Here is a 144,179-nt window from a genome sequence, read left to right as displayed (position 1 = left end):
AAGTAAAATAAGAAGCAAGTTCTGATTATTTTATCCTGTTATCCAATGTGTTTTTTAAAGGATATGCTTAGTGATAGAGCTCTTTGAAAAGGCCTTTCTTTCAAGAGTTTCTTTGAAGATCATCTGAATTACCTTAAAACTGAAAGCATGCATTAAACTCTGCCTTGAGTAGCAGTGATGAAAGAAGCTGAACGATGCAAGAAATTATGCAAAATTTAATATTAAAGAAAGTTTAAGTCAGACTATAATCAATTTAAAGAATGATAGTAACTTTTATTTTAAATCTTTATGCTGATGTTTACGTGCACTGAAATTGCATAAGATAATTGTTTCCAAACAGCTTGAATTTGTTCATGTACATAACCAATGCCTTAATGATCTGAGCACATCCCAGGGAGTAGACATTGCGTTCAATCAGCATCCTGGTCCACTTTAATCACCATAACATAGCCAAACTGAAACTAATTACATTTTATTATTATTACATTTTTAATTGCCTTCATGTGTAAACAACAGATGATCTTTGGGGTTTTGCACAAGATGTCTGAAGGCAACTATTTTCGCACTGCTACCCCAATATTGCATACAAATCATATTCTGAGGAATATTATAAATGAGGATGAGCTTAAATTCCTGAAAGATAAATGATGCTAATTAGAAACAGCACAACCTACATCTTAGAAATAAACAGTGCCGTGTGAAAGTGGATCGGCACTGAGCCAATACGCTAGCCTTGGATGATATCTTCTGTCCAATTAATATGTTCAAAAATGAGCGTAATCTCTTTTGAACATTATTTTACTTCACATGGTACAGAACAATGTTTCATTGAAATCGTTCCTTACATTATGCATCTGTTTGACTTGGAAGACAATAACAGAAATGGGAAAACTGCAGAGAAAAAGAAACAAATTATTGTTTTCCCTAGTGTGGCTCTTGCTAATAGAACATAGAACAGTACAGCACAGAACAGGCCCTTCAGCCCGCAATGTTGTACCGACCATTAATCCTCATGTAAGGTAAACCTAATGTACAAATCCTCAAATTTCTGTGACCGTATGCATGTCCAGCCGTCTCTTAAATATCCCCAATGACCTCACTTCCACAACTGAGCATTCCATGCTCTCACAACTCTCTGCGTAAAGAACCCGCCTCTGACATCCCCTCTATTCTTTCCCCCAAACACCTTAAAACTATGACCTCTCATGTTAACAATTTCTGCCCTGGGAAAAAGCCTCTGGCTATCAACTGTATCTATGCCTCTCATTATCTTGTACACCTCAATTAAGTCCCCTCTCTTCCTTCTTTTTTCCAATGAAAAAAGTCCGAGCTCAGTTAACCTCTCTTCATAAGATAAGCCCTCCATTCCAGGCAGCATCCTGGTAAACTACCTCTGAACTGTCTCCAAAGCATCTCTACATCTTTCCTTTAATAGGGCGACCAGAACTGGACACAGTATTCCAAGTGCGGTCTAACCAAAGTTTTATAGAGCTGCAATAAGCTCACGGCTCTTAAACTCAATCCCCCTGTTAATGAAAGCCAAAACACCATATGCTTTCTTCACAACCCTGTCCACTTGGGTGGCAATTGTAAGGGATCTATGTACCTGCACACCAAGATCCCACTGTTCCTCCACACTGCCAAGAATCCTGTCTTTAATCCTATACTCAACTTTCAAGTTCAACCTTCCAAAATGCATCACTTCGCATTTATCCAGGTTGAACTCTATCTGTCACCTCTCAGCCCATCTCTGCATCCTGTCAATGTCATGCTGCAGCCTACAACAGTCCTCTATACTGTCAACGATACCTCCAACATTTGTATCATCTGCAAACTCGCTAACCCATCCTTCAATCTCCTCATCCAAGTCATTAATAAAAATTACAAAGAGCAGAGGCCCAAGAACAGAACCCTGTGGAACACCACTCACCACTGATCTCCAGGCAGAATACTTTCTTTCCACTACCACTCACTATCTTCTGTCGACCAACCAATTCTGTAACCAGACAGCTAAATTGCCCTGTATTCCATTCCTCCTGACCTTCTGAATGAGCCTACCATGGGGAACCTTATTAAATGCCTTGCTGAAGTTCATTTACACCACATCCACCACTTGACCCTCATCAACTTGTCTAGTAACATCCTCAAAGAACGCAATAAAATTTGTGAGGCATGACCTGCGTCTCACAAAGCAGTGCTGACTGCATTTAATCAAGTCATGCTCTTCCAGATGGTCATAAATCCTATCCCTCAGAATCCTTTCTAACACCTTGCAGATGACAGACGTGAGACTGACTGGTCTGTAATTGCCAGGGATTTCCCTATTTCCTTTCTTGAAGTGAGAAATTACATTTGCCTCCCTCCAGTCCTCAGTTACAACTCTGATGGAGAGCGAGGTTGCTAAGATCTTCGCAAGTGGCAAAGCGATCACATTTCTCGCTTCCCAAAGCAGCCTAGGACAAATCTGGTCTGGACCTGGTGACTTGTCAATCTTAATGTTTATCAACATTTTCATTACATCAGCTTCCTCAATCTCTATCCATTCCAGCATGCTTACCTGCTCCTCAATGGTTTTATTCACTACTAATGTTTAAATATTTCTGCAGTAAAAAGCCTTTTTGCCATAATGTGCCTATATAGTGCCAAAAGTCAAGAATGTTCAGCACGATGTATACTTCAGGTCATATCATAAATACAGATTGATACCATCCCAATTGATGTTCATGCTGAACAATTCAATCCTAGAGTGAAATTTAGCTTGGTAGATTATATGTTCAAGTTTTGCAATTGGTCATTGTGATGTTTAGTTTCTAGAACATATTCACACAAACCTGCAGAAGTTCCTTAACAACAGACATCAAGAAATAAATGCAATTATATATGAAAATGTCCATTATAAAGAATGCAATAGTAGAGCATTTAGAAATGCATATTATAACTAAACAGAGTCAGCATTTAAATGGTTTATATTTAATTGAACCATATCATGGTAACGGGAGCACCATCAGATATTGTGATGGTGCTGAAATCGCATGGACTTTGTCAGTGAAGTAATGATCAGAATGTCCATGTACTTGTTGCTTTAAAAGAGACAAAGATACCTCTTAGTTCAAAAATATTCCGATTCTACAAGACCCTCCACTTTGCTCTGATTAAAGCTGTTGTTAATACGAGGTAAATCAAACCACAGAGTTAAACTTGGCTTGATAGATTATGGATGTCATTGAAGTTAGTTATGTTGTAAAGTGCAAGGTGGGTAAATGTACCCTGACTAACCTTGACTAGTTTGCAGTAACCCCTTTTAAATCAGGCACAATATGCAGTGAAGTAGACAAAGGGGGCAAGAGTCAAAGGAAGGTCCAACACAAATTTATTGAACATTTTAACTAAAAAAAACATATTTACCAGATTCTGCTTGCTCAGACTCTCAGCTGCTCTACACCATTCCAGGCCTCCAGTCTGCTCAACTCTCACCCACTGGTACAAGCTGTTCTTTAGTCTTTTGAGGTTTGGATGATGCTTCAGGATCTGCAGTCAAATTTTAGGCTTCCCTTCTTGTCTAGGAATGGTTCTGGTCTTTATATCACAAAGGTGGTCTTCTGGTCTGGTCAGTTTGATGATGCTCACCACAAGATACAAATAGCTGGAGATGCTGTGCAGCTCAGCTGACAGTTGAAGCTGCTCTCTGGAGGTGCTGTTGAACAATGTGCAAAAGGGCAGAGCGACCTGTGGCTCCAGCTTGCCCCTTTTATCCACCCCTCCAAGCTCTTCCTGAAGATTCCATGGCCTGTGTCCTTTACTTGCATTGGGCATGGGCAGAAAAATCCAATGAGATGTCTACTTTTTTCATTCAGAGATCACAGAACATGCTTTGAACTGTCAAATGCTGTCCTTGTCATGCTGTACCTCTGGCCTCCAACTAAGCTGAGTGCCACCAAGTTTGTGTAACATTTTTCTAACAGTTTAGGTTCACTGGAGGTGTAAATAATGGTTCACTCTGAAACAGTGTGGTTATTTGCACTCGACCAGGCAATTCCAGTTCGATTGGAAGTTGATTGTCCAAAGCTTGGTTGCATAAGTACTCTGGAAATTGAAGAGTCCAGCTTGGTTTAAACTTTGCTTCCACTTTCTAATTTTTTTATCCATGGTCATGAAAGCGTGTCAATATAATCTTGAAGGTTATGGGTCATCCATCCAAATTCTCTTCTGTTAACTCAGCAAGTGTCAAGTGAGTTGGATCACAGCATTGTCCAAGATATTGCACAGGAAATTATTAGGTTTCCAGGAAAGGGGTCCAAATATGTACTGATTGCACCTGTGCAGCATTGTTTCTGCATTCAAGAACACAATGAGTTCCCATTTCCACTTTAAAACTGGAACTGTTAGGATGGTTACAGACATTAAAGTGAATAAAATGAATAATAGTGAGGTGTAATAGGAGGAGAAACTCCAAAATCATCCTACTAATTGGTAAATCCTTTTTTTTAACATCTTCTTGTACTTACTCAGTCTGTTGGACAATAGTAAAATTTGTGTCCCTTTGCTAATTGTGTCTGCACCTGTTGCACTTTCACTAATAGGCACTCAATTCCAGTGTCATATGTTTTCCAAATAATCTCCTGAAGTCTGTCAGAGGTCATCATTTACATTAACAAAGAGCTCATGTGTATGTTGATGCATTTAGTTACTCCTTCTGTAGCTGGTATGTGGAGTCTAATGCAGAAAGAGGTGCTATAGATGTCACAGTTGAAGATTCAGTGTTAATAATGTTTTTTGGAAAAGTGTGATGCAGTATCCTCCCTCGCCCCATCCCCTTATGCCAATCGAATGATGTATTGTAGAGTTTAAATTGGCACTTGTCTGAAAACCACACAAGGCATGTTGATTTGAATGATTAGGACAGAGGCTGACAATTACTTGTTTGGTTTACTGACAGTTATCCAGACTGGCACCTACAAGCTTTCCTCCTTTTTCAACAGTGTACGGTAGGGCGCTATTTTATTCTAACTTCATTCCCTCTCATACTTTCATGCCGATACTTTCAACCACTATGACTTTTAACCTATGCCTAAGGAGACCCTGCCTAGAGTTTCCTCACAGTCATTGTCAAACCAGATCTCGGTTAGGTGCCATAATTAGCAATTCAAAATATTGAAGTGTCTCCTCTTCTCCTCTCATGGAACATGTGCTCCATTTGCTTATCACTGATCTGAAGCAGGACCTATCCTTGGTTAGCCTACTTGAGGTCTGCCTCAAATGTTTTATCATTCACTGCTGTAGATATTGCATAGGGTTCAATTCTGCTGCCTGCTGTCAGCATCCATTTTTAATGATGATTTAATTTATTGTCCAAACACCAGTAGCAAGTGTTGGCTAGCCTGATTTTCCTCTAATTCCCCTTCAGCATCTTGTCCATTATCTTAGGTTAAAATCCTGAGTTTATTGTTGAAAACATACACAAAATGTACTATTGATGGAGTACTTCCATATCCACCACAAAGAGTGGGTCAATAGCAGTATTACTGATCAACCTGGTTAGGTTCTAAAGCACATAAGTACCAGACTGGACCTATGGTAGGTAGTGAGGAAGCCAACAAAATGGAAAAATACACTTGATCTCATCCTTAACAATCTGCTGGTTGCAGATACATTTATCTGTAGTATTTTTGGTAAGAGTGACCACCGCACAGTCCTTGTCTGGGCAAAATCTCACCTTCCTATTGAGAATATTCTCCATTGTGCTGTGTGGCACTATCACCGTACTAAATGGGACAGATTTTGAATAGATCTAGCAACTCAAGACCAGGTATCCATGAGGCATTGTGGACCATCAATACCAGCAGAATGTAACCTAGCACAATGATAATCTCATGACCCAACATATTCCCCACTCAGCCATTACCATTAATCCAGGGGATCAACTCGAGTTCAATGGAGAGTTTAAGAGGGTATACCAAGAGCAGCAAGAGGCATTCCTAAAAATGAGGTGTTAGTCTGGTGAAGCTACTAAAACAGGACTGCTTGCTTGCCAAACAGCATAAGCAGCAAGTGATAGATAGAGCTAAGTGATCCCACAACCAACGGATCAGTTCTAAGCTCTGCAGTCATACTGCATCCAATCGTGAATGGAGTGGACAAGTAAACAAATCTCACTGGAGGAGGAGGCTCCACAAATCATTGCAAAAGATAAGGCTGAAGCATTTGCAGCAATCATCAGCCAGAAGTGCCGAATGGATGATTCAGCTTGATCTCTTCCAGTGGTCACCAGCATCACAGATATCAGTCTTTAGCCAATTTGATTCACTCCACATAATATCAAGAAATATTTGATGGCACTGGACCATGAAAAGGCTGTGTACAGTGACAGCATTCCAGCAATAGTACTGAAGAACTGCAATCCAGAACTTGCTGTTCCCCAGCCAAGGTCTTCCAGTACTACTACAGCACTATCATTAACCCAACAATGTGAAAAATTGTCCAGGTTTGTCCTGTTCACAAAAAGCAAGACAAATCCAACTTGGCGAATTACTACTTCATCAGTCTACACTTTGTTATCAGCAAAGTAATGAAATGTGTCATTGACAGGGCTGTCAAGCAGCATTTGCTCAGTACTACCCTATTTGCTGGCATCCAGATTGTGTTCTGTCAAGGCCACTCAGCTCTTAAGGTCATTGCAGCTTTGTTTCAAACATGGAGAAAAGAGCTGAATTCCAGAGGTGAGGTGAGAGTGATAGGTCTCGACCACATTTGATCAAGTATGGCACCAAGAAGCCTGAGCAAAACTGAAATCATAGAAATTTGAATCCCTTCAGTGGGAAAGAGACCTTTCAGCCCATCAAGTCCACACTGCATTTCTGAATAATGTCCCATCAAGACCCTGTCCCCCTACATCCTTGTAACCCCACATTTGCCCTGGCTAATCCACCTAACCTGCACATATTTGGGCTGTCGGAGGAAACTGGAGCACCCGGCGGAAACCCACGTAGCCACGGGGAGAATGTGAAAATAGCACAGTGGCTCAGTGGTTAGCACTGCTGCCTCACAGCACCAGGGTCCCAGGTTTGATTCCAGCTTGGGTGACTGTCTGTGTGGAGTTTGCACATCCTCCCCATGTCTGCATGGGTTTCCTGGGTGCTCCAGTTTCCTCCCACAGTCCAAAGATGTGCAGGTCAGGTGAATTGGCCATGTTAAATTGCCCATAATGTTAGGTGCATTAGTAAGAGGGAAATGGGCCTGGGTGGGTTACTCTTCGGAGGGTTGGTGTGGCTGGTTGGGCCAAAGGACCTGTTTCCACACTGTAGGGAATCTAGACAGTCACCTGAGCTGGAATTGACTTCTGGACCCTGGCACTGTGAGGCAACAGTCCTAACCACTGTGGGGTAGGAGATGGGGGTTCTGGTGAAATGAAAACTTTGGCTGACACCAAATTTATTCATTGCAACCTGTATTACCTGTGAACTGGGTACCCTGATTAGGGTCTATACTGTGGTGATGATCACATCTGGGGAATACATGCTGCATTAAACAACCCATTGTAATTTTAGAAGTGTTAATCCAGGTTTAGAACATAGAACATAGAAAAGTACAGCACAGAACAGGCTCTTTGGCCCATGATGTTGTGCCGAGGATTAATCCTAATGTAACATAAAATAACTTAATCTATGCACCCCTCAATTGACTGCTATCGATGTGCTTGTCCAGCAGTCGCTTAAATATCCCTAATGACTATGCTTCCACCACCACCGCTGGCAACACATTCCATATATTCACAACTCTGCGTAAAAACCACCTCTGACGTCCCCTCGATACCTTTCTACTAATATCTTAAAACTATGACCCCCTTGTGCCAGTCAATCCTGCCCTGGGGAAAAGTCTCTGGCTATTGGCTCTATCCATCCTGTATACCACAATCAGGTCACTTCTCTTTCTCCTTCTTTCCAGAGAGAAAAGTCCAAGTTTAGATTAGATTACATTACAGTGTGGAAACAGGCCCTTCGGCCCAACAAGTCCACAACGACCCACCGAAGCGCAGCCCACCCATTCCCCTACATTTACCCCTTACCTAACACGACGGGCAATTTAGCATGGCCAATTCACCTGACCTGCACATCTTTGGACTGTGGGAGGAAACCGGAGCACCCGGAGGAAACCCACGCAGACACGGGGAGAACGTGCAAACTCCACACAGTCAGTCGCCTGAGGCGGGAATTGAACCCGGGTCTCTGGCGCTGTGAGGCAGCAGTGCTAACCACTTCTCTTTAGTCAACTTCTCTTCATAAGGCAAGCCCTCCAGTCCAGGCAGCATCCTGGCAAACCTTCTTTGCACTGTCTCCAGAGCCTCTGTATCTTTCCTATAGTAGGACGACCGGAACTGGACACAATAATCCAAGAGTGATCTCAGCAGGGACTTGGAGAGCTGTAGCAAAACCTTGCAGCTCTTAAACTCGATCCCCTATGAATGAATGCTTTCTTAACAACCCTATCCACTTGGGTGGCAACTTTGAGGGATCTATGAACTTGAACACCAAGATTCCTCTGTTCCTCCACACTGCCAAGAATCCCGTCTTTAATCCTATATTCAGCATTCGAGTTCGACCTTCCAAAATGCACCACTTCGCATTTATTCAGGTTGAACTCCATCTGCCAATTCTCAGCCCAGCTCTGCATCCTGTCTATGTCGTGCTGCAGCCTGCAATAGCCCTCGATACTATCAAGGGCACCTCCAACCTTTGTGTCATCTGCAAATTCACTAACGCATCCCTCAACTTCCTCATCCAAGTCATTCTCAAAACTACAAAGAGCAGAGGCCCAAGAACAGACCCCTGCGGGACTCCACACAACACTGAACTTCAGGCAGAATACTTTCCATATACAACCAATCTCTGCCTTCTGTCAGCCAACCAATTCTGAATCCAGATAACCAAATCTCCCTGTATCCCATACTTCCTGACGTTATGAATGAGCTTACCATGGGGACCTTATGAAATGCCTTGCTGAGCTCCATATCCACCACATCCACTGCTCGACCTTCCTCGACCTATCTTGTCACCTCCTCAAAGAACTCAAATTGATTTCTGAGGCATGATCAGCCCTCACAAAGCCATGCTGGCTTGCCTTTAATCACACTATGCTTTGCCAAATAGTCATAAATACGATCCCTCAGAATTGTTTCCAAAACTTTGCTGACCACAGACGGAAGACTGACTGGTCTGTAATTGGCAAGGATTTCCCTTCTGCCCTTCTTGAAAAGAGGAACAACAGTCACCTCCTTCCAGTCCTCTGATGTGACTCCCATGGAGAGTGAGGAAGCAAAGATCTTCGCCAACGGCTTAGCAATCTCCTTTCTCACTTCCCGGAGCAGCCTTGGATAAATCTGGTCTGGCCCTTGGGACTTAATGTTTGCCAAAATTTCCAGCACATCAACTTCATCAATCTTGATCTGTTCAAGCCTCTATCCCAGCTCCTCAAAGTTCTCATTCATAAGAAGGTCACTTTCCTTAGTGAAAACCAAAGCAAAATCCTCAGTTAGGGCTTTCCATACCTGCTCAGACTCCACACACAAGTTCCCTACGCTATCCCTGATTGATCTTACCTTCTCCCTGATCATTCTCTTATTCCTCATGTATGAATAAAATCCTTTGGGTTCTCCCTAATCCTTTCTCGTGCCCCCTCCTGGCTCTTTTAAGCCCATTTCTGAGCTCCTTTTTAGCAAGCCTACAATCATCTACAGCTGTGCTAGATCCTTGCTACCTCTACATTACGTAAGCTACCTTTTTCCTCCTCTGTTCACTTCATCCAAGGTTCCTTAATCTTACCCCTTCTTACGTGTCTCAGAGGAACAAATTTGTGCATCACTTGCAACAAGTGTTCCTTAAATAGTCTCCACACGTCTGCTGTGCCCTTTCTGTGGAACAATTGCTCCCAGGCTTTACTTGCCAACTCCTGTCTAATAGTGTCATAATTTCCTTTTCCCCAATTAAATATCTTCCATTGGTAACTGCTCCTTTTCCTCTCCAAGGCTTTGGTAAATGTGAGGCAGTTGTGGTCACTGTCACCAAAGTGTTCTCCCACCCCGAGATCTGACGAACCTGTCCTGGCTCATTGCCGAGCACCAAATCCAAAATGGTGTCTCCCCTCATTGGCCTGTCTACATACTGAGTAAGGAAACCCTCCTGAACACACCTGACAAAAACGGCTCCATCCAAACTATCTGCACTAAGGAGGTTCCAGTCAGTATTGGGAAAGTTGAAGTCACCCATAACAATGACTCTGCTACATTTGCATTTTTCCAAAATCTGCCAGCCTATGAGTTTTTCAATCTCCCTACTACTACTGAGGGGTATGTAGGAAACCCCCAATGAGGTGGCTGCAATGGGTGTTCCTAACCTCCACCCATACTGACACAGTAGACAAACCTTCTGCACCAACTTTCATGTCTGTAGCTGTGATGCACTCTCTGATTAGCAATGTTACACCCCCTCCTCTTCGCCCTCCCCCCCAACCCCGTTCTTTTTAAACGTTCAAACCCTGGAACATCTAGCAACCATTCCTGCCCCTGTGAAACCCATGTTTCCGTTATGGCCACAACATCATAGCCCCAAGTACTGATCCATGCTCTAAGTTCATCACACTTATTTCTGACACTCCTTGTGTTAAAGCAGACACACGTTAACCGATCCCTTTGTTTCAGCACGAGAAACCTTCCCGATAGATTCACTATGTCCTGTCACTGCCCCATCTACAACTGCCCCCCTCTCAGATATGTGGCTCTGATTCCCACCCCCTTGCCAAACTAGTTTAAACCTTCCCAAACCACACAAGCAAATCTCCCACCCAGGATATTTGTGCCCCTCCAGTTCAGGTGCAATCCGTCCTTCATGTACAGGTCCCACCTTCCCCAGAAGGTATCCCAATGGTCTAGGTATCTGAAGCCCTCCCTCCTGCACTAGCCTTGCAGCCACGTGTTAAGCTGCATTCGTTGACTGTTCCTCACCTCACTATCTCGTGGCACCAGTAGCAAACCTGAGATCACTACTCAACTCATCCTGCTCTTCAGCTTCCAACCTAACTCTCTGTAGTCACTTTTCAGATCCTCAAACCCTTTCTTGGCTATATCATTGGTTCCAATATATACCACAATTTCTGACTGCTCACCCTCCCCTTTCAGAATCCTATAAACCCAATCGGTGACATCCTGGACCTGGCACCGGGGATGCAACATACCTTCCGGGAGTCCCGTTCCTGACCACAAAGTCTCCCGTCAATCCGTCTAACTATTGAGTCCTCTACCACTAACGCTTTTCTATTCTCACCTCCCCCCCCCCCCCCCCCCCCCTTCCCTTCTGAGTCACAATGCCAGGCTCAGTGCCAGAAACCTGACAACTATTGCTTCCCCCGGTAGGCCATCCCCACCAGCAATATCCAAAACGGTATACTTATTGCTGAGGGTAAGGGGTACAGGGGATCCCTGCCCTATCTATTGGTTCCCTTTCCTCTCCCTGACTGTACCTCAGCTGTCCTTATACTGTGCCTGAGGAGGGACCACCTCCCTGTTCATCATCTCAATTTCTCCCTCAGCCTCCCGGATGATCTGTAGTTCATCCAACTCCTGTTCCAGTTCCCTAACTCGGATTTTCAGGAGCTGGAGTTGGGTGCACTTCCTGCAGATGTGGTCAGCAGAGACATATGTAGTGTCTCTCACCTGCCACGTTCTGCATACAACTGCCCTAACATCCATACCCCGCTACTCTGAAAGCCCGCACAAGACAAAACAAAGGAAGAGGAGAAAAGAAAAAAACAGGAGTAAACCTGAAAACTCACCAAGTTATAGACTCTTACTAAGGTTAGAGGAGGTGGGTGGGAGGGAAACCTTATGGTGTACGGTCTCAGGTTTAGTTCTCACCCACTTAAAAACTTCCCACCAGCCCTCGTTTCTCTCCTCCCTCTCTCCTTGCCGCTCTGTTCAAAAACGTTGCTTATTGCTCACCTTCCCAGCAGTTATCCGCTCTTCCCTCACACCTCTCGACAAATGGAGGCCCCGACGCCTGAGGTAAGTATTTTAAAGTTTTACTCACCTTCCCAGCAGTCCTCCGCTCCTCTCTCGCACCTCTCAACAGCTTGGAAAGCTTCTATCCACTTATTAAAAATGTCCATTTTGACCAGGATGCATATGTATCCCCCCCTTTTCAGGAACATAGGTGGCTAACATAACCTACTTGGATATCGATATATGGTTCCGCCACTGGCCGAGTACGTATTGATTCTTTTTTGGACATATTTAATATGGTTGTTCCAGGCACAAATAATACAAGTTTTGACATAATATCTAATGTCTTTACTCCTTTCTGGCCATCAACATAATCATCAATTATCTCCGCAGTGGCTATTATTCCCTGATGGCCCTGGACACCATGAAATAGATAAATGATCTAGTCTCAGTCTTGGATTAACACTTTAAAGACAAGTCTGCCTTTGATGGTCAGCTTATCCTTCCACTTATTATCAGAGGCAGGATGTGTTCCATCCTTCATGTACATTAAATAATTATCTCTGCCATGAGCCTGTATAAGGTTCTCAGTTATAGTTTGTCTCACAATGATAGTGTCTATCTGTGTGGGTTAAGGGACTTGCCGTGGTTCTTCCATGTGGATGCCCTGCTTGGCCCATTCAGCTGTGCGGCATAGGCTACTGGTCTGAGTCTGTAATGGTGCTCCTGGAGGAGCATGACTGCCAGTGTGGCATCTGTGACTGAACCATCCAAGGCGAAGAGAAACTTGAGGTCAGATACTTGCAGTGCAGAAGCTTTTGTTGGTACCTGCTTTGGTTGTGAAACAGCTTCTGTGTACTGCCCATTCCATTCCCATGGGGCGTTCTTCTCTAGGGAGGTCAGATGAAGGTGCAGCTTTAGTGGCAAAACCATCAAAGTATTTCAGCAATGTCCTCAGCCCAAAATGTTAGCAGTAAGCTCACATCTCTGGGGAGGGTCAAATGGGCTATGGTCTCATTGTGTGCTTCCCCTGAGCTTCCCTGGGGCAGCACGGTGGATCAGTAGTTAGCACTGCTACCTCACAGCTCCAGGGTCCCAAGTTTGATTCCAGCTTGGGTGACTGTCTGTGTGGAGTTTGCACATTCTCCCCGTGTTTACGTGGGTTTCCTCTGCGTGCTCCGGTTTCCTCCCACAGTCCAAAGATGTGCAGGTCAGGTGAATTGGCCATGCTAAATTGCCCATAGTGCGAGATGCATTAGTCAAAGGGAAGTGGGTTTGGGTGGGTTACTCTTCGGAGGGTCGGCATGGACTTGTTGGGCCAAAGAACCGGTTTCCACACTGTAGGGAATCTAATCTAATCTATCATCGTTCCCATGTATGAGACCTGAGACCTCATGACCTGGGCCTTCTTTTAGTTGACCTTTGATCCTATGGTAGCGAGGAACGTTAAAACTTACCTCAGTGATTCTAATTGTTTAATTTTTATACCAGACTGTAAAAGGAGGTTGTCTGCATATTGCATTCATCAGTCCAATCAAGAAAATGCTTCCAGTCCTTTAACCAATCTCTGGTGAAAGAGAGAGGAGATGTTATGGAAACCCTGGTGGCATTGGAATGTAAAAGCACATTTTTAGTGATATTGCCTATGAAAAGATATAGATCAAAATCCATTGATAATTTCCAGCACTGTAAAATATTATGTCACCTCATAATGTTGGGGATGGTTGCTATTGAAGGTGCTGTAATTGGGGTGGTTTTATTTAATTCTGTACAGTCAATAGTGCATCGCCAAGAGCTGTTCAGTTTCCTAACTGGCCAGGTTGGTGAGTTGTTAGTGAATGCCACAGGATGCAGGACTCCCGGCTGCAATAAACTGTTGATGATCTTAGTTACGTCCCCCTCTGTCAGCTTCAGAAAAGGTATATTGTCTCTGTGGTTTTGGGTCCTCACCGACAAATGACTACAGTTGTATTTATGGGTGGCAAATGCTTTCATATGCTTTGCCAGAGTTACCTGTGCTACCAGGTCATCTGTCATCTAAACATGCATACACATCCTCCCAGTATTCTGGCGCTCAGTTTCCAGGCCCAATGTTGGTTTTTCACAAAATATTACACACTTGGGCAACTTCTTATTTAAATATTTTGTTAGGGTTTTCTCTCAAATCATTCTACTGGCCGTAGTGTATCATGTCTCAAAATCCATGGTTTGTATATCTTCTGATGTAAGCCCCTGATTCTACCCAATTTGTAGTCAGATACCCTTCCGATTAGGTGAGGTCAGATCTTGCAGAGTTTTCTTTCAGGTACTTCTTCGAGACCATCCAGGGATGCCTGGGTGCAAAGTGAAACAGGGTTAAATGTACCCTCACTAACCTTGGCCAGTTTGCAAAAATCTCTTTTTAAGTCAGGTGCAATATGCAGCAAGATTGATAAACAGGGAAAATAATCATGGGGGAGGATATAACACAATTTTGTTGAACACTTTACCAAGGAAAACAATATTTATCAGACATAGTTATGATACTTTAACGAAACTCGAACAAAATCTCTTCACAGAAATCTTCTGAAAACAGTCTTAAAGATCAAAGTAAGCAGTCTCAAATCTACAGTCACTATTAACTTCAGGCATGCATTTCTGAGGATTTGCTACACCCTATCCACAGGTCCCTACGTCTGTATTTGAATTATTTGTCTGAAAAGACAGGTAATACCTATTTAATATGGCTGGAACAAGCTGTTCTTTGGCCTTTGAGGGTTGGCTTATGTTTCAGGATCTGCAGTCATTGATTTGGGCTTCCCCTGTCATCTAGGGCTGATTCTTGTCTTTGGGTCATCTCATTGAGGTATACTACTGGGTATGGTCAGTGTGATGATGCCAGTAACAAGGTACCAGGAGCTGGTCGTGCTGTGCAGTTCGGCTGCCAGTTGATGCTACTCACTAGACACGCTGTTGAACAAGGTGCAAATAACAGAGTGAGTTGAGACTCCAGGTTGCCCCTTTTATCCCCTTCTTCATGCCCTTCCCAAACATTCTTTGGCCTGTGTCCAATACTAGCATCGCGAGAGGATGGAAAGATCCAATGCGGTGACTGATTTCTGCACAGAATATGGTTTTGAACCTTAACTGTCAAGTACTGGAAAAGGATAGACCAGATCTAATAGTTGAATTTCTAAATTGGAGAAAGGCCAATTTTGACGGTATTAGGCAAGAACTTTCAAAAGCTGATTGGGGGTAGATGTTCACAGGTAAAGGGATGGCTAGAAAATGGGAAGCCTTCAGAAATGAGATAGCAAGAATCCAGAGAAAGTATATTCCTGTCAGGGTGAAAGGGAAGGCTGGTAGGTATAGGGAATGCTGGATGACTAAAGAAATTGAGGGTTTGGTTAAGGAAAAAAAGGAAGCATATGTCAGGTATATACAGGATAGATCGAGTGAATACTAAGCGTAGCCATGGGCACACGTATGGGCCCCAGCTATGCCTGTCTCTTTGTTGGCTATGTAGAACAGTTGATCTTCTGTAATTACACCGGCACCACTCCCCACCTCTTCCTCCGCTACATTGATGACTGCATTGGCGCCACCTCGTGCTCCCACGAGGAGGTTGAGCAATTCATCAATTTCACCAACACAGTCCACCCTGACCTTAAATTTACCTGGACCATCTCTGACACCTCGCTCCCCTTCCTGGACCTCTCCATCTCCATTAGTGACGACCGACTTGACACTGACATTTTTTACAAACCCACCGACTCCCATAGCTACCTGGATTATACCTCTTCCCACCCTATCTCTTGCAAAAATGCCATCCCGTATTCCCAATTTCTCCGCCTCCGCCGTATCTGCTCCCAGGAGGACCAGTTCCACCATAGAACACACCAGATGGCCTCCTTCTTTAGAGACCGCAATTTCCCTTCCCACGTGGTCAAAGATGCCCTCCAACGCATCTCGTCCACATCCCGCACCTCCGCCCTCAGACCCCACCCCTCCAACCGTAACAAGGACAGAACGCCCCTGGTGCTCACCTTCCACCCTACAAACCTTCACATCAACCAAATCATCTGCCGACATTTCCGCCACCTCCAAAAAGACCCCACCACCAGGGATATATTTCCCTCCCCACCCCTTTCCGCCTTCCGCAAAGACCGTTCCTTCCGTGACTACCTGGTCAGGTCCACACCCCCCTACGACCCACCCTCCCATTCTGGCACTTTCCCCTGCCACTGCAGGAACGGTAAAACCTGTGCCCACACCTCCTCCCTCACCTCTATCCAAGGCCCTAAAGGAGCCTTCCACATCCATCAAAGTTTCACCTGCACATCCACTAATATCATTTATTGTATCCATTGCTCCTGATGTGGTCTCCTCTACATTGGGGAGACTGGGCGCCTCCTAGCAGAGCACTTTAGGGAACATCTCCGAGACACCCGCACCAATCAACCAAACCGCCCCGTGGCCCAACATTTCAACTCCCCCTCCCACTCTGCCGAGGACATGGAGGTCCTGGGCCTCCTTCACTGCCGCTCCCTCGCCACCAGACGCCTGGAGGAAGAATGCCTCATCTTCCGCCTCGGAATACTTCAACCCCAGGGCATCAATGTGGACTTCAACAGCTTCCTCATTTCCCCTTCCCCCACCTCATCCTCGTTTCAAACTTCCAGCTCAGTAACTGTCTCCTTGACTTGTCTGGACTTGTCCGACCTGCCTATCTTCTTTTCCACCTATCCACTCCACCCTCTCCTCCTTGACCTATCACCTTCATCTCCTCCCCCACTCACCCATTGTACTCTATGCTACTCTCTCCCCACCCCCACCCTCCTCTAGCTTATCTCTCCACGCTTCAGGCTCACTGCCTTTATTCCTGATGAAGGGCTTTTGCCCGAAACGTCGATTTCGCTGCTCGTTGGATGCTGCCTGAACTGCTGTACTCTTCCAGCACCACTAATCCAGTATTTGGTTTTCAGCATCTGCAGTCATTGTTTTTACCTTAAAGAAAGTAGGAGTATACTAAAGAGGGAAATCAGGAGGGCAAAACGGGGATATGAAATAGCTTTGGCAAATTGAATTAAGGAGAATCCAAAGGGTTTTTACAAATATATTAAGGACAAAAGGGTAGCTAGGGAGAGAATAGGGCCCCTCAAAGATCAGCAAGGCGGCCTTTGCGTGGAGCCACAGAAAATGGCAGAGATACTAAATGAATATTTTGCATCAGTATTTACTGTGGAAAAAGATATGGAAGATATACACTGTAGGGAAATAGATGGTGACATCTTGCAAAACGTCCAGATTGCAGAGCAGGAAGTGTTGGATGTCTTGAAACGGTTAAAAGTGGATAAGTCCACAAGACCTGATCAGGTGTACCCGAGAACTCTATGGGAAGTGATTGCTGGGCCTCTCGCTGAGATATTTGCATCATCGATAGTCACAGGTGAGGTGCCGGAAGACTGGAGTTTGGCAAACGTGGTGCCACTGTTTAAGAAGGCCGGTAAAGACAAGCCAGGGAACTATAGACTGGTGAGCCTGACCTTGGTGGTGGGCAAGTTGTTGGAGGGAATCCTGCGGGACAGGATGAACATGTATTTGGAAAGGCAAGGACTGATTAGGGATAGTCAACATGGCATTGTGAATGGGAAATCATGTCTCACAAACCTGATTGAGTTTTTTGAAGAAGTAACAAAGAAGATTGATGAGGGCAGAGCAGTAGATGTGATCTATATGGCAGATGACACCAAAATTGGAGGTATCGTGGACAGCGAAGAGGATTACCTTAGATTACAACAGGAACTGGACCAGATGGGCCAATGGGCTGAGAAGTGGCAGATGGAGTTTAATTCCGATAAATGCCAGGTGCTGCATTTTGGGAAAGCAAATCTTAGCAGGACTTATACACTTAATAGTAAGGTCCTAGGGAGTGTTGCTGAACAAAGAGACCTTGGAGTGCAGGTTCATAGCTCCTTGAAAGTGGAGTTACAGGTAGATGGGATAGTGAAGAAGGTGTTTGGTATGCTTTCCTTTATTGGTCAGAGTATTGAGTACCGGAGTTGGTAGGTCATATTGCAGCTGTACAGGGCATTGGTGAGGCCACTGTTGGAATACTGCATTCAATTCTGGTCTCCTTCCTATCGGAAAGATGTTGTGAAACTTGAAAGGGTTCGGAAAAGATTTACAAGGATGTTGCCAGGGTTGGAGGATCTGAGCTACAGGGAGAGGCTGAACAGGCTGGGGCTATTTTCCCTGGAGTGTCGGAGGCTGAGGGGTGACCTTATAGAGGTTTACGAAATTATGAGGTGCATGAATAGGGTAAATAGACAAAGTCTTTTCCCTGGGGTGGGGGAGTCCAGAACTAGAGGGCATGGGTTTAGGGTGAGAGGGGAAAGATATAAAAGAGACCTAAGGGGCAACTTTTTCATGCAGAGGGTGGTACGGTGTATGGAATGAGCTGCCAGAGGATGTGGTGGAGGCTGGTACAATTGCAACATTTAAGAGGCATTTGGATGGGTATATGAATAAGAAGGGTTTGGAGGGATATGGGCCGGGTGCTAGCAGGTGGGACTAGATTGTGTTGGGATATCTGGTCAGCATGGATGAGTTGGACCGAAGGGTCTGTTTCCAGGCTGAACATCTCTATGACGCTATGACTCTACTGTCCTTGTCATGTGATGTCACTGGACTCATCCTGAGCTGTGAAAAGTTAAAGTAGTGGTCTCTAGTCTGCTGAAATCTCGCATTATAAACATTCCATTCACTACCAGCGCAGCTGTCCTATGAGCCACTTGACCGAAGTTATATGCTTTGGAAATAATATGGGACACTATTCCAAATGACTTTCTGACCACTTTTGACAAGAGTTACCTTTATGGAATTGTCCAAAAATCCAAGTGCCCCTAATTTGAAATCCAAATCCCAAATGATAACTTTTTTTTAGCACAAGATTAAAAAGTAATTACTTCATTTTTGTGCATGCTTTGTTTTGGGCAATGCAAAAAATATTTTAAAATATATTACAGTAAAGGGGTGGAGAGTTTCTTTAATTATGATCACTCACATTTCTTATAGTCATGTTGCTTTACATTCATTTTCAGATTCATGGTTAAGTACCAGCATGATAAATTTCTTGAATAATTGAAACACATCAATTTTAATTTAAGTATTCAGATAGAGATACAATGAATAATCTTTAATAATTTAATCATACAAATAATTTCAGATAACATATCCAGATCATATAGGGAAAGGTAATTACATCATGATGAGAGTGAAAGACTTAACTGAACAAAATATAACTGGGGAGTACAATGAGCCTATTTCTGATTCATACTTATCTGACCTCTTGGGATATTTATTCCGAAAAGTAATTTGTTCATAGGTTTGACTAAAGGAAAGGTTGTTGCATTGGCTCTGGCTATGTTCCTTTTGTCAGTAAATGGTATAGAGTGATGTAAATGATATCAAAAACTAAGTTCATGAAGGTACAAATTTTCAATGAGTTGTTCATGTGGGAAAGCTTCTGTCAGGAGTTAAAACTTGAATATTATCGAATCATGATACACAAAACTATGACAACCCATTATGCTTCTTATATGGCTATCAAACCAAGTGGCAAATATGTTTTAAAATCTGTTTGTCCAGTTGTAGAGTGTACGATTAGTCTGTTGATAAATTGAACAACGCCAGTACTCCAAACATGAGCAGAGAGAGCAGGCTTTAGGATCAAGGAGATCTACTCATTGATTTTTTTTTATTGACAAAGTGTGAGTTAAGGAAACTCTTTAAAGCTGAAATGCTAGTATTTGATTTAGGCTATGGTAAAGTGATGTTGTCTTGAAATAACATAATTACATAATCCCTTTATTCAAGATGGGAGGAAAGCAGAAATCAGGAAACTACCAGTCAATTAACTTAATGTCTGTCACAGAAAAAATCCAGATAATCTGGGAAGAGTCAGCATTGTTTCATCGAAGAGAAATCAAGATTAATCAATGTATTGAAATTCTTCAAAAGAGAACATGAATTATAAATAAAGGGGAACCTATAGACATCCTGAACTTGGATTTCCAGAAGGCATTTGATAAGGTACCACATCAAAGGCTATTGAGAAAAATACAAGCATATGGATAACATATTTGCATGAATAACGAATTAGTTGGTTGGCAGAAAAGAGAAAGTCAACATAAATGTATCTTTGTCTGTTTGACAGAATGGATGATTGGAATCTTAAAGGGTTCTATACTGAGGACTTAAAGTTTTATAATTTAAATCAATGACTGCAATTAATGGAGTGATGGCATGGGAGCTAAATTTGCACTTAACAACAATATAAGTCGAAAAATATATTGTGAAGAAGATATAAGGATGTTGTCCTCATATAGATATAAGGCAGATATAGATAGGTTGAGTGAGTGGACAAAAATTTGGGATGCCATATAATGTGAGAAAATGTGAAGTTATTCACTTTGATGGGAATAACAACAAAAACAGAGCACTACTTAAATGGAGCATGACTGCAGAATTCTGAGGCAGAAAGTGACTCAGGTGTCCTTGTCTGGAGTTATAGAAAGTTAGCACGCAGGTACAATGTGTAGTCAAGAAGGCTAATGCAATGTTATCCTTTATTACAAGAGGAATTGAAAATGAAATTAGGAATGTTATACTTCAGTTATACACGACATTGGTGTGACCGCACCTTGATTACTGTTATACAGGATATTAGTGAGGCTACATCTTGAATATTGTGTGAAATTCTGGTCTCCTTACTTAAGGAAGGATGTAGATGCATTGAAGGTAGTTCAGAGGACGTTTACTAAATTGATGCTTTGAATGAGTGGGTTGTCTTCTGAGAGTAGGTTGGACAGACTGGAGATGTTTCTACTGGAGTTTCGAAAAGTGAGAAGTGAATTGTTTTAAGTGTAAAAGATACTGAAATGTTTTGACAAGGTGGGCACAGAAAGGATTTTCCTCTTGTGGGTTAATCCAGTCCTAGGGGGCACAGTTGTAAAATTAAGGATCATTCTTTCTGAACAGAGTCAAGGAGAACTTTTTTTCTCTCTCAAAAGGTTTGGTACTTTCAGACATCCTTCCTCAGAAGCCAGTGGAGGCAGAATCATTAAGTACTTTTAAATCAGAGGTGAATAGATTCTTGTTAGGTAGGAAAAACAAAGTTTATTGAGAGCAGATGGGAATGTGGAATTCAAAGCAAATAGATTATTATGATTTTATTGAATTCCAGGGTTGAGGGCTGAATGGTCCACTTGTGCTTCTATTTCATATGTTTCTATAACTTCTTGCCGAAATGCATAATTTATTTTCCATTTTCCATGTACTTCAAGATGTCTACAGAATGAGAACACAGCACATATTTTCAAAAGAAAAGGCAGTGATATATTTTGAAAGTCACAATTGTAAAAGAGAGCCATTTATTTTTGATAAATTCATAAAGTATTCAGATTGGGATTTTGAAATTCTATAGCTTGATTCATTGAAAGAATTATCATTTTCAACCTGAGTTCCACATACTAAAAATGATTTGTTGATTCTATCATAGTGTTAGTTAGTGTAGACAACTCTTTAGAACTGGCTGAAGGTGAATTAGGGCACATTAACTTACAATGGTTTATAATGTAAACGTGGGGCTCAAAAACACTGGAGTTTATATTGTGAATTTTGAATACCAGGAACAAACTTCATATGTAATCTACTGAGCACTGTGAAATCTGAAAACGGACTGCCAGAGAAAGTGAAACTCAACATGTCATTGAATCACACCTTCCTGCCTAACTGCGTAGAATAAGGCTCTGTTCAGAAGCTGTCAGTGTGGGAAACCTTATCATAGAATCTCTACGGCATGAAGGCAGGCCTTTTGGGCCATCGAGTGCAAACTGACCCTCTAAAGAACATCCATCCAACCTACACCCCCACTCTAACCCACACTCTAGCATTTCCCATAGCTAACTCACCTCTCCTGCACATCTCAGGACGTTATGGGCAACTTAGCATGGTCAACCCACCTAACTTGCATATCTTTGGACTATGGGGGGAACCTGGAGCACTGCAAGGAAGCCCATGAAAACACTGGAAGAATATGCAAACTGCACACATGCAGTTGAATCAAAACCAGGGGCCCAGAACTGTGAGACAGCAGTGCTAACCACAGAGGTACTGTGCTGCCTTGCTAACCACTGAGCCACCTGTATTACCTGTACTAGTTTCGCATTTTTCTGTGGATTATGAGTAAAAAGTGCTGGGAGCAACATTTAAATATGATAATGAGAAGATATTATCACACATAGCACCTCGCGGGCCAACACTGCTCGCACTTTATTATCACAGTGCAAATTTCTTGACGAATAAGTAATTTTTATGAAATATATTTGCTGGTTATTACTGTAAGTTCCTGAGAGAACTGTTTCAATAAACATGAGAGGTTTATTTTGCTAACTTAATTTACCAAAACACTTTGATGCTTAAATATTTATACCAAATTGCCTTAAAGCTGAATTTGATTATGTTTCATTTTTAGGGATATTGTCTTTTGCTGAAGAAAAATTTGACACTAATATCATAAAAATGCATCTGGTTTTAACTCCACTCAGTCTCTATTGATTAGTGGTTTCAAGCTAAACATTGATAAATATTATTTATTAAATGTTCATTTTCCAACTCAACTGAACTATAAAATGGTGGTCTCTGTGCAAACTGGTCTGTGTTACTCTTAACAATGATTAAGTCATTATCTTTGATAGTAATAACCTTGCACCAAAAAGTAAGAATTTTAACTTAAAAGTGAATCTGAAAGTAAATTCACAGAGAAAGAAAATGTATTACAAGCTTTGAAGGATAAATCAGAATAATGTAATTGTAAAAGGACATCTTTCAGAATTTGAGGGCAGTCTCTCAGTGTGGCTGACAAATGATAGCAATGTCATAATAGGTTCTATCCTCTGGCCAATTGTCTACACCATGTACATACAGGACCAGTGGATCTGGAGTCAAATGTTCTTAATGATGGAGTGAAAGAATGAACAAAAGGAAAATTTAAAGGTACTCGAATAAGAAAAATAATAGCTGATTGAATCTAATCAGGTGGAACAGTTTGGTTAACAAATAGTTAGCCATCAGTGTGCGTAATCCTTTGTTTTGAGGAGGGCAGTTAATGTGTCTGGAGGTTCCTTCAATTCCAAAATAGTGCGCTCCCATGGATGAGGATATTCACCTTTCAGATTGAAATAAAGGATCTTGTTGAGTAAATTAAATGAAGTTTATTGATTACTCCAACCATTTGCACCCTACATGAATATGGTCATTAATACAGAGACTGTTACAAACACACTAGGCCGAGTTCCATCTCTTACCATCTCCTTCTTTACTCTGATCAAATCCCTGTGGTATCATCATAATGGGTGGTCCACACTGCCCTCAATCAATAAATCACCATTTCAGACTTCTGGACAATAACATGGTCAGGATCATGAGTTTCTGTCAAGTGTTTTCATGTGACTAAACAGACAGATTCTAGACAGGTCTTTGGGCACATGAGGCAAGATTTGCCCTGAGGTTGTTTGACCCAGAGAGCAAGAGTGGCTTCTTTTTTGATCCTTCTGTACTGCTGCTGTTCTTCAGCATATGAATTCAAAGCATAATGCAGCTTCATGGAAGAGTTGTCCACAGTTTAGAACCATTTGTAGCAAGTTCCTTTCAGTGTTGCCACGCTTCAGGAAACATTCCAAAATGTCATTTCAGCATTTTCTTTGTAGACAATTAATTACTTGAGAATTGAGAAACCAGACCCTTGATAGAGATGCTGTCAGCCATCATTGGAATTTAAATTTGCAGGAACTTTACCTGAATGCTTTTGGAGCTAGTTTCAAAGGCAGCATTAGCCTTTGCACATTGAATCTGCAGAACGTGGCAGAAGAATTCTTCTCTTGTGCTTATGTATTGTCCCAAGATGGCAGCAAAGTTACTTCTCATTTCCTTCTCTTTCTTTGTTTTTCTTTATCTCTTGGTGTTTCTTCACCTCCCCTGTGGTGATGTCTTGGCCTAGTCTCTCAGCAGCTCCTGGCAGATCTCAGTCTGGTCTCTGGGCGGTATGTCAGCCTGGTCTCGTGGCAATTCTTGGCAGTATCTCGGCTGTGTGTGTGCGTGGGTCCTGGCTCAGCATGTTCCCAAGACACCGGGGGAGATCAGAGAAGCTTCAGCAGCAGTGACAACACTGGGGCCCAATGTGGAAAGAGCAAATGATGAGCGAGTTCCCCTGGCATCTGAAGCAGAGACGCTGAGAACAGGTAGCTGAGGCCTCCCAGAGAATGAAACAAGCAGAGGACTCATCAAAAACTGCTGGACTTTTAACTTATTCCCTTATTTTCCTAATTTAAAGTAAGAAATGTTCTAATATTAACTATTACCTTATTTCTTTGTTTTTCTATTTATTCTATGAAACAATACTTAACTGTGCAACTCCGTTTCTCTTACAACTTTGTCCCTAAGTCTTTTAATACCCAGGTATCTTGGTACTTAAAATGATGTTTTTGGTGACAACATTATACCCTTTTCACTGTCCTCTTGAACTTCTGTACTTGAGTACATGCAACTGTAAAATCTAAAAGCTAAATCACTGCAACACAGGGCTGTAGCTACTCTGCACACTAGGGAATGGATTTCCAGGCAGTTGGATAAACTTGAAAGAGTGGTGAAGACGGCAGCCTGGATCCAATTCTGAAATTCCCAAACCAATGCTGGGACATTTAAGCCTGCAGGCCAGCTAGGATGGTAACCCTGCTCTTGGAATTCCCAATCTGGCTAATTCCATTGTAGGCATTGAAATTCCCAATGATTCTACTTTGTCTCTCTCAAATTGCAGAATAAATTCAATCATATTGTGATCACTGCCTCAAAAGGGTTCCTTCACCTTAAGCTCCCTGATCAAGTCTGCCTTATTACACATCACTAAATCCAGAATTGCCTGTTCCCTTGTAGGCTCCACCACAAGCTGCTACAAAAAGCCATCTCATAGACATTCCACAAATGCCTTTTCTTGCAATCCACTACCTGATTTTCCCAGTCTACCTACATATTGAAATCCCCCATGATCACTGTAACTTTGCCATTCCTAAACATATTTTCTATCTCCTGGTGTATATTGCGCCCCCAGCTCCTAACTACTAACTGCACAAAACTCCACTTATGGTTTTTCTCATCTTTGCCATTCCTCAATTCTACCCACACAGATTCTATACCATCTGGCTCTACTTTGTTTCTTGTATTGATTTAATTTCATTTCTTACTAATAAGGTAACTCCACCCCTTTCACCCACTTGTCTATCTTTTCAATAAAATATAAATCCTTGAATATTCAGCTCCCAATCCCGATTCCCTTGCAGCTATGTCTCCAAGATGCCCACTACATCATATCTGCCAATTTCAATCTGTAGCACAAGCCATTTACCTTATTCCTTATATTGTGTGCATTCAGATATAACAGCTTCAGTCCAGTTGCAGCATGCAAGAAGGTCGTTTAAGAAATGCGCAATAAATCTTTGCCCAGCCAGTAATGCCCACATCCCATGAATGAATAAAAAAAGCTGGAAATAATATGCCAACTTTGTGTGGTCCTTTATGCTCCTATTAATAAAGTCTGGGATACTGCAAGCTGTATACTTTATTATCCACCGTTTTCATATGTCCTTTAATGAGATGCTTATGTACAGCCAGGTTTCTCTACTCTTGCGTGCTGTTTTGACTTTTTAACTTATATTGTCTGTCCATGTTCTTCCTATGAAAATGAATAACTTCATATTTCTTTGCATTGAATGTCTTCTGCCGCTGGTCCACTCATTTGAAAAATGAGCTGATATTCTTTTGATGTTCTAAACTGTCTATCTCACAGTTCACAATTTCTCTGAGTTTTGTATTGTCTACACATTTTGAAATTGTGTCCTGTTCACCGTTGTCAGGAAAAGCAAGAGTCTCACACTGAATTCTGGGAAACTCTCTGATAATGTCTCTGTCTCCAGAGAAATATCCATAAACCATTGCTATCTGTTTCCCGTCACTCACAAATTTTGTATTCATGTTGCTACTCTGTCTTTTATACTATAAATTCTAACTTGTTTCACTTGTTTGGTATGTGGCATAGCACCTAGTGTCTTTGGAAGGCCATGTTCCCCATATCAATAGTGTTTCTCTCATCAACCTTCTCTATTGCCACTTTAAGAAACTTGAACAAGTTTATTGGACTTGATTTTCATTAAGAAATCTATGGTTGTTTGCTTTGCCCATTTGTGCCTGTGTGACTATTAATTTTGTCCTGAATTATTATTCCTAGATTTTTCTCCATCACTGAAATAAAGCTAATTGGTTGAAAGTTGCTGGGTTTGAGTTTTCAAAGCGTTTTTTTAACAAGGGTGTAACATTTCCAATTCTCAGGTCTTCTGTTCTACGCATGATTCTAAGGAAACCAAAAAATTATGGCAAGCACATCTACAATTCCCACCTTTACTTTCCTCAATATAGAACATAGAACATAGAACATTACAGCGCAGTACAGGCCCTTCGGCCCTCAATGTTGCGCCGATCAAAGCCCACCTAACCTACACTAACCCACTATCCTCCATATACCTATCCAATGCCCGCTTAAATACCCATAAAGAGGGAGAGTCCACCACATATCTTTGAATGGAACTCAAGAAGGGCCATTTGGCCTGCTATGTTTCTGATTTTCTTTCTTGTCTCAGTGTGTGGTCAATTTTGAGTACTGACAGCTATCGAATGCTGCTTTCTTATCATTTCAAACTCTTCTAGGGGCTAAATTTCTTCCTCTGTCACTAATACCTTGGTGGAATCTTCTTCTGCAGCAGAAACAAATAAAAAAAACATTAAAACATTCACTTAACACCTGAGCTATGCCCTGTGCGTCCAGATATAAATCCACTTATTCATCTCCATTTAACCTGGCTCTTCCTTTTACCTTTTTTTACTATTTATTTCCCAATAGGAGATATTAAAATTCTATTTCATTATGTCTACCAGCTTCTTGTCATACGCCTTCTTTGCTTTACTCATTCACTTCTTAATATTTGTTCAGAAACTTTCATATTCAGCCTGGTTCTCAACTGTATTTTCTACCTGATACCTGTCATAAGCACACTATTTAAAAATCTTCATTTCCATCTCTTCCATCATTCAGAGAACGCTGGATTTATTTGCCAGATCTTTTCCTTTTTGAACCCCGATAGGACATCCTCTTTTTCCAATATTGCAACACTTTCCTTTACCAATTCCAAAACTTTCCCCCATGTTCTTGCCTTCATATCTTTTAGCACACAATCCAGGAGATCTTAACACACAGTCCTGGCATTCTTTAGGCCATAAATATTATGACCTCAGTATCATAGTTTAATATGGCAATCTGTTCATTTACATGCATAGTAACCCTGATTTACACACCATTGGTGTCTCCCGTACACTCATCCACTTCTTAACTTTCTTTTCCCTATTCTAATGCCACCCACCTTTCATAGTATTCTATTCACCTCGATATTCCCTAATTCCTGGTTCCTACATTCCTGCTCACTTACTTTAAGCAGCACTAGCAATGGCACTGGAAAATCATCTCACATGGAATACAATCTCAGATGTGTTATGCTGAAACACGTTTGAGTCTATGTAGATCTGAGCACCCAGAGCCAGTTCCAATGTCGCTGAAATCATAGAATCATAGGATATGGTAGAAACATATTCTATGAATCATAGAATCATACGATGGTGACATAAGAACTCAGGTGGGGGAACAGTTCGTGATCTTGAAGGAGATTCAAACATTGAGATATCTCTCGCTGCTTCAGTAACAGTTTCTATCATGCTAACGTCACCTGTAACCAGTTGCTATCATGCAATAAACTGCATCTTGCCTTTTCTCACTAAACTAACAGGTGGCTCTCCTCTACCACATCAGACCAAGCAGGTGTCAGTAAATCTACCTGCTTGATTTTGCTATAAGGTGAGCTGAGGTGAGGATTTCATTTACAATATGGTGACCAGCAGGACAGATTCTATTTGGCAGCTGCAGGATTTCTTCAGATACAGTTTTAGGAATGATGTTCAAGCAGACAGTTAGCTACTGAAAGAACAGAACATTTAAAAACCTGCAGAAGAGAAACTCACATCAAGATTCAACAAGGCAGAATCTACAGTGAATGGGAGAGAGTTCTTTTAGACCTGACAAGAGATACACAGTAGTGAGTGTGCTCAAGAAGTTTCATGTGGTTTTAATATCAGTCGTGGCTGGACAGTTAAAGACTGGATCTTTACAGGTGTTATCATCCATAGAAGAATGGACTTGAATTCTGTTTCAATGCTGTTATCTATTGGAGTATAAGATCAGGTGCCAATGTTCCACAGAAGTGAATCAAGATTCAAATAGAGAGCAAAGTGTTTGGAGGGTCCATGAGTAAAATAGAAATTCCTGGTGGCAAGAGAAAATGCTTTAAAAAGTCACAATTTTCAGCCTGGGAAAGCTCAAAGTAAACAAAGTCAAGAATGCAGCACAGAGTCAAGAATGTGTTGCTGGAAAGCCACAGCAGGTCGGGCAGCATCCAAGGAGCAGGAGAATCGATGTTTTGGGCATAAGCCCTTCATCTAACTCTGAGCTCCAGCATCCTTCAGTCCTTACTTTCTCCTTCCTATAGCACAGATCAACATTGCAGCCATAGTGTGAGGGCATCAAAAGGCACAGCTATCATAAAGAATGTAATGAGCCACAGAAACAATTGAAAATGAGGTTACAGGCTGGGGATTATTGAAAAGCTAATAGTAAGGGCTAATTTCACAAGCAAAGTTCAATGCAAGCAGAAATTTAGGAGACCATTGAGGCTGCAGAAAAGGTGAGATGTCCAATACATAAACCGTGATAAAGTTGGGAAGCATTTATTTAAGTTGCACACAATGAGACTCATCCAACAAAAAACTTCCAGCAAAAGATTGTGAAGAAGCAGAGATTACTACTACTACTACAAACTGTCCAAATCATCTCGGGTTGCTTATGGAGCCACAAAGGGCAGGATTAATTCAATACAGTTATTGAGAGAAACAGGTTTTCTTTATTAAAGTTGCTATTCATTGAGTAAAGTTTTAAGTGAGCTCAAATCAGTTATTAAGACTGCAATTAGTGGCATTCAGCTAAAGAAGCTATGATAAAGGTGGGAATTTATCTTGCACAAGTTGGTAATCCTCCACTTTGACTGCAAACAGAATAGGAAAACCTTCCAGTTCATTGATATACAGTAGCAGCATTGTTTTACTGCTTTCTTTTTCTAAAGAAAAGAAAATGAATAATCACATTAGGACGACAAACTAATATTGCCAGGATGATTTAATCTCAGAACACTGAATTGGATATCTTGGCGGCGGTATGGTGGCTCAGTGGTTAGCACTGCTAACTCTCAGTGTCAGGGACCTTGGGCTCGATTCCAGCCTTGAGTGATTGTCTGTGTGGAGTTTGCACATTTTCCATGTGTCTGCATGGGTTTCCTCTGGGTGCTGCAGTTTCCTCCCACAATCCAAAGGTATCTAGGTTTGGTGAATTGGCCAAGCTAAATTGCTCATAGTGTTCCAGGATGTATAGGTTAGGTGCATTAGTCAGGGGTAAATGTACAGTAATGGGGTAGGAGAGTGAGTCTGGGTGGGTTGCTCTACACAGAGCAACAATAAGTCAAATAGTCACTCTTACAAAGATGTTCATGAGGTAGAATAAGTTACAACAGCAGAAAAATATGATATAGACCTAACCTTTCGGCAAATGTTACTTATGTCAATGTGTATCTCATGAATTTAATACTTACTTTAGGGGTAAATGTCATTGCATTAGAATATTATGTACCATGTTTGAAGGAGCACTGTCTGTAGCCTACTGCACTATAACAAAATGGTCCATTCATCAAAACTATGTGGTCACCATTCATTCTTTACTGTTCAATCTTGGAACGCCTCTCTAAAATTGTAACTTCATTTTAAAAATTGTATCTGATTCCATTAGTGTGACCGCCAATGATTTATGATTTGTAGAACTTCAGGAATACAGACTTCCAAGGAATTTATGTCTTTGCCAGATTCAGTCTTGCCTCAAATTGAACTGGGCCTTTTGATGAGGTTTTCAATGGGTCAAACAGATCAGTTCAGAACTTACTGAAAGAGACAATTTTCAGCAGTTGGAAAGTAGCAACCATCAGTTGTTACAATTGGACCAGTAGCTAACCAGAAGTAATGAAAAGAGAGAAAAGGTTCCATCCTGAAAGAAATGTTGTGTCAGTAAGCACCGAGGCCTTAAACATAGAAACAGAAGCAGGAGAAGGCTATTCAACAGTTTGAGTTTGTTTAGCTACTCAATATATTCATGCTGATCCTTTATCTCAATGCCATATTTCTGCTTTCCCATCATACCCTTTGACAGATTTTAAATCTAAAAAAAAATCCATCCCTTTCTTAAATGTTCTCAGGACTCATTCGGATTCATGAGTGCTCAGGGGAACAAGGAGATACAGTTGCTTGTTGAGGTCCATGCTTAGGGTGAGTCCTGAGAGCTGTAAAGTATTGGATAAAGCTGCATGCCATTAATAGTTCAGTGCGCCTGAGAGTGATGTGGAGGGAGCCCAGAGCAGTATTTGCTTTGTTCTTTGAAGAATTTGAACTCTGAGAACTAGAGGGCAATACCAAGTTTGGTAGTAGAGTTTCTGGAATCCATCAGAACATAACCAATTGTTGGCACATCTACACAGAATAGTTTATAATGGAAATCTGAAGCTAGATGTTCATCAGTGAGGAATTGGAATGCTTTTTAAAGTTTTAATGAGCTTTGACAACCAACACTGTTATTAATGTCTGGTGGGTTGAGCATGTTGAAGGTAGGGTGCAGTTGCTGAGATATTCACTGGATCTGTCTTGACCACATTTAGTTTTTGATATGCTTTGCCGGATGTAGATTGAAAGATGCTGCTTCACCGAGGAGGTATGTTTGGGGCTTAACTTCTTGATGTCTGTTGCACCTATTGCTATCATGCTATAAAACATCTCTTATGATGTGAGACAAATGCCCCTTCTTGTTAAGACTCTAATGTTGATAACAGCATTGATAATTAGATTGATCAGTAGATTTAGCAGAGGAGACTAGGATGCATAAACAATCCCAACTACTAGCTGTCAGTGGTTAGTACCTGGAGCCGAATATAGACTTTAATGTAATATTAGCAAGCTGATGGAGTGAGGTATTTTGCAGATTTTTTTGTTCATTCACAGGTGAGAGTATCACTGGCTAGGCCAACATTTATTGCACATCACTAATTGCCCAGGGGGAAGTTAAAAGTCAACCCTATTACTGTGGGTCGAGAATCACATGTAGGCCAGATCAGGTAAGGATGACAGATTTCCTTCGCTGAAGGACATTAATGAGCCAGCTGGATGTTTCCAACAATCAACAGTGGTTTCATGGTCACCATTAGACTCCTAATTCCAGAGTTTCTCTGGATGCTGCCTGAGCTATAAGGTGAGACTAAATCAGCTGGGGCTATTTCCCCTGGGCTATTGGAGGCTGAGGGCGACCTTATAGAGGTTTATGAAATCATGAGGGGCATGGATAGGGTAAATAGTCAACGTCTCTTCCCCAGGGTAGGGGAGTCCAAAACTAGAGGACATAGATTTAGGGTGAGAGAGGAAAGATTTAAAAGGGCCCTGAGGGGCAATGTTTTCATACATAGGGTGATGCATCTATAGAATGTGCTGCCAGAGGAAGTGTTGGAGGCTGATGCAATTACAACATTTAAAAGGCATTTGATGGGTAAATGAAAAGGAAGGGATTCAAGGGATATGGGACAAAAGCTCATAAATGGGACTAAATTCATTTAGAATACCTGGTCTGCGTGGACATGTTGGACCGAAGGATCTGTTTCCCATGCTATATAGCTCTGTGACTGCATGACATGGGTGATTTTGATTTTCCCTATCTACATGAAAATTAAGTTGGTATAGGTGGTCATGAGGAAGAATTCATTGTGTCTTTGGGACTATTTCCTGGATCCTACCAGGGATCAGGCTATTTTGGATTTGGTGTTATGTCATGCGAAAAAATTAATAAATTATTTCTGAGTAAGAAATCCCCTAGGGAAACAGTGACCATAACATGGTACAATTTAGCATTCAGTTTGAGAGTGAGGAACATGGGTTGGAAGAAAAACATTTGAAACCTAAGTAAGAGTAATTAAATACGGATAAAGGCTGAGTTGGCTCAGTGGAATGGTAAAGGAAGTCAGCTGAATAAACAAACAGTTAAACAAGGGCAGAAATTGAAAATAGTGTATGAAACAGGCTGTCAGATAAAGTAGTAGAGATGGGTACAATTACAACATTTAAAAGGCATCTGCTTGGTATATGAATAAGAAAGATTCAGGAATGAGAATAGGTTAAATGCTAGCAAATGGAACTAGATCAGATTAGGATGACTAGTCAACATGGATAGGTTGGATGAAGGGTCTGTTTCCATGCTGTATGGCTATATGACTATGAATACCCTCAAATAAAGGGTAGACTTTTAATCGGATGCAGGATCAGATGAATCTTGAGGGTTTACTTGCAGTTTAAGGCAGCAGGGCAATTTGAGAAGTCAAGTTGTGAGAAACATTTGCACAATACTGAATTGACTTTAACTGGAGTATTCTGTCCTGTTGTGGACACATTAGGAAGGATGGGAAACTTTAGAGATAGTGCAGAAAGGTTTATAAATGTGGTTCCAATGATGAGGGAATTCTATCACAATGATAGATTGGACAAAACAATAGTTGTTTTCTTTGGAGAAGAGGAAGTTGAGAGAAAATTTGTTCGAAGTTTTCAAAATCCTGAGAGTAGATATCAAGAAAATATTCCCAATGATAGATGGGTTTAGAACTAGAAGACACCAATTTAATGCACAGGATTGGATTTCAGATCTGAATGGTACTGCCACAATGCGTGGTGGAGGTAGATTCAGTCTGAATATTAAAAGGGAATTGGTAAAACACCTGACAAGGAAAACATTTGCAGATAGTAGGAATAGTGCACGGACTGTGACTAGTAAAGCTGCTTTTATAGAGAGTCAACAGTTTGTAAATCATTTTCTAGCATTACAACAGAGCTTTTGAAGTGTATCTTTTTTTATTATTTGAATCTGAACTTAGTGGGTATTGTAATGCATTGTATTGTAATGGTGTAGCTAAACTAAACCTTTAGATGCCTTATTGCTGACACCATTCTGTATGAGCTAGTTGGACCCCTGCTTATCATTAGGTAGATTTGCTGCCACCATTTTCTTTTTAATGTTTGATCTAAAGGCCTTGCTCTCGAAATGTGGTTGAGAAAGATTACTGGGTCCTCTAACAAGAATTCTTTTGCCTTAAATAAGAAAAAATTTACTTTATGATAGTAATGGGTTTCAAGTTATAAGTCTTTATTACAAAGACTTTAAGGAGACTGTGAGGACAGATCTACGTCCTTCAAAATTCAGATCTGATTCTCCCCACTCTAGTTCTTCACCATTGACAATTTCAAAACTGTTAACTTATACAACATCTCCAGCAGTCTGAGAGGCTCAGTGACAAGTGGGATTTTCTGTCTACCAGGAAACAAGTTCCAAATGGACAGACATGTTTGTAACTTTAATTGAAGGAGATCAGCAAAAGATGGAGGAACGAAGAATATGGTAACACATGAAGATGATGTGTCCTACATTACCTGAGGACAAAAGATTTTGTTCCTAATTTATGCCATTTGAGTCTATCAGTTCAGCATAGTTTCTCATTCCTCCAGAGCCTCTGGGTTATTAATTTGGTTTCTCATATCTAATGCTGGGGGAACTGCTGTTCTCTCCAGTTAGATATTAACAAATAATAAGACTTTGTTACCTTTGTTACCCTTCTACATCTAACTGACACTGCTTCAGTCAACTTTACATAAAATTTGTAAATTTGCTGTTCCTTCATAAATTTACTCAATGGTAAAAAATGAAATGAATTTTCATATTTATTTGTGAACAAAATTGCATGAATTAATTTTGACTGCCTTTTCATGGAGACACGGTAATCTGTAAAAAGCTTTTACCTAGTGCTTGTATGAAGCATTTTTGAATTAATATTCTGAGCAATGCCAAAGAAATAGAGTCACGTTTTTGTATTGGTCTTGGCAAACTGTTAACTAACATATATTCTTGTTAAACTTTACTATACTAGTTTACAACCCTTCACATTAATGGATTTTGGTAAGACTCAAGACAAAAGAAATGAAGCAAACTAATTTAGATTTATCAAGAATAACCAAAACATGTACATCTTATTATGGTTTTGGCTTTATTTGTGATATTGCAGAAAGTTGGTTTATTGCAAATCTGCTTGTCAATAGATGTACTTTTGTTCCCTTCCACTTGGTTTTGTTAGAAATGACTGCTTGTTATAATCTGCAGCACAGCTAAGGCCTCATAATTCCTCCTGACAGCTTTCAATGTTTATTGATTCCAATGCAGCAAAGCCATTAAGGATTGGCAATTGTATCAAATTGAGATATAATTGATCAGGATCCATTGCTGTTCCTCTGCCTCCTGCCTATTTGAATCAGAAATGATTGCATCATTAATTCCATTCCCGCCTTCAAATGAAATTAAAGATCAATTTTGTTCTGCTCACTCCTATGCAGAGATTCTTAGCAATAGAAAAAACGATGGTTAAATCTTAGGAAGCTTGACAACAGATCATATTGTAATTAATTTTCTCTGAGCTGAATTGTTCAGTGGCTCAAAAACAGCAGTTTGGGATTCACATGTATTGGAAAATTTTCCATCAAAATAACATTGAAAATTTCCTGCTTTAAGTTAGTAGAATTAAAATTAAACAGCTCCTTCAAAATCATTAGGCTTCTCTCTCTTCATACTTAAAACAAAATCCACACAACTCAGCTGTAACTCCTTCGACATCTAAAATCTGTTTATCCATTTCTGGTCCTCATACTCTACTTTCATATCTTGTTGTGTTCTTCTCATACAAATATCTTCCCTATTTCTTGCATACAGGAACTGAAATAGGTCATTCAGCATCTTATGTTTGTTCTACCATTCAGTTTTAAGATGGCTAATATGGACATCAATGTCATTTACTGATTTCTGTAAATGTTGAAAAGAATGAAAAATGTTGGAGAAACTCAACAGATTTGGCACTGTCTGTGTAAAGAAACAGAATTAATAATTTGAGTCTGATATGGCCATTTCTTCAATGTTGTTGGGTCAAAATCCCTTACAACATAGTGGTTGTACCTATCTGCCATACACTACAATAGTCCAATCACCATTAACTTCACAATGGGCAATAGACACTAGTCCAGTCAACAGCTCTCACATCCCCTGAATGAATTTAGAAAGGAGTACATCAAGGATCCCTCAACACTATATCAAAAAATGAGCAGGGGAGTTATCACCAGTGTCCTATGTTTAGCTTGTATTTACTTTTCAATCAACATCACAAAAAAAACAAAGAGACCATTGAATGCAGGTTCATAGTTCCTTGAAAGTGGAGTCCTAGGTAGACAGGCTAGTGATGAAGGTGTTTACTCTACTTGCCTATATTGGTCCATGCATTGAGTATAGGAGTTGGCAGGTCAAGCTGTGGCTGTAAAGGAGATTGGTTAGGCCACTTTGGAATACTGCATTCAATTCTAGTCTCCCTGTTTTACGAATGATGTTGAGAAGCTTGAAGCAGTTCAGAAAAGATTTACAAGGAAGTTTGCCAGGATTGGAAGGTTTGAGCTACAGGGAGAGGTTGAAAATAGGCTGTGGACAGTTTCCCTGGAGAGTCGGAGGCTGAGGGGTGACCCTGTAGGGGTTTATAAAATCATAAGGGGCATGGATAGGGTGAATAGACAAACTATTTTCCCTGGGGTGGGGGAGACCAAAACTAGAGGGCATAGGTTTAAAGTGAGGGGGAAAGATTTAAAAGGGACCTTAGGGACAACTTTTTCACCCAGGCTGTATTGCACGTATAGAATGTGCTGCCAGAGGAAGTGTTGGAGGCTGGTAATATTATGACATGTATATCTCTATAAATAGGAAGAGTTGAGTGGGATATGGGCCAACTGCTGGCAAATTTATTTAGAATATCTGTTCGCCATGAATGAGTTGGATCGACATGTCTGTTTCTGTGCTGTACATATCTATTAGTCTATGAATCTATATTGTCTCACCATTATGACATTGCTGCTTGCTGGTTTACTTTGTGCAGATTTGTTGCAATGCTTCTTACATTAGAAAAGTTGCTACATTTCAAAAATGCTTTATTAACTGTAAAGCAACTTGGAAAGTGCCATGTTATGAAAGTATTGTATATATTCTTTATGATGGTACAGTATCAGTGGATTCACCTGAGCTGCAGATTATCCATGATCTTATTGAATGGAACTCAAGAAACTAAATGGTCTATTCCTCTCCCCATGTTCCTCCTATGGGGCCACCATTACTTCCTCAGAAGCAAAATGTTTTATACGTTTATATAAATATTAAACTTTATATGGAATGTGCCGAAGTGTTACTGAACAAAGAGACCTTGGAGTGCAGGTTCATAGCTCCTTGAAGTTGGAGTCACGGGTAGATAGGATAGTGAAGAAAGCATTTAGTATGCTTTCCTTTATTGGTCAGTGTATTGAGTACAGGAGTTGGGGGGTCATGTTACAGCTGTACAGGACATTGGTGAGGCCACTGTTGGAATATTGCATGCAATTCTGGTCTCCTTCCTATCGGAAAGATGTTGTGAAACCTGAAAGGGTTCAGAAAAGATTTACAAGGATGTTGCCAGGGTTAGAGGATTTGAGCTATAGGGAAAGGTTGAATAGGCTAGAGCTATTTTCCTTGGAGGGCCAGAGGCTGAGGGGTGACCTTATAGAGGTTTATTAAATCATGAGGAGCATGGATAGGATAAATAGACTTTTCCCTGGGGTGGGGGAGTCCAGAGGGCATAATGTTAGGGTGAGAGGGGAAAGATATAAAAGAGACCTCAGGGACAACTTTTTCACGCAAAGGGTGGTACATGTATGGAATGTGCTGTCAGAGGAAGTGTTGGAGGCAGGTGCAGTTGCAACATTTAAAAGGCATCTGGATGGGTATATGAATAGGAAGGGTTTAGATGGATTTGGGCCAAGTGCTGGCAGGTGGGACTAGATGGATATCTGGTTGGCATGGACTAGTTGGTCCGAAGGATCTGTTTCCATTCTGTACATCTCTATGATTCTATTAGTTCATGGTTAGTTATATTGTTGTTTCTTGCTCACCCCAGACATACCTGATAAGTAAGGAGTGCCACACACTGAAAATATGATGTGATCTTTAATAGTTAACAGTTTTGTTTTCTCATTGCTGCTCCCATTTAGATTAAAAAGTGTACTCTTGTGGTGCAGTGGTAGCATCCCTTCTCCAGGACTGGGAGGCCTGGGTTCAAGGACAACCTGCTCCAGAGGTGTTAACCTTCCTAGAATGTGCTCATGGGAAATTAGAGGTCTCAGTGGATGAATTTGTTACCTTTCTCTTGGTGTCCTTTTTCTGAGTCAAACATATAACCATGATATTCAATGAAACATATATGGCTCATAATATATGGGTTGACTCTGAACTGCCCACTGGCAATTAGAAATGCACAAAAGTGCTGGCTAAGCCAGTGATACCCTCATCCTGTGAATGAATAAACAAGCAAAAAAAATTGCCTTGATCAATATTTGTGGGTGAATGTTTCTGAGAATGTTAACAATGTGAAGTGCGTGCTGGCCTGTACAAAGGGAGTAGTGCTGCTTAAACTAGGATGTATTTGTCACTAAACCCTGTATGAGAAATAGATGAAATCAGAGATTTCATCCAATTGGCTTTATTAAAAGTTATAGTGGGCTTTTCAAACCTTGTCAGGCATCCTCCTGAATTGAATGGTAATCATGGAGGGTTGAACTAGGATATGCTGACCTAGCCTATACTATATCAGTTCAGATAATTCCAGGTTGATCAAGTTATTTATTCTGAAGACTACCTGCCTCAGCTTTGTAAACTCCTGCTGCCAGGATGAAGACCTTTCACATATTCTCATGGGCAGCTATTCTTCCAGCACAGCAAAAAATGTAAGCATTACCTGTCTCATTAAGCAGTGGTAAACCAATGAGCTCATAATGTTCGAGGTTTTCAATACCAGGGACTGGAGGACAGCATCTAATTTAAGTTGGACCTAAAATGATTAAAGTGGTAATACTTCTTGGAGTAGAAGTCAAGAAAAAAAAAACTGAAGATGCTCACTCACCTTTGTATGATTCACTAGACAGTCTTATGATTCAGTCTGAACTTCATTTCAATATTGGTAACACTCACTTTGATGTCAAAGTCATCATTCATGAAAATAATTTGATATAATGAGTAAAACATTTATGATAAACATTGACATGAACCAGATCTGCTTATTTCACAATTATTTCAAAGTTATACATAATATTTGTACGAAATGCACCCATTTACACAAAAAAAGGTGATGTGATAAGAGATGACAGATACAGATATGGGTTCCAACATGATGTACACTTACTGGTTACAGCTGAATCTTAGGCAGTTTTTCCAAGTGTCCCTAAACCTTTTCATAGTTAATTTCCTTCATTAAAGCTAATCTCAGAAGCACTCCAATTTCTGCTTGTTCTATCTCTCTATATCTGATGTTATGGAATCTGACTGCTTCAAATGAATGATGACGTTTGTGAATGCGATAGGTGAAGGATTACATAAATAAGAACATTACATTTATGGCTATTGCACTCTCTATTTTTATATAAACAGCTAAATAAAGGCAATAACGTAATATGCAGTAGCTACTATTACACTTTTATCAAGCATATTGATGCAATAATCTGTGTCATTGCTTTACATTTAAATTCCCATCTCAGTAATAAAATACCTATTCAAATTTTGGTCTGGCTCAGTGTCATAAAAATCACTGAGCTCAGAACTGTCTGAAATTCAGATCTGAGATGTCACTATAGACACTTACTACAGATATTGAAATTGAAACCATCTAAGAGCATTGGAGCGCAGAAAGGTAAAGCAAGTAATTATCTTGACTTTGATTGGCAGTTTATCTTGGGGGATAGCAAGCTGCCCATTATATATCACTCCAGTTTCATTGAAGTCAGAATTATAATAACTAGAACAATGAATACATTTAGCACCTTTAACATAGTAAATTGTCTCAAGGAACTTCACTGGAATATAATGATCAGAAATTAACAATGGAACAAATAACATAAGGACAGGTGAACAGCTGTTTGGGAGGAGTCTTAAGAGAGAACAAAGCGATACAGAGACAACAAGTTTTCAGGGAGATTGCTAGGGCACAGCCATTAATGGTTGCTACAAAAAATAAGTGTTTCCTAAGAGATCAGAGTTGGGAACATATGGTTTGATTTGAACGTGCAATCAGGAGTTTTACAATGAAGGAATTGAGTGCTAGAATAGTCAATTCTGTAAGTATTAAATGCAAAGGGCCAAAGACAAGAGGAGAGCCATGTGATATTAGAGCTTGAAGTAGACATTTTTTGTGATGGAGAAAATTTGGGGTCAGACACTCTGTTCCACTCCAGTATATAATCTTATGTGTTTCACAGTCTTCCATTGCCATTGAGCAAGCTTTAAGCTAGCTGACCAACTTTGTTCAATACTGAGTGCAGAAGAACATGCCAGATTTAGGACAAGATCTACCTTAGAAAAATGAAGAGTCAAATTGGTGAAGCTACAAAAATGGCCACTCACATGTTGAATACGAAAAACAGCATGATATAGTCTGAGTTAAATCATCCTATGAACAATGGCTCAACCTCAAAACTCCGCAGTCCTGTCAAATCCAAACACAAATGATGATTGACAATTAACAAACTAATGGAGCTAATGTTTTGCAAACATCTTGATTGTCAATTATTGCTGAGGTCAGCACATGAATGAAGTATTGGCAACCAGTTACAGTTAGAAGAAAGTGGATGATCCATGTTGGCTTCCTTCTGAAGTCACCAGCATCATTGATGCCATTATCCAGAAAACTCAATTCATCCCATGTGATATCAAGAAAGAAATATAGGCATTGGATGTTGTAAAGCCAATAGAACCTGGCAACATCCTGGATGCAGAACTGGAAACATGAATTCTACAACTAGCCACATCACTAGTCAAGCTTTTCCAGTACACCGAAATGTTAGTATCTATTTGACAAACTTGTACAGGTATAAACAGGAAGAAAAATCCAGTCCAGCCTGTTGCATTCTTGTGTTCTATTCCTTAACAAACAACTCCTACTCTTTTTTTTCCAGCATTGATGGCTAAATGTGCTTAATTTACTTGAATATCTCAAACAGATTTATTTAAATTGCAAATCAATATCTTGTCACTAAAGAGCAACTTCAGTACACATCCTTAGTTTAACACACTGCTAATTGAAGTCCTCAGTGCTGTTGATCATGTTGTTTCATTACCAGACACCATTCTTGAACAGCAACACTACATTCCTTTCATGCACTGAACTGAAACTATGCACACATTAGGTTGTTACAAAAGTATTGACATAGAAGCAAGAATTAGAATACTTATGGCCTTAGGAGTCTACATAGCATATAGTAGATTGACCATTCTCTAATGGTATGACTTTCTGGAGCTGGACCTGCTTGTTTTACTGGTTTACTTAATTTTTATGTGCACTTGTTCCTTGTGAGCTGTTACAGTGTTTAATGTTGCCCATATGATCTTTCACACTTTAAATGTCTGAACATACCTTTGTGTGCATTCTATACACAGTTGGAGCATCATAGAGTTACTTGCTTGGATTCTGTTTCTCAATTTTGTCACATTTGGGGTTGTGACTTTGTAGGATCCAGGCTTACTACACAATTTGCATACCACTGCAGGGAACCAGATTTATTGGGTTGGTTTATGGCACTGACCTTCACTTCTATGCAGCTCTACAGCTGAATTGAATCCAATTGAATTGCATTGAATTTATTGTCATGTGTACTGAGGCACAGTGAAAAGCTTTGTCTTGCGAGCAAAACAGGCAGATCACAGAGTTAAGTAGCATAGATAAGTAAATAGTAGGTAAACAGTGGCAAAAACAAAAACACAGGTACAGATGAATGTTAAGAGTTTGTGGGTCCATTCAATATTCTAACAACAGTAGGGTAGAAACTGTTTTGAAACCAGCCGGTGTGTGTGTTCAGGCTTCTGTACCTTCTCACCGATGGTAGAGGTTGTAGAAAAACATTGCCAGAGTGGGATGGATCTTTGAGGCGGTCTTTCCTTGGCAGCGGGCCTGGTAGATGGATTCTATAGATGGGAGGTTGACCTTTGTGATTGTCTGGGCCAAGTTCACCACTCTCTGTAATCGTCTCTGATCTTGAGTGGTACAGTTGCCGTACCAGGTAGTGATACATCCAGACAGAATGCTCTTGATGATACACCTATAAAAGTTGACAAGGGGATTTGCCATCATGCCAAATTTTCCTCAGCTGCCTGAGGAAGAAGAGACGTTATTGGTCTTTGTAGCGAGTGCATCCACATGAAGAGTCCAAGAAAGCTTGTTGTGGATGACCACTCCCAGGAGCTTGATACTCTTCACTCCTTCCACCTCTGTGCTGTTAATGAGTCATGAGTAACATCCTGCCGAAAGTCAATAATGTGTTCTTTGGTTTTTGCCAGCATTGAGAGCTAGGTTGTTCTCAGTGCACCATTTTTTCAGGTCTTCCACCTCCCGTCTGTAGAATGTTTTGTCACCATTTGAGATTCGACTTACTATGGTGGCCTCATCAGCAAACTTGTAAATGGCATTCGTCTGGTATTTGGTGACGCAGTCATGGGTATACAGTGATTTGCATGTCAGAAAGGACCAGTTGCATTTACCGTTGGTTTTCCTATATTTCTGAGAACCTTGACAGTTGATGACTTGGCAAGGTTCCTTTAGATTCCAAACATGATCTCTTTTTGTGATGATGATCCTATATTTAGGGGTGTAATGTTTACACCCCAACAATATAGAGATTCTATTTTGTCACCTTAAAGTTCATGATAAGCTTTGACAATCTGAATCATTCACACGGTGAAACCATTGGATTTGGGATAAGATGGTGAGGTTCTCACATGGTTTATGCCCCATTTGCCAAATGTTCATCAAAGATCTGTTTTGTATAACTTGGACCATTATCAGATATAATCTCTTCAGATGTACTGAACAGACTGCATATTCTACAAGTTGTGTCTGCCAAACATGCAATTGAAATGTCCTTTGTCTGACATCTATAAATTTGTAGTATTGGTTGGTAAATAGGAGAAAATACTTGCCATTATGACAAATAACTCTATTGCTATGTTGGATTGAGGGACTGATGGAATCTCATGAAGCTGTAGAGGCTAAATGTACTGTTGTGAATGGTCACTCTATCACATTTCACACAAACTGGCTTCTCAATGTCATTATTAATCCCTAGCCAATACTCCATGCTCGGCATTTTGTTCACTGCGTACCCATATGTCCTTGATGTGGCTGTGATAATGTGTCCTAGTGAAGAGCTTTATGTAAATATATTTCAATCTCTTAAAAGTTATGGCACCTGAGATTGCTATTTCATCTCTATCTAACCAAAAACATCTGAGAGTGCCTGACCAGAAGGCCAGGGTTCAAGTCACATCTGTTTCGCAGGTATGTAATAGCATCTCTGAACATGTTGATTAGAAAATGTCTAGGTGGCGAATTCTAAAGTTCATTTTTAGTTAATGCTATTTCTTCAGCATTTCTTTTGGCTTAGCAGGATCTCTCTAGTCCTCTAGAGATAGTATTCACTTTATGAAGTCTATCATTTTGAATGGTTTTCAAAACCCCACACTGGTGAATTCTATTTTAATCAAAGACAGATATCTCTGATGGTGACCATAAAAACCCATCTCATTCAACAGTGCTAGCATTACATGACCTGAGTCTTGGCACAAATCAATGTACTGAACTCCAAAAGTCATTCAGTTCTCAAAAAGGAGTTTAACCACTATTTTCTTTTCCATATAAATATTGACATGAACAGTGATATTTGCAACCTGTGCATGTGTAAGAACAAAAACACAATGCAATTTGCACAATGTAATGAGTGTCGACAATAAGAGGGCACTTAACCATCTCCTTTATATAAAAAGCACAAATTCCTCTGTGATGATCATCTTGTAGGATAAAATTGAACAGGTATTGAATTTGACTAGCCATGCCTATACTTCTGTGATCAGTGACTCATCTTATGAAGTATCTAAACACTTTTCACTACCTAAGAACACAAGCCTATTAGTAAAGTAATACTCTTCACTTGCCTGGATGAATTGGGAGAATTGTAAACTGCAAGGAAGACAATGTGGAACTCCAAAAGAACATTAACAATTTGGTGGAATAGACAGACAGGTGGCAGATGAGTTTAAATGTAGACAAGTGTGACGTGAGGCACTTTGGTTGGAAGAACATTTAAAAGACAATATCAAACCAAAGATATAATTCCAAAGGGGTAGGGTAGGTGCATATGTGCAGAGGTCATTGAGGTGGCAGGACAAATAGAGAGAACAGTTAATAAAACATAAAGTATTCATCGCTTTACTAATTGGTACAAAGAGTATAAGGGCAAGGAGGTGATGTCGAACTTGTACAAGACACTTATTAGACCTCAACTGTAGTACTTGTGTCCAGTTGTAGATGCACATTATATGGAAGATGGAGGCATTAGAAAGAGCAATTTACAAGAATGGTTCCAGGAACTAGAAACTTCAGTTTTGAGGAAATATTGAATAAATTGGAACAGTTCTTCATTGAGAAAAGGAAACTGAGGGGACATTTGCATGAGGTTTTCTACATCATGAGTGGGTTGGATGGCGTAGATAGAAAGAAGTCATTCCTGCTTTAAAAAAAAAGAGGAATGAGAGGACATAGATTTAAAGGGATGTGCAAATGAAACAAGGATTATTGGAGAAGAAAAGCTGTTGCACTTAATGAGTAGTCAGAGTACAGAATGCATTGCTCGGACATGTTGTTGAGGGATCTTCAACTGAGGCATTCAAAAGGGCATTGGTTCATCATTTGGATAGAAATAATGTGTAATAATATGGAGAAAAGGCAGCAGAATAGCATTAGGTAATGAGGCTCATTTGAAGAGCTGATGATTCTGGATAGGAGCGAAAGTAGCAGGATAGTTGTTATGGGGGACTTTAATTTTCAAGTACTGACTGGAAATACTATAGTTCAAGTACTTTAGATGGGTCAGTCTTTGTCCAATGTGTACAGGAGGGTTTCCTAACACAGTATGTAGACAGGCCATTAAGGACGAGGCCACATTGGATTTGGTACTAGGTAATGAACGTAGCACATAGGTAGGTCAGCACTTTGGTGATAGTGATCACAATTTGGTTATGTTTACTTTAAAGATGGAAAGAGATAGGTATATACCATGGGGAAAGAGTCATAGATGAGAGAAAAGCAATTATGATGTGATTAGGCAAGATTTAGGATGCATAAAATGGGGAAGGAAACTGCAGGAGCTGGGCACAATTAAATTGTGGAGCTTATTCAAGGAACAGCCACTGCGTTTGGGTGCTTCAGAGTTACATGTTAGCCAGGAAACACCTAAAAAGAGAGCTAAGAAGAGCCAGGAAGGGACATGAGAAATTTTTGGCAGATAGAATCGAGGAAAACCCTAAAGCTTTCTGTAGGTATATCAGGAATAAAATAATGACTACAGTAAGATTAGGGCTAATCAAGGACAGTAGTGGGAAGTTGTGTGTGGACTCCAAGGAAATGGGGAAGTGCTAAATTAATATTTTTCGTCAGTATTCATACAGGAAAAAGACAATGTTGTCGAGCAGAATACTGACATACTGACTACGAGACTCAACGGGATTGAGGTTCACAGGAGGAGGTGTCAGCAATTCTGCAAAGTGTGAAAATAGATAAATACCATGGGCCAATTGGGATTTTTCCTAGGATTCTCTGGGAAGCCAGGGAGGTGATTGCAGAGCCTTTGGCTTTGATCTTTATGTCCTCATTCTCTACAGGAATAGTACCAGAAGACTGGAAGATAACAAATGTTGACTCTCATTCAAGGAGGGGAATAGAGACAACCCTGTTAATTATAGACCAGTGAGCCTTTGGTTATGGGTAAAGTGCTGGAAAAAGTTATAAGAGTTTGGATTTATAATCATCTAGAAAAGAATATGTTGATTAGGGATAGTCAACACAGTTTTGTGAAGGATAGGTCATGCCTCGCAAACCTTATTGAGTTCTTTGAGATGGTGACCAAACAGGTGGATGAAGGTAAAGGGGTTGCCATGGTGTATATGGATTTCAGTAAAACGTTTGATAAGGTTCCCCACGGTAGGCCATTACACAAAATATGGAGGCAAGGGATTGAGGTGATTTAGTGGTTTGGATCAGAAATTGGCTAGCTGAAAGAAGATGGTTGATGGGAAATGTTCATCCTGGAGTTCAGTTACTAGTGATGTACCGCAAAGATCTGTTTTAGGGCCACTGCTGTTGTCATTTATATATATGAGCTGGACGAGGGTGTAGAAGGATGTGTTAGTAAATGTGCAGATGACACTAAGTTCGGTGGAGTTATGGATAGTACCGAATGATGTTGCAGGTTACAGATGGATGTAGATAAGCTGCAGTGCTGGGCTGAGAGATGGCAAACGGAGTTTAATGCGGAAAAATGTGAGGTGATTCACTTTGGAAGGAGCAACAGGAATAAAGAGAATTGGGCTAATGGTAAAATTCTTGGCAGTATAGATGAACAGAGAGATCTTAGGCTCCATGTATATAGATCCCTGAAAGTTGCCACCCAGGTTGATAGGGTTGTAAAGAAGGCATACATAGAACATATTACATAGGACCGTACAGGCCCTTTGGCTCTTGATGTTGAGCCGACTTGTGGAACCAATCTGAAGCCTCTTTATCCTACACTATTCCATTTTCATCTAAATGTTTATTCAATGACCATTTAAATGCCCTTAAACTTGGCGAGTCTACTACTGTTATAGATAGGTTGATAGGTTTGTTCAGAAGGCATATGGTCTTTTGGCTTTTATTGAAAGAGTGATTGAGTTTCAGAGCCATGAAGATATGCTGCAGCTGTATAACTCTGATGTGGCTGCACTTGGAGTATTGCGTACGGTTCTGGTCACTGCATTATAGGAACAATGTGGAATCATTGGAAAGGGTTCAGCGGAGATTTACTAGGATGTTGCCTGGTATGGATGGAAGGTCTTACGAGGAATGTTTGGGGACTTGAGGCTGTTTCCATTCAAGAGAAGAAGCTTGAAAGGCGACTTAATTGAGACATATAAGATAATCAGAAGGTTAGATAGGATGGACAGTGAGAGCATTTTTCCTCAGATGGTGATGGCTAGCACAAGGGGACATAGCATTACATTGAGGGGTGATAGTTATTGGATGGATGTGAGAGGTAGTTTCTTTACTCAGTGAGTCATAGGGACATGGAACACACTGTCTGCAACAATAGTAGACTCACCAACTTTAGGGCATTTAAATGGTCATTGGATAAACATATGGATGAAAATAGAATAATGTAGGTTAGATGGGCTTCACATCGGTTTCACAGGTTGTGCAACTTTGAGGGCTGAAGGGCCTATACTGCACTGTAATGTTCTATGTTCTATGTTCTGTGGTGCAGGGCATAATGGGCCTAATGACTTCCTTTTATGCTGTAACAATTTTGTGATTCTGTGATGCTTCAAAAACACCCAAGAAACTTGATATCATTTAGGACAGTGCAATCCAATTGATTGGCACCCTTTCATCACTCAAATATTAATTCTCTTCTACCCTCTTGCCCTCTTTGATTATGTGTCATCTACAATGTGATGTAGAATCTTGCCAAGGATCCTTCAATAGTACCTTCTAAACCAATGACCTCTATTACCTAAAATAACAAAGGCAACAGGAACATGCAATCACAATGGCCTGCAAGGTCCCTTCTAGGAAAGACACTAATCCTAACTGAACAATGACCGGAGCTCAAATTGAAGTAATCAAGGTGATAAAAGGTGTGGATAAAATAGACATGGAGTGGATGCATTCTCTTGTAGGGCATTCTAGGATGAGAGGTCATAGCCTGAGGATAAGGGGTAGCAAATTTCAAACAGAGTTAAGGAGAAACTACTTCTCCCAAAGGGTTGTGAATCTGTGGAACTCACTACCACAAAATGTGGTGGATGCTGGGACAGTAAGTAAATTTAAGGAGGAGCTCAACAGAATTTTAATTGGTAATGATTGAAGGGGTATGGAGAGAAGGCAGGAAAATGGGAGTGAGGAGCATATAATCCATGATCAAATGGTGAAGCAGATTCAATGGGCAAAATGGCCTAATTCTGCTTCTATATCTCATGAACTGATGAACTTATATCTCAGTTGCGTCATTGTCCCTATATTGAAACCCGGGTCCTCTCTCTCAAATGGAACTGAGGAAACTCCAATAGTGAGTGTTGAACTGTAGCAGTTCAAGAATTCAGCTTACCACCTTCTTAATGTCAGTTAGTGGTGGGTAACAAATTCTGTCCTTGCTGTTAATGCCCACATCCCAAACTCCAGTGAGTGAAAATGATGGTTCCCATGCAACAAACCAAATTTGAAAAAAGGGAATGATGGATGTGAACAACATCCACATTCTTAAACTGGATAAAAATACATACACACTCAAGTTGTGAACTATTTGGTTCAGCCTGGTCAAGGAGGGGAATACAAATGCCCTCAGTGTAGATATATTTGTATATATGTGTATTGGGATGGCATAAGAGTAAATAAATAGCATTCTCATGACCTCTAGGATTTCAGCTTTAAGTTTTACATCTCAGCTATGTGTAATATAAAAGAGTTTTCACAAATTATACATCAATTCTCAGAACTGATTAAATTAAAATATACTTATCTAACAACAATTGAAGCCATTTTCAGCTTTAATTAGCAGAATGAAGCAATAGGCGATGAAGAAACAGAGGCTGATACTGTTTTGTGACTATTATCATGAACGCCCATGGGCAACAATTCAATGTTTAAATTAAATCAGTTTCATCATCTTTCACCAGCTGCATGTTTGAAGTGTGAGAGACAGAGAAATGGAGATGCTCATTTACAGATAATAGTGACACCTACTGTACTATTATAATAATGAAACTTTTTAGTTCAAAGTCAAACTGCTCTGGTGGTTAAGTCTTCTAACAATAAATGCGTAACAGGGTACAACAGAATATAAGACAACACAATATTCACGTAAAAACAAAAGAATAGAGTCCAAATATCCCCCAAATGTCGTACATTTTCTGAACCCTTCAGAGAACAAGTAGATTTACTTGTGTAGCACAACGTTATGTTGAGATTTCATATTGGTTTCAGTTACAAAATATGACTGGAAGCAAAAAAATATATCACAAATTTGTCCTTGGGACATACAGAGTTACGACTATCATTGTGGTATAGCATTGAATTATGGAGATTCAATAAATTTTGTCTAACAAGCAAAATAAACTTTTGGTCAGAATAGCACATTAACTTAGAACAAAATGAAGAATCATAAGTTTGAATAAATACCAATGCATCTGATTGCGAAAGTTGACTTCTTTTTGTAGTTAACTTCCATTTAGGTTGACTTTTCTGAGTGTACATTGCCAGTAGGAAAACTGCCTTTCTGTCATGTTGGGAAATGATGTTGGAGCTGCTTGACAATTTCCTGGCTTACATAGCCAGTGGCCAAATCTGTTAAATACTATAGCAAGCTTATGAAATTAATACCTTGAGCACATGCTCTCACTTGAATAGCTTTATTTGTGTTTTTTTGTATTTTCAGGTATCGACTGATTCAATGGCTACTTCCATGTTTAAATGTTCTTACAGCATCAAACATGAGTTATGTATTCACTATCCTAACTGTATTCAGCCACATCAATTATCCCAATTAATAGATCCTGAAAATATAAGGAAGGAGAAATTAGTTGTGGAAATATACTCCAAGCCACCAGAAACTGAAAATGTTGTTGATTCACATGTCTCACTAGGGACACAGATTTTCACAACACCAGTTCTGAAGATGAGTCATTGGACCCGAAATGTTAACTCTGCCTTTTCTCCACAGCTGCTGCCAGACCTGTTGTGTTTTTCAGCAATTTCTGTAGATATATTAGCAAAACAGGTACAACTGATTAAAATAGCATATCCTGTTCTTGTGTTCATTCTCAGTTATGCTTTAACATGGGAATTCCTACAGTGTGGAAACAGGTCACTTGGCCCAACAATTTCACAACAACCCTGTAAAGAGTCTCCCACACAGACCCATCCCCTACCCTATTACATTTTACATTTCCCCTGATTAATACACCTAAACTATCCATCCCAAAACACTATGGGCAACTCAGCATGGCCAATTCACCAAACCTGCACATCTTTGGATTGTGGGAGGAAACTGGAGGATCTAAAGGAAACCCACACAGACATATGGGGAATGTGCAAACTCCACACAGACAGTCACCAGAGGCTGGAATCAAAATCAGGTCCCTGGCACTGTGAGGCAGCAGTGCTAACCAATGGGCCACCATGCCTCCCTAAAATAAGCTATAAAGAAGCTATAATAAGAATGGTGTCACTATCTTAGCTACAGTAACAAAAATTTAAACATCTGGGGATCATAGTATGAGGAAACTGTATGCACAAAGGAGTTCAGGCGTTCATTGTAATCTTGCAAAACAGCAGATGAGGGAACCAACATTGGAGAGGCACTTTCGAAATGAAAGGTAAGATTGAGATGTGACAGTACTATGACTTTAAGTGGTGTATTTTGTCCTGATATTTTTATGAAGAAAGATTGAGACAGACGTGGTTAGCAGTTTGCTCAAAACTAATCGAATATCCAACATATGAGGCCTTGAGGATTTTATTTCAAATTGAATCAATAGAAGCAGCCTAAAAGGGTGGGATCCAGCTTCCATAGAACCAGAATTTTTAGTGTTAGCTTTCTGCAGTCGCTGGGGTCTTGAAACTGGATGTGGAAGCATTTATTCTTTTCCCTGTTACATCTCAAAACTGGGGTTCTCTTTCTACTCCTAGAATTTATGTGAGACAATTGAATTTATTGAACTTACCCAATAGATCTCATATCTTTAAATGATAGTCTGACTTACGGGAGTAGACACAAAATACGCGTTTTATTATTATTGTATCTAGATACTGCTTATAGCACACAAAAAGCACAAGGTAATGACTACATACAAGAACAAAATACAACGAAATACCAAATAATTAGAAAATCTAATACAATAAATCAGAATCAGAAAATCATGAAAATAATACTAATAAGAATATCACAGACTTAAATGTCTGTCCTGATATATTTTAAGTTAGAATATAGACACCCCACTTTGATCACTATTGGTCACTAGTGCTGAGTTGTTGCTCTCTGATTAGTTCTCTCATGACGGGCAGGCGTGTGATTCAATCATACTTAAACATTTAAACTTTTAACTTTTTGAAACTTTTATACTATTTTCTGTCTGAGTAGGTTTTAGCAGAACTGACAATTAATTAGAAGATTCTCATGACAGGTAAAACAAAAAAATATTGACTTTTGATGAATTCCAACACAGTTATGTAGCTTAACACATTCTAATTAAAACTTCTGTATCTTAAAACTAAGAGCGAGAGAGAGACAAAAATAGAGAGAAAATTAACAATTTGTTGTCTAGTTTGAATTCTTTTATGAACTAATTTGGTTCCAAACTTATTGATTAAACAATTAATGATGTGTGATCTAAAATTGTTTTATCTATGGTTTATGGAGTTGAACCAAATTTCAAATAAAACAGTTCTGAAGCGGAAATTTGCCATTGTTGTTATCTATGGCTTACAGAATGTTCTTCAAATGTATTTACTAGCTATGACTTGATCTATTGTTCCAATGTTTTTTTCTTGAAAATGTTAATTTTATTATTTGATGGTTTTAGTTGACAGAGGAAAAGTGTCAGCAATATTTGCAAACAGCCATTTTTTGCTATTCAGTGATGGGCAATCTGTCAGCCATCTGATGCTACTTAGTGAAAGCTGGCCCTATTATTGCCTTTGCCAAAAGTATGTTTGTGGGATGTTACTATATTGGAACAGTTAATTGGTAGTAATTGACATACAGTATATAAATAATTCTGTTAAGCATTTTGATAGAGTTATAGTTAAACCAATTCTTTTTTTTTGTATTTTAACTGTAGTGTAAAAACAAAGTGTATTTTTCTTCAAGACTGGTAGTTTGACCAATCAAATTGCAATGCCTGGCATTTCCCTTTAAAATAAGAAAATGTTAGTGCCTAAACTATCTCCTTGACATGTTCGGAGGGGGTTTGGTTTGGTCTATAACAAATTGCAACTCTTGTGGGGATCAACATCCCAAATTCCAGGTTGTGTTTAGGATTATTGGACAGTGAGTATTAATGTTTTTATTTTGGGTGTTGAATTCACTTGGTTTAAAATGGGTGTCTCTTGTGTAGTAATGGCTCTTTCAGTCATTAAGAGTTTCCCCGTGAGTGGAAGAAATCATTGTGGGAGTTTTACAGAAAGAGATGAAGGCAAAGCTTTTGGAATTGGCAAACAAGCTGAAGTTGTATTTGCCTGTGTCTGTGAAGAAAGGGGGGATAATTGTAGCAATCACACAGCATTTACAATTGCCAGGAATGCAATAGGAATCATTGGATACGGCTAAAATGCAATTGCAAATACAGCAGCTTCAACATGAAAAGGAAACGAAACAGTTTGAATTACAGTTGAAACTGGAAGAAAATCAAAAAGAAAGAATAGCTCTAGTAGGGGAAAAAGAAAAGAATATCCCTGGCAGAACAAAAATAAAATGAAAGAATAGTCCAGGCAGAATAAAAAGAAAAAGAAGGGAAAGACCTGGCAGAAGAAAGGGAGAAAGAGAAAGAGTAAAGAACAAAAGAAATAGTTTTGCATTTCAAAGGCTGAAACTGAAAACAGAAAGTAATGTTAAAGCTGCTTCATTTCCAATTGAATTTTAGCAATTTCTAATGGTTCCAATTGCATTCCTAGCAATCATAAATGCTGTGTGATTGCCACATTATCTCCCCTTTCCTCACAGACACATGTGAATCCAACTTCAACTTTTTTGGCAATTCCAAAAACTTTACCTTGGTCATTTTCTGCAAAAGTACTGAAGTGGCTTCTTCCACCCCAAGAAAATTCTTAGTGACTGAAAGAGCTATTACGACACAAGGAGGTAGAGGTGAAAGGTAGGAATAGTGATGGGATTCAAGAGTGTGTTGCTGGAAAAGCACAGCAGGTCAGGCAGCATCCAAGGAGCAGGAGACTCGATGTTTTGGGCAAAAGCCCTTCATCCAGAAAGCCATTCATCGAAACGTCGACTCTTCTGATCCTCGGATGCTGCCTGACCTGCTGTACTTTTCCAGCACCACACTCTCAACTCTGATCCCCAGCATCTGCAGTCCTCACTTTCGCCTAGGAATAGTGATGGGGACCATAATGGAGAGCAATCCCATTGTAGCCAAAGGCCTGGTGAGGATCTGTTTAAACATGTCCAAACATTACCTAAATTCAACGAAAAGGCTGCAGAATATTTTTTTCATTTCATTTGAGAAGGTGGTTAAATGAAGTAATTCAGTGACCATGTAGACATTGTTGACAAAAACAACATGGTAGATAGGGAGGTATTTACATCACTATCAGAGGAGATATCTGGGGAGTATGATGAGGTGGAGAAAAACATATTAAGTGCAAATGAGTTATCACCAGAAGTGTACAGGCAACATTTTAGGAATCTAAGGAGGGAACCTGCTAAAATGTACATGAGTTGAAAAGTTTAAATGAGGTAATTTTTCTATGTGGATGAGGACATTGAAAATAGAAAGTGGAGAGAATTGTTTTGGAAGAGTTCAAAAATTTACTTCCTGAAGTGGTGAGAACTTGTGGAAGAGCAGAGAATTAAGACAACAAGATTAGCAACAGAAATGACAGATATTACATGAAGTCACAGTGTTGGTGGTTCAGAAAGAGCACTGTGAAGACCAATGTGGGAAAACCAGGTAAGGCAGTGAGTTTTGTTGAAGTAGTAAAGAAAAAATTAGTGGAAGCTAAAAATCTGCGAAATGTGCAACCTGGTCAGGGGTTGGTTGAGAAGAATGCACTTGTGTAGGTAAGATGTATTCATGTATGCCAGGTGGTGTAGGTAGAGAAATTAAGATTTTAAGAGATACAGGAACTAGTCAATCTTTGATGACGAGAGATGAAGAGAATGTAATTCATAAGGGGTATTGCCAGAAAAATAAACAATTTATTTATCGTGACATATATCTAGGGAGATACAGTAAAAAGTGCTATGTAGCCACAATCCAGTGCTATTTTTCGGTATAGAAGAATAAATGAAAGTACTTAAATAGAGTTCATCTTCATCAGTCAGTGTTCCAAACATAGCTCCAGGACTTCTGCAAGGTCCTCACTCCAGGCCTACCACATCTAGGTGTCCCCAGTCTGTCATTGCTGTAGCTGATGCCCCACCATGGTATGATGTGATCAGTTAAAATTGATTTGTTGTCAAAACAGCAACGAATCAGGTATCTAGTTCACAGCCAAATGTTACATATTTCAATTTTTCAGTATACTCTGTGACTGGTAGTTAGTCATATGACAGGTGCTTGAAAGTTCTCAGTACAAAACCACATTCACTCTCTCTTAAAGGTACAGTACATGCCTTCAACGTCATAACACCCTTCAGAGCCAATATCTCAATATATCCCTATCTCACTCCAAATAGGCCCTTCTGCCCATCCCAGGTCGCAATGCTTCATTTCTTCATGCCAGACAAAATAATGCTTTCCCCACTGTATTGCTCCATACCATTCTGGACCAGTCACCAGACATGAAGTGTCCCTTTGAATAGGAGGTCCAGAGACCATGAATCTTCCCTCACTCACTCTCATCTACCCAGTCTCCTAGAATAATATTCCTACATGGCCAATTTCCCCTTGTCAGCTAGTTGTAGGTCACAAACTGTGCATGGCAGATCTGAACTGCCAATGCTTGAGTGGTTACACTTGGTCTTTTAAAGATGGGACCAGTGACAGGAATCCAGGGATGTCTCAGGAATAGTGATACATCTACCTATGTGAATGTCAGAATCGAGCTGGCATCAGATGACTGAGCCACCAGAGAGCTGTGGTACACAGTTAGTGTGATGAGTCTGGGATGATCTTGCAAGGAAGCATGCTATGATTCACAGAGAAACCCTTCAGGAAACTTACTGAAAGCTAACTCCAGTTTCTCTGAGATTCAGCCCTGCTTTAATATATATTGGACAATGCAATGAGCCTAATGAAAAAATCCAAAGTGAACACTACGATCCTCCCCTGAAAAACACCTATTGAACGTTATTCTCTACATCTCTTAGCCAATTTTGCAAAGTTCCCATTAGTAAGGAGGATTGAAGAATTGTATCTACTGCTTCCGTTGTTTCCACCCTGACATCCTTCAAAAACTATGATAGATACTATTGGGACTTTATAAATTTTATGTTTTGAGTGCAATTAAGTGGTGGATGGGATGTTAATCAAGATTTTTTTGACATGGATGGTGTAAAGCTTAAGTGTTGTTGGAGTTGCACTCATCCAGGCAAGTGGGGAATAGTCTACCAAACTTCTAACTTCTGCCTTGTAGGTGTTGGACTTGCTCTGGGGAAAGGAGTTTGAGTTGCCCTTTGCAGGTTTTCTAGCCTCTGATCCACTGTTGTAGCCATTACTTTTAAATAGGTAGTCCAATTCTGTTTCTGGTCAAAAACAGCACAATGAGGATCATGAGAAATTGTTTTGTTTGATGAGTACTAAAAGAGATGAGAATCAGAGGGATAAATGCAGTGTACCAAAAGAAATATTGCAAGAAAGGTAGACCCTTTACTATAGAATAGGTCTGTTTCATCTGCTCACATAGCCTGCATGCTGATACAGAACACAGTAGAATTTCAAATGATATTGTGGTTTAAGGAGCATAAAAACTGAATGATTTATGTCCTCTTTAATATGGAGCTCCAGGGGAAGTCTAGATGAGTAAATATAAGAGGATGTGCTTCAATTCAGCTCACTTTTCAACTCCTTGCAGCATTCTGTGCGGTCAAGGCAGCATACAGATACTTTCTTTTAGTCATATCAAATTATTAGTCAAGGTACAGATTATTTTATTACATTTATTTTTGAAAGAATTATTGATTATTTATTATTATTTTCCAGGATGTGGGCATCACAGGAGACAGTCAACATAATATATTTGGATTTCCAAAATGCATTTGATAAGATCTGAAATTAAAACAGAAATTGCTGCACATTGGATACTTAATGTATTAAGAGTCCATGATTTTGGAGGTAGTATATTAACAAGAATGGAGGATGGGCTGGGCCTAATAAGGAATCTTTAGGGAGTTTTATGTTTATTTTAAAGGAGAGAGCTTTACTCTGTTTCTAACCTCACTGCTGTATGTCCTAGGAGTGTTTGATGGAGAAAATGTTGAAGAATCTTTACTTGATTTTTTTTAAAGAGCAGAGGGAACATTACTCCATATCTACCTCTGTTCTGTAGTTGTCCTGGCAGTGCTTGATGGAGAGAGTGTCAAGGAAGCTGTAGTTTAATTTTAAAAGAAGAGAGTTGGGATAAAGGAAGCATTTTTGAAAGGGTAACCTGAAACTTGTTGAGTGCCATAGGGATCAGTACTGTGGCCGCAATTATTTAAAAGATATATTAACGACATGCATGAGGCAAGTGAATGTACTATTACCAAGTTTGCAGATAATGTAAAAATAGGTGAAAAGGCAAATAGCAACATATGATCTCTACAGAGGGTTGTTAAATGAATAAGCAAAAACAGGGAAGATGGAATATAATGTGGGAAATGTGAAGTTATGCACTTTGGCAAAAGAATAGAGGAGCTGAATATCAATGAAAGAGGGATTTCAGAGTCATCATGCAAGAATCATGAAAAGCTGGCCTACAACTTCGGTGGGTAATAAAGAATGGAATATTGGCCTTTATTTCAAAGCAAATGGATTATCAACATAGGAAGCTCTATATACTAGTTTAACCATAGTCTAAAATACCGTGAACAGTTTTGGTCCCTTATGTAAGAAAAGATATACTGACTTTGGAAGCTGTCCAAAGAATGTTTCAAATTGATCCTGAGTATGGAGAAATGTTTTTAGGAGGAGAGGTTGAGTAGGTTAAATTTGTACTCATTGGAATATAAAAAAATGGCGGGGAGACCTTACTGAAAAATAAAAAGTTGTTAAATAGTTTGACAGGATACATTAGAAAAGATTGTTTCCTCTTCTTTGAGAATCTCAGGCAGGGGAATCAGCAAAACCACAGAAGACTAATTACATCTGGAAATTTCCACTGCATTGGAAAATTCCAGAACTCTGGAGGTTCATGGGAATGGTGAGCCAGTGGAAAAAATCATACCCTATTTAGTTCAGGTTAATTAACCTCTCAGACAATTTTGATACTAAATCAGGTGTGATGTCAGACTGAGTATCAGTAACCTTTATTTGATCAGTGAATGACATATTCATTTCATCCTTTGGCCATTATGATACAACCATGTTATTGTTTCAGCGAGGAAGCAGTATCTGCAGGTGTGTGAGTAGCCGTATTTAAGATTCAGCTCAATGGTATCAGACGGCCAGTCTAGAACTATTCATAGGGTTGTAAAGCATGGAAACAGACCCTGTGCTCCAACTCATCTGCGCTGACCAGGCATCCCAAACTGACTTAATTCCATTTGGAAGCATTTAGCTCATATCCCTGTAATCCCTTTCTATTTATATACCCATCTAGATGTGTTTTAAATGTAATTTTACCTGTTTCCACCACTTCTGGCAACTCGTTCCATGCATGCACCACAATCTGCATGAAAATGTCACCCCTTAGGTCCTTTTAAACTCTTTCCTCTCTCACCTTAAGCCTTTGTCCTCTAATTTTGAACTCCCTCATAGTAGGAAAAAGACCTTGGCTATTCACCCTTTTCAAGTTCCTCATTACTTTATAAACCTCTTTAAGGTCACCCTTCAGCCTCAATGCTCCAGGGAAAAAAAAACGTTTCAATCTATTCAGCCTCTCCCTGTGACTCAAACAATCCATTCCCAGCAACATCCTTCTAAATATGTACTCAAATTTAACAACATCCTTTCTATCAAAGAATGTCCAGAATTGAATGTAATAATCCAAACGTGGCCTTACCAATGTCCTGTACAGCTGCAACATGATATCCCAACTCCTGAAATTAGTTTTCCTTTGAGCAGAGGTGATTAAGATGCGACATGGGATGTAAAAACTTAGCAAGGATTATAGTTATCAATGACCGGGGCATAGATTTAAGGTAAGATGCAGGTGGTTTCAAGATGATGTGAGAAAAAGCTTTATCACACAGAAGATGGTGAGAAGCTGGAACTCAATACCTATATCATGCCTGTAATATTAGTGGATGCAAAAATGCCTCATAACATTTAATAAGTATTTAGATATGCACTTTCAATGCCAAGGCATTCAAGGCTATGAGCCAAATGCTGGAAAATAGGATTAGAACAGCTAGGCATTTTTGATTTTTGGGTGGCATGGATGTATTCAGCCAACAGACAATTTTCTGTATTGTAAACCTCTATGACTGTGACTCTAAAATTCTATGTCACAAGTGGAATCCTCTAAAATGGGACTATTGAGTAGCTTTCAAAAGACATTAAATGGGTCAAAAGCTCGTTTTTGGGTTTTAATTCTATGTTTATGTTCACAGTAATGACTATACTGAATACACTAAAGCAATTTCCTCAAGGCACAGTCATAACTGCTGGGAATACAGAATATAATTTGTTTATTTTTTCTCAAAAATGCAAGAGCTAACTCTATACCAATAAAATGTTGTTAAAGGTCCAGATGACTATGATACATATATCAATACCAGAAAATGTTTAGTTTAATAATGAGTAACTAAATTAAATAATGTAATTACAGCACATTGAGGTCCACATCATTTGCTATCAGTTCATACTGTGTAATTTCTGTCAGAATAATAACAGGATAATGAAGTAAAAGAGAATTTTATTACCAGTAAGTAACATGGATTAGTTATAGTGGATAATATTTAATGATTTAAAAATCTTTTCAAATCAAATTTCTGTTGTGCTCTCCTGCAAGTACAAATTGAGGAAACATTAGCTTTGTATTCGGTAATATTTTTACAACTAAGCAGTATGAGCAATGGAAATCTCCATATTAGTAAAAATGATATTGAGGCACTGGAGAAGGCATTAAAATAGATTTACAAGGATGATTCTAGAATTAAGAGGTTCAGAACATCAAGATAAGCTGTAGAGGTTAGAGTTCTTCTGTCAGATAGAAAACAGAGGAATGTAATGAGCTGTTCTTATTTCTTATGACTATGACTCTATCCAGAGAATTGTATATTTTTCAATGAGATCTTCTCTTGTAGGTTCTGTAAGTACAGGACAAACCTATTCAACCATTCCTCCTAAGACAATTTTTCCATACCTGGGATCAACCTAGTGAGCCTTCCATGGACTGTCTCCAATGAAAGGATATCTTTCCTTAAATAAATATACCAAAACAATTCACAATTTTCCGAAGGGGCTTCAGTGGAGAGGAATTCATTAACTGAGTTCAAGAGAATTGTCTTATTCAATATGTAGATGTACTACTAGAGAAGGAGAAAACTTGACCTTTTCTTGGAAAATAAAGCAGGGCAAGTGGCTGAGATGTCATTGGGGGAGCACTTTGAGGAAAATGATCATAATTCGATTAGTTTAAAAAATGTTACAGAGAAAGATAGATCTGATGTAGAAGTTAATGTTCCAAATTGGAGTAAGGCCATTTTTGATGGTATTAGACAGGAATTTTCAAAAGTTGACTTGGGGAAGCTGTTCGCAGGTAAAGGGAGAGTTGGAAAGAGGGTTGCCTTCAAAAATGAGGTAACCAGAGTTCAGAGCCAGCATGTTCCTGTTATTGCGAAGGGCAAAGCCAGTAGGTGCAGGGAATATTGTATGACTGGAAAAATTGAGGCTCTGATCATGAAAAAGAATGAGGCATATGTTCAGTATAGACAGTTGGAATTCAGTGAATCCCTCGAGGACGATAAGGGCAATAGGAGTGTACTTAAGAAGGGAATTCAGAGGGCAAAAAGAGAACATGAGATAGCTTTGGCAAATAGAATTAAGGAGAATCCAAAGAGACTCTTCAAATACATTAAGGACAAAAGAATAACAGGGATCAATGAGGTTGTCTATATGTGGAAATGGGTGAGATATTAAATTAATATTTTGAGTCAGTATTTACTGTGGAGAAAGACATGGAAGCTAGGGAACTAGGGAAAATCAGTAATGAACAGCATGTTGAAAAATATCAATATTGCAGAGGAGGAGATGCTGGAGGACTTAAAGATAATAAAGGTATAAAGGCATAAAGGTAGATAAATCCCTGGCTAATCCAATCAATTTGACATTCCTATTTGACATAAAGATTATGGTATCCCATGATGAATGAACTGCCTTTCCTGTGAGCCTCAGTTGGCCTCCTGGTTTAATCTCCATTTTATAGGACAGCTGCTGTTAGGGTGCCTGCACGCTACTCCTTCCCCTTGTTATTTATTACCAAAACCCATATGGATTATACACCTTTCAGTTCTAAATAATTTCTTGCTATCATACTTAATTTATCCTTTACAAAGCTACCCTATACCCTTTTCTTTCTCCCCGTCCTTTTGAAAATCACATTCAACTGAATATTTTGCTCCCAACTCTGACCTCCTTGTAACCATATCTCCATTATGGCTATTTGAGTCTTTAATCCATTTATCTTGTTCTGAATACTACTTACATTCAAGGTCCTATTTATTCCTGGTTTTATTTTAATTTAGGTTGCATTTGTTGGCACAACAGGGCATGCATCCCATGAATATGTACCTGTTGAGAAGTGAATGAAACTGTCAACAGAGAGGGGTGAGGACCAGATTTTGATGGAGTGAAACAGATGGTAAATACAGTAAGAAGTGGATGACCAAGGGATTGGGGGGGGGGGGGCATTCTCTCCCCCACACTGTCTATCCATCCCAAGCCCATTTTCCTCCTCCTCCTCCATCCAATTCCCATTTCAATGTCATGCCTATTCTGTGCAATTGCTCAGTACAGATCTTGTGCATGATGCAATGGCATAGAGGGTCTGAAACCATGTGCACACATGTTTCCAAGTGAGCACACAGCTGCTCTGCATTTGCAGTGTCAGCAAACTCTGCCTATAACTTGATTAAGTTTAATTCACAAAACCCTGCACAGAGTAAAAAATGGGCTGGTATGTGCTGTGTTACTGTTGTAAGAGCTAAGTATGCTAATGAAGACAAGCAGGAGGCTGGAAGAACACAGCAATCCAGACAGCATCAGGAGGTGGAGAAGTCAACGTTTTGGGTATAACCCTTCTTTTGGACAAGGACTGGGGGTGGGGGAGCTGCAGATAAAGGGATGGGGGAGGTTTGTATGGGGAAAGTAGTGAAATGGTGAGGTAGTGATAGGTGAACACAGGTGGTGGGTATGACCTGGTTGGTCAATGGGAACAATGAATCCAGATGGCTGCTGGAAGGAAAGTAGGTGGAATGGAAGAGAGGTGGCGGGGTTGCAAAGGGAGTCAGGAGATGGGTGAGAAAGTTATTTGAAATTGGAGAACTCAACGTTGAATCCAGCAGGTTGTTGCCTGCTCAGGAGGAAAGCAAGGTGTTCCTCCAACTTCTAGGCTGATTCACTGTGGCAATAGAGGAAGCTGAGGATGGACATGTCGAAGAGGGAGTGGGAACAGGAATTCAAATGGGCGGTGACAGAGAGGTCAGGCTGGCCCTTACAGGCCTGACTGAGATGTTCAGCAAAATGTTCCCTTGGTTTACATTCGGTCTCCTGGACGTAGAGAAGGCCACCTGGAAGGAATGTTTGGGGCCTTGGATGGAGGTGAGGGAGATGGTGTGCTAGCAGGTTTTGCATCTTTTATAATTGCAAGGGAATGAACAGAGGTGGAGTATGGGGCAGGGGGCGGGGGGAGATTTTGGCTGTGGTGGTGGTGCTAGATGGGGAGTGTGGCGCAAACCAAGGAATGGCAATGGGAATGGTCCTTGCGGAAGGCAGAGGGGCGTGAGGAGGGGAAGATGTTCTGGGTGGTGGGGTCTAATTGGAGTTGGTGGAAGTGTTTGAGGATGATACATTGGATGTGAAGGCTGGTGGAGTGGAAAATGAGCATGGGGCGACCTTGTCTTTACTGTGGTTGTAGGGGGGTGGTTTAGAACAGTGGAGCAGGGAATGGTGGAGGTTAGGTGGAGGCTGTCTGGATGACAGAGGAGGGAAGAAAATGGTGTTTAAACTGGGTGGACATCTGGGATGCTTGGGAGTGGAACGTCTCCTCGTCAGAGCAGATGCAATGGAGACAAAGGAATTGGGAAAATGGATTAGAGTTTTTGCAGGATATGGGTGGGAGAAGGTGTAGTCCAGATAGAGATAAAAGTGGAGAGGTCAAAAAGGGAGAGGGAAGTGTCCAAGATAGACCAAATGAATTTGAGGCCAGGGTGGAAATTGTTAGCAGGGTAAATGCACTTCTCCTGTTCATCCTGGGTGCAGTATGCAGCACTGATGTAGTCATCAATATAATGGCAGAGGAATTTGGGGATAGTACCAGTGTATGTACTGAAAAGGGACTGTCAATATAATTGACAAAGAGGCGCTCTTGGACACCTCCCTCTCCTTTCTTGACCTCTGCTTTTCAATCTCTGGCAACAGTTTATGAACATTTACTCTAAACCCACGGACTCCCATAACACCTGGACTACTCCTTCTCCCACCCATATCCTTCAAAAACTCCATCCTGTTTTCCCAATTTCTTTGTCTCCATTGCACCTGCTCTGATGAGTAGAAGTTCCACTCCCAAGCATTCCAGATGTCCACTTATTCTAAACAATGTTCTTTTCCCCCCTCTGTCATCCAGACAGCCCTCCACCACATCTCCTCCATTCCCCACTTCATACTCCAAAACACATCCCCTCCAAACATAATGACAGGGTCCTCATTGTCCTCACTTTCCATCTCTCCAATGTATCATCCTCAAATGCTTCTGCCAACTCCAATTAGACCTCACCACCCAGAACATCTACCCTTCCCCACCCAACTCTGCCTTCAGCAAGGACTATTCCTTTCACCACTCCTTGGTTTGAACCACACTCCCAACTAAATCCCCCACCACCCCAAACTTCGCCCATGCTCCCATACCTTTCCCTGCAACTGTAAAAGATGCAAAGCCTGCTAGCACATCACCTTCCTCCTCTCCATCCAGGGCCCCAAACAGTCCTTCCAGATGAAACCAGCATCTTTTCCAACCTAATTTACTGCATCTGGTGCTCCCGATGTGGTCTTCCCTACATTGGTGAGACCAAACGTAAACTAAGGAAATCTTTTGTGACATCTCAGCTGAGCCCATAAGGGCCAGCCTGACCTCCTGGTCACTACTCATTTGAATTCCCCTTCCCACTCCCCGTCCGACATGTCCATCCTCAGCTTCCTCTATTGCCATCGTGAATCACACTGCAAATTGGAGGAACAATACCTTATCTTCCACCTGGACAGGCTACAGCCCAGAGGACTCAACATTGAGTTCTCCACTTCCAAATAATTTTCCCATCCATCCACCAGGTCCCTTTCCAGCCCCACCTCCTCCTTTCCATTCCACCTATTGACCGTTCCTTCCAATAGCGAACCGGATTCATTTCTCCTATCGACCAACCAGGTTGTACCCACCACCTATTTTCAACCATCATGATCTCACCATTTCACCCCTCTCCCCACCCAAACCCTCTGCCCTTTATCTGCAGCTCCCCCTACCCCCAGCTCCATTCCTGAAGAAGGGTTATACCCAAAACATTGATTTCTCCACCTCCAGATGCTGCCAGGTTTGCTGTGCTCTTCCAGCCTCCTGCTTGTCTACTTTGGATTCAAGCATTTGGATTCTTTACCTTAACTAAGTATGCTAATGAACCAAGGACCAGGATGACACCACATGACCAGCAGTGATGAGGTGTCCAGGACAGCAGCATCCTGGACTGAGTATATGTACACAAGTTGCTCTATTGCAGCAAGATATCACATTTTCTGTTGAATACACCTGCTCGCAAATTTGAAGTAAATTAGACCTATACTGTTTATTATTCCTGTTTTTTTCATTTTTAAAAATTTGTTCATTGGATTTGAACACCCAAGGGTGGGCCAGCATTTATTTTCCCATTCCTAATTGATCATTGAATAAAGTGGCTTGCTAGGGTAATTCTGTGTTCAAGATAACACCATAAGAGTAAAATATGGTGGTCAGAGGAAGAAGAGTAAACCATTCAGTCCTGCATTCCTGTGCTATACCATCCAATATGATAATATCAGATTTAATAAGTGAACAAAAACAGATCTTTAAAACTCTGAGATTTGGTAGGACCAATGGCGAGAAGATATTTCCACTTGTGGATGTTAAAACAAGAGTATTAAAATGTAAGATAATAAATACAAAAACAATTTCAGGGAGACTTCTTTTCTCAAAGTTGAAGCAATGTGGAGAAATGGAGAGGCAATGGCCTGGTGGTATTATTGTTAGACTGTTAATCCAGAGATCCAGGTAATGTTCTGCGAACTTGCTCTTACAAGAAACAAAAAGAAGATAGAAAGACCTATTGGGTATTTCTCCAGGAAATTGAACGTTCATCAGCAGGCAGTTGATAAGGAGATTTTAAGCTTGGTGCTGGCGTTACAATATTTCAATGTTTATGTTACCAGTAATGTACCTGAGACAATCATATACACTGATCATAACCCATTGAAATTTGTGGAGACATTTAAGGACAAAAATTCCAGACTTTTTGGATGTAGCCTGTTGTTACAACCATTCAATTTGAAAATTACGCAGGTAGCAGGATGAGAAAACGTGATTGCTGATACTTTGACAAGACTTTAATGAGAAATGGAAGTGTTCGGTGGTAGGAGTAAAACAGATGGAACAAAATATAGTAGTGTGTGTTTGCATGATTATTGTCAGTGTAATATATATGGGCATTGTAGTGTACTAACAATTTAAGAGGTTTTAAAATGAAACCATCTTTGGATGTTAATGTCTTTTTTTAACTGGGGAGTTCTGATGATGCTGCTCCTTTAACAAGATTAGGTTAACCTTGTTTTTTTTTCTCAGGAGATAGTAAAGGCGCAGATTCCAAAATGTCTGGGGTTGATCTACTTGAAGAAGCTTTTAAATTTTACAAAAAAACCCTGTACAATGAAAGGGGAGTGGCCAGTTCTCCCAGTTCAGCTTTTCTCTGGTTTGGGTTTGGTTTGGCTTGAACAAGTCAGTTGTGAAGCTGTTAGACCCAAAGAAGCAGGTCCATGCTGATCCTTCCTCTCATTGACATATCTCCTATGAGACCCTATGTCTGACTATCCTTTTTTTGGGCAAAGGGGTGTTTATGGGGATTGTTGCAAATATTTGGAACAGCATCATTAAATTGGGATAATCTATTGGATTTTCGGATAGGTTAAGTTATTCAGTATTCTGTTCCTTTTTTTAAATTCATTTAGTAATCGTACAAATAAATTCTGTTTTGTTGAAAACTAAGTAGTTTGGACAGCTGCCTCACTCCTGGAATATAGACTCTATACATGTTTAAAACAATTAGTAAAGTTATGCTCCAGGCTACTTTCTTGAAATGTTTTGAGGGAGTCTGGTCTGATCTATGACAACATTGACATGACAGACATTAATACAGAGGCTTTTAGGAGGACCAAATATTAAGTCTCACTCTTTTGAAATCCTAAATTGCTCTGTCCAGAAGTCCACTTGACATTACAAAAGTGGTGTTTGTTCCAATTGTTCACACACATGTACAGCAAGGTTTGCCCCAAGGCTTTTTTTGAACATCTGAATATTGTTATTTTGTGCATATCATTTCTGTATTACAGGGAGTGCAATGAAGGGTCACCATGTTAAGAGAACAGTTGCTTGTATAACTAAAGACTGGTTCCACAACGATTTCATCATTACCATTAGACTAGTTTTCAATTTCAGATTTTGTACTAGCCTCTATAAGAGTTTACAAAAATTATTGGTATGAAATTGAAACATGTAAAATTCTGACACGGACTGGTCTGGGCAGACTAGATGCAGCAATAATGTTCCCCTGGCTGGGAATTCCAGAGGAAGGGGTCAGTCTCAGGATAGGGGATGAGTTATTTTTGAGTGAGATGAGGAAACATTTCATCATGTTGAGGATGGTGAACCAGAAGACTTTGGAGGCTAAGTCACCAGAGATATCTAAGAAAGAAATAGATTTCTTTGACTAAATGCATCAAGGGGAATGAGGAGAGCTGAGGACTATGGTGCTGAGATAAAAGATCAATCATAATTATTTTCTATGTTTATCAATGTCCCATCTCCCCCTTAAGCACTGACTCTACAAATTTGGATGATCTGGACGCTTCACTATTCTACCTGAAGATGTTCTCTTTAGACTTGGACTACAGGTAGTTTGATGGATGGAAGACCATTGTCTTTGATTCTCTTCCTGACATTATCAAGTCTGTAGTTTTCTGTAAACTGCAGAACATTTAATCTCTTGGATTTTGTTTAGAAAATAGTTTCCCTGCTGAGATAAACAATTGCTCCATTATAGTGCTTTGAATTATTTCTTCTCAGTGGTGTTTCTATTAATTATATGCACTGTATCTTCAATTTTTATACTTAATCTGCTTGTAAATTTGTGCTGAAGCATGTAAACATCTGCTACAACATGTTGATTGGCTTGGATGTTCTCCTTCACAATCAATGGTTACATTATTGATGGGACTGACATGTTCACCACCTCAGTCTGCTATTTGAAGATTGCTTCTAGCTTAGCATAATCACTGTGACAGTTACTGAGAATTCTTCCTGGGAAGATTAGGAAGTCAAATATTCTGCTTGAACTTGTCTCTTCCAAGTCACATCAGTTTCTAAGTTCAGACTTGAATCTGTCACAGCTATTTGTTCAGCAAGCTGCATTGCATTCCAAGTTATATCAGTTGTAAATTTGTCAAATCTTTCAAGTGGGGTGTACTGCCCATTGGCTATCTTATTGCTTGCTATTTGTCAAAACGCTTGCTGGCTCCTGCAAGCTCTCTTCAGTGTTAGTAAAAGTAAGAAATATTTCTGCTTATTGAATATTGTTACAGGTCCCCATTTTATTCACAGTTACCTTGAAACAAATTTCCTGGAGGATTTAGGTTATATCATGAGCCTAGGGAGCCTATTAAACTTTCTACGGGATGTCCTTTGAGAGATTTTTCTTTCATTGAATGTTTCTTGATCAACTTTTCCTTTCTTTTATATAGATTAACTCCTTCTGCCTTTTCTTTTCTAATTTGTTCACAGGATGCAGATATCTCTGGCTAGGACAGCATTTATTGCTCAAGAGTCAGTAGCATTCCTAGAGGTCTGGAGACATGTGCAGCTAGACCAGGTAAGGCCAGCAGATTTCCTTCCTTAAAGAACATTAGTGAAACAGATATGTTGTTATGACAATCAACAGTGGTTACATTGGTCATCTATTAGACCGGTTTTCTTATTCCAGATTTTTATTCAATTCAAATTTCACTATTTGAACGGATGTATCCATAATATTGACCCAAGGTCCTGGATTATTAATCCAGTGACATTGCTACACTTCTCCTACATTTGTAGAAGATTGAGTTGAGACATGCCTTACTTTCAAGAGTGAGAATTTTAAATTGTGAAGTATGTATACCTTTTCTATTATTTGATGTCCCTTATATGGAGAATTCTTGTTGCACACTTTTAATCCTAAATGACTTACCTTTTGGACCATGCAATTTCACTGTTGTCAGCTGCAAATAGCATTTTCTTAAGTCGGGACACTATCTGATAAGATGGTGACAATTGCACCAAGAAACGCTTAAGGTTTTTCTACAGTTGTGGACTGTTCAACCTCATTAATTTTATTGTAACATAAGTTATTATTATTCTGAAATATTTGCATGTTTTCTGAAAATAAATTATTATGTGACAGATAAAACATTATTTTTAATAGATAGGCACTCTCAATGCTTGTGAGGTTTCTTTGCTCCACAGCACATACAATAAAACTTAGTACCTGACGCCTATCTTATTCAAAGTACAGGTTTCCCATATGTGTCAGTTATGGTTGGTCAGTTAACTTAGCTGATCTCCAGTTTCAATATTGATCTTCTCTTGTGGGTTGAATTGCTTTGCTTCCAGATTTTGGTTTCCCGTACCATCTGAATGGCTTCCTCTGGAGTCCAATCTTATAATCAAGGGAAGGTCATTGATGAAGCAGCTGAAGATAATTGATAATTGACCCTGAGGAATTCCTGCAAGATGTCCTACAGCTAAGATAACTGACCTGAAACAGCCACAACCAGCTTCCTTTGTGCAAAGTATAACTCTAACCAGCAGAGAAATTCCCCTTGATTCTAATTGACTCTAGCTTTCTTCAGGGATAATTGATGCATTATGTTACATGAAGCCTAGATGTTAAGGGCTGTTACCTCATCTCTGGAATTCAGCTCTTTTATCCATGTTTGAGCCAAGGCAATAATGAGGTGAGGAGCCGAGTATCTCTGGTAGATCCCAAACTTGGACTTGGTGAACAAGTTATTGCTGCGTTGGTGCTGCTTGATAGCTCTGTCGGTGACATCCTCCATCATTTGACTGATGATCAAAAGAAGACTGATGGGGCAATAATTGGCTGGTTGATTTAGTCATGCTTTTTGCGCACAGGGCATTTCTAGGCAATTTTCCACACTGTCGGGTATATACCAGTAATGTAGCTGTATGGGAACAGCTTGACTCGGGGTGCCAACATCTAGAGCATACGTCATCAGTCAATTACAGGAATATTGTTGGGGCCTATAAACTTTGTAATATTGAGTACCTCGAAATGTTTCTTGATATCATGTGGAGTGTATCGACCTGGTTGAAGCCTGGTATGTGTGATGCTGGGGTCTACTAGAAAAGGCTGAGGGAGATCACATACTCAGCACTTCTGGCTGAAGACCATTGCAATTGCTTCAGCCTTATCTTTTGCACTGACGTAAGTTTTACATTGAAGTTCAAATTCACCATCCTGCAAATCCTGTACAAATATCAGGTTGACAACATGTGTCTCTGTACAACAGCGTATTGCTTTGAGTATCTTTCGAAAAAGTGGTACATTGTGTTATACCTCACTGTATTTCAATAAACCTGGAAAAGACATAGTAAATCATTACATTAAGAGCCATGCTCATGATATCACCATTGTGATGTGTCACAGCAATTGACCTGAGTTTCTGAAGGTTTCAGACTCACTTGTAGTTGGAACTAATTGAAGCATGCTGTGCTGAAGGAAGCATGCCGCTGCTTATAATTGAATAGCTTAATGCTAACCCAGGTACTGAACTGCTCTAATATAGGTGTGTATTAATGGGCTGTATTAAGCATGTGTTGGATCTTTCAATACCATGTTACCCATACCATAACGTCTTATGTTATGTCTGGTAAAGTAACCCTGCTGGAAGCAAAGCATTCGTCACGCAAAACATACACCTTTCCACACCAGGTTAGAGCTTCTGAATCCTTCCAAGTCTCACAACTTAATCATGTGACTCTAATTATAGATTATCATTTACAATTAATCTACAACAAATCAAATCAAATCAAATCTGATGGCAATCCAAATACTCTTAAAATTATAACTTATTTTTCCTCCAATAGCTAACATGATCAGTTTGAGTTCTGATGAAGATTCAACAGCCCGATAACGTTACCTCTATTTCTCTCTCCACAGATGCTGCCTGACCTGTTGAGTATTTCTGGCATTTTGTGTTTTACTTTAAAATTTACAATTTGCTTTATATTTAATTTAAAAAGCCATTATACAATTAGATCTCCAAGCAACAAAGGGGGCAAAGTAGACTGAATTCTTGTCTGAGGCATTACATTTTGTTAACATTACAATCACGTGGTTAGTGTTTTGAATATATTTCTGAAATATTTACTATACTCCAGTCCCAAAATCTTGCACTTTTGGTAATTAGCTACAGTTAGAAGAGATGAAATGTCCTGAGGTTACACAAGCAATTCACATGAAAGTCTCGCAGTAAAATATATTTTTATACCCAAAAATGGAACATTATTACAGACACAGACAGATGTTCGAAAAATCATACTATTGAGTGTGGCATGAGTGATCACCCTAAATTTCTGTAATACTCAATGGGTTGTAAAACCCTACTGAGTGTTTTATGGTCCTCACCTGATTAGATCACTGATATTTGCAGAATAATGGAGGAAGCTGTCATGTTTAGCATTTTTTATACATCAAAATTAAAGGGGCAATTTATTTTGAGGTGGCATGTTTTTGCATTACATTCCTTAGCTTTGCTTTCACATGATGAATAAAAGACCAGGATATGATTCCTCCCTTGGATTAAGCATGCTACATTGGATGCTAATGAAGCAGAACTTCTTAGATTAAATTTTGATAAATGAAATAGATATCCTTTCAATTTCTTTTATTTATTTGATCATACCTAAATAGTCAGGATCTGAAAAATGATCTCTATAGTATTCCATTACTAGCAGCTAACAGACATTATCACTGTGGTCTTGTCTAATATTCCTGCATTTGCCTTTTATACATACCTGTTAAGAGAATTAATGTTTTCCCAGAAAGAAAAGAAGCAGAAGACATCCAGACCAGAATAAGAGATGAAAGCATTGTTAATTAAGGAGACTAAGATTTCCTGAGCAGCTCTTAAAGATATTTTGATGGATTGGCAGAGATTTCTGGAAACAATATCCTCCACGAAGCATCACAATGAATGAGATTGTCGAAAACAAAACATGCCTTCAGTGGTACTGGTGATACTGATTCAGCAGCTGAAGAAATGGAGAGTGCAGCTGCTTGCATGCTTACATTGCAATAGGATTTCACAAAATTTCAAAAGGAAAAGAAATCTGAAATCAGTGTCAGTTTTATATCTCTCATGTTATGCTAACATAGCAAGATCTCAGCAAAATTTAGATGCAAACAACATTTACTGTGGATTTTGAAGCCCTGAAATAAAGACAGAAGATGTCAGAAGTGCTCAGTAAGTCTGTCTTCATACATGAGGAGACAAACAGTGAGTTCACATGACAAGTTTTCCCAAGAGGTGTTGAATCGTTGATTTGCACTTGCATAGGGTCTTGTGGCTTGCTTATTTGGTCATACCATACCCCTAAGAGTGAGAATTGTAGAAAGTTTTTGACTGCAGAAATATTAGTAAATATATAAAAAAAGAAATACAGAGAATTACCACAGAATGTACAGTTCAAAACCATGCCACTTGACCTCAGTACCAGATACTTGACCCTCCTACAAATCTTCTTTACTTAACCATATCAGTGTATCATTCTCTTTCTTACTCCCCCCTCCACCTATCTAGCTGCTCATTAAAATTTTCTAAAGAATTTACCCTTTGTATGCCTGCTGCTTTTTAAAAATTAATTGATGGGGTGGGGGCATCGCTGGCCATTTATTGCCCAGAAGGCAGTTGAGAGTTAACCACATTGCTGTGGATCTGGAGTCACATTTCAGCCAGACTGGGTAAGGATGGAAGATTCCTTCTCTTGAGGACATTAGTGAACAAGTTGGGTTTTTCCAACAATCATCAATGGATTTACAGTCATCATTAGTCTCTAATTTCCAGATTTTACACCCACATCACTTGCATCGATAGCAACCTTGAATGGGCTTTGCATCATTAGGTAAGGCTATCACTGGGGCAGTAGTTAACACAGCTTTCAGGCTGTCAAATGCTTTCTGACAGTCTGCTGTCCACTGAAACATCTTGCCTTTCTTTAGCAATTCAGTGAGTGGAACAGCCACACTGCTAACATTTCGATAAAATCCACTCAATCTCATGAATTGTAATATTGCTCTTTTTGTCGAGGATATCGGAAACTCTCGAATTACCTTTGCTTTGCATTCCATGGGGCCATTTGTCAACATCCAATAACATGGCCCAGGAAAGTGACTTGGGCTTTAGCAAATTCACTTTTAGCCAAGTTTATAACCAAGCCTGCCTCACAAAGTCAATCGAACAATTCTGATAAATATTGCAAGCGTTCCTTCCGCGAGCGACTAAATATCACCAGATCATCTATATATACAACACAATTAGGTAATCCGAAAATGACCTTATTGATTAGTCTCTGAAATGTGGCTGGCACATTTTTCAAAACAAACGGCATGACTTTACACTGATGTAGTCCATTGGCGTTACATAAGCTGAAATTGTCTTCACTCTTTCAGACAAAGGTATTTGGCAATATCCTCTGAGCAGGTCTAACCTAGAAATCTAAGTTGCTTGAGCTACCTTTTCAACACAGTCATCCAAATGTGGAATCGGATATGCATCTGTCTTTGTAACTGCATTGACTTTGTGTTAGTCCACACATAATTGTTAGGTACCATCTGGTTTTGGCAACATTTCTATGCATGAGCTCCAGTCACTGTATTATTTTGATTCAGTTTGATTATGTCATCTTGGAGTATGTATTCATTCTCATTTTGAACCTGTGCCAACTTTAGAGGATTATGCCTATAAGGATATTGCTTAATTGGAACAGCATCTCCTAAATCTACATCATGCATAACTAGGTTAGTACTTCCCAGCTTATTTCCACATATCTCCCAATGTAATCATAATTTTTTTCAGGTAATTTTGATTTTCCTCCAGAATGTAACACAATAATTTATACTAATTTTTGACAACTTCCTCATTGTCCAATTTAATTTGAGGAATGTCCAATTCAGAATTGTCTGAACTAGTTCTTCATTCTGTGTTGAACTAATAACACAGTCTCTATTGGCTTTCCTTCCCTGTCAAAATACCTTTTGAGCACATTCACATGACACACTCTGTGAGGTTTCTTTCCATCTGGAGTCCTTATCAAATAGTTCACCTCACTCAATTTCCTTTCCACTTGATAAGTCCACTAAATCATGCTTTTAAAGGTTCACTTATCATTGGAAGTAACGCAGTGGTTAATACTGCTGCCTCACAGCGCCAGGGACCCAGGTTCGATTCCAGCCTCGGGCAACTATCTGCATGGAGTTTGCACATTTTCCATATCGGTCTGTGTGGGTTTCCTCCCACAGTCAAAGATGTATAGGATAGGTGGATTGGCCATGCTAAATTGCCCGATAGTGTTCAGGGATGTGTAGGTTATGTGCATTAGTCAGAGGTAGACATAGAGTAGGGGGAATGGATCTGTGTGGTTTACTCTTTGGAGGGTCAGTGTGGACTTGTTGGGCCAAAAGGCCTCTTTCCACACTGTAGGGATTCTATCTAACACTAACACCTTATCCCCGGTAACAAAATTGTGAGCTTTTGATTCCTTGTTTTATTGTATGCTGTGATTGTATGCTTTTAAATGCTGTCTAGCGAACATCCCTACTCTATTTAATCGCTCCATAAAATTTGACACATAATCCAAATATGTGGTCTCTGAATTATGACTTACCAATTTCTCCTTACTCAATTTTTGGCAGTTCTCTCACTTTATGCCCAAACACTAATTCAAATGGATAGAATTTGGTTGATTCATTTTGGTGCATCTCTGATCACAAAAAGTACAAATGGAATTCTCTTATCCCAATCATCTGGATAGTCCTGACCATAAGCCCTCAAAACGGTCTTTAATGTCTGATGCCACCTTTCTAGCACTCCTTGTAATTCTGGATAGTAGGCAATAGATTCAAATTGTTTTATTCCAAAGCTGTCTATAACTTCCTTGAATTATTTTGATTTGAAGTTTGACTCTTGATCTGATTGTATCTCCATGGGCAGGCCATATTTAGTGAAAAAATTGAGTTATTCCTCTACAATGCTTTTAGCTGTGATATTGCATAATGGAATGGCTTCTGGAAATCTCATGGACACATCCATTATTGTTACAAATACTGATTCCCACTTTTTGTTTTAGGTAGGGGACATATGCAATCAATTAAGATTCTTGTGAAAGGTTCCTCAAATGCAGGCATAGGTACTAAAGGTGCGGGTTTTATTACTGCTTGTGGTTTTCCAATTACCTGACATGTATGATATGACTGGCAAAATTCAACTAGTGCAGTCCAGGCTAGTAAAAATGTTTTTGTATTTTAGCTTTTACGCACTCATAAATGGCCCCATAGTGATAACTCATATGCTACCTGCAACACCTCCTTTCTATAACCCACTGGCAATGCAACTTGATGAACGTCTGCTCATTTCTTATCTGCCTGATTATGTGATGCTCTCCATTTCCCCATTAAGATATCATTTTTAACATTGCAGCATTCAGGAATACATTCAGGTTTTTTTTTCTGTGTATGCCTTTTGATACAATTGCTTCAAATTTTCATCTTTCTGCTGTAGCTCAGTTAATTTTTCTGAGCTAAAAATGTCTGCTTTGTCATCTATCTGCTCCTGGCTTGTCTCAACCATTTGAACAAACAAGGTCTTTGCTAATCCCACTCCAACGTTCTTATCTACACTCTTTAATCTCTCCTGTTTCAACTGGTGGCTTTGTAACCTCATTACCCCACCGTCCGAAAGAATCCCAGGATTTGTGTCCTGCAATAGTTCAGTTGCCTGAGTTTTCACTGGCTTTTCAACCACAGTAGGCAGCACTCCTACCTGTTAATCAGCTATATTGTTAGAAAGGACAAATTGTAGTTCTAAGCTGAGAGTTTGTCTAATACTCTAACTATGCCTTCTCCACTCTTCACTGGACACTCTAACGTCACTCTACATAGTTATGAATTCTTGTTACTAGTACCTTTTCTAGCAGTAGTCCTTCCGAGGTGCATATCTCCTCATCTTTTGACATCAAAGATTGAGAGGATCCTGTATTTGCTAAAACTAAACCAAACCCAAACTAGAGAAAAGCTGAGCTATGAGAACTGGCCACTTCTAGTTGGATTGTCCTCTTGGCATTTCTAGCTGAAGATTGTTGCAAGTTCTTCAGACTTGTTTTTTTTTTCACTGATAAAGAGAATTGATACATCAGCTGTGGAAAAGCAGAAGTGGTAAATAACTGATGGTTTCTTGATGAACATTTTATCTGATGGCATGTGACTTCACAACATTGGTCACGTTTCTCAAATCCTCAGATACTGATGCAGTCCTTGTCCAAATTCGGCAAAACTTGGAAAATATCTAGGTTTGTGTTAATGAGTGAGAAGTAATATATGCTGACCTGGCTTCAAAAGACAAAATCATTGCACTTTGACATCAAAGGCTTCCCTATCACTGACTTCCCTAGCAACATCTGAGGGTCACCATTAACCAGAAACAGAACTGGACCAGCCATGTAAGTGCTGACGTATTGATTCAATTGTATTTTCCTTTTGCTAGTGTTCCTTGATGAAATCCAAACAGCTGCCACTTGGCAAAAAAGGTAACGTTATTTTAGTTTTAAACTATGGACTCATTCATGAATGTCAGCACCTTACCAACCAATGATTTGATGTGATGTCAATCTTTAATTTTTTTCACATTTAGCGTCTCTTGGTGTTGTGTTCAGAATGAAGTCATTCCCTACTCACTGCATTGTTTTTAAAATTGCTGCATCCTGTTTCGGTGCTGTGTGCAGAATAAAGCCACTCCTTGCTCACTATGCTCTTCTTAAACTTGCTGTCTCCTCTCCTGGGGTTGTGTTCAGAAAAAGGCCACTCACCACTCTCTTTTTGAACCTTTTGTCTCTTCTCTTGGTGTTGTGTTCAGAAAGAGGTCACTCACCAGTCTCTTTTTGAATCTTTTGCCTCCTCTCTTGGTCCTGTGTTCAGAGTGTGGTCACTCACTGCTCACTGCACTTCTTTTTAAACTTGCTGCTTCCTCTCTTGGTGCTGTGTTCAGAACAAAATCACTCCCTTTTCCCAAGCTCATTAAAGTTGCTGCCTCTTCTCTTGGTGCTGGGTTCAAAATAAATCCCAGCACTGATCACAGCACTCTGTTCAAACTTGATGCCTCCTTTCTCTGTGTTCTTTTCAGAATAAATTCACTCTCTGCCTACCATGCTCTTTTCAATCTTGCTGATTTTACTCTTGGCTCTGTGTCCAGAACAATGAAATTACTGCTTAAATATAATTAAATAATATTTATATAAAATCCCTGAAGATTATTTGTAAATGAGAATTTTACAATAAATCTTCATGAATAACAAAGTGGCATATCATGCAGTGAATTTTAATGCAAAATTACAATGTAAGAATGGACCAAACATTAATCATTCCCTTTATAAACCTTTTGGCCAGTACAGTATGAACCAATTGTCTCTTTCTTTTAGATGATTCATTCTTAGTGAAGGATCTTGTGCAATTTGATGTTGATTCCCACATTCCATGAATGTCATACTAATAGGGCTGACCAGAGGACAGGAAAGTTCTTCAATGCTGAAAGATGGCCATTTTTGTCCTGAAAGCTGAGTCGTCAACATCAACCTCAGTATCATCATAATGTTACTATTGGTCTACTCCATTTCTATTGCTGTGTTGAATCTTCAGATAGGAGGGTTTTGTCTAAGTAACCAATGAATTCTTAAAGCAACAAACTGTAAGAACTTCACAATCAGTTTTACTCCCACAAATGCCACAGAACTGTGAAGTATCAGTTACTTCTCAAAATCTTAAAGGCAGTTTATTTCAGTCTGGATGATGCTGAGCTGACAGATTGTTAATCAGATGCTGCTGACTGGTGTTGTTTTCTATCTCACCAGCCATCGCGGTTAGAGTTGGTGCACTTACTGTCAGGCAGCACACACATGTGATGGATGCAAAGCTGCGTTAAGATCTGTAGGTGTTGAGAAATAACACAAATAGTTTGGTCAAACATTAAACATATCTGAGATAGCACAGACCCCATCTCAAAATCACTGGACACAGTGGATAGGAAGAAGCTGTTCTTGCTGGCAAAAGTAAAAAGAACAAGAGAGAATAGATTTAAAGTGATGTGGAAATGATGCAAAGATGATGTGAGAGAAAACTTTTTCATATAGTAGGTAGTTATGGTGTGGAATTTATTGCTGGAAATGTGGCATAAACAAGTTCAATTGAGGCATTCAAATGGCCATTGGATATCTATTTGGATATAAATGATGGGTAGGGATGTGGGTGAAAGTCAAGAAATTGGCATTAGGTAACAGAGCAGTTCAGGCATGATGGGCCAAATGACTTCCTTCTGTGACATGCCAATACTGTGAATCTCAGAGTCTTGAGCTCTAACCTTTTAGATTGACACTTTGATGTAATACTGAAGATGTTTTCCAGTGTCAGAGGCACTGCCTTTTGGATTAATTGTTAAATTAAGGTCCTATTTGCTCTTGCAAATGAATATTAAAAAATGTCACCTTGGCCAATAAATATCATGTAGTCAACAACGAAATAGATGTTGTGGAATTGACTGTCATGTTCCTGCATTTCAACGCTAACCACACTTGGTCATAGAAAATTTCAGAATGTCCTGTGGCCATGAAATGTATTCTGTTTCTCCTTCTGACAAGTACAGTTAGCTTTTTTGTTCCATGAATAGGTATAAAGTAATTTGAACAATATTTCCAGGATTTGAGTTCTACTCAAATACCATGCTGTATAACTAGGATAAGGACCATAAGACCATAAGACCATAAGACATAGGAATGGAAGTAAGGCCATTTGGCCCATCGAGTCCACTCTGCCATTCAATCATGGCTGATGGGCATTTCAACTCCACTTACCTGCATTCTCCCCGTAGCCCTTAATTCCTTGTGACACCAAGAATTTATCAATTTCTGCCTTGAAGACATTTAGCGTCCCGGCCTCCACTGCACTCTGCGGCAATGAATTCCACACGCCCACCACTCTCTGGCTGAAGAAATGTCTCCGCATTTCTGTTCTGAATTTACCCCCTCTAATTCTAAGGCTGTGTCCACGGGTCCTAGTCTCCTCACCTAACGGAAACAATTTCCTAGCATCCACCCTCTCCAAGCCATGTATTATCTTGTAAGTTTCTATTAGATCTCCCCTTAATCTTCTAAACTCAAATGAATACAATCCCAGGATCCTCAGCCATTTCTCATATGTTAGACCTACCATTCCAGGGATCATCCGTGTGAATCTCCGCTGGACACGCTCCAGTGCCAATATGTCCTTCCTGAGGTGTGGGGACCAAAACTGGACACAGTACTCCAAATGGGGCCTAACCAGAGCTTTAAATAAATCTCAGTAGCACAACGGTGCTTTTATATTCCAACCCTCTTGAGATAATTGACAACATTGCATTTGCTTTCTTAATCACGGACTCAACCTGCATGTTTACCTTTAGAGAATCCTCAACTAGCACTCCCAGATCCCTCTGTACTTTGGCTTTACAAATTTTCTCACCGTTTAGAAAGTAGTCCATGCTTGTATTCTTTTTTCCAAAGTGCAAGACCTCGCATTTGCTCACATTGAATTCCATCAGCCATTTCCTGGACCACCCTTCCAAACTGTCTAGATCCTTCTGCAGCCTCCCCACTTCCTCAGTACTACCTGCCTGTCCACCTAACTTTGTATCATCGGCAAACTTCGCTAGAATGCCCCCAGTCCCTTCATCCAGATCATTAATATATAATGTGAACAGCTGCGGCCCCAACACTGAACCGCTTGTCACCGGCTGCCATTCCAAAAAAGAACCTTTTATCCTAACTCTCTGCCTTCTGTCAGAGAGTTATTCTCCAGGCAGTCTGCAGATGTTGGTGGTTTGGCAGTTTTCCTCCCAACTGTTCAATTTTTCCTGATCTTATACTCCCAAAGCATCAGATTGTGTCATTGGCTTTTGAGATTGTCAATATTCTAACTTCAAACTTGATTGGAGATTGGTATTTTTTGGAGTATAACTTAAACTGATTTGCCTAATTTGAATCTGTTTTGTCATTTCCAGGCAACCAGCTACCCTAGTACTGAATCACATTTTACATTATATCTTGTTCAGAATACATGATGCTTTCAGGTAGTTCGGCTAGCTTTTAACTCTCTTAAAGATACAGTAAGCTCATATCTTCATAACAATGGAATGTGGTTATGTTGACTTAGAGTTGATTACGACGGATGGCACAGAGGTGAGGTAGGTAGTTTATAAGGCATGTGAAAATAATAATGCATTAATGAGATACAACGAGAAACTCACTTTGCCTTGAGGCATAAAAACCTCTCCAAAAAACTCAATGCAACCGAGACCGTCAAAGATATATAAGATTCAGCTTCATGGATTGCTATAATTAAATCTGAGAACAAAAGTACTTAGCTTATTTAACGTACCAATCAAAAAACCCTGAGGTTTCATCAACTTAAGCTCCAGTTAAAATCTTACTAGATCAAGAAGATGGCAACCTGAGAGCAAATTGTCATAACCTGTTTTGAAGCTGTTTTGTTAATACTATCAAGTTTCACTTTCTGTTAATACTAATAGACTTTGCTTTTGTTAATTGACTTCAAGATTTGCATTTGACTACATTATGGTATAATTTCTGAGATCACTTCGAAGACCCTACCTATTCAACCTTCCCTCTTGCCTGTGGTATGGTGACACTCAGATTAAGCTTCTAATGAGAGTGCAGCCTGTGGTTTTCTGCATCTATGATAAAGTTTACTTTCAGTGGGTAAGTGAAGTTCATGACATGAAACTTGCTTTAACTAAATTGTGGTGGGGGATTCAGTTGCATGGAAGATTTTAAAAATCAAAGTGAAAGGAGAAGGTGGAAGTACAGGTCAATGATGATTCTGACTGTTACCAGAAGAAAGAAGGAAAGGATAGAATGTGTGACCATTACACATTCACACGAGCAGTGTTACAAGAATAGTGAAATTTGTTAACAGAACAGACTTAAAGACTGAATTTCTAAATGCACAAAGCATTTGGAATAAAATTAATGAAGTAGTGGCACAAATAGAGACAAATAGGTATGATCTGGTGGTGATTACTGAGATATGGTTTCAGGGTGATCAGTTTTGCTAATTGAATACCTAGGGGTACTCAGTATTTTGGAAGAACAGGCAGTAAGGAAAAGGAGGTGGTATAGCTTTGTCAGTAAAGGAAAAGGTCAGTGCTGTGGTAATAAATGATATAGATGCTAGAGATCAAAACATTGAATTAGTTGGGTAAAAGTAAGAAATTGCAAGGCAGCATGGTCCCTGATGAAAATAATCTACAGGTCCTCAACAATAGTGCTGCAGTTGGCTATAGTACAAACAACAAAAAAGGGAGCTTGTAAAAAAGGTACAGCAGTAATAATGGGTAATTTTAATCTGCTTATAAACAGAATTAATCAAACTGGCAAGGGAGAGTTTATTCAATGCATTAAAGATTGTTTCTTGGAGTAATATCTTGAGCAACCAACCAGGAAACAGGCTATTCTAAATTTGGTATTGTGGAATGAGGTGGGATGAATTAGTAATCTCATAAACAAAAAGGGTCCTCTAGAGAAAAGTGATCATAGCATACTAAAATTTTCATTTCAGTTGGACAACAAGAATCTGCAGTCCCACAGTAGCATTCCAAAGTTAAAAAAATATGAGAATTACATAGGCATAAGGACAGATCAGGCCCTAGTGAACTGAATGGGAATACTAAATGGTAGGACAATTGATGAGCAATGGCAGATGTTTAAGGAAATATTCAATTGCTAGCAACTGAAATATATTCCAGAAAGAACGAAAGATTTTAAGAGGAGAAAAAACATCCATTGCTAAACAAAGAAGTTAAAGATAACATAAAGATAAAAAAAGCTAATGTGTAGCATATTGCAAATGTGAGTGGAAGGTTGGAAGATCCAGAAACTTTTAAAGATCAACAAAGGATTACTAAAAAAAGATATAAAGAGCAAAGGTAAATTATGAAAGAAAACAAGGGCAAAGTATAAAACATGGATAGTAAAAGCTTCTAAATGCATAAAGAAGAGAGTAGTTAAAATTAATGTTGAGTCAAAAGCATTTTACACAGGAGGTGGTTGGTGTGTGGTAAGTGTGCTGCTAGTCGACGTATAGAAGCAAGTACAATGGCAGTAGTTAAATAGTATTTCAGCAAAAGGGGAAGCAGTGACATAGAGGTAATGCAACTGATCAAGTTATCCAAAGGTCCTGGGTTTGAATACATTGTGCTAAATAGTGAAATTTGAATTCAATAAAAATCCGGGGTTAAACAATTATAGACACATGAACAGGCAGGGACTAGAAGGATACAGACCATATACAGGCAGATAGAATTAGTTTAGAATGGTATCATGGTCTGCACAGATAGGTTTGGCTGAAGAGCCTGTTGCTGTATTTATCTCTGTTCTATGTTGGTCACTTGGAGAATGAGATTGGGGAGTTTATAATGGGGAACACAGAAATAGCAGAGTCACTAAAATTATTATTTTGCTTCAGTTTTCACAGTGGAGGACATTATTACAATCCTAATAATGACAGGGAATGCAGAGGTTATAGAAAGAGAGTAACTTAGAATAATCATTACCACCATGGAAAAACTACGGAACCAATTATTGGGATTGAAGACGGTCAAGTCCCAGAGGTCTGATAGCTTGCATGCTCGAGTCTATAAGACCATAAGACATAGGAGCAGAAATTAGGCCATTCAGCCTGTTGAGTCTGCTCTGCCATTCAATCAAGGCTGATAATTTTCTCAATCCCATTCTCCCATTTTCTCCCCATAATCCTTGATCCATTTGATATTCAAGAACCTATCTACCTCAGTGTTAAATATGCTCAATGACCCAGCCATCACAACCTTCCATAGATTCACCACGCTCTGGCTGAAGAAGTTTCTCCTTATCTCAGTTCTACAAGATCTTTTCTTCACTCTAAGGCTGTTGTTACTACACAGGGTAAACCCTCCTGCTTAGTTTAAACCAGCAATACAGAAATCATTTATCCTTTGCAGTAATCTGTGAAAATTCAAGAGGCCAAGCACTATGTAAAGTAAAAATTAACAACTTTATTTCCTAAAGTATAACCGTGAATAATTAACTAACAACTATTTACAACACCTTCCTGTAACCTATCTTTCATTATGCCATCTACAATACTGGTTCGATAATAATCCTGATGGAGATTTACAAAACAAATTTATTTTCTCAAAACCAGGCAGCTTTCAGTTCTTCTCTGTACTCCTGTCTACTTTTTTTCTTCTTGTGGATTCTGCCTCACAGGTTACTGATCAATAAAGTTACCTTTAAGAGAGCTTTTTTTTGGGCAATCTTTACATGCTTGTGGCTTGGCAGTTCTCCTCCCAACTATTCAATTTTCCTTGGTCTTGTATTCCCAAAGCATCGGATCATGTCATTGGCTTTTAAGATTGTCAATATACTCAATTCAAACTTAATTGGAGGTTGGTATTTTGGAGTTTAATTTAAACTGATTAGTCAAATTTGAATTTGTTTTTTGTCATTTCCAGGCAACCTGCTAATTGAGTTGTTTCAACTAAATATTACTTCTTTTTTTTCAGAACGCCTGGTTCATCAGGTAGGTCTACAAGCTAATAACATTCTTAAAGGTACAGTACACCCACATCTTCATAACACTGTACCCTCTGGTCCTAGTCTTTCCTACCAATGGAAACATCTTCTCAACATCTACTCTGTCTAGCCATTCAGTATTCTGTATATTTCAATTCGATCCCCCTGCCCCCATCCTTCTAAACTCCATCAAGTCCTCAAACGATCCTCATATGTTAAGCTGGTCATTCCTGGGACCACTCTCATGAACCTCCTCTGAACACACTCCACGGCCAGTACATCCTTCCTGAGGTATGGGGTCCAAAACTGTGCACAATACTCCAAATGTGGTTTGACAAGAGTCTTTTGAGTCTCAGAAGTAAATCCCTGCTTTTATATTCAAGTCGTTTCAGAACAAATACCATCATTGCATTTGCTTTCCTAACTACTGACTCAACTTGCAGTTTACCTTGAGAGAGTTCTGCACTAGAAATACTAAGTCCCTTTACACTTCAGACTTCTGAATTTTCTCCCTATTTAGTAAATAGTCCATGCCTCTATTCTTCTTACAAAAGCACATGACCTCACACTTTCCCATGTTGTACTCCATCTGCCATTTTTTTGCTCACTCTCCTAACCTGTCCAAAACCTTCTGCAGCCTCCTCACCTCCTCAATGCTCCCTGTCCATTTACTTATCTTTGTATCGTATGCAAATTTAGCCAGAATGCCCTCAGTTCCCTCACCTAAAACATTAAAGTGTATAAAGTGAAAAGTTGTGGTCCCAACATTGAGTCTTGTGTAACACCACTTGTCACCGGCCACCAACCTGAGAAGGACCCTTTTATCCCCACCATCTGCTTTCTGCCATACAGCCAAGCTGCTATTCATTCTAGCAACTTACCTGTAACATCATGGGCCCTTATCTTACTCAGTAGCTTCCTTTGCAGCACCTTGTCAAAGGCCTTCTTGAACTCAAGGGAGACAACATTCATTGGCTCTCCTTGCTCTAACCTGCTTGTTACTTACTCAAAGAATTCTAGCAGATTTGTTAGACATAACTTCTCCTTGATGAAACCATGCTAACTTTGTCCTGTTTTACAATACACTTCCAAATATACAGCAATTTCATCCTTCAGAATGGATTTCAGGATCTTACCCACGATCGAGGTGAGGCTAATCAGTCTGTAATCTTCTGTCTTGTGCCTTACTCCCTTTTTATACAGAGTGTCATGTTAGCAATTTTCCAGTCCTCTGGGACCCTCCTTGATTCTAGTGATTCCTGAAAAGTCCACCACTAAACCCTCCACTAGCTGTTCAGCTATCTCCCTTAGAACTCTGGGGTATAGTCCATCTGGTCCAGATGATTTATCTACCTTCAGGCCATTCAGTTTTTCGAGTACCTTCTCTTTGGTGATGACTACCACATTCAGTTCTACCCCTTCACTCTCTTGAACTTTTGGAATATTAAAGGAGTGACAGCAGAAATATTGGATTCATTAGTTATAATAGTTTAAAATTATCTGGATCCAGGAAAAGTTCCAGTAAATTGGAAAGATGTTTTTATAGCACATTTATTCAAACAGGAAGGGAGGCAGAAAGTAGGAAATTACAGAGCAGTTAGTTTAACATTTGTCATTGGGAAGTTGTTAGAATCCATTTTAAAGAATCTATTTAAAGAGTCAAAATACAACCCATCAAAATCCATATGGTTTTATGAAAGTAAGTTATGTTTGACTATTTTACTTGGAGGATGTAACAAGCAAAATGAATAAAGGAGACCTTGTAGATGTTGTATATGTGGACTTTCAGAAGGCATTTGATAAGGTGCTGCACAAAAGAGTTAATATGCAAGATAAATTCATATGAAGTTAAGAGCAGTTTATTAATCAGGAAAGAGGATTGGCTAACTAACAGAAAGCAAACAATCAGGATTTTTTTTCTGGTTGGTAAGATATAACTAGTGAGGTACTCCAGGTTTTGGTTATCCGGCCCCAATTACTTACAATCTATATTAATGATTTGAATGTGAGAATGGAAAATACTGTAGCTAAATTTGTAGACAACACTAAAATAGTTAAGAACATAGCTGAAGAAATCAGAAATTTAGAATCAGAAAAAAAGAAAACCACTATGCAGGTACATCAGGTAATAATGAAGGCAAATGGAATCTTGGCATTTATTGTTAAAGAAATAGAGTATAAAAGTAAGGAAGCGTTACTTCAACATTATTGTACACGGCATTAGTGAGAGTATTGCATACAATTTGGTCTCCATATTTGAGGAGGCATGTGATTGCATTTGAGGTAGTTTAGAAAAGGTTCATTAGATTGATTCACAAAATGAGGTTTTTGTCTTTTGATAAAAGGAAAACCTTCAAAATTTCTACCTTCAGGAGTGACTTGACCCTGAAATGATATGCAGACTATTTTTAAAGAGTATGTCATTTATTTCAATTCAGAGCCTCTTGTTTTGGTTCATCACCTTCTTTGATATTGTACTTCCAGCAAATGACTGAACCTGATGAGATAGAGGATGAATGATTTACTGAAGAGCTTCAGTGTCAGAATTTCATCAGTCTAGTCCTATTGAAATATGCTATTCATTGCTTCTCTTCTCAATTCTGTACATCACTATCCCATTGTGAAAGGTTCTGTTAGAGCAATCATGAAGGGTTTTTATTCAGTAACAATCATATGCTTTTTTGGACATGATTGTTTCAGTTATAACGGGAATCTTGATAGTGCACAGCCCACAACTGTTTGAGAAATGGAAGTACTTTCCTTTACCAAGCATTTTACATTCTACCAGCTGGCTTTTAATTGTATGATGTTCTGCTGCAACTGAAATTTACCGCACTGATTTAAATTCTGTGTTTGAGTATTTGAACAGTTGATGCTGATGATGCAATTCTGTAACTTGATTACTTGTTGAATTCAACAGTGTGTACAATGGAACACGCAACATGAACAACCACTACAAAAATGAGTTTAGTTTCTCGGCTATCCCTGAATTTAACAATCCTAGTGAAGAATTGCACACAGATAAAGAACTGCACAGCATACCAAGACTGTGCCAACACATGATGTCTTCCTAACTAAAAACCTTTTGCCTTTACACGATCTGTATCTCTGCCTACTCACACATCTGTCAAGATGCCTCTAAAGATTGTTATTGTATTTACCTCCATCACCTCTTGCTGCAGCTCATTCCAGGCACTTACTGTGTAAAATTGCCTCTCATATCTCCTTTAAACCTATGTCCTCCAAGTAACTGATATTTCTACCTTTGCAAAAAAAAATCACTATCCATTCTATCTATTGCTGTCATAATTTTATAATTCTATGAGGTCATCTATCAACCTTCGATGTTCAAGTGCAAACAAACCAAGTTTGTCCAATTTCTCCTCAAACCTAATACTCTCCAAACCAGGCAACATGCTAATAAGCCATTTTTGTCTCCTTTCCAAAGCCTCCACATCCTTTCTGGTGGTATGGTGACCAGCACTGTACACAGTCTTCCAAATATGGCTCAACTAAAGTTCTATACAGCTGCAATATGACTTGCCAGTTCTTTTACTCTCTCCCCCCATCAATATGTGCCATGTGCCTACTTGACTGCCTCATCGACTTGTTTTTCCACTTTGAGGAAACCGTGGACCTAGATCATTCTGTACGGCAATACTAATGCTCTGGAATGTATCGTATACCTCCCTCCTGCATTTGATCTTCCAAAATGCATCACCTCACTTTGTCTGGATTGAATGCCATCTGGCATTTCTCCACTCAAGTCTTCAGCCCATCTATATCCTGCTGTATCCTTTGGCAATCCTCCTCACTACGTGAACTTCCCCAAAACCTTGTGTCATCTGCAAACTTATTAATCAGGCCACATCCATTTCCTCCAAATCATTTATATATATATTACAAGCAACAGTACGGATTCCTGCAGCCATCACTAGTCACGGATTTCCAGTCAGGAAAACCCCTATTCAAAGGCTTTTATGAGTAAGCAAGTTCTGTATCCATCTTGCCAGCTCACCTTGGATCCCATGTAACTTCACCTCTTGTGTCAGTCTGTCATGAGAGAACTTATTAAGCATCCAATAACTACCACCACCCCCATCCGTCATCTTTGTCACTTCCTCAAAACACTGAATCATGTTTGTGAGACACAATCTTCCCTGCACAAAGCCATGCTGCTGAATGCTAATACATCCATATTTTTCCAAATGTGAGGAAATCCTAACCCTAAGAGCCTTCTCCAATAATTTCCTCACCACTGACATAAAGTTTGCTGGCCTATAATTTCACAGATGTTGGCCTTCTGAAAAAAAAACAGTGTAGGTTATTCTCCAGTCCTCTGGAACCTCTCATGTGACTAAAGATGATACAAAGATTTCATACAAGGTTCCAGCAATTTCCACACCTGCTTCCCTCAGCATTCTGGCATAGATCGCATCTGGTTCAGGGGAATTGTCTACCATAATGCTTTTTAAAACACAATCCTCCTTTTTCACATTGACATGTCCCATGATATCAACATATCCATCCCAAGATTCACCATCCACTTTGCCCTTCTCCTCTGTGAATAATGATATAAAGGTTTCATTAAGGACCTTAGCTACTTCCGGTGGCTCCTCATATAAGTTCCCTCCTTTTTCCTTAAGTGAACCAACCCTTTCCCTAGCTTCCTTCTTGCTCCTTATATATGTATAAAATGCCTTGGATTATCGTTAGACCAATTTTCCAGAGACATTTCTTGGCATTTTTAGCCTTCTTAATTCCTTGTTTTGGTTGTTTCTTTGTATTTTTGTATTCTTCAAAGGGTCTGTCTGGTTTTAGTTCTTTTTTTAACTCTACGAACGCCTCCTTTTTCTTTTTGACTAAACTCTCAAGTTCTCTTGTTATCCAACATTCCCAAATCTTACCATCCTTCATTTGCACAGGAACATTCTGGTCCTGAACTCAAATCAACTGGTCTTTGAAAGATTCCCACGTGCCAAGAATGGATTTACCCTCAAACAGCAAACCTCAATCTACATTCACCCGTACCTGCCTAATATTGTTGTACTTAGCCTTCCCCAATTTAACACTTTCACCTGAGGATTATTCTTACCCTTAATCATAAGTAGTTCATAATTTACAGAATTATGGTCAATGTTTATGAAATGCTCCCTCTCTGAATCTTTCATCATCTGGCTAGGCTCATTCCCAATACCAAGTTTAGTATGGCCACTTCCTTTGTTGAACTATTTACAAACTGCTTCAAAAAAACTATCCTGGACACATTTAATAACTCCCCCATCCAAGCCTCTGGCACTAAGCGAGTCCTAGTCAATACAAGGTAAGTTGAAATCACCCACCACAACAACCCTATTGTTTTTATACTTTTCCACAATCTGTCCGCATATCTGCTTCTCTACCACCTGCTAGCTGTTGGGAGGCCTGTAGTGCAATCCCATTAAAGTGTTTGCACCCTCCCTATTCTTGAACTCTACCCATATGGCCTCACTGGATGACCCCTTCAAGATGTCCTTCCTCAGTACAGCTATGATATTCTCCCTCATCAGTAATGCAACTTCCAACCTCTTTTGCATCCCTCTCTAACATACCTGAAACATCAAAAACCAAGAGTGTTAAGCTGCCAGTCTTAACTTCTCTCAGCCAAGTCTCTGTGATAACTACAATAACATAGTTATCTGCATTAATCCAAGATTTAATTTTATCTGCCTTACCTATTATACTCCTCGCATTAAAACAAACACGCTTCAGACTTTCATTGCCATTGTGTTCAGTAACCTCACACTGTCCTTACTTTCTTTTATTCTTACTGGCCTTAGTGTCTAACTCCTCCTCAGTCAATTTACTCATTAATCTATTGCTCTGGTTCCTATCCCTACTTGGCATGTTGTTTTAGCATAAACAGGGAGAATTAATAGAAAGGTTAACAAAATAACAAGAATAATAATTGTAAATCTTCAGCCGATTGAACAGGATCAGTGGGAAAAAAAACAGAATAAACATTTCACTATACCTACATCAAAATTTGGAAGAAAAAGGTGTCGTACATTCAATGTGTGTACAGATGTAAGGCAGGACCAAAAAGATTAGTCGAGTAATAACATCAAAAGGGTGGAACAAATAGTAATTAACCTGCAGAAGGGCATTGCATCCAAAAAAATGAATGGTCATGTGATAACAAAAGAAAGAAAATATGGATCAAGAGGAACTAAAAGTGATGCAAGTAAAATTTTCCCCAACAACTTTTGTCTGAAGAATGGGAGCAGTAGCTATCTCAGATTGTTGAGCTCAACATTGTGTCCCGAATGCTGTAAATCTCTTAATTGAAAGATGAGGCATTACTTCTGACACATTTTGTAAGTGATTCTCAGGCAAAGATTAGGAATTGACAGAATGTGTGAAATGCACTCATCCATGTCTTGATTGTCCTTGAGATGTTGGATTGGTTGCTCATATTAATAGAGGCATTGTGAGGTTGGCTATACTTACATAATATTAAGACACTGAAGAGCATCTTGCCACCATCATGTTGCTATTCCGATGACATCTCTCTATACCATTTGTTACGACACAGAGTAAACCCCTCTGCTAATTTAAACATGACACACAGAGAAGCTTACCTCGTGCCATAATCTGTTAAAATTTGAGAGGCAAAGAACTATCCCAGAGGTCATTATTTAAAGTAAAAATTAACTTTATCCTTTAAGTACAACAGAGAATATTAACACAAACAAACATTTTGGATGTAGGTTTGCTCGCTGACCTGGAAGGTTCATTTCCAGACGTTTCATCACCCTACTAGGTAACATTTTCAGTGGGCCTCAGGTGAAGCACTGCTGATAATTCCTGCATTCTATTTATATGTTTAGGTTTCTATGGGTTGGTAATGTCATTTCCTGTGGTGATGTTATTTCCTGTAGTGAAGTCACTTCCTGTTCCTTTTCTCAGGGGGTGGTAGATGGGGTCTAACTTAATGTGTTTGTTGATAGAATTCCGGTTGGAATGCCATGCTTCTAGGAATTCTCGTGCATGTCTTTGTTTGGCTTGTCCTGGGATGGATGTGTTGTCCCAGTCGAAGGGATGTCCTTCCTCATCCATATGTAAGGATACTAGTGAGAGAGCAAATGCCATTTACAAAATACCGTGCAACGACTGTAACAAACTCTACTTTGGACAAACAGGTAGAAAACTAGCTACCAGGATACATGAACACCAACTAGCCACAAAAAGACATGACCCTCTCTAACTAGTATCCTTACATATGGATGAGGAAGGACACCAATTCGATTGGGACAACACATCCATTCTACCACCCCCTGAGAAAATGAACAGGAAGTGGCTTCCCCACAGGAAATAACATCACCACAGGAAATGACATTACCAACCCAAAGAAACCCAAACATATGAATAGAAAGCAGGAATTATCAGCAGTGCTTCACCTGAGGCTCACTGAAGATGTTACCTTCCAGCTCAGCGAGCAAACCTACATCCAAAACCTCAACCTAAGCTAAAAATCTTAACAAAACTCGCTAAAACAAATCTATTCAACTCCCTTCTCTTAAACCTATCTTTTGCCTCCCACTCTACAATACTGGACCAGTAAAAAAAATCCAGATTAAGATTTACAAAAAAAAACACGTTTCAAAACTCAGTCAGCTTTGTCAATTTTCCTATGTAGATTTTCTTCTATAGATTTTCTCTAGGTTGGTTTCGATGTTCTGCTGTGCAAACTTCTTATAGACAGGTACCTTTCAGAAAGTTCTTCAGCCAGCAGTCTATATTTGCGGATGTCCTTGGCAGTTTCTTTTTAACTGTTCAAACTGTGCGGTTTTATACCCCAAAACATCAGATCATTTCATTGGTTTTAATATTATCAAAATACTAAATTCAAATTTGATTGGATTTTATTATCTTGGGGCATAATTTAAACTGATTGGGCAAATTTGAATTTATTTCTGTTTCATGACAACTCATCTGCAGCTATTTGTTTTGACCAAGTGTTACATTTTCACTTTGTTCAGGAGAGTCTGTGCTTTGTCAGTCCTTGTTAGCTTTTCAACTCTCTTAAAGGTACAATGCACACCTACACCTTGATAACACATTGACATACTATTATTTAATGGTGGTATGAATAAAATCTGGAGAGGAAAGGTAGAATTAATATGAGATCTGAGTGAACCACTGTTAGTGAAATACTATAGACAATTTTAAACCTGTTCAGAGAAGTGATAACATATCTCTCAAGTGGATGGGAGTTGAATGCAAGTCACCTGGTCCAAAGATTTAGAACCTACCACCAAGGCAAAAGAGCTCCCTAAATTTACATACTTGCTGGTGTGTAGTACCTCAGTTCTCATTAAATTTGAGTTCATACTGGAATTAAGAAGTGTGACCTGGGTCTATTATTATTATGTGTATTATGTATGTGTATGTGTATATATTATGTGTATGTGTATGTATTCCAGTGTTTAAAATAATGAGACAAATCAGAATGAGAAAGCACTTCAATAGAGTCATAGAGTCATAGAGATATACAGCATGGATACAGATCCTTTGGTTGACCTCATCCATGCAAACCAGACATCCTAATGTAATCTTGTCCCATTTGCCAGTACTTGGCCATATCCCTCTAAACACTTGCTAGTCATATACCCATTCAAATGCCTTTTAAATGTTGTAATTGTACCAGCCTTCACCACTTCCTCTGGCAGCTCATTCCATACATGAACCATCCTCTTGCATGAAAATCTTGCCCTTTAGGTCGCTTTTAAATTTTCCCCTCTCACCCTAATCCTATGCCCTCTAGTTCTGTACTCCCCCACATCAGGGAAAAGATTAGATTCCCTACAGTGTTGAAACAGGCCCATTGATCCAACTAGTCCACACCAACCCTCAAAGAGTAACCCACACAGAGCCATTTCTCTCTGACTAATGCACCTAACACTATGGGCAATTTAGCATTCCCAATTCACCTGACCTGCACATCTTTGGACTGTGGGAGGAAACCGGAGCACACCCGCACAGGCACAGGGCGAATGTGCAAACTCCACACAGCCAATTGCACGAGGCTGGAATCGAACCTGGGACCCTCGTGCTGTGTAGCAGCAGTGCTAACCACTGAGCCACCATGCCACATTTCATTGTCTATTTACCCTATCCATGCTCCTCATGATTTTATAAATTTCTACAAGGTCACCCCTCAGCCTCTGATGCTCCAGGAAAAACAGTCCCAGCCTATTCAGCCTCCCTCTGTAGCTCAAATCCTCCAACTCTGGCAACATATTTGTGCATCTTTTCTGAACCCTTTCAAGTTTCACAAAATCCTTCTGATAGGCAGGAGGCCAGCATTGCACACTATATTCCAAAAGTGCCTTAACCAATGTCCTGTACAGCCACAATATGACCTCCCAATGCCTATACTCAATGGTCTGACCAATAAGGTAAAACATACCCAATGCCTTCTTCACTATCTTATCTAGCTGTGACTCCACCTTCAAGGAATTAGGAAACTGCACTCCAAGGTCTCTTTGTTCAGCAACACTCCCAGGAACTTTGCATTAAATGTATAAGTCCTGCCCTGATTTGCCTTTCCAAAATGAAGCACCTCACATTTATCTAAATTAAACTCCATCTGCCACTCCTCAGCCCATTGACCCTTCTGATCAAGATCTCATTGTACACTCAGATAACATTCTTTGCTATCTACTACACCTCCAAATTTGGTGTCATCTGCAAAATTACTAAAGATACCTCCTATGTTCACATCCAAATCATTTATTAAAATGACAAAAAGCAGTGAACCCAGCACCAATCATTGGGGCACACCACTGGTCACAAACCTTTCGTCAGAAAGCCACCTCTCCACCACTACCCTCTAACTTCTACCTTCCAGCCAGTTCCATAACCAAATATCTAGTTTTCCCTGCGTTCCATGAGATATAATCTTGTGAACAAGTCTAACATGAGGAACCTTATCGAACTGAAGTCCATATAGACCACATCCACCACTCTGCCCTCATCAATCCTCTGTCACATTCAATCACATTAGTGAAACATGATTTCCCACATACAAAGCCATGTTGACTATCCCTAATCAGTCCTAGCCTTTCTAAATAAATGTAAATCCTGTCCCTCAGAATTCCTTCAACAACTTGCCCACTACTGATGTCAGGCTCACCGGTCTACAGTTACCTAGATTTTACTTTCCATCTTCCTTAAATAATTGCACCACGTTAGTTGAGGATACACTTCGTTTTTGAGGATAGAGGTGGAATCTACAGTTGGTCTGACACTGGGCTGCAGCCAAGATAGAAGATGTCCTAAAATAGGTGTTAGTGCATCAGCACTTGAGTTCTGTTGCAAACGGCTTAAATTGAGACTTCGACAAGATATACTAGAGAAGGAAGATATTGGATGTGCAGAATGAAGTGTATGATATATTGGAGACTTTTTAGAGAGCTGCAGTCAATTTTTCGGGGCATAGAAAAGTTCCGCACTAATTTATCATAGGGTTTGCAGATCAGCTTTTCCAATTTGAATGTGCTGATTATCTCCATTAGCACACTCAGATTCAACCACCACGCAACAAATAACATTCATCTTTTATTACAGTACCTGCAACCTCCCAACATTGAGATGGTGCAGCGGATGCTCACTTTTGAATTGTGTAAGTTCTGTTTACTGCTGCACAAGCTGTGGCTATTGCCATCATTGTTGTGAACTCAATTGGTCTTGCAGAATCTCACAATAATTTGCTATCTGCCCTCTAACAGATGACTAGGACATTGTTTGCTGTATGAAGGAGTATGAATCTGAAAGAATTAATGCTAAAGAGTGCATTAAGCACTATCCAATATGATGATAGCATAAGGACTCAGCCTGGGGGACAACTTTGGTCTTGAAGAAGTAAGGCCTAACATTGAGATTCAGTACCAAAATCTGTCATTCTAATGTAAATTGTATCCAGTTGTTATTATGCAATAAACTACACTTTGTTTAAGAAAAAAGACTCTCCTCATAAGACTACCAGGTGGTTTTCCTCTACCACACTAGATTAAACAACATCTGGAGGCCCTGACCAGGAAAAAGAAATGCAGTAAATCTACATGATGGATCTTACACCAAACCCTGGTGACCAAAATAGTGGACTCTATTGAGCAGCGCTGTATAATACACTGACAGCTGTGGGAGCATGAGGCTATCTTCAGACACAGCCTTATGAAAGCTGCACAAGCTGCTCAGCGATGAAAGAACAAAAGGTTTCAAAATAGAAGAGTAACCCACCCGACATTGACACTGTGAAGCGTTCATCTACTGTCGTCTCTCAAGATGAGAAAGATTGTCCACCCAGCACTGTCCTTGATGTTGTCTGTCAACCAGCCAGCACAGACTCCTTTCACATTTGACAAGTAGTATAACCTGAAAAGGACTTTCCAAGGTCAAATCTGCATGCAATTATGCTTCAAAGCCCTTTACATTGTCTCCAGTGGAAGTCAGCAGACCTCCAGCAGGCAGGCTGCAGGCCCTCAGGTACCACTTCTTAGGAAGACTGGGACAGGTAAAGGCTGACACAAAATAAGCACTAAGTGGTGGCACTGGAGCATTTAATTGACATTCATATGATTTGATCTATAAATCAAATTTAAAATACTTACTTTGTGGTAGTTATGTTTCCCATTGTAGCCATGAGGATGCAGTGATAATTAGTAACAAGGAGAAGCTAAGGTGTGAGAGTGTAAATGAATGAGCAATTAGGTTATCTTTTCTGGGATTGCAATCACATGAGGCAATCATGGACACCATACCAAGAAAGGGCCCATTTTGGTTTCATCCTGTTCATCTTCCTTATCTTCCTTCTCAGCAAGTTCCAGTATGCTTAGTGGCAGCTGTCCCTGAGTAACATCAAAGCTAAAGAAGAGCTTATGCCCGAAACGTCGATGCTCCTGTTCCTTGGATGCTGCCTGACCTGCTGCGCTTTTCCAGCAACACATTTTCAGCTAACATCAAAGCTATGCAATAAGCAGCATAGCACCACAAATGATAATGCCTCTCAAATACTTTAGGGCTCATCTGGAGTGATACAGGCTTGTAAAACATTGCTGAGGGTGTCAGCTGTATCACATTTCTTGTGACATCATGGCTTTTGTTAAATTAATGCTGCCCATATAGTACAGGTAGCACACCAGAGTCAAGAGGAAGATGAGTGGCAAATAGAATTTAATCCTGATAGACATGATGTAATGTACTTTAGAAGAAGAAACAAGATAGGGGAGTACTCAATGAATAACAAGATACCTGTACTAGGAAACTCAGAGGAACAGAGGGATCTTAAGGTGTTTATCCACAGAGCCCTGAAGGTGGTAGGACAGGATGACAGAGAACTGTGGAAGCTCAATATTTAAGCATGTTCAAAACAGAAATTGTTAGATTTTTGGAGACCAATGATATCAAGTGATACAGAAAAAAAATTAGGAAAGGTGCATATTGATAGATGATCAGCCATGATCTCATTCAATGCCAGAGCGGTTTTGCTTGGCAGAATGGCCTTTTGAAGGCTTAGCAGTGATGAGATTTCTAGGCTGAAGGGTATTATCTATGGCTATACAGTTCCATTTAGCACAAACAGATGTGCAGATATTTTAAAGCTTGCAACTAGATAACCAATTACTTCATCAAACTATATGGTCATTTGATTGAAGTAAGCAGTAACCTCATCTGAAAAGATTCCAGGGACAGGCAACCAGACAATGCTAATTCTGACTTGCTGTCTGAAAACTCTTTTATAAGGAAATAACCTTATGTTATTTGACAATGAGTCCAGAATTCATCCCAAGTTCTCACTTTTGATATGTGGTTAGTATTCTCTGATGCAATTTCTTCCTCCACACAGTTAACTTTCAGTCCAAATTAACTGGAATTAGCTCTCATCAGGAATCCCACTGTTGCTAATTGATTCTAAACTTTGTACCTGATCAACTTTCTGAGGATTCAAGGTGCAACATTGTCAGTTCTTATGTTTTGCCAAAAATAGAAACTCCAATGTGAATATCTAGCACCAGATTCTGCACTTAACACAGAAACAGACACAAGTGACATAGCGTGTTTGGTTTCTGATATTTAGTGCAGTTTTGAGATGTGAACCTGACATAGATTGCTACTGACTGACACAGTTTGGCTCCTGCTAACCAAGGCAGGTTTGTTCTTACTGATCAATATTTGATGGCTCTCACTAATTAATATTGGTTGATTTCTGCTGACTGACACAGGTTTGCTCTCTGATCGATAATGGTTGGCTCTTACTGATTGGCACAGATATTCACTCATTGACCAAAATAGTGACTCGTCAGCTGTACAAAGAGTGCTGTTGGAAGATAGTTCATGAAGGTTAAGTATTTAAGCCTGAAATGAGAGAAAAACTAACCCAAGGAGAAGGGCACAACTCATGTGGAAGGCATGTTATAGCAGCCATTGTCTATTTGTATAATAGATAAATGCCTTTCACATTAGACCAAGTCACATTTGGCAATGATATGAATGACAGTAATTGTTACACAACAGCAGTTTTTTAATGCATTCAATCAAATATAAATGCAAAACGTTTGGACTGAATGTTCACCTGATGTGAGTTTGCCTTCACTATTGAATATTAATCTCCTTTAACATAAGAAGCTGAACATGGATATTTGTGGTATTGAAGAATCTAACAGAAATCTCACTCTCTCGGCGGAGCAGGTAACGGCTGTCTGATGGTGCTTTTTTTAAAGTCGCGGTATAGTCCAGTTATTGTTTTTTTTAACGGCTAAAATTTAAAGGTTTTTTTAAGCGCCTAGCGGACCCGGAAGCTGTTGTCGCGCTAGCTTACCTGGGAAGGTTTTTTTTCTTATAAATGTGCGCAGGCGAGGAACCCGAGGCACTACAGGGGTAGAGCCTCCCACCCGCCCTCCTCCTCTAACCTAATAACACGACCCGTTGTGATAAGCAGGTAAGTGCTGCATTTTGCTTGTTTGTTTCTTTAGATCTAGTTTTTAAAGTTTACCTTTTAGAGGGATGGCAGCGAAGGCAGTGCAATGTTCCTCTTGCAACATGTATGAGGTGAGAGAAGCCATTAGCGTCCCTCCTGGTTACACTTGCAAGAAGTGCACCCATCTTCAGCTCCTCCAAGACCGTGTTAGGGAACTGGAGCTGGAGTTGGATGAACTGCGGATCATTTGGGAGGAAGAGGTGGTCATAGATCAGAGCTTTAGGGAAGTAGTTACTCTGAAAGTTATAGAGAGATGGGTGACAGTGAGGGGGAGTGGGAGGAAGCAGCCAGTGCAGGGACCCCCTGCGGTCATTCCCCTCAAGAACAAGTGTACCGTTTTGGATACTTGTGGGGGGGATGACTTACCAGGGGTAAGCAACGAGGTTCAGGCCTCTGGCACGGAGTCTGTCCCCATTGCTCAGAAGGGAAGGGTGGTGAAAGGTAGAGCGATAATTATTGGGGACTCAATAGTGAGGGGCACAGATAGGCGGTTTTGCGGGGGCGACAGAGACTCACGATTGGTATGTTGCCTCCCAGGTGCAAGGGTACGTGATGTCTCTGATCGTGTTTTCCGGGTCCTTAAGGGGGAGGGGGAGCAGCCCCAGGTCGTGGTCCACGTTGGCACCAACGACATAGGTAGGAAGAGGGGTGAGGATGTTAGACAGGCTTTCAGGGAGCTAGGTTGGAAGCTCAGAGCTAGAACGAACAGAGTTGTTGTCTCTGGTTTGTTACCCGTGCCATGTGATAGAGAGTCGAGGAATAGGGACAGTGAAGAGTTAAATGCGTGGCTACAGGGGTGGTGCAGGAGAGAGGGATTCCGGTATTTGGATAACTGGGGTTCTTTCTGGGGAAGGTGGGACCTCTATAAACAGGATGGTCTACACCTGAACCTGAGGGGCACCAGTATCCTTGGGGGGAGGTTTGCTAGTGCTCTTTGGGAGGGTTTAAACTAACTCTGCAGGGGCATGGGAACCCGGAGTGTAGCTTTAGGGTACAGGATCTTGAGTGTAGGGAGGTTAGGAACATGGCATTGATCTCGAAGGAGGGAGCCTGTAAACAGGAAGGTGGCTTGAATTGTGTATACTTCAATGCCAGAAGTATAAGGAATAAGGTAGGTGAGCTTTCAGCATGGGTTGGTACCTGGGACTTCGATGTTGTGGCCATTACAGAGACGTGGGTATAACAGGGACAGGAATGGCTGTTGCAGGTTCCAGGGTTTAAATGTTTCAGTAGGGTCAGAGATGGGGGTAAAAGAGGGGGAGGAGTGGCATTGCTTGTCAAGGATAGTATTACAGCAGTAGAAAGGGTGATGGAGGAAGACTTGCCATCTGAGGTAGTTTGGGCGGAGGTTAGAAATAGCAAAGGTGAGGTCACCCTTTTAGGAGTTTTCTACAGACCTCCTATTAGTCCGAGAGAAGTAGAGGAAAGTATTGCGAGAATGATTCAGGAGAAGAGTGAAAGTAGCAGGGTGGTTGTTATGGGGGACTTTAACTTCCCAGATATTGACTGGGAAAGCTATAGCTCGAGTTCGTTAGATGGGTCGGTGTTTGTCCAATGTGTGCAGGAGGGTTTCCTGACACAAATGTAGACAGGCCAACAAGAGGTGAGGCTATACTGGATTTGGTTCTAGGTAATGAACCAGGCAAGGTGTTAGACTTGGAGGTAGGTGAGCACTTCGGGGGCAGTGACCACAACTCGGTGACTTTTACTCTAGTGATGGAGAGGGATAAGTGTGCACTGCAGGGCAACAGTTATAGCTGGGGGCAGGGAAATTATGATGCGGTGAGGCATGACTTAGGATGCGTGGATTGGAAAAATAGGCTTCAAGGGAAGAACACAAATGATATGTGGAGATTGTTCAAGGAACAGCTAATGGGTGTCCTTGATAAGTATGTACCAGTCAGGCAGGGAGTAAAGGGTCTTGTGAGGGAGCCGTGGTTTAACAAGGAATTGGAATCCCTTGTGAAAGGGAAGAGGGTGGCCTACGTAAAGATGAGGTGTGAAGGTTCAGTTGGGGCGATTGAGAATTATAAGGTAGCCAGGAAGGATCTAAAGAGACAGGTAAGAGCAGCGAGAAGGGGACATGAAAAGTCCTTAGTTGGTAGGATTAGGGAAAACCCAAAGGCTTTCTATAGGTATGTCAGGAATAGGTCCAGTCAAGGATAGTAGTGGGAAGTTGTGTGTGGAGGCGGAGGAGATTGGTGAGACACTAAATCAATACTTTTCATCAGTATTCACTCAGGAACAGGACATTGTTGCTGATGTGAATACTGAGTCACAATTAATTAGAATGGACGGCTTTGAGGTATGTAGGGAAGAGGTGTTGGAAATTCTGGAAAGGATGAAAATAGATAAGTCCCCTGGGCCTGATGGCATTTATCCTAGGATCCTCTGGGAAGCAAGGGAGGAGATTGCGGAGCCATTGGCCTTGATTTTTATGTCCTCGTTGTCTATGGGAATAGTGCCAGAAGACTGGAGGATAGCGAATGTGGTCCCCTTGTTCAAGAAGGGGAGCAGGGATAGCCCGAGTAAGTATAGGCCAGTGAGTCTCACTTCTGTTGTGGGCAAAGTCTTAGAGAGAAATGTAAGGGATAGGATTTATGAACATCTGGATCGGAATAATGTGATCAAGGATAGTCAGCATGGTTTTGTGAAGGTCAGGTCGTGCCTCACAAACCTTATTGAATTCTTTGAGAAGGTGACCAAGGAAGTGGACGAGGGTAAAGCAGTAGATGTGGTGTATATGGATTTTAGCAAGGCGTTCAATAAGGTACCCCATGGCAAGCTAATGCAAAAACTACGGAGGTATGGCATTGAGGGTGCATTAGAGGTTTGGATTAGGAATTGGCTGGCTGGAAGGAGACAGAGGGTAGTAGTTGATGGTATAGGTTCATCTTGGAGCGCAGTTACGAGCGGTGTTCCACAAGGATCTGTTTTGGGTCCATTGCTGTTTGTCATTTTTATAAATGACCTGGAGGAGGGGCTTGAAGGCTGGGTGAGCAAGTTTGCGGATGACACGAAAGTCGGTGGAGTTGTGGACAGCGAAGAAGGATGTGGCAGGTTACAGCGCGATATAGATAAGTTGCAGAGCTGGGCAGTAAGGTGGCAAATGGAATTCAATGTAGCTAAGTATGAAGTCATTCACTTTGGTCGGAGTAACAAGAAGATGGATTACTGGGCTAATGGTAGGCTACTTGGTAGTGTGGATGAGCAGAGGGATCTTGGTGTCCATGTACACAGATCTTTGAAAGTTGCCACCCAGGTAAATAGTGCTGTGAAGAAGGCATATGGTGTACTGGGCTTTATTGGTAGAGGAATTGAGTTCCGGAGTCCTGAGGTCATGTTGCAGTTGTATAAGACTCTGGTGCGGCCTCATCTGGAATATTGTGTGCAGTTTTGGTCGCCATATTATAGGAAGGATGTGGAGGCATTGGAACGAGTGCAGAGGAGGTTTACCAGGATGTTGCCTGGCATGGTAGGAAGATCGTATGAGGAAAGGCTGAGTCACTTGGGACTTTTCTCATTGGAGAAAAGAAGGTTTAGGGGAGATTTGATAGAGGTGTACAAGATGATTAGGGGTTTAGATAGGGTTGACAGTGAGAACCTTTTTCCGCTAATGAAGTCAGCTGTTACTAGGGGACAAAGCTTTAAATTAAGGGGTGGTAGGTATAGGACAGATGTTAGGTGTAGATGTTTTACTCAGCGGGTTGTGAGTTCATGGAATGCCTCTTTATGGTCATTTAAGCGGGCATTGGACAAGCATATGGAGGTTATTGGGCTAGTGTAGGTTAGGTAGACTTCGGTCGGCGCAACATCGAGGGCCAAAGGGCCTGTACTGCACTGTATTTTTCTGTGTTCTATGTTCTATGTTCTATTTATTACAATTAACTTATGTACAAACATTATGTTCCTCAGGCACTTAAATCTCTTGGCTAGTATTAAGCCATTTATTTATTACAGAAGAACTTGCTTCTTGTATTTGCAAAAGCTAATAGAATGTTAAGGTTTATTGCAAGGGTAATTTAAAGCAGGAAGAGGGAGGTTATACTTCAGTTATACATGGTATTGATGAGACCATATCTGGAGCACTGTGTGTAGTATGGTGCACTGTATTTTTAAAAGGATGTTAATGTTTAGGAAGCAGTTAAGAGAAGGTTTATTTGACTAATACCTGGAATGATTAGATTTTGAGGCAAGTTGAGACAGGGTCAACCTGTATCCTCTGGAATTTGGAAAAAAAGAAGTGACTTAACTGAAAGATATGAGATTCTGAAGTCATTTGAGCAAGTACATGTTGAACAGATGTTCCTCTTGTGAGAAAATTTAGATCTAGGGGTGGTAGGTCAAAATTGAGGGGTTACACATTTAAGACAGAGATGAAGAAACATTTTTATTCTCTGAGCTCAGTGAGTCTTTGGAATTCCCTTCCACAAAACACAGTGAGTCATAGAGTCATAGAGTATAGTGCCATAGAGTCCTACAGCACAAACACAGGCCATTTGGCTCAAACCGGTCCATGCTGACCAAAATGTCCATTCACACTAACTTACTTTCCCTGCACTTGGCCCATTTCCTTCTAAATCTTTCCTATTCATGTATTTGTCCAAATTCCTTTTAAATGTTGTTCATATACCTGCCTCAACCACTTCCACTTGCAGCTCATTCCATATGCATACCAACCTCTGTGTAAAAATATTTACCCTTGAGGTTCCCTTTCATTCTTTCCCCTCTAATGTTAAACTGATGTTTTATAGTCCTCAGTTCCCCAATCCTGGGAATAAGACTGAGTGCATTCACCCTATCCATGCCTCTCATGATCATATGCACTTATGTAAGATTTCCCCCTCAGTCTCCTACGTTCTAAGGAAAAACGTCCAAGCATGTCCAAACTCTCCCTATAACTCAGACGGTTGAATCCAGGCAATATCCTTGTAAAGGTATTCTGCACTCTTCAGTTTAATAACATCCTTCCTGTAGCAAGGTCACCAAAACTGAACACAATACTCCAAGTGTGGCCTCACCAATGTCTTGTAACAACTTCAACGTAACTTCCCAACTTCTATGCTCTATACCCTGACTGATGAAGGCCACAGACAAAATAACTACAGATGCTAGAATCCAAGGTAGGCAAGCAAGAGGCTAGAAGAACACAGCAAACCAGGCAGCAACAGAAGTTCGAGAAGTTGGCGTTCCAGGTGTCTGAAGAAGGGGTACATCCGAAATGTCAACTTATCCACCTCCTGACGCTGTCTGTCTTGAATAAGGCCAAAAGCCTTCCTCACTGATCTGTCAACCTGTGACTCCACTTTCAGAAAACTGTGCACCTGATCTCCAAGGTCCCTATGTTCCACTACACTCCTTTAAGGCCCTATCATTCACCATGAAACTCCAACCTTGATTTGACTTTTAACTCCATTTGCCATTTCTCGGCCCACTTACCCAGCTGACCAAGATCATGCTGCAATTTCTGATAACTTTCCTCACTGTTCACGATGCCACCTATTTTAGTGTTATCTGCAAACTAACTAATCATGTCTTGTATATTGTCATTCAAATCATTCACATAGATAACAAACAAGCAATGGGCCCAGCACCGACTCCTGAGGTGCACCAGTATTCACAGGCCTCCAGTACGACAAGCATCCTTCCAGTATTACTCTCTGCTCCCTACCTTCAAGCCAATTGTTTATCCAATTTGTCAGCTCCTCCGGATTCTATGTGATCTAACCTTCCAGAGTAGCCTATCACCGATGCAAAATCTTTAAATAGTTTTAAAGCAGAGGTGAATAGATTTTTGATTACCAAGGGGATGAAAGATATCGATGATAAGCAGGAATGTGGAGTTGAGATTAAAATCATATTAGCCATGATCTTCCTGAATGGTCGAGAAAACTTGAAAGATCAAGAGGCTTCCTCTTTGCTGCACTTGCTTGCATGTTGTAGCATGTCATACTTCAAGTGATCTGAGATTCAATGAAGCATGAGATCTTTACATGCTCAGTTATCATACTATGATGTGCTGATACCATGACTATATCTCTTAAAAACACTGACATGGTTGTGTCTCTTAAATGAATAGTGCATACTGATTATGAAATGTAAAACTGCAATCGACATTATAATGTGAGGTGAAATTCCCAATTGATTAAGTAAGCTATAGAATCTGTTACTTGCTGGTGTTCAGAATCTGCCACTCGTTTTCAGATGTAAAAGCCAGTGGCTTTGGCATTTCTTTATTTTTATCAATATGTGATCACTTAAGCCACTGAGTGTTCATTTAAGTTGGAGAAAAATAGCAGTAAATCAATGTGAGGAGCACAAACTTTAAGAGAAAGAGGTTAGAATCACAGATGTTACCAACTGAGATGGCATGGTGGTGCAATGTTTAACACTGCTGCCTCACAGCATCAGGGATCTGGGTTTGATTACGCCCTTAGGTGACTGTCTGTGTGGAGTTTGCACATTCCCCGTGTCTGCTTTTTTTTTTCTTTCTGGGTGTTCCAGTTTCCTCCCAAAGTCCAAACATGTGTAGGTTAATTGGATTTGCCTTGTTAAATTGGCCATAGCATTCAGGGATGTGCTGATTAGGTGGATTAGCCATAGGAAATGTCGGTTTGCAGGGAAAGGGTAGGAGGGTGGCTATGGGTGGGATGCTCTTCAGAGTGTCGGTGCTAACTCAATGGGTTGAATGGCCTGCTTCCACACTGTGGGCATTCTATGATTTTAATAGCGAGGCGTACTTCAGACCTGTGAAGTATTTCTTCAATTTATTGAGAGGCCACTTTTTAAAAAATCTCCACAATTTAAGTTGGTGTCAGCACAAGTAAAAAGAGTTCTGAGCAAGGGTCACCGGACCCAAACTGCTAACTCTGATTTCTCTTCACAGATGCTGCCAGACCTACTGAGCTCTTTCACTAACTTCTGTTTTTGTTTCTGATTTATAGCATCTGCAGTTCTTTAGGTTTTACAATTAAAATGATGCTATTTTGTTCCGTGCTTTTCTCCATCTGCTTTGTTTGGAGGAGGATTGAGACAGAGATCTATTTACACCTTCCTGCAAATATTCTTGGCCAATAGCTATGCCAACTAATAAAGTTTCAACTACTTACATATGTTAGATAAGATGCATTCCCACTGCTTACTATATACTAAGAAAGCAGTGACACATAGACTGAGTGGTTCAATTATCCTGCTGCCATGTTGCAGGTCTTGGTTTTTCTATATGTACAATCGCAGTGATCCACTGTTTTCTTGATTTCCAGACACGTTTCATGGTAGAACCACTCTGTTCATAACTGTTAAGGTCAAACAATTAACATTTACAAAACAGAGTGCTTTCAGCAATCAGCTGGTGTTTTGTCCAAATATCTCAATTGTGCATGTAACAGCTGACAGATGTCTTGTTTTCTCAAACAAACTCTTCCTTTGTTCTCACAGCAGCCAGCATCAAAAGACAGCGCTGTACTTCTTTCCGCTTGGTAGCTTTCCCCTAAGCACAAGATACTGTTGGCCATAAACTTGCAGGAGCCCCCTGCCTGGATTACAATCACAAGATCTGAGCTTTCTGTTCTCTTGCCCTCTCTGCCAACATTTGTTTTGGAGATACATAAGTAATCTTAGTCTGAAAAGTTATTAACATACTTTTAAAAATGAAACCTCCAGAGTACGTAAAACCTGAACATAAACCTTTTGATCCAAGGCACTGCCACTGCACGATAGAATTAATACAACATTGGCTGTTTGTAGCTGTTCATATATCATTCTTCTCAATGCAGGACAGTATGTATGATTAATTTGGGGTGGCACAGTGGCTTAGTGGTTAGTACTGCTGCCTCTCAACGCCAGGGACCTGTGTTCAGTTCCGGCCTCAGGCAACTGTCTGTGAGGAGTTTGCACACTCTCCCTGCGTCTGCATGTGTTTCCTTTGGGTACTCTGGTTTCCTCCCACAGTCCAAAGATGTTCAAATTAGGTGAATTAGCCATGCTAAATTGCCCGTAGTGTTAGGTGTAGGGGAATGGGTCTGGATGGGTTGCTCTTTGGATGGTCAATGTGGACTTGTAGGGAATCCAATCTTAAAATGTCCACAAAGAGAAAAAGTTTACTTTCTGTTTAAATGCAACTGTTTTTTTGGATTATGGGGAGTAACGTGTAGAAGGGGATGGATTTAGCAACAGGTGGAGATGAACTCAAGCTATTGTGTCAGGATATCAGTTTGTTACCATCCATATTTCAATCCAAAGAATTAGTCTGTATGCAATTCTCTCAGGAGATTCAGATCAACAATTAGCATATGTTAAGCACTGACTTAAAATGAAAATGATACATGGTTTCCTGGGTTTCTGCTACTTACCCATGGAAACAATGTCAAAACACAGTCATATCTAGGGGAATACTCACATGCTTAGTACTCAGACCTAGGTTCTAGTCCCATCTGTTCTGGAGTTTGATGAGAAAATATCTCACAATGGCATTCTTTTCTGATAACAGGTAAAGGACTCAGTTGGAATGCTTTTGCTCAGAGCTGACTTTTAACAATTTTGACACTTTGTGATATTTCTACATAGGCAACCTTAGCTTGAACCTCAAATGACCAGTGTCAACACCAGCACCATAAAAGCTTGTTAGTCACAGATCTTTTTCTGCATCCAAAGGGAAAAGGGAAACAGTAGAGAGAGATGAAGCTCACAGGATCTACAGGCAGAGTGGCAAGTATCCCAATATGTTACAACAAGAGTGTTACAGGAGGTTGAGAATGTTGTATCCAATGGTAGGTAGTTGGACCTTGGTGTACTTGATGTCATAGCCACTGTCACACTTTTCATCCAGATTATTACTGAGCTGTGCTGGAGACATATCCTGGACTGATTGGTCATGAGCTAAAATGCAAAAGGTGGGTGATGAATAAAGGCTTGTTTGCCCTTATTGCTAATTATGCCATTTTTGCCTGTGATTGTGCCAGTTAGGATGGACATGTGCTCAGGTATGCTGGCCATCCACAAATGATGGGGATCATTGACTACACGCATGGAGCAATCCATACTCTGCACCTACTCCCCTCCTTTCCATCATTCCCTGGATCATCAAGAAATATTTGCCAACTACAAGTGCTTTCACTTCATCAATGTTTAACCGCTTGCAGGCAAAGAAGACCTTCTTGAAGGTGTGCATAAAATTCCCAGACAGCTGCCACAATATTTCCACCTTTTGTCTAACCAGTCTGAGCCCCTCACAATGCAATGTGGAGTTAATGGTATACAGCTCAAAGACATGAAAGACCCATTTTTAAAAATGTTATCTCTTAGAACCCTGAGTAAACAGATCCCAGAGTGCTCCAATCACACAGCTAGAAGTGTGATTAAACAGCACAATGGCACACTTTGTCAGACTTGGAGGGACTTGGCAATACACAACCAGGCATACTGTGTTTTGCACAAAGTTTGAACTGAAGCACAATTTGGACCAGCGAGATGGGCAAGATACAATGGTTTCTGAACAGGAAATGAACAATGAGAATAAGAAGAAAGCTAAGAAGGAGTAAGGTTCATTATTTAATTACGTGCATTGTCCCCGTGATACTCTAAATACTATGATGCAGCAGGAACTCACATGACTTAGCCAATGCTGCATATCTCATATGCTGCAGGCAAAAGTGTCCAGAGGCATGGTACATTGGTGAGACCAAGCAGGTGCTACAACAATGGATGAATGGACACCATGCAATAATTACCAGCTAGGGATGTTCCCTCCCAGTTGGGGAACACTTGAGCAATCAGGGACATTCGGCCTCAGACCTTCGAGTGACCGTCCTCAAAGTTCAGCTTTGGAATACGCAACAACACAGAGTGGCTGAGCAGAGGCTGATAGCCAAGTTCAATACGCATGAGAATGGTCTCAACTGGGACCTGGGGTTCATATCACACTACAGGTGACCCCACTTCACTAGACACTCACACACACACACACACACTCACACACATGCATGCATACACACACACACCCTTACATACTCACACACTCACGCAGATCCCCTCTCATACACATGCTTTCTCTCAGATACATAGACATATGCGACCCACACTCACACCCAAGCACACACCCAAGCACACACCCTCTTACAGGGTTATACTCTGTCACACACATGCACACACTCTACCAAGCATGCTCACATGCGCACAAACACTCACACACCATACAGTCACACATGTACTCTCTCTCACACACATACTCTCTCTCCCTCACATGCACGCACGCACACATATAAGTCTATGTGGTGAATCTGGATTTGCAGAATTGTTAAATAAGCTCTATTTTGTTCAAAATGCACAAAATCTGCAGGCAGTCAATGCAGGCAGTCAATCCATGTGACATTTTATAAATTGCTACTTTGGAAATAGAGGCAGTCTGACTCAAGGTTGGAAAACAGACAGACTCTAACCTCACACCTTTAATACGTTGTCTGAGCTGAGATGTCACCTTTTTTTATAAAACATTGTTATCTCAGGAATTTGACTTGATAGAACATAGAACATAGAAGAATACAGCGCAGTACAGGCCCTTCGGCCCTCGATGTTGCGCCGATCAAAGCCCACCTAACCTACACTAACCCACTATCCTCCATATACCTATCCAATGCCCGCTTAAATACCCATAAAGAGGGAGAGTCCACCACTGCTACTGGCAGGGCATTCCATGAACTTACGACTCGCTGAGTGAAGAACCTACCCCTAACATCAGTCCTATATCTACCCCCCCTTAATTTAAAGCTATGCCCCCTTGTAATAGCTGACTCCATACGTGGAAAAAGGTTCACACTGTCAACCCTATCTAACCCCCTAATCATCTTGTACACCTCTATCAAGTCACCCCTAAACCTTCTTTTCTCCAATGAAAACAACCCCAAGTGCCTCAGCCTTTCCTCATAGGATCTTCCTACCATACCAGGCAACATCCTGGTAAACTTCCTCTGCACCCGTTCCAGTGCCTCCACATTCTTCCTATAGTATGGCGACCAAAACTGCACACAATATTCCAGATGCGGCCGCACCAGAGTCTTATACAACTGCAGCATGACCTCAGGACTCCGGAACTCAATTCCTCTACCAATAAAAGCCAGTACGCCATATGCCTTCTTCACTGCACTATTTACCTGGGTGGCAACTTTCAGAGATCTGTGTACATGGACACCAAGATCCCTCTGCTCTTCCACACTACCAAGTATCCGACCATTAGCCCAGAACCCCATCTTTTTGTTACTCTTACCAAAGTGAATGACTTCATACTTAGCTACATTGAACTCCATTTGCCACCTTTCTGCCCAGCTCTGCAGCTTCTCTATATCCCGCTGTAACCTGCCACATCCTTCCTCACTGTCTACAACTCCTCCAACTTTCGTATCATCCGCAAACTTGCTCACCCAACCTTCTAACCCTTCCTCCAGGTCATTTATAAAAATGACAAACAGCAATGGTCCCAAAACAGATCCTTGCGGAACACCGCTAGTGACGGCACTCCAAGATGAACCTTTGCCATCAACTACTACCCTCTGTTTTCTTCCAGCCAGCCAATTCCTAATCCAAACCTCCAACTCACCCTCAATGCCATATCTCTGTATTTTCTGCAGTAGCCTACCATGGGGGACCTTATCAAACGCCTTACTAAAATCCATATATACCACATCTACCGCTTTCCCATCATCTACCTCCTTAGTCACCTTCTCAAAGAATTCAATAAGGTTTGTGAGGCACGACCTGCCCCTCACAAAACCATGCTGACTATCCTTGATCACATTACTCTTATCCAGATGTGCATAAATCCTATCCCTTACAATTCTCTCTAAGACTTTGCCCACAACAGAAGTGAGACTCACTGGCCTATAGTTACTAGGATTATCCCTACTCCCCTTCTTGAACAAGGGGACCACGTTTGCTAGCCTCCAGTCCTCTGGCACTACTCCTGTAGACAAAGAGGACACAAAAATCAAGGCCAATGGCTCTGCAATCTCCTCCCTTGCTTCCCAGAGAATCCTAGGATAAATGCCATCAGGCCCAGGGGACTTATCTATTTTCACCCTTGCCAGAATTTCCAACACCTCTTCTCTACATATCTCAAAGCCATCCATTCTACTTAGTATTCATATCAACAACAATGTCCTGTTCCTGAGTGAATACTGACAAAAAGTATTCATTCAGTGCCTCCCCAATCTCTTCAGCCTCCACACGCAACTTCCCATTACTATCCTTGATTGGACCTATTCCTACCCTAGTCATTCTTTTATTCCTAACATACCTATAGAAAGCCTTAGGGTTTTCCCTAATCCTACCAACTAAGGACCTTTCATGTCCCCTCCTTGCTGCTCTTAGCTCTCTCTTCAGGTCCTTCCGGGCTACCTTATAACTCTCAATCGCCCCTATTGAACCTTCACGCCTCATCTTTACAAAGGCCGCCCTCTTCCATTTAACAAGGGATTCCAATTCCTTATTAAACCACGGCTCCCTCACACGACCCTTTCCTCCCTGCCTGATAGGTACGTACTTATCAAGGACACTCAATAGTTGCTCCTTGAACAAGTTCCACATATCAATTACGCTCTTGCCTTGGAATCTACTTTTCCAATCCACACATCCTAAGTCATGCCTCACCGCATCATAATTTCCCTGCCCCCAGCTATAACTCTTGCCCTGTAGTACACACTTATCCCTCTCCATCACTAGAGTAAAAATCACCGAATTGTGGTCACTGTCCCCAAAGTGCTCACCTACCTCTAGTTCTCATACCTGGCCTGGTTCGTTACCCAGAACCAAATCCAGTATGGCCTCACCTCTTGTTGGCTTATCTACATATTGTGTCAGGAAACTCTCCTGCACACATTGGACAAATACTGACCCATCTAACGAACTTGAGCTATAACTTTCCCAATCAATATCAGGAAAGTTAAAGTCCCCCATAACAACCACCCTATTACTGTCCCTCTTCTCCTGAATCATCTTCGCAATCCTTTCTTCAACGATTCTAGGACTATTAGGAGGCCTGTAAAAGACTCCTAACAGGGTGACCTCACCTCTCCTATTCCTAACCTCAACCCAAACTACTTCAGATGGCAAATCTTCGTCCATCTTCCTTTCCACCGCTGTAATACTATCTTTGACAAGCAAAGCCACACCCCCCCCTCTTTTACCCCCACCTCTGACCCTACTAAAACATTTAAACCCTGGAACCTGCAACAGCCAATCCTGTCCCTGATCTAGCCATGTCTCCGTAATAGCCACAACATCGAAGTCCCAGGTACCAACCCACGCTGCAAGTTCACCTACCTTATTTCGTATACTTCTGGCATTAAAGTATACACACTTCAAGCCACTCTTCTGTTTACAGGCACCCTCCTTTAAGATTGATGCCATATTCCTAACCTCCCTACACTCCAGGTCCTGCACCCTAAAGCTACAGTCTGGGTTCCCATGCCCCTGCAGAGTTAGTTTAAAGCCCCCCCAAGAGCACTAGCAAACCTCCCCCCAAGGATACTGGTGCCCCTCAGGTTCAGGTGCAGACCATCCTGTTTATAGAGGTCCCACCTTCCCCAGAAAGAACCCCAGTTATCCAAGTACCGAAATCCCTCCCTCCTGCACCATCCCTGTAGCCATGCATTTAACTGTTCTCTCTCTCTATTCCTCGACTCTCTATCACGTGGCACGGGTAACAAACCAGAGAGAACAACTCTGTTCGTTCTAACTCTGAGCTTCCAACCTAGCTCCCTAAAAGCCTGTCTAACATCCTCAGCCCCCCTCCTACCTATGTCATAGTTCTAAGATTTACACATTAATGAATGAAAGCATGCAACCCATTCTAAAAGCTGAAAGACTTAACAGCAATCTAGATTTGTTCAATATATCATATCAGTTGCATGACACTATGATCTTGTGCTATAGATTCTGTGTCTTGTGGTTCTGCCCCATTAGCTACCTGACAAGGGAGCAACGCTTTGAAAGCTTGTACTTCCAAATAAATCTGTTGAGCTATAACATGGAATTGTGCGATTTTTAACTTTGACCACCCCAGTCTAACACCAACACCTCCTTATTATGACTATGAAATCCACCAGTGGATTTAGCACAAAATCCCATACAACCACAAAAACCTTATATAATTACCAATTTTCTGCTTTCTAAACCACACCTCCCACACCACACTCCCAACCATTGACATAAATCAACCTTACAAACAACCAGCCGTCATCATCATTTCAAGTTTTCCCATTCATCATCAAGCAAGAGGAAAGACCACATGTTAATTACCAATCCTTAAATGGCAAAACATAAAAAGTGGGGCATACCTGCTTCAAATAAAAATGAAATTTTGTAACATAAAAACATTTAAAATCAACTTTTCCTCTAATTTTACAGCTATGACAGCAGCTTTGAGCAAACATTATCTTTGATCTCCCATGCCCCAGATTATCCTCTGTAACTACAAGCCTGTCACCTTCTTTTTCCCTGAGCTCCTGTGTTGAGCAACTGGCATGGTTTTAAAAGATTTAGAAACAGATAATGGTCAATGGAAAGTGGCTTCCAGTGGTGTTCCACAGAGGTCAGTGTTGATATCACACACTTTCTGGTATACACTAATGTAGGCAAATTTGCAGACCACACAAAGATTGGTTGGGTAATTAATAAGATAACTTCATAGAGAAGATGATGACCGTCAACTGCAGGATGCTATTGATGTTTTGGTAAAGTGAACTGAAAAGTGGCAGGTGGAGAAGAATGAGTTTATGCATTTTCAGAGCATGAATAAAGCTAGGGAATCCACAATAAATGAGGTGTATTTAAAGGTTGGTAGAGGGAGTGAGTGATTTTGGAGGGTCTGTACACAGGTCTGTGAAGGTTGCAGGACAGGTGGATAAGGATATAGGATGTTGGTTGGGATAAAAAAGCCGGGATATGTCAGTGGGACTACAAAAATCACAGCTTAGGCCACAGCTCATGTTCTGTGTATAGTTCAGATCACTATAGGAATAATATAACTGTTCCAGAGTACATAGAGAAGAGTTTTACAAAAATGGTGCCAGGGCTTGAAACTTACAGCTATGATGGAGAATTGGAAAAGCTGAGGTTGTTTTCCTTAGAATGATGCAAACCGAGGCCTACTTAATCAAGGTGTACAGAATAATAAGGGGTTATGATAAAGTGAACAGTGAAGACCTGTTCCCCTACTGAAGAGGCTACTTATCAGAGATTACAACTTGAAGCTGCTCAGTTGAAGTACTAGAGGGGACATGAGAAAAAAAAACTATTTCACCAAGAGAGAAGTGAGTGTTTGGAATTCACCACCTTATTTAGTGGCTAGGACAAATACATTCAATCACTTAAAAAGGAACATGGATTTGGTACCAAAGTGCTGTAAGTGACAAGGCTACTGTAAAGTGGTGTTAAAATGGGCATTACTTTAATTGATTGGTGCAGGCAAACTGATTGGCTTCTTGATGTACTGTCATTTTCACTGTCTTTATAATGATGCTGTTTCAATTCCTCATGGCACTGATCATTTGGTGCCATCCTGATATTCAATCATTATTGTTGTGTCAGGGCTTCAGAAATAACCTTGCAGTGATGTCGTGGAGCTGAACATCACTGAGTACAAATATGTAGGTGGGGTTACAGCACAGTAGAACTACATACACTTTATAATAAGAGAGAGCCTTGAGAACATATAGACATGAACATGTGTAGAAGCTACATTTGTCCTTGTCTATGATAAATGCAACTCCAACTCGAGTATATGTATGATTACCATGTACAGAAGTACTTAATATTAATGTATAATAAATAACGTTGCTTTGAAGTCTAAGCCTGTGAATAGTCCTTGACCTTGCCTTGAAGCCAAATTCAGTATGGCTTCAAATCACATAATAAAAGACAGCTGACACCAAGCTTCACCAGTTAAAAGCTTCTCTCGGTTAGTAAACTAAGTGTACTTTTTAAAATCATGAGGGGCATGGATAGGGTGAACAGCTAAGGTCTTTTCCCCAGGGTAGGGGAATCTAAAACTAGAAGGCATAGGTTTAGGGTGAGAGGGGAAAGATTTAAGAGGGACCTAAGGGGCAGTTCTTTCACACAGAGGGGTGGTGCATGTTTAGAAAGAGTTGCCAGGGGAAGTGGTGGAGGCTGATACAGTTACAACATTTGAAAGTCATCTGGATGGATTCATGAATAGGAAGGCTTTATAGAGATAAGTGCCAGATTCTGACAAGTGGGACAAGATTAATTTAGGATATCTGGTCAGCATGGGCTAGTTGGACCAAAGGGTCTGTTTCAATGTTGTACATTTCTATGACACTATGATTGTATACTTCCACACACGTGCTACTTCTGTTTGAAATTTTAGAAATTATCACATGGAAAACAGCAAAAAGCAAAAAAAGAAGTAGTATCCTGTGCCAGCTACAACATGCTGTACATTGTGTATGGCAAACTGGATTCAATTCTCTGACTAATGAAGAGATTTGTTGAAGATATTGCCTCAATGACCCTTCAATAGGTTTGGTAAAGTGCCACACACTTTATACATTGGAGGAATGGGATTAAAGGGATAGTGGCTGTTTAGATACAAAATTGGCTATAAGACTAAAATCAGAGAACATTTTTAACTTCTGGATTTTTGGACTAGAAGGAAGTCGACAATAGTGTCACTGCATTTGATATTATGATCACCCCTGTTTCATATAAAATAATGATTTGAGGATAAGGGACATAATCTAAAAATGTTCAGATGACATAAACCCTGGAAATTAGTAAATAATGAGGAGAATAGTAAGATACTTCAGACATACGTTGCTAGACTGGGAAAATATCACACATCAGACAAATGAAATTTAATGCAGAAAAATAATCTGTTATGATCTGAAAACCCTATCCAGGATGACAATCCAAGCAAATGCAACTGCAATTTTAAAAATGATTGCCACATAACAAGGAAAAGCACACAACAATTTGGAAATGGGAAGGGTTTGGCACTAATAGGTTTTTTCTCAGAGAGGTAGCACATGTGATGTGTCCTGAATGACCTCTGTCGACTATAATTTTATAGGAACATCAAGCATGTTATTGACAACTGAGAATCTCATCACTCACATTTGTCCGGTATTTACATCTGTGTTTGAACAATTAATGAGGTTTATATGAAGCTGAAAATGTGTTGCTGGAAAAGCGCAGCAGGTCAGGCAGCATCCAAGGAGCAGGAGAATCGACGTTTCATGAGCCCTTCCTGAGGAAGGGCTCATGCCCAAAACATTGATTCTCCTGGTCCTTGGATGCTGCCTGACCTGCTGCGCTTTTCCAGCAACACATTTTCAGCTCTGATCTCCAGCATCTGCAGTCCTCACTTTCTTCCTGAGGTTTATATAGTACAGCTATTATGCTTGGTTTGATAAAGTCTGACAGAACTTACATTGACTAAATCTTAGGACCAAGGTGAGCTTAATAACTAGAGGCACACAATTTACTGGTTTTTACTTCCGAATTTAATCAGAGACAGCGAATCAAGACTTCATCCATGGCACCAAGTGATTTCAGTTCTGGTCAGACAAAAAGCCAGACTCAGGACCGTTCAGAATAAGCTATTTGAATTAGTCTCCTTGGCTTAGGCTGAATCCCTCAGCTTTCAAAAGCCCAGCCATGAATGTCTGATGAAGAAATGTTTGAAGTGAACATAATCATATTATTTTCCCCGATCAGTTCCTCTTGGCCTTGAACCATACAGCTTTTCCAGAGAACATTTAAATTTTACAGCATCGACATCTTTCACTATAAATGCACAGAGGAGTGATTTTTACTTAATGCAAAGCAAGGATTTTATTGTAATTTTTAAAATAACCTGACTTTGTTGTGCAGAAATATGCAGAATTGCAAAATATTTTGAAAAGCTGCCGAGTTTATTATTCACTGTACCATAAATGATAATTAATAAGAGACTTTGACTGTCTTAAAAAAGTCCAAGAGATGTGATATATGTGAAGACCGATGCCATTATAAAATAGGAATAATTTATTTATTAATGCCTTTGGTTTTTTTTAAACCATTAAGCTGCACGTGAACTTTAATGTATCTCCTCATACAGATTCTGGAAGATTCACAGTTGCCTTTGAACATATGGTCTGCAGAAGCTTGCCAAGCCTTTTTATGAAAAGCAGTTCTATAAAAGTCACACCATCTTGAGAACACAAGCTGGCATTTCCATTAGTTCTGTCCCTGGAGATTTACAGCCTGTAGCAAGAACATGTCATCGAAGCAGCAGTTAAATTTAAAGCAACAATGCCTCACTAATTCATTTGGCAATTTTAAAATTCATTACTTATCTCTTGTTTACAGCATATACAGTCTATAAATTCTCAGGTACTCTGTAACCCAATACCACAAAACCTAGCAGGAAATACCCAAATATATAAACCTGGAGGTGTATGTTCTCAGTATAAGGATAAACAGGAGGATTGGAATGATTGGAATGAGGTCAGCCAGATGGATCCCATAGAATATGAGTTTCTTGACTGGGGCCGCTAACCTGGTCCAATCAGGGAGCCCTGACTGACAGATATAAACAGGAGTATTCCTTTTAAAACTGCGAGTGCACCCACTCACTCAGCTGGTCTGCAGCAGACGGAATACCGTTTGCGCACGCCGCCTCTCTGAGAGTGGTCCCGAAAGATCAAAAGCTTCATGCGTGAGTGACAGGCAGGTCCAGCGTAGGAAGAAAGTCGAGCTGCGCAGCGAAGGCAAATGCCAGCGGCGTTGACGTTTTCGCCGCAGGGAGTGGAGTGCATTATTTCCCCGTCCAACTGTATTTTGATTTAGTCCCTACCCTCTCCTTTACTGTTTTGATCACACAGCATTGCCCTTTGATGTGAAGGGCAGTGCTTGTCACTGGCCACTCGGGTGTTTTTCATATCTTCCTGGTGGTGGAAATTGAATAAAGATTCGTGCACTTTGTGTCTTTCACTGTGTCTCACACCTGCACACACACACCATGGGTGCTGGGGAAAAAATAAGCACTACCGCAGTTAGGCAGTAGTGTGGGGTTTAGAAAAGAGAAAAAAAAGGAATAATTTAAAGAAAAAAAAATTTAAAAGAGGGGGAAAAAAAGGATAAACAGGAGTATCAGGGTTTCTGCTCACTCTAGGACCTGGCTCTCAACTAGCTGAATTAATGTGATGTATTTTACACATGTAAACAAAAGGTGACTTGATGACTGGATTCTGGCGTTTGTGAAGTGATTTTATATTTCATACCTATGCCTGGACAGGCATCAGATCATTTACCTGATGCCTGTTTCAGATGCACACTGCTATATAGGTTTGCACCTAGACAGAGACAGAGAAGCCAGCAATAAGATTTGCTTGCAATAAGAAGTCCAGTTTGTCTTTGTTTTACATTCCCCTATTTAACATCATCTTGTTTGAACATTATGGTATTGTCGGGCCCTGTTTCTTTAAATTGTCATTTCTGGTTTAACATTGCTAGTGCCTTTGTACGTCTGAATCATCTGATGTAGGGGTCCACATGCCACGTGGTTTGGGGATTTCAAAGGAACTTAAAGTCAGAGACTTATTTTTGCAAGAGACAAATCTTGCCTCCCAGCATTGTCTCCCCCGGCTTTACTTTTGTCCCATCACCAACCTTAGCTTACTTCCCTCCAGTCTGCCCTTCCTTTGGCTTTGTCTCCTTTCTTGGAGACTCTTTTGAAGAACTCCCTCTGCTGGCTCCAATTTTGAAGTTGTTCTGAATGGCTGTGTCTACTGAGAGAAGTTATTCAGTGCAGATAGTGCTTTCTATACCTAAACTGAAGCCCAGTTGTTTGGAATATTTTATATTGTTTTAGATTTGCTTTATATTCAGTGTGATGTAATGTTTTGCACGTTATTTCATCTCGGAATTTGCAGCGCTGCACAGAAACAGTACAGTATTTCAACACTGGCTTTAAAATTGATTCCGATGGGAACTCACGATTCACTTAAAGTTATTTTACTTAAAAACAACTTTATGTCTGGACAGGCTTAATTGCACTTGCCTGAAAAAGCATCATTTTCATCACCCTTATCGCCACTGCGATCCCAAAATCCTATATTCAAGTTTTGTCCTTTGGTTCCTTGACCTCTAACCTCCAGGCTCTGTGTCCCATTCCCAAACACCTTTCAAGATTCCTGACCTCTAGGATCTACTGTCAGACTACTGTCAGCTCTGATTATCTACAATCCCCAGCACCAAAATCACTAATCACTGCTCTTGAGGTCTATAATTCTCTTCAGTCAGGAAGCACTTACCTGTGGGGTAAAATCCAGGTCTGTAATGTCTGCAAAAGGTTGATGAACATCAAAAAGCATAGCAGCAGAAATAATAAAGCCCTTGACATTGTCTACACCAAATAATTCATTCTGTACTATTTGTGATTGTTTGTTACAGTATGACCTTTCTCTGGTATTCTGTAAGTGATTATTTCACATCATGGAGATCCAGTTCATTAAAACATAAAAGCTGTGATAATAACAGGTTTTCCCAGTGGAGCTCTGCTTTGTAATGTTCAGTAAAATCTGTAGCACCGTTCCAGCATTGTGTCTCAGCAACATCCGACAGCAACAAGCTAATTATTATACACATGTTAATTAGTAATTAGGCCATACAGTTGTCGAATACCATCTTGTCTTTTTTTAATACCCTCAATAAGCTCCAGAAATCATAGAATTGTCCCTGTTTATGACGTGAACATTCACAATGCACAGGCCATTCCAGAGTTCCAGACTCCATTTCTCACATGCCATCACATACCAATTGAAACTTCAGAATCTGAGAAAACACTGAGAAAGCTACTTGCCTCCATATCACCTAACAAATTCCAGACTTTAAGCAGTCCCCCTCCCTCTTTGAACTACCTTCGAGGCTACACCCCAGCTCTCAGTTCAAATGCATCAGTGTGGCCTCCTGTGTCCAGTTTCTCAATATGTCCATGGTTTTCAGGGTCTGTATCATCCTGAATCATATTCTGATCAATAAAATCCTGATTTTGGAGGAATATCCTTGCACTGATTGCAAAGTCAGTCCCCTCAGCCTTGCGCTCAGTGAATGATTTTATTCTCAATGTCTCTCTCACTCTCTCTCTCTTTCTCTCGGATACCAACTTGAATACTTGTTTTAGTCTCATGTGATGCTCGGCTATCGACTCATTGACCTAGCTATAACCATCAGAGGTTTAGGAAGGCTGAGAGGATAGTCTGCAGGAAAGTTTGCATATCATTAAAGAAGAGGCAGTGAGGAGAACATCCTGTGTATGGGTGTGGAGTGCTATTATAAGGACAAATCAGTCATGCACTAATACTCTGGCTGTAGTTCAGGCCTTTTGGCCACAGGTGAGAATGGCCTGTGTGAACTTGGTGAGGACTTCTATTAAACTGAAAATGTGCTAGTCCCATTACCCATGGGGTCATGCTCAGTGAGTGTGAAAGTGTGCTAGTTCTATTACTCCTGGAGCCATGCTCAGTATGAAAATATGTTCTTCTCTTTACTCCTGGGGTCATGCTCAGTGAAATTCGGATTGGTGACGATTCGCCACGGCAGATTCACCGATGATTAGTCGCTGCCAGTTCTCCACCAGCGTTTCTCCACTGGGGTCGTTTGATCTTTGGAGACAATTCGCTACCGGAAATATACATATGTACCGATTGTTTTCCCTCCCACCTGTTCTTTCATACTTCTCAGTCCCCTTTAGTTATACAACAACGCAGTACATATTGATAAAAAAACGAGGTAAAATAAATATCATTTTATTGGTTTATATATAAGAATGAGTTATAAACTTTAATCAGAAAAAGGAAATACATTTTTAAAATCTTTATAGTGGCAGTAAAATCTCACATTAATATTAAACAATGAAATTTTAGTTCATTTGATAGTTATGCGCCATTCTTCTAAGATATTCCAAACAATCTCTTTCACCGTATTCAAGAACAATTTTTTGTATTCTATCGTCTGTGTCTCCTATCATTCCTTTCTCGTTTAATTATTTTCTTCATGCTGCTTGTCGTCGGTAAAGATGCTAGGACTGAATGAGCGACATCAGCTACACATTCGTGAATAAGAACACAATAAGAATGTTCACATTGCCAAAACTTAATACTTGAATCACTCTCAGATAGTTTATCAAAAACATATATATAAAACCATCATGGTAAAACTTCTTATATCCACGTTTACTAATAATTTCTGTTTCCCTTTTAACACTACCTTAACCAATATATTGACAATTTTATATAGTTTAGATATGCTTGTTCTTTAACATTTTAAACTTATTTGCGGTGGCGAATCATCTTCAGTGGCCAATGGGCGGTGGCTAAGCGTCCTCGGTGGTCAAAAGGCAGTGGCTAATCATCGGCGGTGAATCTGCTGTGGCGAATGGTCCCATCACGTGAAATTCACTGAAAGAATCTGTAGAAGTCTCTTAGTGTCCAGGGATCCCATGTTAGAGTGATAACACTTCCCTGTTTTGCCCAAAGTCCACTTCTCACAATTTTTAGAGTCATCCTGAAACAGTAATACTACTCTCTTTTCAGTGACTTGGTGTTTTGTTTGATCATGAAGTGCTGCCAACATGTAACACTTGATGTTGTCAGAAAGGATGAATTACATCATCTCACTCACATTTTCATGAACTGGTCAATAGATGATTCCATCCTCCTCCGTGATCCTTAACAGTTTCTGTGCCAGTTTAGACATCACCTGGTCCTGGGTTGGTGCATGTTGAGCCTTCCAAATATGGTACAGCAAACCATTGCCCATGACAATCAGTTGAAGCTGTCTGAGATCTCCTATTGAGATAGAGGACAACAGTAAAACCAAAGCTGGCTCTTCCTGCATGGACCTGATTTGGATCTCAATCATAAAAGCATCAATGGCATTCTGCTATACCTTCGTCAAAATTTCACTGAAAATCATAGTTGGAATGCTCTGTTTGACTTGGGACACGGGCATAGCATCAGCTGCAACCCCTCCAGCTGGGCAGAAATAGGTTCTCTTCCAAGATCAGCTTTCTGACGAAGGACATCAGCATTATGTTACTTTTACCTGACCTATCCCAGATCTGGAATTAAAACTGCATAAGCTCAGTAGCCCGTTGGTTTCTCTGTTATTCCCAGGTTAGCAGACATTTGAAAGTAGCTGTCTGCTGCTGGTGAACACCACAAACTCTGCAATGATCAGCATGTCTCTTAAATAGTCCATCTCAAAGTGAGCAGTTTGAGTAATTAACCATATTCCTTTTGTTCAGTTTGAGACTCTGGTATAAATAAATAACCATTCTTCTCTGCCTTTGAACTTGTGGCAGGACTGCTACAAGGCCAAGGAACCTAGTGTTGGAAACTAGTGTATGAAAAGGAATAAGAAATTTGGGCAGCCAAAGTCAGCTAATGAGACAAACTTCTGCTGAGGTTGCAAAAGAAGCCTTTATATTCTCAGGTCCAAATGCCTAGGGTGCTCTACTGAGTATCGCACCTTCAAATCTAGATTCAGAATTGGCTGGCTGACAAAAGGCAAAGAGTGGTTGTAGATGGAAAGTATTCTGCTTGGAGTTCAGTGTTGAGTGTGGTCCCGCAGGGCTCTGTTCTTGGGCCTCTGCTCTTTGTAGTTTTTATAAAGGACTTGGATGAGGAGTGGGTTAGTAAATTTGCAGATGACACAAAGGTTTGGTGGTGCCCTTGATGTATCGAGGGCTATTGCAGGCTGCAGCATGACATAAACTGGATGTAGAGCTTTCATTAATAGGGGGATCGGATTTAAGAGCCGCGAGGTTTTGCTACAGCTCTACAAGTCCCTGGTGAGACCACACTTGGAATATTGTGTCCAGTTCTGGTCGCCCTACTATAGGAAAGATACAGAGGCTTTGGAGAGGGTGCAAAGAAGGTTTACCACGATGCTGCCTGGACTGGAGGGCTTGCCTTATGAAGAGAGGTTAATTAAGCTCGGACTTTTCTCTCTGGAGAGAAGGAGGAAGAGAGGTGACCTGATCGAGGTATACAAGGTAATGAGAGGCATGGATAGAGTCAATAGCCAGAGATGTTTCTCCAGGGCAGGATTGACTGGCATGAGGGGTCATAGATTTAAGATATTAGTGGAAAGGTATAGAGGGGACATCAGGGGAAGGTTCTTTACACAATGAGTTGTGAATGCAAAGAATGCGTTGCCAGCGGTGGTGGTGGAAGCAGAGTCATTGGGGACATTTAAGCATCTGCTGGACATGCATGTGGACCACAGTGAATTGAGGGGTGTGTAGGTTATGTTATTTTATTTTATATTAGGATTAATCCTCAGCACAACATCATGGGCCAAAAGGCCTGTTCTGTGCTGTGCTTTTCTATGTTTTATGTTCTATGGAGGATCTCCAGGAGCTTAAGAGCCAAGAAGCCTCACTTTTTGTCTCAGAGGCCTTCTAAGATCAACTTCCGGTCCAGGGTCTGCACCGTGGAACAAGATGTGCTCATGTTTCTTCTTCCAGATGATGCACAAAGAGAGTTCTGTGTTCAGCAGCCGAAGGAAGTAGATGTCATCACAGTCTGACCTCTTGAAAATCAGCAAATGCTGTTATGCCAGTCTGTATGACATGAAGCCCATAGAGACAGTGTGGCCTCCCAGTCATTCCTGCCATCCCTTATGGAGGTCTTAGATGAAAGTATGCAGAAGGGTTGGACCAGTCATTATCTCTAGATGAGCTGACCAAGGCCCTTGATTCCTTAGAAAAGAATAAAACTCCTGGAAGTGATAACTGACTTGTATTTGGCTCTTAGGGACTTGATTGGCCAAGACCCGCTGAAGGTATACCAAAGTATACTTCTGGCAGTTGCCATGACTGATACCATGAGGAAAGGTATCATCATCCTCATCTGCAAGTGGAAAGGGGGGAAGGAAGAAATTAGAAATTGGCAGCCAATATCATTGCTGAATGAAGAATACAAAATCCTGCCTAAGGTCATCATCAGCTAAGACAGGTCTGTTCTGGGATTGGTGAAACACCTGGGCAAGACAACGTCTGATAACCCCATGCTCCTCTGGGATAAGATTGGCTACATGCAGAGCCGGGGAGGGGTGGGGGGGGGGGAGTTGTTGGATGCTGATCTCATCAACCTGGGCTGGGAAAAGGCCTTTGACAATTTATTGTACACCTACATGAGACATGTGCTCTCCAAAATGGGCTTTAGGAAAGGAGTCTGCAATTGGATCTCACTGTTCTACGCTAGTATTGTTAGTACAGTCTCAATCAATGAGTGAGAATCAGAAAGTTTCCTGATCAGTTCTGGAGTCAGGCAGGGCTGCCCACTCTCAATTTGTTTGTGTGTTATATAGAGCCTTTGCTAAGTCCATCAAGAGGGACACAGGCCTGAGAGGGGTGACTATTCCTGGCAGCAGAGGTCAGCAGGTCAAGGCCTCCCTATACATAGATGATGTTATCATTTTCTGCTCAGATCCATTGTCGCAGTGCGCAGATTCATGAACATTTATCACCAATTTGAACTGGCCTCTGGAGCAAAGGGAAATCAAGGCAAGAGCAAGGTCATGTTCTTTGGGAATTGGGCTGACCGATCCTTCATTTCTTTCACAGTCCGGACAGATTAGTGAAGGTGCTTGGAATATGGTTTGGGGGGGTGGGGGGTTGGGGGGGGGGGGGGGGGGGAGGGGAGGGCATACACAAAATCTTGGGAGGAGCGCATCACCAAAATGATGCCAAAACAGGTCATTTTTGGAGCACCGCTCCCTTTCCATTCTAAATCATCAGGTCATCACACCTGGTCATAAGGTGTGAGGCACTCTGTCTGCTGTTGTATGTGATGCAGATCTGGTCCATCCCCCAAAACTGCACTGTTTCAGTCATCCAACTCTGGATAAGGTGGGTGGGTGGGAGAGAATGTACCCAGCATTGCCATCATCCTGATAGCTGCCATTGTGCACAGCTGCTTCAAGCTGTGCGTAGACCCTCAAAATGCAAACACCAAGTGTCAATACATACTGAGGTTCTACCTGTCCCCTGTGTTGCGAAGGATGAAACTGGCCTCTCTGCCTTGACAAGCTCCAAGTACTTGGCCTGTTCTGTTCTACCTGTCGTTTATCAAGAAGTTTGCACAGCAAAACATCTTTGACCACCAGTCAACCAGGAAATGGTCATGTTGCATCCTCAAGATCCTGAAGGAAAGGGAGGTGATAGATCCTGTCAGGTGGTTCCCTGAGTAGAATGTCAAAGTCATTTGGCAAAATGTCTCATCAGCAAAACTTTCTAACAAGCACCACATTGCTCAAATGGTCATGGGAAGGGCATTACCTGTTAGGTACTTTATGTATGCATGGTCGGTCTGCGCCACCACAGGCTGCCTGTGAAGTGGCTCCAAGGAGGATGAGGCTTTCACACATCTCCTTATGGAATGTGCCTTTGCAAAGGAAGTCTGGAGAAAGATGCAGTTGTTTGTGTTGAGGTTCGTCCTGAGCAGCTCCGTGACGCGGGGCTCTGTGCTGCATGGTCTGTTTCCTGGAACACATACTGAGACAAACATTAACTTTGCCTGGAGGACCATCAACTCAGTGAAAGATGCTCTTCAGTGTGCCTGAAGTGTGTCAGTCTTCCAGAACAAGGAGTTGACCCTGACTGAGTGTTGCAGACTGGCACATTCCAAGGTTTTGGACTATGTGGTGAGGGACGCACTAAAGCTTGGGGTAGCTGCTACCAAGGTGCAGTGGATAAAGACCATTGTCTGAGGTCATCATTCTGAAGGTAAGTAGGTGTCTTTTTCAGTCGGCAGGCACTCCTAGTGCCTCAATATACGTAAGTTTTAGTATAGTGTGTGGAAGAGAAGTCTTTGGTTTTTTTGGGTAGAGTCAATGTCCAATGTTTTGTTTATTTACTTGAAATGCAACTGTACAGAACTGAACTGCTTTTGTGACAATTTAGACATACAAAGACAACTTTTATGAATAAAGTATAATTTTGGAACAAAACTCTTAGTAATATCTTCACCCTCATCTACAAGCAGAAGGAGGAGAGGGTGAAAATTAGGAATCGGTGATCAATTTCACTGTTGAATGTGGATTATACAATCCTAAGGTTGTTTCCAACCAGCTCAGGCCTGCTCTAGAATCGGTGATTCACCCTGCTCAAACTGATACGGTATTGGGCAGAAAGATCTCTTTGAGGCTTGTGCTCCTCAGAGATATGATCACCTATGTACATACAGGGGGACGGCCACCTACCTCATCAGCCCCAACCAGGAAAAGGGCCTTTGACAGAATATCGTACACCTACATGTGGAACATTGTGGCCAAAATAGATTTTGGATAGGGACTCTCAATGGGACCCGACTGCTCTACACCGGCATCAGTAGTGCAGTATCAATCAATGAGTGGGAATCCAAAAGCTTTGCAATCTGATCCAGAGTCAGGCAGGGCTGCCCACTCTGTCCTGCCTTGTTTGTGTGTTGCACACAGCCTTTGCCGAGTCTATCAGGAAAAATGAAAGCATGAGAGTTGTGACTATTCCAGGCAGGAAGGCTTGTGGGTTAAAGCCTCCCTGTACATAGTCAACATCAGGTTTCTGCTGGGATCTGTCAGTGTGCATACCCATGAGCATCTGCAACCAGTTCAAACTGGTCTCAGGTGACAAGGTAAATCAAGGCCCCAAGTCATGGTCCACATAGATACCAACAAAGTAGGTTGAAAGGAATAGGAATGGTGGCTCAGTGGTTAGCACTGCTGCCTCACAGCACCAGGGTCCTAGGTTCAATTCCAGCCTTGGGTGACCGACTGTCTGTCTCTGTGGAGTTTGCATATTCTCCCCGTGTCTGCGTGGGTTTCTTCCGGGTGCTCTGGTTTCCTCCCACAGTCCAAAGATGTGCAGGTCAGGTGAATTGGCCATGCTAAATTGCCCATAGTGTTAAGTGCATTAGCCAGAGGGAAATGGGACTGGGTGGGTTTCTCTGCGGAGGGTCGGTGTGGACTTGTTGGACCAAAGGGTCTGTTTCACACTGTAGGGAATCTTAAAAAAAAGAATGTAAGGCAGGATTTCAGGGTGGAAGCTGAGAGCTAGAACATACGGAGTTGTTATCTCTGGTTCGTTACTCATGCCACGTGATAGTGAGGTGAGGAACAGGGAGAGATATCAGCTGAACATGTGACTGCAGGGATGTTACTGGAGGGAAGGTTTTAATTTTATAGATATTTGGGACTCATTCTGGGGAAGGTGGGACCTCTACAAACAGGATGGTCTTCATTTGAACCCGAGGGGTACTAATATCCTGGTTGGGAAATTTGCTAGTACTATTTGAGTGGGTTAAACTAACTCAGCTGGGGGATAGGAACCTGTGGTGTAGTTCCAGTGCCCAGGAGGATGTGAGTAGGGAGGATATGGACAGGCTTTCATGGTCACAGGAGCGTGCTGGCAAACAGCAAGCTGGTTTGAAGTATGCCTACTTCAACACCAGGAGTATTCAGAACAGGGTAGGTGGAGCTTGAAGCATGGGTAGGTACCTGGAACTTTGATGTTATGGCCATTTCGGAGACATGAATAGAGCATAGTCAGGAATAGACGGTGCATGTTCCAAAGTTTAGATCTTTCATTAAGATCATGGAAGGTGGTAAAAGAAGAGGAGGCATGACTTTGTTAGTAAAGGACAGTATAACCGTGGCTGAAAGAACTTTTGATGCGGACTCGTCTACTGAGGTGGTATGGACTGAGTTTACAAACAAGAGAGGAGAGGTCACACTGCTGGGAATATTTTTAAAGGCCTCCACAAAGTTCCAGGGATGTGGAGGAGAAGATTGGCAAAATGATTCTGGGTAGGATTGAAAGGTACAGGGTGGTCACTATGGGGACTTTAACTTCCCCAACATTGACTGGAAATGCTATAACTCTAGTACATTAGACAGATCAGTTTTTGTCCAATGTGTGCAGGAGAGTTTCCTGACACAGTATGTTGAAGGGCTGACAAGAGGGGAGGCCACACTGGATCTGGTACTTGGTAATGAACCAGGCCAGGTGTTTGATTTAGTGGTAGGTGAGCACTTTGGAGAGAGTGACCATAATTTGGTTACATTTAGTTTAGCGATAGAAAGAGATAGGTACATGCCACAGGGCAAGAGTTAAAGATAGGTGAAGGGCAATTATAATGCGATTTGGCAAGACTTAGGAGGCATAGAATGGTCGAGCAAAATGCAGGGGATGGGGACAATCGAAATGTGGAGCTGGTTTAAGGAACAGATATTACATGCTCTTGGTAGTTTTGTCTCTGTCAGGCATGGTGGAAGTGATAAGGTAAGGGAACTGTGATTTACTAAAGAAATTGTATCTCTTGTTAAGTGAAAGAGGGAGACTTATGTGACATTGAGACAAGATGGTTCTGTTGAGGTGCTGGACAGTTACAGATTAGCTAGGAATGATTTAAAGAGAGAGTTAAGAAGAACAAGGAGGGGACATGAGCAGTCTCTAGCAGATAGAATAAAGGTGAACTCTAAAGCTTTCTATAGGTATGTGAGGAATAAAAGGATGACTTGGGAAGGAATAGGGCCAGTCAAAGACAGAAGTGGGAAGTTGTGTGTGGACCCTGTGAAGATCAGAGAGGTGCTAAATGAATATTTCTCATTGGTTTTCACTCAAGAAAATGAGAATATTGTCGAGGAGGTGACTGAGATATGGGCTATTAGAGTTGAAAGGATTGAGGTCAGTAAGGAGGAGGTGTTATCGATTCTAGAAGGTGTGAATGTAGTAAGTCCCCTGGGCCAGATTAAATTTATCCAAGGGTTCCCTGGGAAGCTTGGAAGGAGATGGTTGAGCCTTTGGCCTTGATCTTTGAGTCATCATTGTCTATAGGTTTGTACCAGAGGAGTGGAAGTTTGCAAATGTTGTGCTCTTGTTCAAGAAGGGCAGTAGAGATGACCCAGGTAATTATAAACCAGTGAGCCTTACGGTTGTTGTAGGAAAAGTTTTGGAAAGGATTATAAGAGATAGGATTTATAATCATCTAGCAAGCAACAATTTGATTGGAGATAGTCAGCATGGTTTCATCAAGGAGAAAGTGAGGACTGCAGATGCTGGAGATCAGAGCTGAAAATGTGTTGCTGGAAAAGCGCAGCAGGTCAGGCAGTATCCAACGAGCAGGAGAATGGACGTTTTGGGCATGAAGAAGGGCTCATGCCCGAAATGTCGGTTCTCCTGCTCCTTGGATGCTGCCTGACCTGCTGCGCTTTTCCAGCAACAAATTTTCAGCTATGGTTTCATCAAGGGCAGGTCGTGTCTCACAAATCACACTGAGTTTTTTTGAGAAGGTGACCAAGCATGTAGATGAGGGTAGGGCAATTGACATGGTGTATATGGACTTCAGTAAAGCCTTTGATAAGGTTCCACATGGTAAGCTATTGGAAAAAGTGCAGAGGCATGGGATTGAGGGTGATTTAGCAGTTTGAATTAGAAACTGGCTTTCTGTAAGAAGGCCGCGAGTGGTGGTTGATGGAAATATTCAGTCTAGAGTCCGGTTACTAGTGGTGTGCCATAAGGATCTGTTTTGGGACCACTGCTGTTTGTCATTTTTATAAATGACTTGGACGCAGGCATTGGTGATGGGTTAGTAGGCTGCAAATGGAGGGGTGATAGATTTGAGAGAGATGTCAGAGGCAGGTACTTTACTCAGAGAGTGTTAAGAGAGTGGAATGCCCTCCCTGCCAATGTAGTTAACTCAGCCACGTTGTGGCATTTAAACAATCCTTGGATAAGCACATGAATGATGATGGGATAGTGTAGGGGGATTGGCTTAGGTTAGTTCACAGGTCGGCACAACATTGAGGGCCGAAGGGCCTGTTCTGCACTGTATTGTCCGACGCGTGTGTTTTTTTTTAAACTGGCTGACCAATCCTTTAGGAGAAAGTGAGTACTATAGATACTGGAAATCAGAGTCGAGAGTGTGGTGCTGCAGAAGCACAGCAGGTCAGACACCATCCGAGGAGCAGGAGCAGGATGTTTCAGGCATAAGCCCTTCATCAGGAATGAAGCTCCTGGGCATGGGGGGGCTGAGAAATAAATGGGAGGGGGTTGATAGCTGAGAATACAATAAGTAGATGAGGGTGGGGGAGAGGTGATAGGTCAGGGATGAGGGTGGAGTGAACAGGTAGGAAAGGCGATGGGTAGGTCAAGACGGTGGTGCCAAATTGGAGGCTCGAGACTAGGATAATGTGGGGGGAGGGGAACTGAGGAAACTGGTGAAATCCGCATTAATCCCGTGTAGCTGCAAAGTACCAAGGTCCCTATTGTAGGTAAAAACTTGATCATCAGGTGCGAGGTTGTCTTGGTGTTGTTGTATGAGATGCAGGTTTGGCCTATTCCCTGAACCTATGCCACGCAGTTGTCCGAACCATCGTTTGATTTCATTTAGAGTTCGAAGATGGACCGAGTCTGAAGGGACATTAAGTATAAAGCACTGGACAAAGGTGGGAAAAACATGTCCATTGCCACCCTCATACTAATGGCCACCTCTGTACGTGGCTGCATCAAGCTGTGCATAGACCTTCAGTATGCAATCACCAAGTGTCACTATTTACTAAGCTTTTATCAGTCCCCAGTATTACGAAGGATAAATCTGGCCTCATTGCCATGCAGCGTTCCAAATAGTTCTACTAACTCATATCATCTGTCCCTTGTGGAGAAATTTCTGAAGGAAAACACCTTTGACGATAAGTCCATCAGGCAGTAGTCAACATTTAGCATGCTTGAGACCCTTCAGGAAAAGTAGAGGGTTGAACTTGCTGGGTGATTCCCTGAGCAGACTGTCAAAGTTGTCATAGCCAAAATGTTTCAACAAGCACCAAGAGATCACTTGGCTAATGATGAAAAGGGTGCTACCTGTGAAATTCTTTATGCATTTTGAGTTTTGAGAATATTAGTTGCTCAGGTTGAGGTTCTCGTTGAGCTGGAAGGTTTGTTTTGAAATGTTTCATCACATGAGGCACTGGTGGCATGACCCGCTTTCTATTTATTTGTTTAGGTTTTCTTGAGTTAGTGATGGCATTTCCTGTGGGAACATCATTGTCTGTTCTTTTTCTCAAGGGGTGGTAAATGGGATCCAAATCAATGTGCTTGTTGATAGGATTTCAGCTGGAATGCCATACTTCGAGGAATTCTCATGCGCGTCTCTGTTTAGCTTGTATTAGGATGGATGTGTTGTCCCAGTTGAAGTGATGTCCTTCCTCATCTGTATGTAAGGATACTAATGAGAGTGGGTCATGTCTTTTTTGTGGCAAGTTGATGTTCATGTACCCTGATGGCTAGTTTTCTGCCTGTTTGTCCAGAGAAATAAATAAAAACAACTTCCAAAAAGTGAATCCAGACAGATCCAATACACTACGCTTCTATGGATGACTCAAAATTCACAAACCAGGTGCAACCACCCCCACCCCCCCCATACCCATAGTCTCGCTACCTGGAACACCAACTTACAGATTGGCTAAGGAGCTACACCAAAGACTGAAGCACTTAATGGAAGACTCACACCACTACATCTGCTCCACCTAAGAATTCCTGAAGACCATCAAAAACACCAAGACAGAAGAGGATGAAATAATGGTCTGACGTAGCAGCCCTGTTTGTATCCATCAACATCAACCTGGCCAAGGAAACACTGACTAAATTATTAGAAAAACCAAAGACACGTACACCAAACACCACCAAATTCATCAGCAAGACAATGTCATAGACCTATGCCTTACTACCCACTTCACCTTCAACAACAAAATCTAAAAACAAACCAATGGCAGACCCATGGGATCTCCAATATCAGGGTTCTTAGCAGAGGCAGTAATGCAGAGACTTGAACAAACAGATCTGCCAATCATCCAACCCAAAATTTGGGTCCACTACGTGGATGACACCTTCGTCATCACTAAATGAAACAAATTAGAGGAAACCTTCAAGACCATCAATAATACCCTTCCTGGCATAAAATTCATGGAAGAAGAGGAAAACAACAAAAATTGCCAATCCTAGGTGTCACAGTAGAGTGAACTTCAAACCAAAGTCTACAGGAAAACAACACATACGGACCAAATATCCCAACCCCCATAAACGAAGCTGCATTGCAATTTCGTTGAGCCACCATACACTGCAGCACAGAGGAACTATGCAGAGCAGAGGAAAAACACCTATACAGTGTATTAAAAAAGAACAGGTACCCAATGAACACAGTCAGCAACAAACACAAACAAACAGACAAAACACATCCAGAAACCATAGCCACTCTCCCCCACATCAAAGACATCTCAGAAATGACTGCCAGACTACTCAGACCCCTTGGCATCATGGTAGCCCACAAACCTACCAACACACTAAAACAGCAACTAATGAACTTGAAAGACCCTATTAGCAAAACTAATGTCATTTACAAAATACCTTGCAAGAACTGTAACAAACACTACATTGGACAAACAGACAGAAAACTAGCCACCAGGATACATGAACATTAACTTGCCACAAAATGACATGACACATTCTCACTAGTATTCTTACATACAGATGAGGAAAGACACCACTTTGACTGGGACAAAACATCCATCCCAGGACAAGCCAAACAGAAATAAGTACACAAATTCCTCAAAGCATGGCATTTCAGCTGGAATCCTATCGACAAACATGTTGACTTAGATCCCCCTGAGAAAAAGAACAGGAAATGACATCACCACAGGAAATGACATCACCACCAGAAATGACACCATCAACTCAAGAAAACCTAAACACATAAATAGAAAGTGGGACAGAACCCTTCTCACCACCAGCCAAGCCATGTCTTGGTGCTTGTTGGAAAGTTCTGGTGGTGAGGCCTTCTGCCAAATGGCTTTGACAGTCTGCTCAGGGAACCGCTCAGTAGGATCCACCCTCTACTTTTCCCCAAGGGTCTCAAGGACACTACGTGCCAACCACGTCCTAATGGACTTGTGGTCAAAGGTGTTTTTCTTCGTAAACTTCTCCACGAAGGACAGGTGATACAGAACAGTCCAACTACTCGGAGCGTTCTGCAGCAGCGAGGCCAGGCCCATCCTTCGCAACACCGGGGACAGGTAGAACCTCAGTACGTAGTGACACCTGGTGTTTGCGTACCAGGGATCCACGCACAGCTTGATGCAGCCACACACAAAGGTGTATTGGGTGTATTTTTTCCCCTGTTGCCCAGATCTTTGTACAGCAAGTCCCTTTGGACCCCGTCCATCTTTGACCTCCATATAAACTGGAAGATGGCCTGGGTGACTGCAGCGGCACGGGTTCTGGGAATACCAGAACTGTGGCCAGACCTGTGCCACGTATAATAGCAATGACAGTGCCTCACACCTGATGACCAGGTTTTTTCCTGCGATGGTGAGCGAACCATAGCTTCCATCTGCCCAGTTTCTGCCTCACTTTGCTGATAGGCTCCTCCCAAGACTTGGTGCATGCCCCAGCCCCCCCCCGAACCAAATACCCAGCACCTTCAGGTGGTCGGTCCTGACGGTGAAGGGGATCGAGGATTGGTTGGCCCAGTTCCCGAAGAGCATGGCCTCGCTCTTGCCTCGGTTTACCTTGGCCCCTGAGGCCCGTTCGAACTGGTCACATATGCACGTGAGTCTGCTCACGGACAGCGGAACCGAGCAGAAAACGGCGACGTCATCCATGTACAGGGAGGCCTTAATCTGCAGGCCCCTGTTGCCAGGAATAGTCACCCCTCTCAGGCTCGCATCCTCCCTGATGGACTCGGCAAATGGCTCTTTGCAGCACACAAACAAGGCAGGAGAGAGAGGACAGCCCTGCCTGACTCCAGATCTGACTGGGAAGCTATCTGATTCCCACCCATTGATTGAGACTGCACTGACAATGTTGGTATAGAGCAGTCTGATCCAATTGCAGATTCCCTCCCCAAAGCCCATTTTGGAGAGAACATCTCTCATATACCTGTGTGATATCCTTTCAAAGGCTTTCTCCTGGTCCAGGCTGATCAGGCAGGTGTCCAACCCTCTGTCCTGCACGTAGGTGATCGTATCCCTGAGGAGTGCGAGACTCTCAGCAATCTTCCTGCCCGGTACAGCACAGGTTTGGTCAGGGTGAATGACCAACCCCAGAGCAGACTTGACCCAGTTGGCGATTACCTTTGACGGAATTTTGTAATCCGCATTCAACAGTGAGATTGGTCTCCAATTTTTGAGTTCCTCCCTCTCCCCCTTCCGCTTGTAGATGAGGGTGATGATGCCTTTCCTCATGGATTCACTCATGGTACCTGCCCGAAGCATACTGACATACACCTCCAGCAGGTCCTGGCCAATTAAGTCCCACAGAGCAGAATAGAGCTCGACCGGTAAGCCGTCGCTTCCAGCATAGATTATATGAGCAGGAAGGTTATGTTGGAGCTGTACAGAACTTTGGTTGGCCACAGTTGGAATACTGTGTACAGTTCTGGTCACCACATTGTAAGAAGGAAGTGATTGCACTAGAAGGGTTGCAGAGGAGGTTCACCATGATATTGCTGGGATGGAGCATTTCATCTATGAAGAGAGGCTAGATAAGCTTATGTTGTTTTCTTTACAGTAGAGAAGGTTAAGGGGGACCTAATAAAGGGGTATAAGATTATGAGGTGGATAGAAAGCAGCTGTTCCACAATGTTGAATTACAATGAGGCATACTTTAAAAGTGAAAGGCAGGTGGTTTAGAGGGGATTTGCAGGTATTCTTTTAAATCAGGGGATGGTGTATGTCTGGAATGCAGGGCCTAGGATGATAATTGAGGCAGGTAACCTCATAACTTGCATAAACACATAACATTCAAAACTATGGGCCTGGTGCAGGCAAGTGGAACTATTGTAGGCAGTTGTGCATCCACAATCAATCATCACTCTCTTATGAGAAAGCAGCCCTATGGTTCCCTGACCCTATGTCAATTTTGCATACTTTTGACAGTAGAGAGTTGATGGGCTGAGGGTCTCTCCTGTATTGTATCGTTCTATGATTCCATAACAAGAATAGCAGATACCCAAGAACATGACCACCTGAAAGCCACTCTGCGTCCTGACTTGGAAACATGTTGCCGATCCTTTAGTGTCACTGAGTTAAAATCTCTCATGGGGGTACCTCCACCAATGTGTCTATGATGGTTCAAGAAAGCAGCTCGCCACCCTTCTTAAGGAAAATTAGAGAAGGGTAATAAATGCTGGCCCAGCCAATAACTCCACATCTCGTAATGATATTGAAATGAAATTCTTCCAATGAAATTAAGAAAAATAGTTTTCAGGAAAGGTTAGACTATTAAACGTGAACTCTAACTCCTGAGAAACTATCCAACTGCCCCCTTAGTTACCACACCCCACCCACAACTTCATTTCCCCAGATTGTGTACACTCCCCAGTCATTGACACTCACCCCATCCTCATCCCTTGCTGGATTGGACCCAACTCATACATACTCTTGCCAGATTGGATAAGAACACCCCAACCCCAATAGATCTTACTCTTTCCACTTTATGCTGGCTTCTCCCACCCACACCCTAACCACTGCTTCACTTGCATTGCCACCAAGCAGCCTGTCCTGCAGCCCACTTGGCAACCTAACCACCTGGCATCGACACCTTCCCAGCTGATACCCTATTGACCTGGCAACCAAGTCAGCTGACACACTACTAAACTGGCATCCTATACCTTACTCATCTGGCATTCCATCCCTGCATCATACTCCTCCCCAGCTAGCACTCTACATATCTGGCACCCTGACCCCTTACCCATCTGGCATCCAACTCTCTTGACATTTAACACTACATCTATGTACTGAATGTTTGACAGCACCTCATAAAAATGCTTTGTAAGATCTTTCCATTTTTGAATACAGCAACTGTCTTCTGTATAAAGAGTGTGTGCTTGATTTCCTCTGATAGTTCTAAGCTATGAAAGAACTGTGAGAATGGAAATACAACTCTGCATTTCTGAGGGAGCAATGAGTAGAATCTCCTCTCACAAATGTGAAGTGTCTTTTTTTTTCGTAAAATTTAAGGTCCATACTACCAATCTGTGCAAGATTGCCACTCACTGGAAAATCTGGCCCAATGCTAGCAAGTGCAACTGCATCATACTGTGAGCCTGGCTGCTGATGCTAACTTAATTTCTGATGTAACTCCTAGCACTGTCTGCATTACTAATGAATGGTTTCTTCTAACAGAATCACATCTAATAGTAGATATAATTTTCTGAGATTTACAAAAGAATCTAATATCCTTTTAGCAATGTTTAATTTCTGTACCACCAAACATTAATGTTTTGCATTGTTTTCACTGCAATAATAAGCAAAAGCCTCTGGTAAAATTGTATGAATTCAAAATAGCATTTGAAACATTTGCTAAGTAGACACAAAAAATCAATTTTGCATCAGTTATCGAGAACTTTGATGCATAAAACATTGAACCATAGAACCACCAAAATGACATAGCACAGAAGGGAGCTATTTGGCCCATCTTGCTCGTGCCAACCCAAAGACACCTGGAAGCCTTTTCTAATCCCATTTTCTTTCATACCACCCTTGAGAGGTGACCTTCTGTAGTTGATGAAATAATGAGGGACAGAGTTAATGGTAGCTGTCTTTCCTAGCATAGGAAATGTTTAAAAGGCAAATGGATAAGTACATGAATAGGACAGGTTTGGAGGAATATGGGCCGGGAGGCAGGTGGGACTAGTTTGGTTTAGGATTATGTTTGGCATGGACTGGATTGGACTGATTGTTGTATGACTCCATGATGCTATGACGCTATATGGCCCCTCAGCCTTTTTTGTTCCAATGAAAACAACCCCAACCTCTCCAATCTCTTCTTGTAGCTGCAATTGTTTTTGAAATACTAAGTATTTAGAATCAAAATGTTATAGGAGACCTGTAGACAAATTCCCTGTGGTTGAAATACACATGTAATAACGTAGGCCTCGGAAAGTTCTGATTAATGCAAAAAGTTGAGTTTAACAACTTTCTTTAAAACTCATTATGAATATTTGGATTGGGACTTCATAAAAGCCCAGTCTTCAAAAAGGTTAAAATTTAGTATCCAGATGAAAATGATTCAAAGTGCTATAAAAGTAGCAAGAAGCTAAATAACTCTTAATTTCTAAGTTAAGAAGCATAATCTAAAAGAGAAGAGAGTTGTACGGTTTGCAGTTTGATAACTTTCCACTTATTGGTGCTGTGCCTCCTGCCCAACAGATGGCTGAATCCATTGGGGCTTCATGAGTGCATACTGCCAAAACAGCTCAGCGTATCGGTAATCCCAAAACCACACACAAATTTAGCAGAGTTTGAACAACATCTAATTGGCTGGTCCATAATGAAAGAAGATGAGAAATTTCCTTGTCTACGTTGAATAAACAGGGTAATAAAGAAAACTGTGTAAGCCAAATTTATTCACACAAATAAAATTAAGGTATAACACACTTGAGGGTTCAAATTGCTGCCAACATTTTGTTTAAAAAATCCCTTACATTTTCATTTAAATGACTAATTAAATTTGCTTTGGGGTATCTGAGAGACAATGTTAATTACTGCACTTTCAATTTGAAGGAAAGCGAAGTGCTATTGTATTCATTGTATTTTTCCATCAACCAAACAAAAGTGCCACTATTCTAACTGTACTGCAAAGACATACATTTTGATGATTTTGTTTTTGTTTTGTATTTAATTTTGTTAAATATGCATTTGCCACAAATTCCACTGAAAGTATAAATCCCTCTCACCAGCATGCCAGATCTTGTAAGCTGTTTATGCCTTTTGCCAATACACTTCAATGAGTGAGACTGAAAAGTAGCTGTTTTGGGGGTGTGGTCGTTCATGGTAAAAAAAGTTTAGGAATTGCAAATATTAGCTGTGTAGTTGACATTAAAAAGAAAAGTTTTAAACTTCGGCAAAGTATAGATGATTTGATCACTTGAACTGAAAATATAGAAATTTGAATTTATTCTGGAAAAATGCATTGCATGTTTGGAGGTGGAACATGACAAAGGAACATTATGAATGGGAGTATCACAGAATCCCTACAATATTGGAAGAGGCCATTCAACTCATTGAGTCTACACTGACCCTCGTGGAGGATTGTATCAATATACATACCCCCACTGTATCCTCATAACTCTGTATTTTTGCTATGGCTAATCCACCTGCATATCCTTGGACACAACAGACAATTTAGCATGGACAATCCACCTAATCTGCACAATGGACATGGGAGGAAAGTGGAAATATTGGGTGGAAACATATGCAATCATGGGGAGAATATGCATAGTCCACACAAACAGTCACCCAAGGCTGGAATCAAACCTGGGTCCCTGGTGCTGTGAGGCAGTAGTACTAACTATTGAGCTGTTGGACTGGGTAACATAGAGGAATGGGGGAATCTCAGAGTGTATATGTAGATCCTTAAAGGTAGCAAGATAGATTGACAAGGTGTTTATAAAGGTATATGGCATCCTTTCCTTTATGAACCAGGGCAGTGATTACAAAAATAGACAGGTTATGCTAGAATTGTTTTTAACACCAGTTAGATGACAGCATGAATACTTCATACTGTTCTGATCACTGCATTACAGAAAAAGAGATTGCATTGGAAAGGGTGCAGAGTAATTTTACAGAAGTGTTGCCTGGACTAGAAAATGCTCATCAAGGTGATCAGCTATGGTCATTTTCCTTGGACAAAGTTAGAAGTCACAGAATACCAGGTTATAGCACAACACATTTATTTGAAATCAAAAGCTTTTGGAGAGTGGAACCACCCAACGAAGAAGCAGCGCTCTGAAAGCTTGTGACTTCACTAAATCTGTTGGACTATAACCTAGTGCTGTGTGATTTCTGACTTTGTCTGCCACAGTTCAACACCAACACCTCCATATCATATTTTCCTTGGAACAGAGAAGGTTGAGAGGTGATTTAATTGTGGTGCGTAATATTGTTTGAGGCTAGATAGGTAAATAAGGAGGTCTTATGGCAGAGTGGAAATCATCCCTACCTCTTGGACAAAGATCCAGGTTTGAGACCCATGCTTAACAGATGGCTACAGAAAGTAGGATTATAATTGAATGGCCTCTTCCAATATTGTAGGGATTCTCTGATACTCCCATTCATAATGTTCCTTTGTCATGTTCCACCTCCAAACATGCAAACAGAAAGTAGGATTAGCAGTTACTAGCGGTGTTACACAAGGATCTGTTTTGGGACCATTGCTGTTTGTCATTTTTATAAATGACCTGGGGCTTGAAGGCTGGGTGAGTAAGTTTGCGGATGATATAAAAGTTGGTGGAGTGGTGGACAGCGAAGAAGGATGTGGCAGGTTACAGCGGGATATAGATAAGTTGCAGAGCTGGGCAGAAAGGTGGCAAATGGAGTTCAATGTAGCTAAGTGTGAAGTCATTCACTTTGGTAGGAATAACAAGAAGATGGATTACTGGGCTAATGGTAGGCTACTTGGTAGTGTGGATGAGCAGAGGGATCTTGGTGTCCACGTACACAGATCTCTGAAAGTTGCCACCCAGGTAAATAGTGCTGTGAAGAAGGCATATGGTGTACTGGGCTTTATTGGTAGAGTAATTGAGTTCTGGAGCCCTGAGGTCATGTTGCAGTTGTATAAGACTCTGGTGCGGCCTTATCTGGAGTATTGTGTACAGTTTTGGTTGCCATACTATAGGAAGGATGTGGAGGCACTGGAACGGGTGCAGAGGAGGTTTACCAGGATGTTGCCTGGCATGGTAGGAAGATCGTCTGAGGAAAGGCTGAGGCACTTGGGGCTGTTCTCATTGGAGAAAAGAAGGTTTAGGGAGATTTGATAGAGGTGTACAAGATGATTAGGGGTTTAGATAGGGTTGACAGTGAGAACCTTTTTCCGCATATGGAGTCAGCTGTTACTAGGGGACACAGCTTTAAATTAAGGGGAGGTTGGTATAGGACAGATATTAGGGGTAGATTCTTTACTCAGCGGGTTGTGAGTTCATGGAATGCCCTGCCAGTATCAGTGGTGGACTCTCCCTCTTTATGGTCATTCAAGCGGGCATTGGATAAGCATATGGAGATTATTGGGCTAGTGTAGGTTAGGTAGGCTTCGGTCGGCACAACATCGAGGGCCGAAGGGCCTGTACTGCACTGTATTTTTCTATGTTCTATGTTGTAATGTGACCAGAACGGTTGATTGACAGTTTCTGATGACAAGTGGTAAGAGGAGGAGTTTCCTGGACAGGCAAACTGCTGCCATAATTGCTTTAGTGTGATTGTGTTTACAATTAGTTTGGCCTTATCTTAGTATAATGAGCTCCTATTTCTCCAGTAGTGTGACATTTTTTATTCGCAAATATAGGTCTTGAATACAGTTTTCTATTGTGGTGTCATGCTCTGCTCATTTCCACATTTCTCTCTGGTCTGTTCTTCTGTTCTGGTACTGCAGATGTCAGAGCAACTTCATTAGCTGCACCACCATTAACAGAGTGATATCCCACTATTCTGCAGCACTTGGCCTATAATCATAAAGGCCATAGACTGATCATCAGAAATGATAATGAGAGAAAAATGACACAGATAGGGTAAGTAGGACTGACTTATTCAGCAGAGAAATCCAAAATGAAGGTTATTGTTTTAAAGTAATAGGTTGAAGGATCAGATGGGAAAAATGAGTGAAGAGTTTTTTTTTTCACCATGAAGGAAGAGAACCTGAATTGAAATTCTTCCTTAAAAGCATGGATGAAGCAGAAACACAATGTGTATACTCAGTACTCATTCATTGCCTTTAAGAGTTATGATCGATAGAGTTAAGGACCTAAACCAAGAAAGTGTGATTAGGCTGGATAAAGGTAAAGACAGCATCATCCCAGAGAACCATATGGCTGTCCTCTCCTGAGAGAGATGATGGACCACACCTCAGGCAATGGGCAAGGTTGAGAAGGCAGGACCGTCCTGCCAATCTGGAAAATGTTTTGGTGACTGACATGACTATACTGCATTAAATGGATTTCCTGACATGGTATTTTTTTTCTATCATTTTATGCCACTTTATAGATAGGTTTTGGCCATTAAAATGTTAATTGATTTGTTTGATAAATGGATTTTCATACATGTAGGGGACTTAGTCACTGAAAGTCACCTGAGCCTCTGAGAAGCAATTATTCAGGGAATCTAGATTTGTTTTTCCCAAGATGGACTCCACAAAATCCTTTTACGTTCACATATACATTCTTCATTCAACTGATGTCTTGATTCTGGGCCATTCGGCCTGTCGAGTCTTCTGCACTGCTCAGTTAAGATAATGCCTGATCATGCTAGAGGTTATTAAGGTGGACAAATCCCCAGTACCAGATGGGATCTATCCCAGGTTGCTGAGGGAGGCAAGAGAGGAAATAGCTGGGGCCCTGACAGATATCTTTGTGGCATTCTTAAATACAGGTGGGGTGCTGGAGGACTGGAAGGTTGCTCATGTTGTCCCCCTGTACAAGAAGGGTTGTAGGGATATTTCGAGTAACTACAGACTTTAGAGCCTGACGTCAGTGGTGGGGAAGTTGCTGGAGAGGGTACTGAGAGATAGGATCTATTTATATTTGGAAAGGAATGAGTTTATCGGTGTTGGGCAACATGGGTTTGTACGGGGGAGATCGTGCCTTACCAACTTGATAGAGTTCTTCAAGGAAGTGACCAAGTTGTTAGATGAAGGAAGAGCTGTTGATGTCATATACATGGACTTTAGTAAGGTGTTTAATAAGGTTCCCCATTTTGGACTAATGGAGAAAGTGAAGTCACATGGTCTGCAGGGTGTTCTAGCCAAACAGATAAAGAACTGGTTGAGCAACAGGGGACAGAGAGTAGTAGTTGAAGGGAGTTTCTCGAAATGGAGAAAGGTGACCAGTGGTGTTCCACAGGGGTCAGTATTGAGACCACTGTTTTTGTAATATACATAAATGATCTAGAAGAGGGCACTTTTGGTATGATCAGCAAGTTTGCAGATGACACAAAGATTGGTGGAATGGCAGAAAGCATAAGGGACTGTCAGAGAATACAGGAGGATATAGATAGACTAGAGAGTTGGGCGGAAAAGTGGCAGATGGCTTTCAATCCAGACAAATGTGAGGTGATGCATTTAGGCAAGTCTAATTTTAGAGCGAATTATACAATGAATGGAAGAGCCTTGGGAAAAGTTGATGGGGAGAGAGATGTGGGAGTTCAGGTCCATTGTACCCTGAAGGTTGCTGCACAGGTGGATAGAGTGGTCAAGAAGGCATATGGCATGCTTGCCTTCATTGGACAGGGTATTGAGTATAAGAGCTGGCAAGTCATGTGAACATTGTACAAGACATTGGTTCAGCCGCATTTAGAATACTGAGTACAATTCAGGGCGTCACATTACCAAAAGGATGTGGATGCTTTGGAGAGGGTGCAGAGAAGGTTTACGAGGATGTTGCCTGGTATGGAAGGTGCTAGCTATGAAGTCAGGTTGAGTAGGTTAGGTTTATTTTCACTAGAAAAAAGAAGATTGAGAGGGGACCTGATTGAGGTTTACAAAATCATGAAAGGTATAGACAGGGTGGATAGAGACAAGCTTTTTTCCAGGGTGAAGGATTCAATAACGAGAGGTCATGCTTTCAAAGTGAGAGGTGGAAAGTTTAAGGGGATACTCGTGGTAAGTACTTCACAGAGAGCATAGTGGGCGTTTGGAATGCATTGCCAGCAGAGGTGGTAGAGGCAGGTGCGGTAATTTCATTTAAGATGTGTCTGGACAGATGCATGAGTAGGTGGGGAGCAGAGGGATACAGATGCTTAGGAATTGACTGACAGGTTTAGACAGAACATTTGGATCGGCTCAGGTTTGGAGGGTCAAAGGGCCTCTTCCTGGGCTGTAAATTTTCTTTGTTCTTTGTTCTTTATTCTGTTTACATCAATGCTATTTTCCCATGTTAACCTCTCCCCTTGATGTTACCAGTCTACAGAAATCATTCAATTTTAAACAAGATCCTCTTTGCTATTTCACATGGCTGTGAAAGAACAGAGAAGTTTCCTCATGAGTTGGCTAATATTTATCTTTTATTCAACTTCCAAACACAGACTATTTGATTAGTATTCGCATTGCTATCTGCCAGAGTTTACAGTGCACAAATTGCCCAATACATTTCTCAGTTTGCAATATATGTCAAAACTCCTTCCCTGATGTGAAGCACGTTGGTGGTGCAGTAGTTGTGAAAGGCTCTACACAAATGCAAGGTGTCCTTTATACGACTATGGGAGCTAATTGCTTTGAACATTCTGCTGTTTAGGCTAACAGTGACTGGAATAAAATGGTTTTATTCAGCTCTGTTGCTCAAAGTCATTTTTTCCATTGAAATGCCACAATTTAAAAAAGTAAATTGTGAATAAAAATGACAGTGTTTTAGAGCTAGGCTAAGAGCCCATAGATTAGTTTACAGACACCAATTAAATTCTTGTTCCTAACACAAAATCAAGACTTGAAACTTTAAAGGTTTCAGTTGTAGATACATTGAGGGGAGGAAGACACAAGTAATCATACAGAGGTGAAATCAGTGTTTATTTTTTATTTGCATACCTGTGTTTTAAGACAAAAGCATTTTGGTAAGTGTGTATAGAAAATGCAGCATAACTGGGCCAGAAGAGACACACAGAACAAGAAAAGGTTGAATTATTTGTGTTACAAAATGATCTGTACCAACTCAAAACAGTAGAAGAAAATGAAAGATATGATAATGCATATTTTCAATAGGCAATAGTAGGAATCAATCACTTGCTACATTCGTTGAACAAATTATTTCTATGTCACACTATTTTACTGGTAAGCTAAATGAAAATTTCAATGCAGATTTTCAAGTTGTGAGTGAATTATCTTTTTTTTCATTTGGAAACTTAAGTGCATAGCACATAAACAACAGTGACTTAAAAAGAATATGGATATGAATTCTTTGAAGCAACTGACATTTTGAAAATAATGTATCAGCATTATTTGCAAATATTAATGTAAAATGTTATATGTCTTTGCTGATGAATAGTTGTGCTCATATGTTATTTGCCAGTACAATAACCCTCATAAAGCCTACAAAATTAAATATTTTCATCACTTTTTCAACAATGTTGACTCCCCACTGCAGTATTTTTCATTTTGTAGGGTATCCCTTCCAGCATTGCTGCCATCATAAGCAGCTAAAAGTCATGCACACCGTGTATTTAGTAATAATCTCCAATATATTTAAATCACTATTGCTACTCGAAGAATCTTGGAACAAGTTAAAAGAACGTCAAATGACTAGAGCAAGTATTTCAAATATACTTGATGTGAAACTTCTCTCACCATGTTATTTGTAGAAACTCATATCAAACATCTCATCATACATCTAAAATTCCGCTTGGTGCCATTCCTTTTGACCTTGGGTGGGCTTTAGCTCATGTACCTACCCTTGGGTGGTTCTTCTCCTGAATGCTAGGGACAGCTACCTCACCACCAGCTCCTCCGCGGTCTGGGTGCCTTTAGGTTCCAACCACAGTTCTGCCATCAGTGACCTGAGATCGCAGATAATTCAATTTGTTACTGTATCTTTCCTCTGCTTGCCACCTCTCTTGCTTCTCTTGCTGCAGGTCTGCATAAAACATTTCTCTTGCTCTGGCCCTCATGCTATGAGCCTTTCACTGCCACCTTTAACTCTGTTTTCAGTTACTTGACTTTCTTATCCAGTACCTGGAACTGTCGCTGAAGTCAGAGGAGCCAGATTGCTTTCTCTATAGAATGTTTATGGTCCTTGCTGTCAGTCCATTGGGCTGCTACATCCCCGGATTCTCAGCTCGCAAGAGATCAAAGACTCATTTCTTTGATATATTTATCTTTTTAAACACATAGGAGGAGATGCTCTGATCCATCAGAGACTTTGCTTCTGAAACACCCTCTAGCACATCAGATTCCTTCTGTCAGTGTCCTGCTGTGGTCGCGATTCTGTGGGATTCTGGTTTGCAGTCAGTAATTTTCTGATATTTAATTGGTTTGAATCACCCCTAGATTCCTGATTCTAGACACTAGACTTATTTAGAGAATGTGAAATGAAGAAGGTGTTCCAGGACAAAATAATCTTTGCATTTATTTACATTCCTCTAGCTGTTGTGTTGCTATAATCTGGCGATGGAGGAGTCCAAGTACCTGCATGTCCTCGGTGGAGTGGGAGGGGGAGTTGAAGTGTTGAGCCACGGGGTGGTTGGGTTGGTTGGTTCAGGTGTCCCAGAGGTGTTCTCTGAAACGTTCCACAAGTAGGTGGCCTGTATCCCCAATATAGAGGAGGCCACATCGAGTGCAGCGAATGCAATAAATGATGTGTGTGGAGGTGCAGGTGAATTTGTGGTGGATATGGAAGGATCCCTTTGGGCCTTGGAGGGAAGTAAGTGGGGAGGTGTGGGTGCAAGTTTTGCATTTCTTGCGGTTGCAGGGGAAGGTGCCGGGAGTGGAGGTTGGATTGGTGGGGGGTGTGGACCTGACGAGGGAGTCACGGAGGGAGTGGTCTTTTCGGAATGCTGGTAGGGGAGGGGAGGGAAATATATCCTTGGTGGTGGGGTCTTTTTGGAGGTGGCGGAAATGACGACGTATGATACGATGTATACGGAGGTTGGTGGGGTGGTAGGTGAGGACCAGTGGTGTTCTGTCCTGGTGGCGATTGGAGGGGCAGGGCTCAAGGGCGGAGGAGCGGGAAGTGGAGGAGATGCGGTGGAGAACATCGTCGATCACGTCTGGGGGGAAATTGCGGTCTTTGAAGAAGGAGGCCATCTGGGTTGTACGGTATTGGAACTGATCCTCCTGGGAGCAGATGGAATATGGGATTGGGAAGGAATTGGGAATATGGGATGGCGTTTTTATAGGGGGCAGGGTGGGAGGAGGTGTGGTCTAGGTAGCTGTGGGAGTCGGTCAGTTTGTAGTAAATGTTCATGTTGATTCGGTCGCCCGAGATAGAAATGGAAAGGTTTAGGAAGGGGAGGGAGGAGTCTGAGGCGGTCCAGGTGAATTTGAGGTCGGGGTGAAGGTGTTGGTAAAGTGGATGAACTGTTCAACCTCCTCTTGGGAGCACGAGGCAGCGCCGATATAGTCATCAATGTAGCGGAGGAAAAGGTGGGGGATGGTGCCAGTGTAGCTGCGGAAGATGGACTGTTCCACATATCCTACGGAGAGGCAGGCATAGCTGGGGCCCATGCGGGTGCCCATGGCTACTCCTTTGGTTTGGAGGAAGTGGAAGGATTGGAAAGAGAAGTTGTTCAGGGTGAGGACCAGTTCAGTCAGTCGAAGGAGAGTGTCAGTGGAAGGGTACTGGTTGGGTCGGCGGGAAAGGAAGAAGCGGAGGGCTTTGAGTCCTTCGTGATGGAGGATGGAGGTGTACAGGGATTGGATGTCTATGGTGAAGATAAGGCGTTGGGGACTGGGGAAGTGAAAATCATGGAGGAGGTGGAGGGCGTGGGTGATGTCCCGAATGTAGGTGGGGAGTTCTTGGACTAAGGGGGACAGGCCCGTGTCGAGGTACGCAGAGATGAGTTCGGTGGGGCAGGAGCAGGCTGAGACAATGGGTCGGCCGGGGCAGTCAGGTTTGTGGATTTTGGACAGGAGGTAGAAACAGGTGGTACGAGGTTGTGGGACTATGAGGTTGGAGGCGGTGGATGGGAGATCCCCTGAGGTGATGAGGTTATGGATGGTCTGGGAGATTATGGTTTGGTGGTGGGAGGTGGGGTCATGGTCAAGGGGGCAGTAGGAGGAGGTGTCCGCAAGCTGGCGTTTAGCCTCAGCGGTGTAAAGGTTGGTGCGCCAAACTACTACCGCGCCTCCCTTGTCTGCCGGTTTGATAGTGAGGTTGGGGTTGGATCGGAGGGATTGGAGGGCTGCACGTTCCGAGGGTGAGAGGTTGGAGTGGGTGAGAGGGATGGAGAGGTTGAGGTGGTTAATGTCGCGGCGGCAGTTGGCTATGAAGAGATCAAGGACGGGTAAGGGGCCAGCACGGGGTGTCCAAGTGGATGGGGTGTGTTGGAGGCGGGAGAAGGGGTCGTCAGAGGGGCGGGAGAAGGGGTCGTCACCGCCTTCCTAACCTGCAATCTTCTTCCTGACCTCTCCACCCCACCCCCACTCCGGCTTATCACCCTCACCCTGACCTCCTTCCACCTATCACATTTCCAACGCACCTCCCCCAAGTCCCTCCTCCCTACCTTTTATCTTAGCCTGCTGGACACACTTTCCTCATTCCTGAAGAAGGGCTCATGCCCGAAATGTCGATTCTCCTGTTCCTTGGATGCTGCCTGACCTGTTGTGCTTTTCCAGCAACACATTTTCAGCTCTGATCTCCAGAACCTGCAGTCCTCACTTTCTCCTATTGGACTATAATCTGGTGTTGTGTGATTTTTAACTTTGTCCACCCCA

Source organism: Chiloscyllium punctatum, chromosome 2, assembly GCF_047496795.1.
Source record: "Chiloscyllium punctatum isolate Juve2018m chromosome 2, sChiPun1.3, whole genome shotgun sequence".
In the NCBI taxonomy this organism is placed as follows: domain Eukaryota; kingdom Metazoa; phylum Chordata; class Chondrichthyes; order Orectolobiformes; family Hemiscylliidae; genus Chiloscyllium; species Chiloscyllium punctatum.
This window is presented reverse-complemented; position numbering follows the sequence as displayed.